This window comes from Orcinus orca, chromosome 7 (assembly GCF_937001465.1).
Source record: "Orcinus orca chromosome 7, mOrcOrc1.1, whole genome shotgun sequence".
NCBI lineage: Eukaryota > Metazoa > Chordata > Mammalia > Artiodactyla > Delphinidae > Orcinus > Orcinus orca.
Window position 1 is genome coordinate 9,179,055 of NC_064565.1, and position 144,179 is coordinate 9,323,233.

The following is a 144,179-nucleotide window of genomic DNA, read 5'->3' on the forward strand; positions in this document are numbered from 1 at the left end:
GCTGAGTAATATTCCATTGTATATATGTGCCACATCTTCTTTATCCATTCATCCGATGATGGGCATTTAGGTTGTTTCCATCTCTGGGCTGTTGTAAATAGAGCTGCAATGAACATTTTGGTACATGACTCCCAACCACTGTGCCACCAGGGAAGCCCTGGTTGGAAGATTTTTAATCACAGTTTCAATTTCATTACTTGTGATTGGTCTGTTCATATTTTCTATTATTTTGGGTTCAGTCTTGGAAGGTTGTACTTTTCTAAGAGTTTGTCCATTTCATCTAGGTTGTCCATTTTATTGGCATATAGTTGCTTGTAGTACTCTCTTATGATCCTTTGTATTTCTATGGTGTCAGTTGTAACTTCTTTTTCATTTCTAATTTTATTGATTTGAGTCCTCTCCCTTTTTTTCTTGATGAATCTGGCTAAAGGTTTATCAGTTTTGTTTATCTTTTCAAAGAACCAGCTTTTAGTTTTATTGATCTTTGCTACTGTTTTCTTCATTTCTACTTTATTTCTGCTCTAATTTTTTTGATATCTTTCCTTCTGCTAACTTTGGGCTTTGTTTGCTCTTCTTTCTCTAGTTCCTTTAAGTGTAAGGTTAGATTGTTTATTTGAGATTTTTCTTGTTTCTTGAGGTAGGATTGTATTGCTATAAACTTCCCTCTTGGAACTGCTTTTGCTGCATCCCATAGGTTTGGGGTCATTGTGTTTTCATTGTCACTTGTTTCTAAGTATTTTTTGATTTCCTTTTTAATTTCTTCAGTGATCTCTTGGTTGTTTAGTAGCACATTGTTTAGCCTCCATGTGTTTGTAATTTTTATATTTTTTTTCCTGTAATTAATTTCTAATTTCATAGTGTTGTTGTTGGAAAAGATGCTTGATACAATTTCAATTTTCTTACATTTATGAAAGCTTGATTTGTGACCCAAGATGTGATCTATCCTGGAGAATGTTCCATGAGCACTTGAGAAGAAAGTGTATTCTGCCACTTTCAGGTGGAATGTCCTATAAATATCAATTAAGTCTATTTGGCCTATTGTGTCACTTAAAGCTTGTGTTTCCTTATTTATTTTCTGTTTGGATTATCTGTCCATTGGTTTAAGTGGGGTGTTAAAATCCGCCACTATTATTTTGTTACTATTGATTTCTTCTTTTATGGCTATTAGCAATTTGCCTTATTTGTTAAGGTGCTCCTGTGTTGGGTGCATAGGTATTTATAATTGTTATATCTTCTTCTTGGATTGATCCTTTGATCATTATGTAGTGTCCTTCCTTGTCTCTTGTAATAGCCTTTATTTTAAAATCTATCTTGTCTGATATGAGTATTGCTACTCCCGCTTTCTTTTGATTCCCATTTGCATGGAATATCTTTTTCCATCCCTTCACTTTCAGTTTGTATGTGTCTCTAGGTCTGAAGTGGGTTTCTTGTAGCCAGCATATATATGAGTCTTATTTTTGTATCCATTTAGCCTGTGTCTTCTGGTTGGAGCATTTAATCCATTTACATTTAAGGTAATTATCAATACGTATATTCCTATTACCATTTTCTTAATTGTTTTGGGTTGATTCTTGTAGGTCTTTTTCTTTTCTTGTGTTGCCCACCTAGAGAAATTCCTTTAGCATTTGTTGTAATGCTGGTTTAGTGGTGCTGCATTCTCTTAGCTTTTGCTTGTCTGTAAATGTTTTGATTTCTCTGTCAATTCTGAATGAGATCCTTGCTGGGTAGAGTAATCTTAGTTGTAGGTTTTCCCCTTTCATCAGTTTAAATATGTCCTGCCATCCATTTCTGGCCTGCAAAGTTTCTGCTGAAAAATCAGCTGATAACCTTATGGGGATTCCCTTGTAGGTTATTTTTTGCTTTTCCCTTGCTGCTTTTAATATCTTTTTCTTTGAATTTAATTTTTGTTAGTTTGATTAATATGTGTCTTGGCATGTTTCTCCTTGGGTTTATCCTGTATGGGACTCTCTGCTCTTCCTGGACTTGATTGACTATTTATTTTCCCATGTTGGGGAAGTTTTCAACTATAATCTCTTCAAATATTTTCTCAGGCCTTTTCCCTTTCTCTTCTTCTCCTCAGATCCCTATAATTTGAATGTTGGTGCATTTGATGTTGTCCCAGAGGTCTCTGAGACTGTCCTCAATTTTTTTCATTCTTTTTTCTTTATTCTATTCCTCGGCAAGTATTTCCATCATTTTATCTTCCAGCTCACTTATTTGTTTTCCTGTCACCTTTATTCTGCTGTTGATTCCTTCTTGTGTATGTTTTATTTCAGTTATTGTGTTGTTCATCACTGATTGTTTGTTCTTTGATTCTTCTAGGTCCTTGTTAAACATTACTTGTATTTTTTCCATTCTATTTCCTAGATCTTGGATCATCTTTATTATCATTATTCTGAATTCTTTTTCAGGTAGCTTGCCTATTTTCTCTTCATTTATTTGGTCTTGTGGGATTTTACTTTGTTCCTTTGTCTGAGGTGTATTTATCTGTCATTTCATTTTGTTGTGTTGGTGTACCAACTGTGTTTATGGTCTTCTTTCCACAGGCTGCAGAGTCGTAGTTCCTCTTGTTTCTGTTGACTGCCTCCTGGTGGGTGATGTTGGCCCAGGTGCTTGTGCAGGCTTCCTGGTGGGAGGGCCTGGAGCCCATGCTCTGTTGGGTGGAGTTGAGTCTTTTCCCTCTGATGGGCAGGGTTGCATCAGGTGGTATGTTTTGGGGTGCCTGTGAGCTTAGTATGACTTTAGGCAGCCTATCTATTGATGGGTGGGGCTGTGTTCCTGTCTTGCTGGTTGTTTGGTGTGAGGTGTTTAGCACTGGACCCTCCAGGCAGTTGTGTGGGACTGGTTCTTGGTGTTGATATGGATACCTTCAAAAGGGTTTGTTTTATTTATTGTTTATTCTTTGTCTCCCCTCACTCAACATAAGCTCCGTGTGGGAAGAATGTTTGTCTGTTGATTGAATAGTCCCAGGTATACAGCAAGTGCTCAATAATTATCAGTTGAGTAGGTTAAATCCACAGACAAATGACATGAAGGAAGCTCTCTGTCTCAGGTCATCTCCCCAGACTGGGCGTGAAGTCTGGGTGGCACATCTGGTATCTCCCTGCGCTGGTGCCGTGTTGGCAACCTGGATGGTTTCAGTAATCGATGAGCTGAATCTAATCCAAAAGACTGAAAGATAGGATGCTGACTGAGGATCCTGCTCTGCGAGGAGGTTGAGACCTGATTTCTGAGCTTTGGTTCCTTTTGATGTAGCTGACAGGTCTGCCCTGGGGCAGGTTAATAATTGCCCTGTTTTCTTTTTTTTCAAGAGTGTGTGTGACCCATTGCATTTCTTTGCTTCTTTTCCCAGCCAGTTTCAAGTGGATTCACCTCCACTTCACTCTCTGTTGAGGACCTGGCGTTGCTGTGCCTTGTGGGTAAGTTGGTTCTGTCTCATGGCCCTTGGTGAGTTCCCAGGCCCTGCTGACACCATCTGCCTTCCTCCCATGGAGAGTTTTCATCACAGAAGCAACAGAGGCTGAAGTCACTCCATGGAAGCTGACAGCAGACTTCAGAGGCCAGAGAAAATGTACCTCACCACGAGGTGGCAAGTGTCCTCTACAAGCATGCCTCCTGGTGGCCCGGAAGACTTCCAATAAATAATTCATGAAACCAGGCCAGAAAATGGAGAAAATGTATTCTTAGTGGAAATCTCCAAAGCACAAAGCAAGGCAGAAGAAAACAGTGACTGGAGTTGGATTTTAGGGTGAGGGCCCTGTCTTTCTCTGTGTCTGGTAGCATGAAACTTCCTCCAGCACAAGGCAGCCACGTTGTCCTACTGTGGACTTCTAGATCAGAAATCCAGAGTGTCTCTGTCCCCCACAAAGTAGTCTGTTCTTGGCTGACATGCTGAATGTGATTCCAAAGAGCCTGAGCGTACACAGCATCCTCACGCTTCACTCCACTTGGGCTGAACCATCTCAGGGTCATAGTCGGTGTCAGCTGCATTGGCTGACCCAGAATACAGGCTCCTGAACTGTTGTCTGTTAGAGGCTGAGGAACTAGAAAGGGAAGCTGTAGAGCCTCCTCTCTACTCTGACCTCTTCTCCACTCTTCGCATCTTTCCCATTTCAGCACCACGACTGCTGGCCAGCACCTGGCTGACCCTCCTCTCCAGGCAGGGCTTTTTGAGAGAGCTGAGGTCCCCATTTGGTGCAGTGTCAGTGTCAAGGGGTTGATGGCCAGAGATGGAACAGAAATGAGCATGGAGACCCTTTCCTGGCTAGCACTGTCCCTGGGCCTCAGTTTCCTCCTCTGTAACGTGAGAGTGAAAACGTGTAGATGGCTTGAGGCTTAATGGGAAATGTGTAAATTTTTTCAGAGAAGTGCTTAGCAATGCTCTCAGGTGGAATGTAACCGCTTGAGCTCTGACTCTCCAGGGACCCAGTGAGTACAACCTGGCCCCAGTTCCATCTTGAAATGTGAGCAAGGAGCAGAGAAACCAGCCAGGAGCAAGAGTGAGACCCTGTAAACATATACACAGAAACACAGGCACATGTACACACAGACACTCTCACACATACATTCACAGAGACTCACAGACATGCACACACTGACATAGTGAAAGACACACACACTCTCACATATTCACACTCACACACACAGCATGCCCTTCTGCATGGGTCTCACCTGGCCTGCTTCCCCAGGCTCACTGTGTCCTCCAACCACCATTATCTGGGAAGTTTCTGAACAATTGCTCTCAGTATTCTGTGGCTTTGCACAAGGTGCTCCTCCTACCAGAAAGCTCTTCCTGCTCTTCTTTACCAGAATCTCTCTTCCTTTTGTCTTTTTTCCAGGTTTTTTGAGGTATAATTGCCACATACCTTCTGTCTCCCCATGGTGGCCTCTCTGTGAAGAATTGTTTACTTTGGAATTCTGTATTAAATTTGGGAGGCTCTCTGTTGATGCAGAGTCATCCTTTCACTGAAACTCCTAACGAGCACCTGATTAATATTTTTAAAATATCCTAAGCTGAATTCATAGCTTATTCTTCTGATAATCAGGTAGCAGGGAGGAAGATCTGTGACATGCTTTTCCTTCTGTGCCTGTTCTCACTCTGGGCACTCAAGGAAACAATCCTATCTGTCACAGTACAATGATCTGGGGCTCTGGGAGCCGTAATGTATGATTTCATAGCTGTGATGGATAAATAGCTATAATTTTCGTTAGTCCTCCTTGAGTAAGCTTCCCGCTGATACAGAAGAGACAAGGCCTTGAGCAAGATGCTCGTCCCTGGGGGAAGGATTATAATTGCCAGCCGGAAAGCAGGATAGATAAGAAGGCAAGAGCAAAGCAGGCCTGGAGAGCCAGGCGAGACTGAGCTCTGTGGGCTCAGGTGGCCTTCCATGCAGCAATGGGTGAGATTTGGGGTGTTTTTCTAATAGAGCAACTCCATTCCTAAGTACTTACCGAAAAGAAATGAAAATATATGATCACACAAAAAAGTTATATAAAAAAAAAGTTATATAAGTTATATAAGACCACTCATAGCAGCTTCATATATAGCAGTTCAAAATGGGAAACAACCCAAATGTCCATCAACAGATGATGGGGTGAACAAAATTGCACTATCTTTGTACATTGGAATATTGCTCAGCAATAAGAAAGAATGGATTATTGACACATACAGCCAAAAGGATGACTCTCTAAGCATTATACTGAGTGAAAGACACCAGACTCAGATGGCAATATACTTTATCATTCCATGTATCTGAGGCTCAAGAACAGGCAAATATGGTCTCTGCTGATAGAAATCAGAGCAGTGACTGTCTTGTGGACCCAGAGGGAGACTGGGCAGGTCATGAAGGGGCTTTCAGGGTACAAGCCATGCTCTATATCTTGATTCAGATCACAGCTACATGAGTGTGTACATCTATCAAAGTAAAATGTACACTTAAGATCTATGCATTTGCTGTATGTAAAATGAAAAATTATGCCACAAAATGCACGTTTAAATGAACTCAGAAAGCTGGCTGTCAGAAGGAGATTTATAAAGCTAACACCATCCCTGGGTCCTCAGACACATAAGGCTGGAGCATGCATACTTATTAAAGTTGGGCTCACCTGTGGAGCATGGGGCATTTGCATCATCTCCTCCAGATCTCTCCTTCCTTGGTGAATTTTCAAAAGGGCACATGTTGTCAGAGTGAGCTATAGCCCCTGGGATGGAGGAAACTTAATCTTCATTTCTACTTAGTGTAGAAAGAGGTGAGGGTCTGGCTCCCAGATTCTTAGGCCAACCCTCCCTGGTGCTGAGATTGCCCGAGGTTTGGCCTACTTGGGCCTCTGGGACCAATTCCAGCTGAGAACCCGGGGCAGCCAGTCCCACTCAGCATCCAGCTCTTCCTGTGACTTGCTGGGCCCCACAGCTGATAATGGGAGCCTCATCTCATTCCCTGTGTGTGTCCTTGGAATAATAATAGTAATAGTAATAATAATAGGAATAGTGGTAACAATAGTAACAATAACAACATTAGTTTTAGTCAAAGTTCACCTGATTGTGAGTGATACAATTTCATCGCAGCTTCATCTTTAGCCATAAAGAGATACTTATTGTTAAGCACCCAGGGCAGGGCCCCAGGACTTCCTGGACTGAAACCCTCTCTGAGCTGGGCCCCCTCTTTTTCTTTCATTTCTTTTCCTTTCTTTCCTCTTTCTTTTTCTCTTTCCTTCCTTCCATCCTTCTTCCTTCCTTCCTTCCCTCCCTCCCTCCTTTCTTTTCTTTCTTTCTTTTCTTTCTTTCTTTCTTTCTTTCTTTCTTTCTTTCTTTCTTTCTTTCTTTCTTTCTTTCTCTCTTTCTCTCTTTCTCTCTTTCTCTTTCTTTCTCTCTTTCTCTCTCTCTCCCTCCCTCCCTCCCTCCCTCCTTTCCTTCCTTCCTTCCTTCCTTCTTTTCTCTCTCTCTTCCTTCCTTCCTTTCTTCTCTTTTGCCTCAGTATTTGTTCTTTCATTTCTCTGCATTTAATCTCTTTAAAAAAACAATTTCTTTTACTTCTTCAGGCATGTGGCTGAAGGCGGCTACCCCACAGAAGTAGCCTCGGCTGCAACGTGACATATATTTAGTTCACATAATGAACAAAGGCAGACGAAACTTTGAATCCCTATTCTAAATTCCAGAGAGAGAAAGAGAGAGAGAGAATTTTATTGGCCCTGGTGTCTCCACCTTTGGTCTAGTCAATTATAGGCAAGGGCAAGGTGACCCTATGGGCAGATATTCCAAGAGTCATCCATAATATTATCAATATTTATGATAGTAATAGATGCCATTTGTTGGATTCTGCAATACATTAAATGTCTGCATGTATTATTTCATTTAATTTTCATAACAAATTAGCAAGGTAAATATATCCTCATTTTGCAGGTGTGGAAGCTGGAGATTTAAGAGTGAAGTAACTTCTGTCCCATCACATGGGTAGAAAGGCTGCAATTTGAGCCCACATTTGCCTGGCCACAAAGCCCTTGCTTGCTCCAGGGAGATACCTTATTTTTTCACATTTAGCCTGCTAAGGTATAATTTTCCTAAGGTTAAAAATTATGACTCTGATGCGAATATAAAACAAACATACATCAAAGAGCTTATTCAGCTCATCATTTAATGAGGGAACAAGTAAAACATTAAAACCAGTCTGAAAAACACTTGAGGAGGTAGGTATTTATAGGTAGTTTAATAAAGAAACTAGTTTCTGGGTTAGATACAAAACTTGTTAAAGTCCTACAGGGAAATAAACTGTAACCTTTGGGTAATTGACTGTCTTTAGTCAGATAATCTCATTTTGTTGAGGGAAACATCTACATCTGTAGGGTGGCATTTTGTTTCTCTGTGTTAGTCTATACTGTACATTATACAATTGATCTCTAGGAGGGGTCCTTGATCCCCTGGTGTCAGGGTTTGGGGGAACCATAGCATTCTGGTCCCTCCATGTTGTTAACTAGAACAGTCTTCCAGGAATGTTGAGGGCATGGTGGTGAGAAACAAGATGTGTAAAAACTCCAGCACATGGTGGGTACTCACCCCCGATATCCTTCCTGGAAAAAAAACATGTAAATAAATGAGTGAATGGAAGATCACACACACTCCTTCAGTAAATAGTGCTTGCTCTTATCAGGATGATGCCTGACTCACTAGCCTGGAAGGTCAGCTGCTCTGTGTCCAGAGTGGGAAATCTATTTCACTTTTCCTCAAAAATAAATCTATAAATGCATTAAATTATACAATGAAAACCACTGTTGACCTGTTCTCCATACACAGGGACACTTGCTTTGGGAAGTCAAAGTAAGATGGTTAGGAAATAAAATGAAAATGCATACATTTTGTTACCACAGCACAATAAAATAACCCTACCTATTCCTGCCCAAATGCTGCCTGTTTTCACAGGTGCTGCCCCCCCCCCGCTGCCTCCCTTCCCTCTGACCCTCTAGGCCACTGACCACCCCCCCTCTTAGAAACTCTCCTGCTTTTATGATCTGACAGACACACCTGTAACTGAATACAATGACTCTTCTTGAGTGTCTCACATATGGAGGGTTGCACTCTCTAAGAACAAAGACTTAATTTTGTTTTCATTTGCACAATGTTTAGGGTGCTGGGCACATGGGAAGTGGGGTCAGTGGGATAGAAAGAGCATGTACTTTGGACACAGGTTATCCTGGGGTTAGACCCAGCTCTGACACCTACTGGCTTGTGACCTTAGGAAGATTGCTTATTCATTCTGAATCTAGGGATCTTCACTGGCAAAATGGGGATAATGAAAGAGATGGTGCCAGGCAAAATAGACACTCCATAGAGTCTGGCAGTTATTATTTCTAGCGGTAGAAGATAGGGGCTCAAATTTCTGTTTACAGAAAGATGTGAAGTCAGCTTAGAGGAAAATGGCTCTGGTGTTACCTGGACTAATGGCATCCACCTCCCAATCCAGGTGTGAGGAAATGTCTGTTGAGAACATTTGCTTCAAACTGGATGAAACGTGTCTGGGCAGAGCTGTTGAGCTAGCAGAGTTTACTTTTTATTCTATCTTTGGAGCTGTGAGGGGGTTCCATCTAGATTTAATCAGAATGGAACTAGTCAAGTCTAGGGGTAAAGTATTTCTTTACTTGGAACAGACATCATAAACTCATAGGTCAACTTCCCTGCTCAACCATGATAATGTGCTAATGCCTCAATCAAGTCGCTGGAGAAGTTGTCATCTCAGTGATCAGAACTAACCGATCTGGAAAATTTCTTCAGAAATCATGTTTGTCCTCTGATGTCTCAGTGATTAAAACTCAAAGCTCTGTATTTAAATAACATAAGACAAGAGCCTCGCTCTAAGAAGGGAAGGGCAGCATGAGAACTGCACTGAGCTTTGTGGCTGAGGACATCATACGGACTCATACTCCAGCTTACCTGTTGGCAGGGGGTCAAATATTTATTCAAAGGGTGGGTTACGACCCATTTATTCAGGTGGGTCATGACCACACGTGGGGTTCCACTTGCTAAAAAGTGACGGACTTCCCCCAGACTACCAGATCCCACCATGCCCAGGCCACAGTTTTCTATTATCTCGTTACAAGAACCTGCAAAGATTTAGTGATGAATCTACAATTAACCTAGAAATTCAATTGCTTGAGTCTTTAGGAAATAGTTTCTTTTCTTTGTGAGCTGTCCCTGAAAGAGTTGTCACTTAAAAAGAACCTTTTACTTTGAAATAATTGTGGATTCAAAGGAAGTTACAAAAAAGTTTACAGAGAGGTCCCATGCATCTTCACCCAGACTCCCACAGTGTTAACATCTTAGAGAACTAGAGTAATGTCAAACCAGGAAATTGGCTGGTACAATCCACAGAGCTTGTTTATATTTCTCCAGTTTTACAAGCATTTGTGTGTGTGTGTGTGTGTGTATGTATGTGTAGTTCTATGTAGTTTTATCAGTGTGTTACTTCATGTAACAGTGACCACATAACAAGGATTTTTCATGCTATCTCTTTAGAGTCACACCCACCTCTTCTCCATCAATCCCCAACTCCTGGCAACCATTAATCTGTTCTGCATTTCTATAATTTTGTTATTTCAAGAAATTTATATAAACAGAATCATACAGTATGGAAACTTCTGAGATTATCCTTTTCACTCAGCATATTTTCCTAATATTAATCCAAGTTACTGCAGGTATCATTAGTTTGTTCCATTTTATTGGTGAGTCCTATTCTGCACTGTGGATGGACCATTCTTGCCATTCACTCATTGAAGGAAATATGCATTTTGCTTGCCTGAGGAGATATCCAATAAAATATTGCTAAGAATGTCAAAGAGCATACTGCCTACGTTTTCTTCTAGAAAACGTTCTTCTAGAAGTTTTAAGGTTTCAGGTCTTACATTAAAGTCTTTAATCCATCTCGAGATCATTTTTGTATATGGTGTGAGAAAATAGTCCAGTTTGATTCTTTTGCATGTAGCTGTCCAGTTTCCCCAACACCATTTATTGAAGAGGCTGTCTTTTCCCCTTTGTATATTCTTACCTCTTTTGTGATACATTAACTGACCATATATATGTGGGTTTATTTATGGGTTCTCTATTCTGTTTAATTTGTCTATTTTTGTGCCAGAGCATAGTATGTGTGTGTGTGTGTATATATATATATAGTTTATATATATATATATATATATATATATAGTTCATATATATATAGTTCATATATATAGTTCATATATATATATATATAGTTCATATATATATATATATATATATATATATAGTTTAGGGGAATTTTCAGCTATCATTTTCTTCAAAAAATTTCTCTGCCCCTTTCCCTCTCTATCCTTCTTGGACTCTTATAATGGAAATGTTAGTATACTTGATGTTTTCTCAGAGTTCTCAAACTATTCTCCTTAGAAAAATTTTTTTTTTCTGTTCAGCTTGGGTGATTTCCACTCTTTTGTCTTCTAGTCTGCTGATCCATTCCTCTGTGTCATCTAATCTATTGTTGATTCTTTCTAATGTGTATTTTATTTTAGTTATTGCAATCTTCAGCTCTGTTTGGTTCTTCTTTCTATTTTCTAACTCTTTGTTAAACTTCTCACTCTTCTGAGTTCATTGAGCATCTTTTTAAAAAAATTTATTTATTTTTGGCTGGGTTGGGTCTTCGTTGTTGTGCGTGGGCTTCCTCTCGTTGCAGTGAGCGGGGGCTACTCTTCATTTGGGGTGCACAGGCTTCTCACTGCAGTGGCTTCTCTTGTTGTGGGACACAGGCTCTAGGCACACGGGCTTCAGTAGTTGCAGCACGCGGGCTCGGTAGTTGCAGCATGTGGGCACTGGGGTGCATGGACTTCAGTAGTTGTGGTGCATGAGCTCAGTGGTTGTGGCTTGTGGGCTCTAAACGCAGGCTCAGTAGTTGTGGCACACGGGCTTAGTTGCTCCTCAGCATGTGGGATCTTCCTGGACCAGGACTCAAACCCGTGTCCCCTGCATTGGCAGGCGGATTCTTAACCACTGTGCCACCAGGGAAGTCCCAAATGAGCATCTTTATGATTATTACCTTGAACTCTTTATTGGGAAGATTGTTTATCTCCACTTTGCTTAGTTCCTTTTCTAGGTTTTTATCTTATACCTTTGTTTGGAACATATTCCTTTGTCTCCTCATTTTGCCTAATTCTCTTTTTATTTCTATGTATTAGGTAGATCCGTTACATTTTCCAGTCTTGGAGAAATGCCTTGTGTAGGAGACCTCCTATGCATCCCAGCAGCACACTTGCCTCTGATCAGCAGAGCTATATGCTCTAGGGGTGCCCCCTGTGTGGGCTGCATGGGTCCTTCTGATATGGTAGGGACAATCACTGTGGGTGTGCTGGTAGACAGAGCTGGCTTCCAGCCCAACTGGCTGTCAGGTCTTTCCTCATGTGAAGGCTGCTAGTTACTGGTGGGAAAGGTCAGGTCCCAGGGGAACTGGCTGGGAGCCTGGGCAGTCCTGGGGCTGGTGTCAGCCCACTTGTGGTTGGGGCTGGTTCCCCTCACAGCTGGCTGCTTGACCCGGAGCGTCTCAGGACTGGTTCTGACTGGCTGGTGGGCAGATGAGCCCCTGGTAAGAACAGGCTAGAGGGAGGACTCCAATCTGATGTTTGTCAGCACCAGTGTTTTTGTGGTAGAATGAGATCACCAAAACAGCTCCACCGGAGTCTATGTCCCCAGGGCGAGCTCCAGTTTCCTCCGGGATACCCTCTAAGATCAGCAGGTGGGTCTGACCCAGGTTCCTTCCAAATTACTGCCTCTGCACTGGGTCTCAAAGTGTGTGAGATGTTGCCCTTTAAGAGTGGAGTCTCTGTTTCCCACAGCCCTCTGACTTTCCCAAAGTAAGCTCCTGGCCTTCAAAGTCAGAACTTCTGGGGGCTTTTCTTCTCAGTGCAGGGTCTTTGGGCTAGGGAGCTTCGACCCCTCACTCCTTGGGGTGAACCTCTGCAATTGTGACTATCCTCCCTTATGTGAGTCTCCCACCTGGGAGTTTGGGTCTTGACTGTACCTCGAACCCACCCCTCCTACCTGCCTCGCTGTGGTTTCTTCTTTATGTCTCTAGTTGCAGGAGATTTTTTCTGCTAGTCTTCAGGTTGTTCTCATAAGTAGTTGCTCTCTAAATGTTGTAATTTTCTTGTGCCCATAGGAAGAGGTGAGCTCAGGGTCTTCCTACTCTGCCATCTTGGCCACTCCCCACCCAGAATCTTCCAATATTTTATTTTTAAAGTAAGAGAAAACTGTGTGAGTAGGCTAATTTTAATTTCATAACACCTTTGATTTACTGTGAAAAGTTCTCTAGGTGAACTGAGTGTTTTCTACCTGATTTTTCACCTGAACTTTGAGTGTGAATGTGTGTGTGTGTGTGTGTGGTCTGAAAATAATGCAGTTGCGACCCTCTGGTTTGGTTTTCCTTTTAGTGACAAAGTATAATGAACTCCAGTATATTAAGACCTGTGTTTTTTCTGTTCATTGATGGAGGAAAGTAGCTTTTCTATTTTGTCTGTGTGACGTAAGTTGAGCCCAGTGCTCCAAGTGAGGCCCTCCTTGTTATAAACACCTTTCTCATTCATGAGTCATGGGGTGAGCTCCTCCAGGAGGATGCGCACGCACCCAACCCCTGCATCCAGGTTTAGGAAGGATGAAATATCTGGACTCTGCAGTGGTGACCAGGCTGTGGCTGGTGATCCACAGGTCCTCTCGTGAAGGGAGAGGGAGGAGGCTCCTCCCTTCACAAAGGGGCTAAGAGCCCTCTCAGCACCTGGCTGCAGCAGAAGGCTGAGGGGAGAGATCCCAGGGTGACATCAATGAGGCCAGAAGGAGGAGAGTGAGGGTGCAGTGCCACCAGGGCCCCGGTCGAGTGCTAAGAGCTTAGCCCCTTTCATTTCATTGGTCTTAGGAGGTAGTCCTTCTTATAACCCCTGTTTTGCAGGTGAGAAAATGGAAATGTAGTGGGTGGTTTACCTTGCCCCACATCTTGCAAGCAGAAAGTGGGGAACCACTTTGTGTGGGTAACCACAGAGAGGAACTCTGCAGACCTTCATTACAGGTGAGGCTGGGGGCTGGGGCACAGCCCTCTTCTAGCCACTTTTCTGTCAGCTTCCTTAAGGCCCTCATGGAGCAGGACTCAGGGACTTGTCTCCAGATGGAATCAGGCCAGGTGGAAACCACCCTCCACCCTACTACAGCTGTGGTCTGCCCGTGGTTCCCAGGGTGTGCAGAGGTTGAAAACAGGATAGCCCTGTTCCAGGATGGAGGTTTGTATGTTATCCACCCAGTCTCTCTCCAGGCAGGTGGTATGAGTACGTGAATGAGATCGCTAAGAACAGAGAGCCTATAAAGTGCACAAGATGGTACATGGGGCCAACCTCAGTCTCCTGAAAAAATGAGCCGGAACAAAGAGTACCGAGTTATACATGGCTGGGGCTCGGGCAGGCCAGGAAGGGAACTGAACTGGGCTGGCGGATGGATGTCTGCGGAGAGCTCTGGCAGGACTTAGCAGTCAGGACATAAGCCCTTCATGAAAGAGGATGGGCAGAGCTGAGTGTCCTGGTGCCTAGAAAGTACCTGGAGCTTAGCAGTGCTTTCAAAGATGGCAAGTGGATCAATGAACGAGCAAAAGAAAAAATGGCTCATATGATCGAGGCCAAGAGGGCCTTCCTACAGATTTCGTTTTTGAGTTTGGATGACTGGGAGCTTTAAAAATCAAGAAGTGATGATGTCCTTGGGGTCAGATATTCTTTGCATAACCTTGGTAAGTGCAAACTGATAGCGTGTATCAGTGTCCCAGGATGTTGAGATGAGAACAATGCAGGAAGCAGTGACTGCCGGACAGCGTGCAGGGTGGGAGGACGCTCATGCCATTGGTTGAAGGTGCATTTCCCCAGCTGGGTGGCAGGGCAAGTCTTAGGTGAACAGGCAGAGCATTTGGGTATTTTGTTGTTGTTGTTGTTTTTAACATTTGGTATTTGAAGTTGCTGTGAAGGGCCACTCCTCTAAATTACTCCCCAGACTCCTGTCCTGGCACCTGAATCACTCTGCCGTTCTGGTGAGCCTGCTGGGAGTGCTTTCCCTCAAGTGCTGAGAGCAGTATGGGGGGCCTCTGAAAGATGGGGGTTGGCGACAGGTGGGAGAAGCAGTTCCCTGTCTCAGAGGTCAGAGGGGAACTGACCTGGGCAACCTGGTGTAGTGGAAAGACCAGAGAATTTGGAGTTAGAAGTGGGCCATATCCTAGCCTCATTGCTAATTAGGTGTCTAATCATGTGATGATTATGGGTCAATCACTTCCTCTTACTGAGCCTCAGTTTCCAGGTCTGTGAGGTGGGTTGGTACTAATACAGCTGCTGGTTCCTGATTCCCCAGCAGCCCTGCAGGTATGTGTTTCTATTTCCATGCTAAAGACTCCCTAAGGGCTTGAGTTGAGGCTAAGGGGACCTCAGGGGCTCTTCCAATTGGGCATGGCTGGGTGTGCTGAGGGTTTCCTGCTCACAGGTTCAGGGTTAAGCCCACAACCAGGGAGTCATTCGTTTGGGTCACAAAATCTTCAATCCTCACACTAGAATCAGATTTCCTGAGAGGAGGGCACCCTGGGGTGAGACGGGGGACAGGTGGGGTGGAGGGCAGCAGTGAGGTGGGCAGGAGAGCTGGAGGGTGAGGTAGTGTCTCCTCATTGCCCAGCGTGCTCCAAAGCAGCCTGGATGAACCTGCAGGCTCCTCCACAAACCCCACTGGCGGGCCTCGCAGACCTGGGGAGCGTGACTGGGAAAGAGGACGATTCCAGAGGCACCTCATCTGAACAGGAAGGTCCTAGAGTGGTGGCGGCAGAACTGAACCTTTGTCCAAACACAACCCAAGGTCAACTCCCACCTGGGAACCAGACAGGAGGGCGGCAGCGCGTGGGAGGTGGCGAAGCGGGGCGGGGGTGCTGAGCCTCGCTGGCCTCAGCGTTTCTGTGAGGCCCCAGGGCTCCGTGAACATGGCGTGGAGAGCGCTCATTCCGGCCAGGCTCCGTTTCAGACATGGAGACGCCCCAGGACACGGAGGGAGCTGGATGCAGACGGGCAGAGCCAGGGCCCAGTCCCTCTGCATTCTGCCCCCGCCACCTCAAGGCTGAGTCCCCATCCATCTGTTGTGTGCCAGGCAGTGACACGGACCTGACTTTGAGTTTTGGTGCACAACTTGCTAACTTGTGTCTCTGCCGAGCTCAGGGTTTTCACACTGTGACGGGGACAGATACCACCGCCCCGCTGCAGCCGTCTGGTAAGCATAATGCTGCTCTGTGCTCTACTGGGGCAGCTGCTCTCTCCCTGCCCTTCAGCTCAGGGGCCCCTCCTCTGGAGGCTGCCTGGCTGAGCTTGTGCCCCTTCTACAGCCGCAAGGCTCTGGCTCTCCACAGCCTTTGATCCTGTTTCCTTCTGTGTGTCTCTGCTTCTGCAGGCGACAGTGCCAGGGCTGGCTGCTAGCCCAGGCTCTGGAGTCAGACAGGATGCACCCACCCCACCACCCCACCACCTGATGCTGGAAACCCACCAGCTTTGTGACCCAAGGTTCAATTTCCTGCTCTCTCAATGTGGGCACTGACTCGGGCACACTGGTGTAGTGGGAAGACCAGAGGATTTGGAGTTAGATGTGGGCCGTATCCTAGCCTCATTGCTAGTTATGTGCCTAATCATGTGATGATTATGGGTCAATCACTTCATCTCACTGAGCCTCAGTTTCCAGGTCTGTAAGGTGGGTTGGTGCTAATACAGCTGTGGAGAGATTACTAAGGTAAGGTTACTAGGGTTGGTGCTGGCTGGGTCTTCTCTCTGCCTCCCAAACCTGATGGAAAGTGATCTGTCCCTTCCCTCCAACCCTCTTCTGAGCCTGAATTTCCTCATCCATAAAATGCTGATGATGTCAATCATAGGTATCCATTTATTTATTCCCTCCCACCTTCCCTGCTGTCACCTGGCTGACGTCTGTTGGGTGCTCCATCTAGGCACTGTGCCTCACCCATGGGATTGCTATGAGACCACAGGAAGAAGCTCACATCGCCCAGCTGGCACACACAATTGCACAGTCTCCCTGAGTGTGATGGAAGAAGACAAACACAAGACCCTGCTCCCCAGCCCTGCATGAACAGACATTAAAAACAAGGACACTAGGCAGCCACAGAATGACCCTGCTAACTCCACTGGCTGCTGATCCTCCTCCCATGACAACTCCAGCCTTGATCTGTTCTCCTTGCCTCCTAGATAAAAGTTACTAAGACACCTGCTCCTTGAATTATCTCCATGTCCTGACAGCACCCAACCTACAATACACTCTTGCTGCCTTGAACGTTCTCCAAAGTCACCCGACATAAGCTCCAATCCTATAATCAGCCCCTCTGGATTCCCTTGCATGAAGCTGCCCCATGCTCCCTCTGCGTGCAGCCTCCCTTGCTCCAGCAAGTAAAACACCTAATTCTGTTCCAGTGTGTTCCTGGTGGTCTTTGGCTGGTGGGCATCAACAGTGAAGATTGGGACCAAATAAAATATTGGAAATCAAAGTGCTTTGCAATTTTCAAAGCCCTCCACAAGTCGGCAGGGGTGGGCTTATTTCTCTTCCAACGTAAAGGACAGAGTCCCGCAGAGGAATGCTCCAGCTGCGCACTGTGGGTGCTGGGACGTTCTTCCTGTGTATCAGGCTAACCTGATGAAGCCCAGTGTGTTCCAAGTTAGTGGAGTTCTAAATCAAAGCGACTGTGGTTTGATGCTTTCTTGGACTAGTTTAGCAAACTTGTAATGACCTCCACCTGGTACAGAAGGTGATTGGCAAACAAGTAAATCCAAAGTAGCAAGTTTAATCGTGTTTTATCAATAATTCAGTTCCCACTTAGCAGCAGTAAAAAGTTCAAACTGGGAGCTCACCATACCTTGTGGACACATTCCCACCAGCCAGCATCTGGTCTTTAATCACCCTTTAGTGTTTATTTCATCCAGAAGACATTTTGACTCCTTGGCCAGACCATCCCAGAGCAGGAGGCAATATTTAGCAAATAAACAGAGAAGTACACACATTTGTCAAAAGATGAATTACAAGGAACACTGTTCTAGGCAAAATGCTTTTGCTTTTAAAAAGCATCAATACAGGATGAATCTAGAGACTGTCATACAGAGTGAAGTAAGTCAGAAAGAGAAAAACAAATATTATATATTAACGCATATATATGGAACCTAGTAAAATGCTACAGATGAACCGGTTTGCAGGGCAGAAATTGAGACACAGATGCAGAGAACAGACGTATGGACACCAAGGGGGGAAAGCAGCCGGGGGATGGGGGTGGTGGTGTGATGAATTGGGAGATTGGGATTGACATGTATACACTGATGTGTATAAAATGGATAACTAATAAGAACCTGCTGTATAAAAAAGTAAATAAATAAAATTCAAAAAAAAGCATCAATACATAAATTAGCCTGTCAAAAAATGTATGCAGCTAGTTGCACAGAAAAAATTTGGTCCTATAGTAACATCCTCTACATATAGTCACTTCTTGCAAAGCAACAGTGATTGGGCATATTAATAATGGAATGCAAGTCAAACTGTATTCAGTAAATTGCTTTTTTGAGCAACGAAGCTTGTTAGAATTCATTTTATAACATATTTATTCCTTTTTACAACTTAATGAGTATTTAACGCTTGTCTGCAGACCAACCAAAGAAGTGATTTTGCCACTTTTGAAGTAATATTAAAAACAAACAGTAAATTGTAATAAGCGTAGATTTTCAGACCGGGCAGAGGGGAGACATCCTGGGACTCAATGTTTCTGTGTCTGGCTGGGGGCGCTGAGCTGGCAGGGGCAGCTGCCCAGTGGCCACAGGGAATTACAGGCTGCCAGGCCCCCATGTGACCATGGAGAAGGGAAATGACTCAATTAGAATGATCAGGTTTGATGTGTGCAGATCAGTGAGCCAAGCAGCTCACCTGAACTGTGAGTGAGCACCTGAACCGTGTGTGGATAAGCACCGCCAGTTCCACCGCGTCATCATCGCTTGTTGCATATCTGACTGGTCTTTACGATGAGGACTCCTTGACACCTGGGCTGAATCTTCTCATTTCTGGACCTGGCACGTAGCAGGACTATTTAATGTGTGTGCAATGCATGTTTGCTGACAGAAGCAGTCCTCTGCAGTGCCTTTCGGGTTGCATCTATAGGGGGCAGTGTGATGCAGTGGTTAGGCACTCATACACTGGAGCTCCATCCTCACTCTGCACTTCTCAGTTGCATGACCTTCCCCGGCAGATCATTTTAACTCTCTGCATGTCAGTTTCTTTCCTGTAAACTGGGGAAACTATAGCCCTCTTTTGTAGGATTGTTGTGAGAATTAAAAGAGCCCATAAGAGCTTTCATGCAGGGTTTGGTGTGAGGTGCTGGGTGTGTGCTTTGTGTGAGCCTGTGGTCTGGGGCTGCCAGACATCTGTTAGGGGCATGGGCACCTGGGATGGTTTTGTGAAAAGCAAAGCTGTGGCCAATAAGGAATACACTTGTTTAGTGCTTATATTTTCTAAGAACTTTACATCTTTGCACTTTGACGTTCTGGGAACAAAAGTAACTATTTTCCTGAGGACATTTCCCCCAAAAAGAGTCTGGCATTCAGTTGCTCACAAGCCCTCCCCACCCTTGGGAGTGATGGAGGAAACTCTGGTCTGCTGGCCTGGGTGCTGCTCGGTGGTGGTGGGAGGGCACCTTCCGTTCATCTCTGTATCCCCAGGGCCCAAGTCGGGACAACTGAGGGTAGAGACAGCACTCCAGGGAGAAAGTGTCACCTGAACACTGGTGGGAACAGCAGAGTCAGAAACAAGCCGGCCCAGGGTCTGGAGTATAGGTTTTGGGGGCTGAGGATGGGAAGACTGGCAAGAAAGAAGCTTAGAGGGGTCCCAACCTGGAGCAGTTTAAGGATCAGTGAGCTGAACATGCTGGACTGTCCAGGCAGACAGACCACGGAGGGCCCATGACAGTGCACAACGCATGCAGAGGCTGCAGGATCTGGCTGGCCGCACGGGAGGCCGAGCCCCCGAGTCTGAGAGCGGTTTGAGGGGTCCATCTAGGCAGAGGCAAGCCTGCTGGGCCAGGCCTGGGCTAGGTCCTGTGTCTGCAGGGGCCAGCAACTTATTCACCAAGGCTTTGCCCTGGGCACGTCCTTCCTTTGTGAACTGGGAACTGTGTTGACAAATTCTGGCTCAGCAGTGGCGGAACGTTTATAAAAATTAGTTTATAAAATGAATCAAATGACTTGTCAGGTTTTAGGCCAGGGTGTTACTGTTCGCCAAGAATGTCAACCGCCCTTTGTATTTTTATTACATCTTAGCAGTAAAGCACACCCTGGAAAGTCTTCGAGGAGACTTGCTGAGCTGGCAGAGCAGCCTCTCCTTGGATCACCTATTATTAAAATGAACCTATTAACCAAGATATTTTATAAACTCCAGATGATCTCTTTTCTATTATCCTCTAAGAAGATTAACATTTCTAGTGTTTCTTTTATGAAGTTTTGGGGAAAGACAAATAACCCAAGGTTAAATGAAGCATTATTTCCTGTCTTGCCAATTTCTTTTTCTTAAGAGCCTGGAGTCAGAAATATGGGTCATATTTTCCTGTGTCTTTACCTGTCTGGTAATTTTTCATTGGATGTCAGAAATCATATATTTACCTTGTTGGGTACTGGACAGTTTGAACTCCCACCAGTGTTCTTGAACTTTGTTGTGTGGTTCAGTTTAATTATTTAGGAAGAGTTTGATCCTTTGGGGTTTTAAGATTTTGTAGTCAGGACTGGATTTTGTACTCAGTCTAAGTTTAATTATTCCACATTCTTGAGGCAAGACCCTTCTGTATACTCCACCCAACAACCTTGAACCATGAGATTTTCCAGTCTGGCTGGTGGGGACAGGCAATATTTCCGGCTCTGTGTGAGTTCTGGGAATTGCTACCTTCTATTCTTTTAGGTAGTTCTTTCCTGGCTGAGCACAGTTTCCTTGCACAGTAAGTCCCCTACACACAAATCTTCAAGTTGCAAACTTTCAAAGATGTGGACATGCATTTGCATGTCCAATCACATAAGGCCTGAGTGAAATTGCAGCTTGTCCTCCGTCTCCTATTGTTGATGATCCTTCAGCTCTACCATCTCCCACCTCTCTCCCTCCTCCAGTCAGTAACTCTTCTTGCCTGTTTGCTCGATGCCAGCCCCTGGATGCCAGTGGTTGTACTGTACTGCTGTACTTTTCAAGGTACTGTACTGTAAGATTAAAAATGTTCTCCTTATTTCTTTGTTTTTCATGTATTATTTGTGTGAAAAATATTATAAACCTATTACAGTACAGTACTATAGAGCCAATTGTGTTAGTTGGGTACCTAAGCTAACTTTGTTGGACTTATAAACAAATTAGACTTATGAATGTGCTCTCAGAACAGAGCTCTTTCCTATGTAGGGGACTAACTGTACGCACATGCTGATCAGGACTCTGAATACTCAAGAAGGGCTCTCTGCAAGTCTGCAGTATTCTCTCTCTCCCCTGATGCTCTGTTCTGCAAACTAGCCAGTCTCCCTAGACCCTCAACTCAAGAAGACTTTGAGCTCTAGGGAACCCTCTCCTTTGGCTGTGGCCTGAAACCTCTTTCTGGGCAGTAAGCTGGGACCAACATAAGGCTCTTCTCACCTGTTGACCACCTCTCAGGGCTCCTGTCCTTTGTTGCTTGATGTACAGTGTCTCAAAAAACTGTTGTTTCATATATTTTGCCTGTTTTTTCAACTGTTTCAGACAGGAGGGTACTTGTCAATTCATCTTGGCTGGAGGCAGGAATCTCTTATCTCATTTTACAGGTTGGGGAGTTGAGACTCAAAGATTTTAAGTAGTTTGCCCAAGCTGGTAGATGTTGGAACCAAGATTCAAGCCTAATGCTTTTTCCAGTACACCATGCCATGCAGTCTTGGATGAACTAGGTAAATTCTTTAAACATCAGGGGTTTTTTTCCCTTGGAAAAATGGGGCAATGATGAGATTTACATGTACAGCACCCAGCTTGACTCATAAGCACTGCTCACTTTATATTAGTTCCTTCCTGCCTTTTAGCTAAATGCTCAATTCACAAGTGAGGTTCTCATAGCCAGGATGGTGCACAACTCTGTGTGGCACCTGGGTGAACAGTGCTTGAGGGAACTCTGCTTTCTCTCTAACTGGGCACCCAGAACCTTGGGAGTTAGTTGTCTGAAAGTGTCACTTTTTACAGCTTCTCTGGGTCCTACTCTCAACACATGCTCATCACTAGTGAAAATCAATCTTGACACTAAACTAAGGTGAGTACTGACCTGTTGGTCTTCATAAGACCAAGTAGAGAAGTGATTCCTGAATCTGTGGTGTCCTGAAAACTTTGTTCAAAGGATACACCTCCTTCCCCCCGTTAATGCTTTTATGGACTAGTCATACTTATTAGGATGAAGGGAATCCTCAGTGCTCAGTAGAAGGAGGGCCTGGAAACATTCCCAGATGTTGGCCCCAGGAGGCTCCATGATTTAGGGTTAGAGACCCATGGTGAACTCAGTTCCAGCAGTGATCCTGGGCTGGTCATCTCCCTTCTCTGAGTGTCATTTTCTTCATCTGTAAAATGGGGATATTAATACCTAATTTTGTAAAGTTGTTATGAGGTTTGGAGATAAGGCATGTAAAGTGAGTATCACATAGTAGATGCTCAATAAATGATAATTAAACTAGAAAACTTAAATTGCACCTAACCAAACATGTTTCCAAAGGAGGTTTTGGGGTCAGGAATAAGGATGGATTCCAGAGCAATTACAACATCATATGAAGTCATTAGGCCCCAGGATCTCACATAAAATCAGTCTTAATTAGGTAGGACTTGCTATCAATTTGTACTATCAGGGCTCCATTTTCCTTTATGGTGGCCGGAGTAGACTAGGATGTTTAGAATACCTGTGCAGTGAGGAAGCCTGCAAAGACAAGCACAGAAGGGTTGAGTTTATTTCAGGAAGGACAGAAAACCCGCCCACTAAGTCTGGCTTTAGACTCAACACCGTAGAAGGAAGACATGAGCTCTCCCACAGCAAAGCGTGTTTTTCTACCATCTCCCACCTGTCTTCTTTGGGACACTTACTGTGTGTCAGCCACTCACCTGGCCTGGTACTCTCAGCATTATATTGTACTTAATCCTCACATCAGCCCTGAAATGTCAGGGTTGTGTGTGCGGACACGGAAGCTCAGGGGGGGACAAGGCTTAAGCAGGCTGTGTCGCTGATGGCTGACCCTGGGACAAGAACTTGGGTTGGCCTAACTACAGGCTGCCTGTTTCAGAGGAAGGTGGGCATGCCCAGTGGGGTGGGGAAGGTGTCTGCAGTCAGGAGAGCATCCTCAGAGCATGACAGGGAAGCAGATGATGTGAGGAGCCAATGCAGAATTGCACAGGACACTGCGGTGAAGATGATGCCAGGCAGGTCTGCTAACTGGAGGTGACACTTGAGGACGCATAAACTGGCCTTGACTGGGGACACAAGTGGTTCCAAAGCCTCTGATCAGGCTGAGGCTCTGCGGGGAGGCAGGTGGAGCTCCCAGGCTTGGAGCCGGCAGCCCTGGTGGGCCTTTGCTCAGCTCAGGGCCAGGAATGACCGGGATGGGGCAGGGTGGCAGACTGGGAGCTTGATTGGATGGCTCTGAGCTTGTCGATTAATCTGGGGAGAACTGACATGTGTACACCATAGGGACTTCCAGTCTGTGAGCTTATGTCTCTAATTTTTCCCTCTATAATGTTTCGTGTTCCTGTGTAGAGGACTTGGCCCCCCCTTTGTTAGATTTAATCTTAGCTATTTCATGTTTATTGGCTGTTATTATAAGTGGGTAGCTTTCTCAAATTTCATTTTCTATTTTTTTTATTGCTGGAATATAGAAATATAAATTATAGTTTTATTTCTTCCTTACCAAATCTTAAATCTTTTATTACTTTCTGCCTGCCTAAGGCATTGGCCAGTATCTCCAATAAAATGTTAAGTGAAAGTGATAATCAGTGGGCATCCCTTCTTGGTCCTGAATCCAGAAGGTAGGATTTCAGTATTTTACTGTTTAGGAGAGATACTTGCTGCAGGGATTGTTTTTAGTAGATACTATTTATTAGATTAAGGAAGTTACCTTCTGTTCCTTGTTTGCTAAAATCTTTTTTTCCTGAATGGATGTTGAATTTTATCAAATGTTTTTTCTGTATCTATTAAGATGCTCAAAAGATTTTACTCCCTTATTCTGATACTGTGTTGAATTACATTGGTTGAATTTTAGTTGTAAACCAATTTTGCTTTCCTAAAATAAATTTAACTTGTTTCTTTGTTGTATATCACTGGATTCATTTGCTAGTATTTTGTTTATGACTTTTGTAACTACGTTCATGACCGATATTGTTGTGTGATTTTCCTTTCTTGTAATGCCCTTAATTTTTGGTAGCAATATTAAAATGAGTTGGGAAATGTTCCTTTCTTTTCCACTATCTGGAAGAGTTTGTGTAAGATTTGTGTCATTTCTTTTTAATACTCAATAGAATTTATTGGTAAAGCCAGTTAGACCTGGAGATGTCTTTATTGGAAGAATTTTAGTTAATGATTCAATTTTTAAAAAGATATCTACCTATTTAGATTTTCTTTTTACATCAGTTTTGGTAAGTTGTGTTTTTCAAGGAATTTATCCATTTTATTTAAATTTTCATATGTATTACCATAAAGTTTTTATAAAATTCTTTTTCTATCTTTTTAATCTCTGTATAATCTATACCAATGATCCCCTTTTTGTTTCTGATATTAGTTGATTGTGCCTTTTCTCCTTATTTCTTGACTAGATAGCTTAGAATTTAAAAATTGGTGATGTTGATTTTTTGTATTATATGTTTTCCATTTCTTTAATTTCTGTTCTTCTTATTGTTCCTATGACTGTTTTTACTTTCTTTACTTTTTTCTTATTTTTAAGAAGGTACTTTATTTTTTAGCCTCTCTTCTTCTATTATTTACATTTATGGCTATATAATTCTCACTAATTTTGAATCTAGCTGTATCCCACAAACTTTGATATGTCATATTTTCATTATCATTTAAAAGTATTTTAAAATTTCAACTGTGACTTTTTTCTTTGACTCATGGATTTATCATTTTGCTTAATTTCTAAACATGTAGGGATTTTATATTTAACTTTTGTTATTGACTTCTGATTTAGAATGCTCAAGGAACATACTCTGAGTGATTCTAAGACTTGAAGTTTGCTTAAGGCCCAATATATGGCCAATTAGATAAATATTTCATGTGCTCTTGGAAGGAGCAAACATTCTGTGGTGGGGCACAGTCTTCTGTACCTGTTGGTTAGGAGGATTTGTTGGTGGTGCTATTCAGATCATATGTATTCTCAATATTTTTTTGTCTACTTGTCTTATCAATTGCTCAGGTCTGTCACTGTGATTGTGGATTTGTCTATTTCTCCTTTTAGTTTCATCTGGTTTTGCTTTATGTAATTTAAAATTATTCTATGAGGTACATTCGTGTTTAGAAATGTTATATCTTCCTGATGGGTTGATCCTTTCATCATATGAAGATGTTCCTGTTTCTGTTGAGTAATGTGTTTTCAAAGTTTTTGACTTAAAAAATCTGCTTTGTCTGTAGATTTTTCATGTATATCTTTTCCATTCTCTCACTCTCAGTCTTTTTGTCCTTTTATTTAAGGTGTATCTCTTATAAGCAACATGTAGTTTTACTTTTTATGAAGTCTCAATTTTTGGAGTATTCAGCCCGTTTACATTTAATTCAATTGCTGCTATATTTTGTGTTAAAATTGATCATGTTCTTTTTTCAATTTCCTTTTCCACCTATGCTATGGGCCTTTTTCTTTACTTTCTTACCTTCTTTTGCCGTCATCAGGTATATTTTTATTATTTAATTTTTTACCTCTTTATTAACATGGTTGGTATACATTTAATTAATTTCTGAGGGTTTACACTTAGGGTTAAAGCATCTATCTTTGACTAATTAGGGTCTATTTTAAATTAGTACTTTTACTATTTTCCAGGAATGCTTGGACCTTAGAACACCTTAACATTATTTACTCCTTACCAACTTTTGTGATATTTTTGCCATTACACAAATTTTACATATATTATTAAACCACACAAAGCATTAATATTATTTTTGTTTGTACAGTTTGTATTCATTTAGATTTTTCCATATTTTTATCCTTGCGTTCCGCTTCATTTCTTCCTGCATTTCCATGCTTTTGCTCAAAGAACTTACTGTAGTATTTTTTTAGAGTGAGTTTCCTGATGATGAATTCTGTCCTTTTGTTTGTTTGAAATGTTTTGTTTTGCCTTTGTTTTCAAGGATACATTTTTCTGGGTATACAATAGTAGACTGGCAATTGTTTTATTTCCTCTGCACTTTAAAGATGCTGTTCCATTTTCTTCTGACTTCCATTGCTTCTGAGAGGGATTTTCTGTCAGTCTTATTGTTGTTGCTCTGTTGGAGGTGATCTTTTTCTTCTGGCTGCATAAACAATCTCTCTCTTTCTCTCTCTTTTAGCACTTTTACTCTGATGTACTTAGGGGTTGTTCTCATACAGGTTGTAATTCCTTAGAATATGTGGTTTGATATCTGTCATCATTTTGGGGAAAATTTTCTACATTATCTTTTTTTTTTTTAACATCTTTATTGGGGTATAATTGCTTTACAATCGTGTGTTAGTTTCTCCTTTATAACAAAGTGAATCAGTTATACATATACATATGTTCCCATATCTCTTCCCTCTTGCATCTCCCTCCCTCCCACACTCCCTATCCCACCCCTCCAGGCAGTCACAAAGCACCGAGCCGATATCCCTGTGCCATGCGGCTGCTTCCCACTAGCTATCTACCTTACGTTTATTAGTGTGTATATGTCCATGACTCTCTCTCGCCCTGTCACAGCTCACCCGTCCCCCTCCCCATATCCTCAAGTCCATTCTCCAGTAGGTCTGTGTCTTTATTCCTGTCTTACCCCTAGGTTCTTCATGACTTTTTTTTTCTTAAATTCCATATATATGTGTTAGCATACGGTATTTGTCTTTCTCTTTCTGACTTGCTTCACTCTGTATGACAGACTCTAGGTCTATCCACCTCATTACAAATAGCTCAATTTCGTTTCTTTTTATGCCTGAGTAATATTCCATTGTATATATGTGCCAATTCTTCTTTATCCATTCATCTGATGATGGGCACTTAGGTTGTTTCCATCGCTGGACTATTGTAAATAGAGCTGCAATGAACATTGTGGTACATGACTCTTTTAGAATTTTGGTTTTCTCAGGGTATATGCCCAGTAGTGGGATTGCTGGGTCATATGGGAGTTCTATATGTAGTTTTTTAAGGAACCTCCATACTGTTCTCCATAGTGGCTGTACCAATTCACATTCCCACCAGCAGTGCAAGAGTGTTCCCTTTTCTCCACACCCTCTCCAGCATTTATTGTTTCTAGATTTTTTGATGATGGCCATTCTGACTGGTTTGAGATGATATCTCATTGTAGTTTTGATTTGCATTTCTCTAATGATTAATGATGTTGAGCATTCCTTCATGTGTTTGTTGGCAGTCTGTATATCTTCTTTGGAGAAATGTCTATTTAGGTCTTCTGCCCATTTTTGGATTGGATTGTTTGTTTTTTTGTTATTGAGCTGCATGAGTTGCTTGTAAATTGTGGAGATTAATCCTTTGTCAGTTGCTTCATTTGCATATATTTTCTCCCATTCTGAGGGTTGTCTTTTGGTCTTGTTTATGGTTTCCTTTGCTGTGCAAAAGCTTTGAAGTTTCATTAGGTCCCATTTGTTTATTTTTGTTTTTATTTCCATTACTCTAAGAGGTGGGTCAGAAAGGATCTCGCTGTGATTTATGTCATAGAGTGTTCTGCCTATGTTTTCCTCTAAGAGTTTGATAGTTTCTGGCCTTACATTTAGGTCTTTAATCCATTTTGAGCTTATTTTTGTGTATGGTGTTAGGGAGTGATCTAATCTCATACTTTTACCTGTATCTGTCCAGTTTTCCCAGCACCACTTATTGAAGAGGCTGTCCTTTCTCCACTGTACATTCCTGCCACCTTTATCAAAGATAAGGTGTCCATATGTGCGTGGGTTTATCTCTGGGCTTTCTATCCTATTCCATTGATCTATCTTTCTGTTTTTGTGCCAGTACCATACTGTCTTGATTACTGTAGCTTTGTAGTATAGTCTGAAGTCAGGGAGCCTCATTTCTCCAGCTCCTTTTTCGTTCTCAAGATTGCTTTGCCTATTCGGGGTCTTTTGTTTTTCCATACAAATTGTGACATTTTTTGTTCTAGTTCTGTGAAAAATGCCAGTGGTGGTTTGATAGGGATTGCATTGAATCTGTAGATTGCTTTGGGTAGTAGAGTCATTTTCACAATGTTGATTCTTCCAATCCAAGAACATGGTAAATCTCTCCATCTATTTGTATCATATTTAATTTCTTTCATCAGTGTCTTATAATTTTCTGCATATAGGTCTTTTGTCGCCTTAGGTAGGTTTATTCCTAAATATTTTAGTTGCAACAGTAAATGGCAGTGTTTTCTTGATTTCCCTTTTAGATTTTTCATCATTAGTGTATAGGAATGCCAGAGATTTCCGTGTATTAATTTTGTATCCTGCTACTTTACCAAATTCATTGATTAGCTCTAGTAGTTTTCTGGTAGCATCTTTAGGATTCTCTATTTATAGTATCATGTCATCTGCAAACAGTGACAACTTTAATTCTTCTTTTCTGATTTGGATTCCTTTTATTTCCTTTTCTTGTCTGATTGTTGTGGCTAAAACTTCCAAAACTATGTTGAATAAGAGTGGTGAGAGTGGGCAACCTTGTCTTGTTCCTGATCTTAGTGGAAATGCTTTCAGTTTTTCACCATTGAGGATGATGTTGGCTGTGGGCTTGTCATATATGGCCTTTATTATGTTGAGGAAAGTTCCCTCTATGCCTACTTTCTGCAGGGTTTTTATCATAAATGGGTGTTGAATTTTGTCAAAAGCTTTCTCTGCATCTATTGAGATGATCATATGGTTTTTCTCCTTCAATTTGTTAATATGGTTTATCACATTGATAGATTTGAGTATATTGAAGAATCCTTGCATTCCTGGAATAAACCCCACTTGATCATGGTGTATGATCCTTTTAATGTGCTGTTGGATTCTGTTGGCTAGTATTTTGTGGAGGATTTTTGCATCTATGTTCATCAGTGATATTGGCCTGTAGTTTTCTTTCATTGTGACATCCTTGTCTGGTTTTGGTATCAAGGTGATGGCAGCCTCGTAGAAGGAATTTGGGAGTGTTCCTCCCTCTGTTATATTTTGGAAGAGTTTGAGAAGGATAGGTGTTAGCTCTTCTCTAAATGTTTGATAGACTTCGCCTGTGAAGCCATCTGGTCCTGGACTTTTGTTTTTTGGAAGATTTTAAATCACAGTTTCAATTTCAGTGCTTCTGATTGGTCTGTTCATATTTTCTATTTCTTCCTGATTCAGTTTTGGCAGGTTGTGCTTTTCTAAGAATTTGTCCATTTCTTCCAGATTGTCCATTTTATTGGCATATAGTTGCTTGTAGTAATCTCTCATGATCTTTTGTATTTCTGCAGTGTCAGTTGTTACTTCTCCTTTTTCATTTCTAATTCTATTGATTTGAGTCTTCTCCCTTTTTTTCTTGATGAGTCTGGCTAGTGGTTTATCTATTTTGTTTTTCTTTCAAAGAACCAGCTTTTAGTTTTATTGATCTTTGCTGTTGTTTCCTTCATTTCTTTTTCATTTATTTCTGATCCGATTTTTATTATTCCTTTCCTTCTGCTAACTTTGGGGTTTTTTTGTTCTTCTTTCTCTAATTGCTTGAGGTGCAAGGTTAGGTTGTTTATTTGAGTTGTTTCCTGCTTCTTAAGGTGGGCTTGTATTGTTATAAACTTCCCCCTTAGAACTGTTTTTGCTGCATCCCATAGGTTTTGGGTCGTTGTGTCTCTATTGTCATTTGTTTCTAGGTATTTTTTTATTTCCTCTTTGATTTCTTCAGTGATCACTTCATTATTAAGTAGTGTATTGTTTAGCCTCCATGTGTCTGTATTTTTTACAGATCTTTTCCTGTAATTGATATCTAGTCTCATGGTGCTGTGGTTGGAAAAGATACTTGATATAATTTCAATTTTCTTAAATTTACCAAGGCTTGATTTGTGACCCAAGATATGATCTATCCTGGAGAATGTTCCATGAGCACTTGAGAAGAATGTGTATTCTCTTGTTTTTGGATGGAGTGTCCTATAAATATCAATTAAGTCCATCTTGTTTAATGTATCATTTAAAGCTTGTGTTTCCTTATTGATTTTCATTTTGGATGATCTGTCCATGGGTGAAAGTGGGGGGTTAAAGTTCCCTACTATGAATGTGTTACTGTCGATTTCCCCTTTTATGGCTGTTAGTATTTGCCTTATGTATTGAGGTGCTCCTATGTTGGGTGAATAAATATTTACAATTGTTATATCTTCTTCTTGGATCGATCCCTTGATCATTATGTAGTGTCCTTCTTTGTCTCTTCTAATAGTCCTTATTTTAAAGTCTATTTTGTCTGATATGAGAATTGCTACTCCAGCTTTCTTTTGGTTTCCATTTGCATGGAATATCTTTTTCCATCCCCTTACTTTCAGTCTGTATGTGTCTCTATGTCTGAAGTGGGTCTCTTGTAGACAGCATATATAAGGGTCTTGTTTTTGTATCCATTTAGCCAATCTGTGTCTTTTGGTGCGAGCATTTAGTCCATTTACATTTAAGGTAATTACCGATATGTATGTTCCTATTCCCATTTTCTAAATTGTTTTGGGTTCTTTATTATAGGTCTTTTTCTTCTCTTGTATTTCTTGTCTAGAGAAGTTCCTTTAGAATTTGTTGTAAAGCTGGTTTGGTGGTGGTGAATCTCTCACCTTTTGCTTGTCTGTAAAGGTTTTAATTTCTCCATCAAATCTGAATGAGATCCTTGCTGGGTAGAATAGTCTTGGTTGCAGGTTTTTCTCCTTCATTACTTTCAGTATGTCCTGCCACTCCCTTCTGGCTGTAGGGTTTCTGCTGAGAGATCTGCTGTTAACCTTACGGGGATTCCCTTGTGTGTTATTTGTTGTTTTTCCCTTGCTGCTTTTAATATGCTTTCTTTGTATTTAATTTTTGACAGTTTGATTAATATGTGTCTTGGTGTGTTTCTCCTTGGATTTGTCCTGTATGGGACTCTCTGTGCTTCCTGGACTTGATCGACTATTTCCTTTCCCATATTAGGGAAGTTTTCAACTATAATCTCTTCAAATATTTTCTCAGTCCCTTGCTTTTTCTGGAACCTCTATAATTCGAATGTTGGTGTGTTTAATGTTGTCCCAGAGGTCTCTGAGACTGTCCTCAGTTTTTTTCATTACTTTTTCTTTATTCTGCTCTGCAGTAGTTATTTCCACTATTTTATCTTCCAGGTCACTTATCCGTTCTTCTGCCTCAGTTATTCTTCTATTGATCCCATCTAGAGTACTTTTAATTTCATTTATTGTGTTGTTCATTGTTGCTTGTTTCATCTTTATTTCTTCTAGGTCCTTGTTAACTGTTTCTTGCATTTTGTCCATTCTATTTCCAAGATTTTGGATCATCCTTACTATCATTATTCTGAATTCTTTTTCAGGTAGACTGCCTATTTCCTCTTCATTTGTTAGGTCTGGTGCATTTTTATCTTGCTCCTTTATCTGCTGTGTGTTTTTCTGTCTTCTCATTTTGCTTATCTTACTGTGTTTGGGGTCTCCTTTTTGCAGGCTGTAAGTTCGTAGTTCCCACTGTTTTTGATGTCTGTCTCCAGTGGCTACGGTTGGTTCAGTGGGTTGTGTAGGCTTCCTGGTGGAGGGGACTAGGGCCTGTGTTGTGGTGGATGAGGCTGGATCTTGTCTCTCTAGTGGGCAGGTTCACGTCTGGTGGTGTGTTTTGGGGTGTCTGTGGCCTTATTATGTTTTTAGGCAGCCTCTCTGCTAATGGGTGGGGTTTTGTTCCTGTTTTGCTAGTTGTTTGGTATAGGTTGTCCAGCACTGTAGCTTGCTGGTCGTTGAGTGAAGCTGGGTGCTGGTGTTAAGATGGAGGTCTCTGGGAGATTTTTGCCATTTGATATTATGTGGAGCTGGGAGGTCTCTTGTGGACCAGTGTCCTGAAGTTGGCTCTCCCACCTCAGAGGCAGAGCCCTGACTCCTGGCTGGAGCACCAAGAGCCTTTCATCCACACGGCTCAGAATAAAAGGGAGAAAAAGTAGAGAGAATTAGTAGAAGTATGAAGAAAGAAAGAAAGAAAGAAAGGAGGGAAGGAAGGAAGGAAAGAAGGAAGGAAGGAAGGAAGAAAGAAAGAAAGAAGCAACGAAGGAAAGAAAGGAGGGAGGGAGGGAGGAAGGAAGGAAGGAGGGAAGGAAGGAAAAAAGACAGAAAGGAAGAAGATACAGTGAAATAAAATAAAGTATAATAAAGTTATTGAATTAAAAAATAATTATTTAGAAAAAAAAAAAGGGACGGATAGAACCTTAGGACAAATGTTGGAAGCAAAGCTATACAGACAAAATCTTACAGAGAAACATACACATACACCTTCACAAAAAGAGGTAAAGGGGAAAAAATCATAAATCTTGCTCTCAGAGACCACCTCCTCAATTTGGGATGATTCGTTGTCTAAAGGAGGGAAGGAAGGAAGGAAAGAAAGAAAGAAAGAAAGAAAGTAAAGTATAATAAAGTTATTAAAGTTAAAATTAATTATTAAGAAGAAAAATTTTAAAAAGAAACCATGGACGGATAGAACCCTAGGACAAATGGTGGAAGCAAAACTATACAGACAAGGTCTCACACAGAAGCATACACATACACACTCACAAGAAGAGGAAAAGGGGAAAAAATCATAGATCTTGCTCTCGAAGCCCACCTCCTCAATTTGGGATGACTCGTTGTCTATTCATGTATTCCACAGATGCAGGACACATCAAGTTGATTGTGGAGTTTTAATCCGCTGTTTCTGAGGCTGCTGGGAGAGATTTCCCTTTCTCTTCTTTGTTCTCACAGCTCACAGGGGCTCAGCTTTGGATTTGGCCCTGCCTCTGCGTGTAGGTCGCTGGAGGGCGTCTGTTTTTTGCTCAGACAGGACGGGGTTAAAGGAGCCGCTGATTCGGGGGCTCTGGCGCACTCAGGCCGGGGGGCGGGGGGGGGGCGGGAGGGGCACTGCGTGCGGGGCGGGCCTGCGGCGGCAGAGGCCGCCGTGACGTTGCACCAGCCTGAGGCCCGCCATGCGGTCTCCTGGGGAAGTTGTCCCTGGATCCCGGGAACCTGGCAGTGGCGGGCTGCACAGGCTCCGCGGAAGAGGGGTGTGGATAGTGACCTGTGCTTGCACACAGGCCCCTTGGTGGCGGCAGCAGCAGCCTTAGCGTTTCCCGCCCGTCCCTGGGGTCCGTGCTTTTAGCTGCGGCTCGCGCCCGTCTCTGGGGTCCGCGCTTTTAGCCATGGCTCGCGCCCGTCTCCGGAGTTCCCTCAAGCAGCGTTCTCAAACCCCTCTCCTCACGCACCAGGAAACAAAGAGGGAAGAAAAAGTCTTGCCTCTTCGGCAGGTGCAGACTTTTCCCCGGACTCCCTCCCGGCTAGCCGTGGTGCACTAACCCCTTCAGGCTATGTTCAAGCCGCCAACCCCAGTCCTCTCCCTGCGCTCCAACCAAAGCCCGAGCCTCAGCTCCCAGCCCCGCCCGCCCCGGCGGGTAAGCAGACAAGCCTCTCAGGCTGGTGAGTGCCGGTCGGCACCTATCCTCTGTGCGGGAATCTCCCCGCTTTGCCCTCCGCACCCCTGTTGCTGTGCACTCCTCCGCGGCTTCGAAGCTTCCCCCTCCGCCTCCCGCAGCCTCTGCCCGCGATGGGGCTTCCTAGTGTGTGGAAACTTTTCCTCCTCCACAGCTCCCTCCCACTGGTGCAGGTGCCGTCCCTATTCTTTTGTCTCTGTTTTTTCTTTTTTTCTTTTGCCCTACCCAGGTACGTGGGGAGTTTCTTGCCTTTTGGGAGGTCTTCTGCCAGCCTTCAGTAGGTGTTCTGTAGGAGTTGTTCCACGTGTAGATGTATTTCTGGTGTATCTGTGGGGAGGAAGGTCTGCATTATCTTTTGGTTGTTGCTCCATCCCCCTTCTTCTCCTTTGGGACCACAGTTACCATAAGCAAGGCCTTTCCACCATGTCCCTGTGTCTCTTGCTTCTTTCTATATTTCTCGTCTTCTGTGCCTCAGTCTAGACGTGTTCTTCTGAATCATCTTTTATTTCATGAATTATCTCTTCATTATCTTTAAACTGCTGTTTATTGAGTTCTTATTTCTATTGTTCTATTTTTAATTTAGAAGTTTCTTTTTTTTTTTTTGCTAAAACCCCCATCATTTAATTTATGGAACATATTAATCACAGCTATTTAATACCCATTTCTGATAACTCAGATCTCCAGCATCTGTTTCTCATGTCTCTTTTTCCTTTTCATTTTAGTCAGTTCTTGACTTTTTGCATAGCTTGCTTTTTTTCATATTGAAGGCCAGAATTGTTTGTAATAAAATCATAGATACAATTCGAGGCTCTAGATGAGGTTATGCTCCTCCAGAGAGGATTTGTGTGTTTCTGGCAGGCTTTTAGCATGGAGAAATCTCCTTAACCTGCACTAAGTTGAAGCTGGGTCTTAGTGTTTGTGAGGCGAGCCTTTTCTGGCCCAGTCTGTCCCTATGGGAGGCATGACTGTGTGCTCACCAGATCACCTCCTCCTCAGTGCACAAGACTCCACTCCCCCTGCACAGTCCTGAGAGACTGCCCGAAGCTTTGCTTATCTCTCAGCTTTCAGCAGCTGCCTGGCTGCTTGACTTGGGAGTGAGAAGGTGCCCTCAGTCCTTGAAGACAGAGGGAGATGGAGAAAGTGTGCCCAGTCCATTGCGAGGACAGACAGGGGCTGCAGGAATCCAGGCACTGATCAGTATGGTGGTGGTTCTGCATCTGCCCTGTAGCTTCTCTCAGGCTGTGCCTTCCCGGTAGAAAAGTGGACCAGAGCCATAAGGCACTGCTTCTCATTGTTCTTTTAACAAGCTGCTGCCATGCAGATTAATCCTGTTTGCAGCGTTCTGTGGTTGTCAGAGGCAGGAGTGATGGCCCAGTATGGGGAGGGTGATGGACGGATGGGCACAGAGAGGGCTCTGGCAAGTTCTCTGGAATGTCCCACAGGGGACCTGGCTTTGCACTGAGAAGGGCTGCAGCCCTCACCTCACCCATATCCCTGAGTAAAGGAGACTTTCTTTAGTAGTGCTTTTTGTTGTTTTTACTTATTTTTTCCCTCGGTTGAAACTAAGTTGAGATTTAAATCTGTAAAGAGCATAAATTATTCTGTTTTCAGAGTGAAGTCTAATATTTTACTCCAGAAGCTAATTCTACGGCTCCAGAAAAACAGTTTCAGGAGCACAGGCTGCTTGGTCAGATCTCCTGGCATGTACTGAGCCTCCAACACTGTGCACAGGCAGAAAGGTGGCAAGGAGGGGACCCTGTGCAGGCAGGCAGGCTGTGTGCTCCCTCACCCTCCCTCTGAAGACGTCATTTAGGGCTACTGCGTTCACAGTGTGGACCACCTGTGCACAAGGAGATAAAGGCAGAATAGGTTCACATGGCTAGAAAATGCTGTACCAATTCTTCTGAGTAATTTTATGTCTGTTAGATCTAACCACAAGGATGTGAGGCTTCGTATTCTTTGTGTCATTGTTTTTTCATTTCATTTCTTTAGTATTTTATTTTTATTGTATTTTGCAAAATAATCAGTCTGCCACATATTGGAGTTTAATGAAATGGGTCCTTCCCCACAGAGAGTTCGATAAGCCGTGATCTAGACTTGCTGTGGGAAGTGAGTGAGGCCGGGCTCACTCGGCTGTTGAGTGTGTGTTATTGAGCCTCAGGCTGGGGTGGGCTGGGCTCCAGGGAGACCAGTGACACATGAGCCCCTCCTGAGGAGGAGATAATTTGGGTTGTGTGTGAGGCAGCCATGCCCATAGGAAACTTGCCCCAGGACGGGGAGCAGAGTGATGGTGAGGTCTGAGGGTATGGACAATGTGTCACTGTGGATACTGGGCTGGAGCTAATACTGCCACAGACACATGAGGCCTGGAGAAACTGGGGGGGATTTATCTGTTGGCTAAGTTTTGGGGGTTTGAGGGAGCCCAGTGTATCTCCCTTTTCCTCATCTCAAGCTCTGAGTCAGTTAAGGGAAAGGCAAGCAGTGAGCTATTTTCCTGATAGAAACTGAGTTTTCTAATACCAGACTCCAGCTTTAGGCCCACTCATAGTGCACGTGAGGCTCCTTGGTGGGTCAGACCCTTCCCACCCACTGTGGGTGAGCCCAGCAAGAGCAGAGCCCCAGGAGGGAGTGAGTGAGAGGTGGCCAGGAGCCCCCCACTCCTAACCACTTGGTAGGATAAGCCTCTCTCTGCCTTGGGACAAGTGCCTGGTGGGGCTCCCTCCACAGGGAGAGGGGAGTAGGCTTTCCCTGTAACACAAACTAACTGAGGTGTTCCAGCCTCATAAAAATAATATTTTCCCACAAGCATTTTTCTCAGCATCCCATTTTGTGCATGTCCCTGCTGCCATTTTAGCTGCCTCTTTTCTGAGATGTCCATTCACAATGCAGGTGCCCTGAGATGTGCGGTTAATTAAATGTAAAACCTAGCAGAAGCTAAAGAAGCATTTAAGTTTCTTCCCCCTCCCAACAGCAAAGACATTAACTAAAGGAAATCAGCTGTGCAGAAGTGATTGTGAAGCAAGAAATTCCAGAGCTCAAGATTTCATTGCATTGTTAAATTTCCAATTACATCCTGCAGGCTGCTAAATAAACCTTTCCTACAGCACTGCTGTCCGCATACTGGTGGCTGCGGCCACAGGACATCATTAGACCATCAGATTCACAGGTCAGGAGCACCACTGTGTTCCCAGCCCAGGGCCGGTCCTCGCAACGAGAGCTTGATGAATGGGTGAGTGAATGAATGGATGTGTAGGGCTGGCCTCTTGGCCAGTGGACCTTTTTCCTGAGGTCCACCCTTTGGCTCAGTCCAACCCTGTGCAGGCAGGCCCTCCTGGCCCCGGCTGTAGGTGACCAGCACTCACAACAGCCTCTTTACTAATGCCAGTCCACTTGTCTACTTTCCTTAGGTTTCTGAGTGTGGAGCCCTGGGAGGACAGCTAGTCTTTCTGGGGGACGGGATGGCTGTGATGTAGAGCTTTGGAGGTGGCCTGGCTTGTTTCCCTTTGCAAGGAGAAAACTGGGCCGTGTTAAGAGAGCACCCCTGGCCCAGCATCACCTGTCTTCTCTCTTTCTGCTACATCAGGCCTTCAATTTTTCTTATGTTTTCTTATATTTATCTTGACTTCTTAGAGATTTCCTTAACTTTATTTTCTAATTTTTAAACAAAATTTCACCTATCGTTTTTTGCCTTTTTTAAAAAATTGAAGTATAGTTGACTTACAGTATTGTGTTAGTTTCAGGTGTACAGCATAATGATTCAGTATTTTTGCAGATTATACTCCATTATAGGTTATTACAAGCTAACAGTTATAATTCCCCATGTTATATGGTAAATCTTTGTTGCTTATCTATTTTATGTATAATAGTTTGTGTCTGTTAATTCCATACTCCTAATTTATCCCTCCCCCTTCCCTTTCCCTTTTTTTAAAAAAAATTTTTTATACATCTTTATTAGAGTATAACTGCTTTACAATGTTGTGCCAGTTTCTGCTGTACAACAAAGTGAATCAGCTATATGCATACCTATATCCCCATATCTCCTCCTTCTTCAGACTCCCTCCCACCCTCCCTATCCCACCCCTGTAGGTCATCACAAAGCACCAAGCTGATCTCCCTGTGCTATGTGACTGCTTCCCACTAGCTAACTATTTTACATTTGGTAGTGTATATATGTTGATGCTACTCTCTCACTGCATCCCAGCCTCCCCTTTACCCTCTGTGTCCTCAAATCCCTTTCCCTTTTGTTAACTACAAGTTTGTTTTCTATGTTTGTGGGTCTATTTATTTTTTGTATATAGATTCATTTGTATTTTTTTTTAGATTCCACATACAAGTGATATCATATAGCATTTGTCTTTCTCTGTCTGAGTTAATTCACTAAGCATAATATTCTCTAGATCCATCCATGTTGCAGCAAATGGCAGTATTTCATTCATTTCATGGCTGAGTAATATTCCATTTACACATGTTCCACATCTTCTTAATCCAATTGTTTTTTGATGGGCACTTGGGTTGCTTCCATGTCTTGACTATTGTAAATAATGCTGTTATGAAGATTGGGGATGCATGTAGCTTTACAATTAGTGTTTTCATTTTTTTCAGATATACACCCAGGAGTGGAATTGCTGGATCAGATGGTATTTCTATTTTTAGTTTTTTAAGGAACCACCATAATCTTTTCCACAGTGACTATACCAATTTATATTCAGTGTAGGAGTGTTCCTTTTTCTCCACACCCTCTCCAGCATTTATGTTTGTAGACTTTTTAATGATGGCCATTTGACTGGTGTGAGGTGCTGCTTCATCATATTTTTGATTTGCACTTCTCTAATAATTAGTGGTGTTGAGCATCTTTTCGTGTGCCTTTGGCCATCTGGATGTCTTCTTTGGAAAAGTATCTATTAAAGTCTTCTGCCCATTTTATGATTGGATTGTTTGTTTTTTTGTATTGAGTTGTATGTGCTGTTTGTATATTTTGAATATTAACCCTTGTTGGTAGCATCATTTGCAAATATTTTCTCCCAGAGGACCTTCAAGATGGCAGAGGAATAAGACATGCAATCACCTTCCTCCCAACAAATACATCAAAAATACATCTACGTGTGGAACAACACCTACAGAACACCTACTGAACGCTGGCAGAAGACCTCAGACTTCCCAAAAGGCAAGAAACTCCTCACGTACCTGGGTAGGGCAAAAGGAAAAAGAAAAAACAGAGACAAAAGAATAGGGTTGGGACCTGTAACTCTGGGAGGGAGCTGTGAAGGAGGAAAAGTTTCCATACACTAGGAAGCCCCTTCACTGGTGGAGACAGGGGGTGGGGGGAGGGAAGCTTCGGAGCCACAGAGGAGAGTGCAGCAACAGGGGTGCAGATGGCAAAGCAGAGAGGTTCCCACACAGAGGATCGGTGCCAACCAGCACTCAACAGCCTGAAAGGCTTGTCTGCTCACCCGCTGGGGTGGGTGGGGGCTGGGAGTTGAGGCTTGGGTTTCGGAGGTCAGACCCCAGGGAGAGGACTGGGGTTGGCTGCATGAACACAGCCTGAAGGGGGCTAGTGCGCCACAGCTAGCCGGGAGGGAGTCCAGGAAAAACTCTGGACCTGCTTAAGAGGCAAGAGACTATTGTTTTGGGGTGCGCGAGGAGAGGAGATTCAGAGAACAGTGGAAACGAGCTTCAGAGATGGGTGCGAGCCACGGTTATCAGTGCAGATACCAGAGATGGGCATGAAATGCTAAGGCTGCTGCAGCCACCAGGAATCTTGTGTGCAAACAGAGGTCACTATCCACACCTCCACTTCTGGGAGCCTGTGCAGCCCGTCACTGCCAGGATCCTGTGATCCAGGAACAACTTCCCCGGGAGAACACACGGCATGCCTCAGGCTGTTGCAACAGCATTTTGGCTTCTGCTGCCGCAGGCTTGCCCCCCATTCAGTACCCCTCCCTCCCCTGGGCCTGAGTGAGCCAGAGCCCCCTAATCAGCCGCTCCTTTAACCCCTTATCTCTGGGCGAAGAACAGATGCCAGAGGGTGACCTACATTCAGAGGCAGGGCCAAATCCAAAGCTGAACCCCAGGTTCCCCAGGTGCTGTGTGAAAAAAGAAAAGGGAAATTTCTCTGTGCAACCTCAGGAGCAGTAGATTAAATCTCCACAATCAACTTGATGTACCCTGTACCTGTGCAATACCTGAAGAGACAAGGAATCATCCCAAAATTGAGGCTGTGGACTTAGGGAGCAACTAAAAACACTTTCACAGAAACATCTAGAATAGTGTTTGACCAAATAGCTAGGTACTGTGACCCAGCCAAGTTGACACATTGAAATTAACAGTCACACAGGGTAACACTCATGGTTCCAGGGATCAGGACATGGGTATTTTGGGGGGTCATTGTCCAGCTGCTCCTGTCCTGAGTTGGGTGTCCCTGTTTGGGTCTGGTGCTTGGCATGTTCCACCCACATCCCCTCACTTAGATGATCAGGGCCCTGCAAGGACAGAGCACAGTGGGACAGCATGGACTCTGAGCCAGATGGCTGGTACATTCCCAGCTCTGCCACATCCTAGCACTGTAGCCTTGGACAAGTTGCTTGGTCTCCCTGAGCTCATCTGGAAAGCAGGGTTAATCATCATTGTAGTCATATGAGGAATAAATGGGGTAAGGCGGGGACCCCTTGTCCCTCTCCTCTGCCCCTCCCAACAAGTACAGCAGTGCCTTCAGCGGAACCTGACAGATACCTGCTAACTGATTGTCTCCCCCCGGCCTGCCTGCTATTTCATTCTGGTGCAGCTAAGCTGACCCGAGGGTTTTTATTATTTCCATTTTACTTAAGCCCGAGAAGCAGTAAGTTCATTTTAAAGCTATGATCTTTTTCGTTTCCTCTTGTTCCCATAAATTATGACCCAACAGGTTGTGCACAAATAGTCTGGTTTGATATCTCACATTAATCTTTGCAATATTTTATAAGCGAACTTCAGTGCAGTGAACTGTGTTTTAATTAAATCTTGAAATTTCCCGTATTTCACAACTTGCTCTTGCACTGGGCTATAAAAGGAGGAGTCCATATAATTTCATGGGGAGCAATTACCTTTACTACACATATGCAAAGTAGAACTTTCTTCCTTTGAATTCTTGTTCTAGAGTGTTTTATTTTCCTTGCAGTGCCTGCTGGAACTTTCCCGTGCTTTCTGAAATGAGCAGAGCACATCTCTAGGACTCTGTGAATAGGAGACAAATCCCAACCCTTCGCCACGGAGGAGGCAGGTGTGTGCACGGGGCTCCCCTCCCCACGCCGTGGGCTGACCACACTTTGTGCCCCTGCAGAGGCTCAAGCATGGGGGAAGCCTGAGATTGCCGTGTACGCATCACCACCTGCCCACCCACCCATCTCTCCTTCGTCCCTCCACCCAGATGGTGCCTAGCGCCAGGCCTTGCGGTGCCAGGCCTTGCGGTACACACTGAAGGCACTGAGGTCAAACCCATAGTGTCATTGTCAGTGCCCCGAGGGGCACACTGGGGAGTCATAGGGAGAAACCCCTGACCTCCTGAGTTCCCTGGGTAACATTTGGCATCAGGAAGGTAGCTCTGTCAGTCAGAGCGAAGGGCCATCAGCCCATGGCACGGCATGTGAATGGCTCATACAAGTCACGAGTCTACTGTTGGGTGGCAGTGCTGATGTCATAGACTGTCTGCCTCCTGGGAGGCCCTATCCGCTGAGCCATGTGGCTCTGGTGAGCACAGCCCATCCTGCCATGGCTGCTGCTGCGCTGGCGGAGCTGTACCTCATGGCCTCTGAGTTGTGAGGGGCTCAGGGAGCCTCCAGGAGGAGCCCCTGGGGACGCTCAGCCACCCGCAAAGTGCACGTTCTGGGGTGTGGTGCCTCTCCTCTCCTGGATGTGTCCCTCTTCCTCAACCTCCGCCAGCCACCCCAGCCCCGGGCCTGGCCTGACCATGCGCTAGCCCCGAGCTCCCACTGCCGGCCCTGCCCGGTCCCTAGTAAATGTCTCCTCCTCTGTCCTCATCCCTCTTCTCCCTATGGGAGGCCCTTGGGTGGCGTCAGGAAAGTAGCAACTTAGGGCCAAAATCATTCTCATCAATGTGTGGGCAGTGAAAGAGGAAGCGTAGTGTACTGGTTACAAGCAGGGACTTCGGGGCCTGACGGCCTGATTCTGACAATTACTCTCTGTGTGCTCTCGGACCCGGCACTTGACTTCTTTGGCCTCCTGTCTTTTCTCTGTGGCACATGGCAGAGGCGCCGCTGCTCCCCTGCACTTCCCAGACCCCTTTTGCAGTCAGGCTGGGACAGGTGGCTGCCTGACGGCGGCTGACGGGCAGTGGAAATGAGTGCTACGTGTCACTTCCGAGCAAAAGCATCAGAATCAGTGCACACGCTCAGGCTGAGACAATCAAGGACGGACTGTGTGCTCCAGATGGTTCAGCTACTTAAAGGTGCAGCCTCCCTCACCCTAGGTCCCTGAGGGAGTGCCTGGAGCAGAGCCCCTGCTGCACCAAACAGCTCCTGACAGACATGCACTGTGGATGGAAAGTGAACTTGGTGGTGTTAGCCTTGCCTGTCCTGACCATGTTGTCATGCTGTAGAACTCGTAATAAGTGCTCTTTGAGGGTTTGTTAAATGAATACATGAACCCTTACCCTATACAGCTATTGCCAAACCACGAGGATCTCAAGGTGCCCCTTATCTTCCCTCCAATATATTCTAGAACATTCTACATGTTACAAGTCATAGATCCAGGGGACTTAACTTTCCCAGGGTCACACAACTGGGAGAAGTGCTTTGTGTGTTGCAATGTCATTTCTCTCTCATCATTTAGCTATTTAACAAAACATACGAAGAACCTGCTATGTACCACAAGTGGTGCTGGGACATGGCTCCTGTCCTGGGGAGCTGGCGGGAGACCTGGAAGCGGGCATGGATTTGCACTAAGTGCTGGGTGATGTGTACCCAGTGCCTGCGGCCAAGTCTGGGCCCTGATGCCCAGCTCCAAGCTGCCTGAGACGGTTTTCCTGATGCACAGGTGTTTTCCACCATGTATTTATTGAGCACCTACTGTGTGGTAGCACTGCATTAAGTACCAGGGACCCAAAGACATATGAACTTAGTCCTGCCTCTAAGTCAGGAAATAGGAGTGGGTAAAGCTGAGAGTTTCTGATTGCTGGCTGGGCAGCTTCAGCAGGCCCCTGAGACCTCCCTTTCCCGAGCTGCACTCAGCCCTATTCCTGCCTCTACCATCCCTGTGCCTGGGTCCTCACACAGTGATGGAAGCCAGAGCTGTCACCTCCAACCACCCTTCTGTTGCATGCGTCAGTTGTGGGCATGAAGTCAACCACTGACCCCTTCAAGGAAGGAGTGTGGGCAGTGGGCAGTGTCTAGCTGTCAGCTCCTTTGGGTTCTCATCTGTAGCCTGGGCGAGGTGGGCATGCAAAGACCCTGCCACCTCAGCCTGGTGAAGGACCATCTGGACAGGCAACACGTGCCCCAGAGGGGCCTACTGCCTGGCCAAGCCCTCCCTGGCCTGCAGTACGCTGTCCGGTCCCACCTCCTCCCCATCTGTTCACAGGTTCTTGGTGCCTGTCTTATATCCAGAGCAAACATCTTACCCCCAGACGTCATGGCATCTTCTTCCCCTTAATCCAGCCTGCGGCAGCCTCCTACTGACAATCAAGGCCCTGGTCCTGGTCTCTAAGCTCTCTCTCCCTCACACCCCTCCTCTCCCTTGCCACCTTCTGTCCTCCTGGACCCAGGCTTCTGCTGTGGCCTCCCCGCTAAGGGGTCTCCCTGCCCACTGGGTCTCCTGCATCCAGCATCTATACTGGAGCAAGATTCAAGCAGACCAGTCACTCCCCAGATTAAAGCTGCCCTGATGAAGATTAGGCTTCTCACCCCAGGGTGCGGGGCCCACTCAGTCTTGGTTCCTGCCCATCTCACCAGCCCTGTCTTTCTCTAAGCCACGTGGGCACTGGGCTCTGGCTTCGGGAGTACAGGGGCTTGTGTCACCACGGGCTGGCTGGTGCTGGGATGTTCTCTTGCCTGTTGACTGCCCTGCTCCTGAATGGACTGTGAGGCTCTCGGTCTTCCTCACCTTGTAGCCCAGTGGAAGCTCCAGAATTTCTGTAGTGGAGGGACTCAGGGTGGGTTAAGGGCTTAGATGACTCTTCGAAAGCTGCATTTGGAAAGCAACTGCTTTTGCTTAGATTGAACGGTAATTTAGGGTGGCTTAGGGGCTAGTGGAAATCTGGGGTTCTAAACGTCTTCAAGGGCCCACTTGGGACCACTGCTGTTTCCTGCTGGGGCCTGACAGCAAGAAGTACACAGGAACCCACAGTGCCTGTCAGTGGCTGGACGCACAGCGTGGTTCATGGGTGAGAAAACGAAATAATGGATACGATGGAGGAGACACTCGTTCTCACACTGGAGTGTGAGGGCAGAACTTCACTCAGGGACATTTTAAAGGACAAACACGGGTCCTGGGAGCAGCAGTTGTAGGTGTGCATGGAGTGCTGAAGGCATGTTGGTGCCCTGGGCTCACAGGCACGCAGCCAGGTCCATCCTGGAGCTCTGAGGTGTAGCCCACGCCCCGAGGAATTGCCCACTGCCACCACGGAGCCTCAGTGGACATCCTGGGCTTGTAGCACCCAGGGTGCCTTTCCTGTGTTCGAAGGGTATAGAGCTGTGTGTTCTAAGTAGATAGCAGTGTTTTCAAGAGCGGAAACCCACACTCTGCTATTTCACGTTTCCCGGGATGTTTGGAGGAAGGGAGCAGGGGAACCGGCCCTTGCACACTGACTTGATGCTGGGTGTGTTTTCCCACCTCTCCAGGAAGGTGAGATGCTCCCTATCTTGCCGACGGGAACGCTGGGCCATGTTCTCAGAGCCACATGGCCACGATTAAGAAGGCCAGAACCTGGTCCTCACTGTGATGCTGCAGGATCTGTGTGGCCACCCCAGTGGGTGGCTGGGGAGCCGGGGAAGGTTCTGTGAGGGCCTGGGCACCTGGGCACCGGCCTGGGCCATCACACTGACCTTCACAGCATCCCACCTGGAAGGTGTTCTCAGCCCGCTGAGCGAGCAGGTTCAGATACGTTACGTGATGCCTGACTGTCACTCAGCTTGTTAGGGAAGCGTAGGGATTCGAACCCAGGCTGTCAGCTTCGAAGGCAGACATGGAAATCACATTGCCTTTAGGTAGCTGAATGACCACATTTCCGCCAGGACTGTTTTAGAGGAATATAATACACAGGGATGAGGGATGTTAGCTTTTCCACTATCTTACGAACAGCAGAAACTTTATCAGCAGCATGGTTTATTATTCAGAGCAGGTTTCTCTTTTCATTTTTGGCCAGAATCCCATGTTTTCATTTCTGCTTGATTATCTTCAGTGTCTCCAAGACCCCTGTCAACAGCGCCGGGAGCTCCACTTTTAACAAAATGACACTTAATCATGCTATCTGTGGCCTTGAAGGAGAACCTGAGAGGCATGTGGATGCTGTCTCTGAGTTGCAGGTAATTAGAAATCCAATATTCTCCAAGACGGAGAAAAGACCCAGAATCATGATGGTCTAAAAGTAAACATGATTAAAAATTCTGTCATAAAGAATGATTCTGTCATAAAGAATTAATATTTAGTCCTCAGTCTCCTAACGCTGCTTAGGTGTGGAAACTACTTCTTTTCTAGTCTTGGGCTGAATGTCAAGATTTACATTTAAATGGGCCTGTTTTGCGCAGAGCCTGTAGCTCCAGGGCCCTAATGAGAGTGTTAATTTATATAGTTTTAGATGTGCAGGTTTCATTAGAATTCAGCCTTGAAGTAAGTTGTGGAGGCCAGACTTCAAAGCTCTCTGTTGGGGATACTCTTCCTAAGAGATCAGCCTCACATTTTGAATGCCACTTCCTTTGGAATTTAGCCATTACTGGCATCTTTCTTCCTTTGGTTGTCTGCAAGCAGGATGGTGCCCCTTTCTTTCCTCCAGCAAACCCAGAGACAACGACAGTGGGGAGGGAGAAGGGGCCCCTGCATCACCTGTATAAACATCGGCAGGTGCCTCAGGAAGGGGCTGCTTTGTCCACACTGGGCATCACTGGGCACCTGGGCAGGACAGATGCATTTAAGCCTCTTTAGGGAAGACCAGCTTAGCTGACTCCAGAGCCTTAGAAAATCCAGAGATTTCTTTTTAAAGGGAATGTCTAGGGCTTCCCTGGTGGCGCAGTGGTTAAGAATCTGCCTGCCAATGCAGGGGACATGGGTTCGAGCCTTGGTCCAGGAAGATCCCACATGCTGTGGAGCAACTAAGCCCGTGCACCACAACTACTGAGTCTGCTCTCTAGAGCCCACGAGCCACAACTACTGAAGCCAGCGCGCCTAGAGCCCAGGCTCTGCAACAAGAAAAGCACTTCCCACCGCAATGAGAAGCCCGTGCACCACAACGAGGGGTAGCCCCCGCTCGCCGCAACTAAAGAAAGCCGTGCGCAGCAACAAAGACCCAACGCAGCCAAAAATAAATAAATAAGTAAACAAACAAACAAAGTTCCCTTTAAAAAATATAACTAAATGGAATGGCCACTTAAGGCCCAGGGTGACAAGCATTGTTGCTATTCACAGTTAAGGTACTTTGGATTAGGGTAAGAAAAAGTGATTAAGCTGAGGTCCTCTCCTAGTGTGTGGTTCTCTGAACACATCTCTGTGGGGTTGTGTGATTGTTTGGGGGTCTGACTTGGGGAGCCCATGAGACAGCTTTATCTCTTGCCACCACTGACTGTACCACAGTTGTGGACCAGAGAGGCACTGTGTGCTGGGCACACCGGGGACAATTCCAGTGGCCTCAGTGTAAACCATGTGATTATCCCTCTTCTGTAAGGAAGAAGATGAGGCTTTGTGAGGCCACCTAGGCTGCTCCAGAGGTCACCACTAAATCCTGGTCGGAGCCAAGGTTCGAACCAAGGCTGTCTGATGCCTGGACCCACTCAGGGCAGAGCCATTTTTGTAAAAGTTTTGCCCACCTTCCAATCTTTCCCCACAGCTTGGAGACCCGTGTCTATTCTGGTTCTGCCAGGCAGAGGAATCAGAGGGCTGGCTGTCACGGAGGATGTGCACCTGTGTTGCCCGACCTCTGCAGCCCTCCCTGTGCCCAGCAGTGTCGGTAGATCTGCCCGGCTAGCTTGAGCATCCAGTACCTGCAACAACATTCAGGACATCTGGACTGTCCTCTCACATCAAGCTCCTCCCTCTCCTTTAGCAGGGCGTCCCTACCTACTTGCAGGGACGACGGAAGCCATCCAGGGATGTCCCCAGCTTCCGTCGCTGAGCCCGTCGGTCATCTTTCATCTGTAGCCATTCCTTCTCTCCCTCTCTTTATAGCAGAGGAGCTATGAACTTCTCTTTCTGAGGCCAACAGCCCTCCCGTGCTCTGGATTCCACCCCTTCTTTCTGCTTAGGGACCTTGTCCCATCCATGAGCCCCATGTCCTACATCTGCAACCCCACCCCTCCTATTCTTACATCTCTCCCACTGTATGGAGACAAAACCAACAGAGCACACAGGACAACCAGCTGAGAAGTCATGTCCTCTGAGATGAACATATTTATTGTGGTCAGAAGGATTTATTTATTTTTAATTTTTTTTTATTGGATTATAGTTGATTTAAAATGTTGCGTTAGTTTCTGCCGTACAGCAAAGTGATTCAGTTATACATATGTGTATATATATATATATATATATATATATATATATATATATAGATATCTCCATTCTTTTTCAGGTTCTTTACCCAAATAGGTTATTACGGAATATCGAGCAGAGTTCCCTGTGCTCTACAGTAGGTCCTTGTTGGTTACCTATTTTATATACAGTAGTGTGTGTATGTTAATCCCAATCTCCTAAGTGGCGACGGACTTCTCACCTTTGCCAGTACCATCCTCTCCCTCACCCCTCCACCCCTACCCAGTGGGTGGGTTGCCTGCATTCCCTTCTCAGGTAGTCTCAGGAGCCACAGATCCCAAGGATGAAGACTGTCATTTGCTCATCTGTGGCCTGGCTCTCACTAGAGAGCCATATATCCACCTGCTATCTCAACATCTCCACTTAGACCTCCAAGATGCTTGAGACCAAGAGGACCCCGGCTATGCCGAGTTGCAGCCTGCACATTCGGATGCCCCTCCCTCCCTTCCACTCCCGCCCATCCTCCCTGGTCAGCACTGCTCTCATTCCCACAGCTGGCTGTTTGGACCCTGCAGACTCGTCACCTCCACCTACCGTGTCACCACCCACTCTGCCCTGGGTGCCTCCATAGCACTTAGCCCAGCCTTTGTCTGTGAGTCTTTCTCTGGAAGCCTGTCTCTCTTTTCAGCTGCAGTATCAGCAAGGCTGGACGTGTGGTGACACGTTCACCATTGTGTCCTGGGGCAGCTGCCCGGCACTTCCAGGCCATGAGGGTGCTTGCTGACTGCATCGGCAGATTTTAGTCCCCTCTTTTGCATTTCCGTCTCCTCTCACTAGACTGTGAGCTCTTGAATATGGGGTTGTAACCTGTGTTCCTATCCCAGTGCCGTGCACACAGCCAGCAATCGGTAAGTGTTTGACAAATTAATGAGAGAATAAAAGAATACACGGATGAGGCACCTTGTACCAATCATATGCATCTGGCTTTGAGTTTCTTCACCTTCAGTAAAGAATTGCTGTCTCAATCCTAACTTCTTCCTGGGGTCTCCAGAACGGTGGCTTTCAAACTTTACTGAGCATTAGAGTCACCTAGAAGGCTCATAAAACACAAATTGGTGGGGACCCAACCCACAGGTGTCAGAGTCAGAAGATCTGGACTGAATCTTGTAAATGTGGAGTTCTAACAGATTCCCAGGTAATGCCGATGGTCCTGGCTGGGTACCACACTTTGAGAACCACTGCTGCAGAGATGCGGATCAAAGACTTGTAGAAAGAACTTCTCAGCTTAGTCCCAAGCCTCCTGCAGGCCCTAAGGAGTTCTGGTCACAGAGTGCCCACCCTCAGCAAGCCTGGGCCTACAAGTAGGCATCTGTCAGGCTAACAGGAGGGGTGAGAAAATGCTGGAATAGATCATCAAATGATCAATTTACAACTGCCTGGGAGAGCAGAAGCTAGCATGTAGCAGCCAATAGGCTGCCACGGACAGTGAATGGGGGCAAATGACTGACTTTCTGTCCCAAGAGGGGGCCCAGATCCCCAGCAGCACAGAGTTCAACCACAAGCCCTGCCTCCCATCTTGCACCTGCTGGCTGAGGCCCTCCGTGAGCCAGGCTGTGCTGGGTGCCGGGATGCAACGTGGAGCAGCCTGGTCCATCAACGGCGCCTGCGGAGAGACCAGTAAACACAACCCATGTGGTGGGTGCTGGAAGGATTGAGGCTTCTAGTGAGTGCCTGTTGTGTGCAAGGTAAGGAACTGAGTCCCAGCAGTTGGGGGGCTTCCCACCTTGTGGTTTTCAAAATAGCTGTCTCTCCACGAGACCCTGTGCTGGCTCTGCCCACCTGAGCCCTCATTTCACAAATGGCTTCACTCAGGCACGAGCACATTTCTTCCTCCCCAGAGCACCCCCGCTTCTTGTCGGCACAGGGATGAAAGAAGGAACCACTGCCTACAAAGAACTTGGGGTTTATTTAATTTATTTTTTAAATTGAAGTATAGTTGATTTACAATGTCACATTAGTTTCAGATGTATAGCACAGTGATTCGGTTTCATCTATATATCTATATCTATCTATCTAAATTGTGGCTTATTGAAAGGTACAAGACCATGACACAAGAGTCAAATAATTGTTACCCTTAAATTCAGCTGGACTGGACAGGCCGGCCTCTGCGTTCTCGCCGACCTGCATGGGTGAGGAGGGTTGTAATGAGGTGAGAAGTCGGGGCAGACGCCAGTACGTCACATCTGGAAGGTAAGTTCTCACTCAAAGCTGCTGGATCAATTGATGCACCTGTGAAGAGACGTGTACAGCTGGCATCTAAATTGAAATGTCCGCTAGGATATAGGCAGAAACAGCTGTACCAGATCCACTTCTCATGAGAAAATGAACAGTGTTCCCACCAGAGACCGTGAATGCATCAGACCCCCAATCCTGGGCACTGGCAAGTCACTGGGGGATGGTCACGAGCTCAGATCCAGGCACGGCACCGGTGTCAGGCACTGTCCCCCACCTTCACACCTGTTAGCTCACTCATTCTTACAACAACCCCGTGAACTGGGAGTTTTCCATCTTACGGATAAGGAAACAAGGCACGGCACGGCTCCAGAACTCCTCTGAGGTCATATGGCTACTGAGTGCGCCTGGAGGCTTGGGAGGAACTTTTGGAGGGCGGGTTTCAGAGTACGGTTTCTGCACCTGCATCACCGTCATTGCCACCTGAGGGTCTCAGCACCCTGTGCTTTCATGACCCTCCCAGTGTTTCTGATGCTGGCTGAAGTGTGAGAGCTGCTGTCTTGGAGTGTGCAGGGGCTGGTAAAGAAGATTTGAGGGACAATAGACTGCAGGAGAGGGTGCTTTATCATCTTCAACACATGCTGATGGACTGCTCCGTGTTTGGTTTGAAAAATGACCTTTTCCTTCAACTCTGGCAGCAGAGGGGCTGAAGCTAGTCCCACAGTAGGCTCGCACGTTGATGGAGCAGCTCACTAATCATCTCCAGGGGCAGGGAGTGACCTCCTTCATTGTTTGGTCTCAGGAGGGCAGTGGCCGAGGTGTTGAGGGAACGGGTGTGAAGGGGAAAGGGAGACCTGCAGAGAAACAGCATATGTTCCCCTCACACAGGTGCCTCCTACCTCTGCCATTCTCCTGAGCTCTCTGATCCCCGCTTTTGCCGCTCAGGTCCTGCAAACCCGAGCCTTGCTCCCTGACTGGCTTGCCTTGGTGTCCCACTTGCCTTCCTTTGTGGCTATGGTTTGCATGACCTCTTGGTGACAGCTTTCCTTGAGAATTGTTGAATTACACCACTTCCACTTGACTCCCTCTGGTTCCTCCTCTCCTCTATACTCTCCTTAGGACAGTGCCTGCCTGGACTGTCCCAGTCTTCTGAGACTGACCAAACTGGTCATGATGGATGCAAGGGCACTCCTGAGACAACCAGATCATCCTCATGTCAAGCTGTTTTTCTGCTAACATACATCTAAAAGGAGATCAGATGCTGCAAAGAGATTGACATCTTAATCTGCCCTAAACATAATTGTGCCATGTGTCCTTGAGGTATATGCATGTAAGGGTTCGTGTGTGTGATTATCAGATAGTCATGGGGAAATGAAAGATTTGGACTGATAGCTTTCAGACCAATTAAGTTATAAAGTGCATTTCAAAATGGAAAATACTGTGTAAAAGTTGTTCCTGTTATCTCAGGAGTGTTTCAGTTAATTAGATCGTAATCTGGGGTCATAATCCTTCATGAATTGCTCCATGGATTTTCTGCAATGAAGGTGTGATTCCTGCTCCATGGTCATGGTTATGTCTTCCCAGGCAAGGCTAGTATGGAATGTGTGCATTATCTGAAACACCTCACGCACGGACAATTTTGCTTCATCAGGTGAAAGAAAATTTACATTCCATACATTTCACCAATTAAAAGTGTACAATTCAATGTTTTGGGGTTTATTTTGGTATAATCACAGAGTTATGCAATCACCATAATCTAATTTTAGAATATTTCATCACGCCCAAAAGACACTCCATACTCACTAGCAGTCCTTCTCCAGTACCCTTTCCCCCAACCTCTGGCAACCACTAATCTATTTTCTGTCTCTATAGATTTGCCTATTCTGGACATTTTATATGAATGGACTCATATAATATGTGGCCTTTTGCATCTGGCTTCTTTCACTTTGTATAATGTTTTTGAGGTTCATTCACATAGCATTTATCAGTATTTCATTCTTTTATCACTGGATAATATTCCATTTTATTTATATACCACATTAAAAAAATCTACTGATCCACTGATGGACATTTGGGCTGTTTCCAACTTTTGAAAATTGTGAATAGTGCTGCTATGAGCATGGATGTATGTGTACTTCTATGAGCACCTGTTTTCACTTCTCTTGGGTATATATCTAGGAGTGGAATTGCTGGGTCATATGGTAAACCTATGTTTAACTTTTTGAAGAACCACCAAATTGTTTTCCACAGTGGTTGAACCATTTTACATGCCCACCACTAATGTATGAGGGGTCTAGTTTCTCTACATTCTCAGCAATTCTTGTTATTTTACCTCACTGATTATAGCCATCCTAAGGGTGTGAAATGGAGTCTTACTGTGGTTTTGATTTGCATTTCCCTAATGATGTTGAGCATCTTTTAATGTGATTATTGGCCATTTGTGTATCTTCTTTGGAGAAATGTCCATTTTGATCCTTTGTCCATTTGTTAATTAGGTCATTTAAATTTTTCTTATTGATTTTTATGAATTCTTTGTATATCTGGATACAAATCCCTTATGGAATACATGATTTGCAAATAGTCTCTACATTCTATTTTTTAAGGTTATATTCCATTTATAGTTATTATAAAATACTGTCTATATTCCCTGTGTCATATAATATACCCTTGTAACTTGTTTTATACATAATATTTTGTACTTCTTAATTCCTCACCCCTATATTGCCCCTCCCCTTTCCCTCTAGGCATTGGTAACCACTAGTTTGTTCTCTATATTTGTGAGTCTGCTTCTTTTTTGTTATATATACTAGCTTGTTGTATTTCTTAGATTCCAAATATATACTTGTCTTCCTCTGTCTGACTTATTTTACTTAGCATAATACCCTCCAATTCCATTCGTGTTGTTGCAAATGGCAAAATTCCATGCTTTCTTATGGCTGAGTTGTATTCCATTATAATATATGTACCACATCTTTATCCATTCATCTGTTGATGGACACTTAGGTTGCTTCCATGTCTTGGCTATTGCAAATAGTGCTACTATGAACATTGGGGTGCATGTACCTTTTTGTATTAGAGTTTTCATCTTTTCCGGATATATATCCAGGAGTGGGATTGCTGGGTCATATGGCAGTTCTATTTTTAGTTCTTTTGAGAAACCTCCACATTGTTTTCCACAGTGACTGCACCAATTTATATTCCTACCAAGTGCAATAGAGTTCCCCTTTCTCCACATTCCATTCTATTTTTGAGAATAGAAATAAAAGGTTAAAAATGTTGTCTTTTTACTTTCTGGATGGTAGCATCTGTTTTTTATATTTTGTCACCTGTGATTTTGATGTGGTATCTAAGAGCTTATTTGTGCCTTCCTTTTGCTGGTGCATGTGCTGTGGTAGCTTCCTGAGAAGCAGGTAGGGAGGAAACAAGAAGCTAGCTGAGATTAATCCTTTGTCTGTTGCTTTATTTGCAAATATTTTCTCCCATTCTGTGGGTTGTCATCTTGTTTATGGTTTCCTTTGCTGTGCCAAAGCTTTTACGTTCAATTAGGTCCCATTTTCTTATTTTTGTTTTTATTTTCATTACTCTACGAGGTGGGTCATAAAAGACCTTGCTGTGATTTATTTCAAAGAGTGTTTTTCATATGTTTTCCTCTAAGAGTTTTATAGTGTCTGGCCTTACATTTAGTCTTTAATCCATTTTGAGTTTATTTTTGTGTATGGTGTTAGGGAGTGTTCTAATTTCATTCTTTTACATGTAGTTGTCCAGTTTACCCAGCACCACTTATTGAAGAGGTTGTCTATTCTCCACTGTATATTCTTGCCTCCTTTGTCATAGATTAGGTGACCATAGGTGCATGGGTACATCTCTGAGCTTTCTATCCTGGACCATTGATTTATATTTCTGTTTTCGTGCCAGTACCATACTGTCTTGATTACTGTAGCTTTGTAGTATAGTCTGAAGTCAGAGAGCCTGATTTCTCCAGCCTCATTTTTCTTTCTCAAGATTGCTTTGGCTATTTGGGGTCTTTGGTGTTTCCATATAAATTGTAAAATTTTTTGTTCTAATTCTGTGAAAAATGCCATTGGTAATTCGATAGGGATTACATTGAACCTGTAGATTGCTTTGTTTAGTATAGTTATTTTTTCAGGGCAGGAATAGAAACACAGATGTAGAGAATGGACCTGTGGACATGGGGATGAAGGGCAGGGTGGGATGAATTGGGAGATTTGACATAAATACACTACCGTGTGTAAAATAGATAGCCAGTGGGAACGTGCTGTGTAGCACAGGGAACTCAGCTAGGTGCTCTGTGATGACCTAGATGGGTGGGATGTGGGTGTGGGAGAGAGGTCCAAGAGGGAGGGCATATATTTATACATATAGCCAATTCACTTCACTGTACAGCAGAAACTAACACAACATGGTAAAGCAATTATACTCCAATAAAAAAAAAAAAGGAGCTAGCTGATTTGTGCTTCAGACTGTTGCTGAATGCCCCCTACTCCCTATGTTCCAGACAACCCTTCCCTCAGTGGTCTGCTCTCCAGGCCCTCTCTGGCTCACTCTTTCAATAGTGATCTGCTTTGTTCAGCAACCATGGGGAGGAGCAGCTTCTGCTGTGTGGCTGGAGGAAGGGATCTGTTTTTCTTTGTACATAGATCTTAGGTTTTTACACCTCTTTGCTCTTTTTAACCTTACCCTGTGAGCTCACCACAGAGTGTCTGTAGTCCCTGTTTCTCTGCTCTTCTAGAGTTCTGCAATTGAAGCTGCCTTGCTTCCTGATGCCTCCAAGCAACTGCAGGTACCGAGGTTTCTGCTTTCTCTGGTCCACCAAGTCAGTTACTGCCTTCTCAGCTGCTCTTCCTTCTGCAAAATGTGGTTGATATCTGTCATCTGTGGTTATCTTTTCATGTGTTTTCTTTGTGCTTGAAGGTTTAGACCTTTTGATTTTTCTTTTTACTGTTATTTTGTGAAGAAATAGACATAGACTTGTGTTTTCAATCTACCTGTATCAGATGAAGTACAGTGAGGATGAAAGAAACCATCCTAGGCATTTCAATTAGAGGAGATTTAACACAAGGTATTGGTTACACAAAGCTGAAAGATCAGAGTGAAAGGAACTCTGCAGTAACTCAGGTATGAGGAACTGCAGGAAGCAGCTATTATACTTAAGTTGTAGAAAAAAATGGAAATGATGTTCCCAGATCTTAGGAACTCAGAGACAGGGCCGCTGAGGTCTTCAAAGGGGCACAGTTGTCTGGTGGCTGGACCTCCGAGGGCACAGCATCTATGTTGAGCTGCTGAGGCATACAACAAGGGCAGCTGTCATAATCCTAGGGGTGTGCTTTAGAGCCGGGGCTGGAGTTCCAAAAGACGTTGGAGCTAATGTGTTTTACTCCTCTACTGGGAGGCAAAATTGGGTGCTGACAGGAGCCCATTCTCCCTTTCTCTTGCCATTGTCTTCCACTGGTGTATCTTAACCAGAGCCAGCTGGATCCTAAGTCTGGGAATGGCTGTCTGCAGATTTCCATCCTTGAATCACAGAATAGAGTAGGGAAAGATGGGCTTGGGGATGAAAGACATGATTTTAAGCAGCAAGGTAACATGGCCACGTTGGTGGTCCAAGTGGAGGATGGAATGAAAAGGATGGAGTCAGGAGGAGCTTTTAAAAGGATGTTGCAATAGTTTTGGAGATAAGCTATGAGAGCTGGCCTGCAGAGATGAGGTGAGTTGGACAGTTATTTGAGAGGTAAAGTCCATGATATCTGGGGAGTAGTTAGGGTAGTGGATGAAGAGGGAGAAGAAGTCAAGGATGATTTTCCAGCATTTGATTTGGGAAACTGATTGACTATTAGTCGATTCATTGGATCTGGGCACACAGAACAATGCTGAGCTCAGTTCTGTGTGCAAGTACCTGCGGGATATCCATGTGACAGGCTGTGGGATGTTAGGTGGAGACTCAGGTGAGAAGTCTGTGCTGCAGTCCCAGGTTTGGGAGCCGTTGGCATATGAGTGGTGATCTTAGCTCTGGAAATGGATGTAGAGGGTCCTGGAGCAAGCTTCAGGGGACATTAACCTTTACCTACAGACAAGTTGTCCTTCTAAGCTGTGACTTCCTCAGGGACAAGCACCAGGTCATCCTGTGCAGTTCGTGGTTGGCTGCTCTGTAGAGAGAACCTTGTTCCCAGCCGGCCTGGGAGACCCCGAGCACTGGGACCTTCACAGGTTATCTATCATCCAATCAACGCTGACAGCTGAGTCCCATGTAGCAGCGTTGGAACCCTCGAGGTTCTGTTCTCCTTTCAGGAAAGCTGCCCCTGCGGGGGTGGGGGGCAGGGTGTTTTGGCCCTCTCCCCCTGCAGAGAGCTACCTTCCAGCCCAGGAGCACATCCAGCTGCTATTCTGGGAGAGTCCTCCTCGTCTCTCCACTGAGCTGTGCTGGCTACATGGGAGAGTTTATCTACTCACTGGAGCACAACAAAACATGCTGCTTAGAACAGAAAGGCTGCCATCAGCCTTGCTGGGCTTATCACGGGCTCACTCACTCCGCTGGTTCAGGCTGTGCCTTAGCCCCAGTCTGGAGAGAGAGCATGGCAGACGGAGCCCTGGGCCTGGCCAGGACTGGCTTCTGACACTGGTCGCACTCAGCCCCTCTTCTGCTGTCATTGTGTTCACAGGCCTCCTCATCACAGCCCAGGCAAGATCTGGTCAGAGACATGGGCCGGCTCTGTCAAGTGCTCCCCCACTCACTCAATTATTCATCTATTCCATGGAATATTTCTGAGTGCCTCCTGCAAGTCAGACACAGCTGATGAGATGCTTTGGAGTCTTGGAACGTGGGTTCCAGGAAGTGCACCTGAGCTGGTCCCAGCAAGTCAAGAAGTGGGCAGGGGAGTGGGCAGAGCCTGGAGCACAGAGTCAGCTGGAGCCAGCATGGGGGCTCCAGAGGCAGGAGAGGGCTGATGGGGTCACTAGGCTCAGGTTGTGCAAACCTCATGAGCCACAGCAAGGAGTTTGGATTGCAACTTGGGGCCATCAAGGCAAGGGGAGGTTTGAAGCTGCCCTTCAGGAAGGGCTGCATGGTGAAGAATGAATTGAAGATGGGAAGATGGTGCCAGGAAAGGCCTTTGGGATCGTCCTCTGTACACATAAACAATGATCTTATCTACTTCTGTTCCTCCTGTAAAGATGGTTCTTGGAAAAAAAATCCTTTCCCACTTGTTTGTTTGAAGGAAGGCTGCCTTATCTTTGTGCTGAAGACTGCTGCCCCAGTCTGCTGTGATAATTAGCTTCTTTTATATCTCTTGCTAATACTCTTTGGCTGTCCAGGTTATTAATTAAGAAAAAGATGCTGTGTCTATATTTCATAGGACCCATAATTGCATATGCCTAGTGTTTGTCTCAAATCCCTTTAAAATGTACCAGGCAATGGGCAGTGTATTATCTGTAGAGGACATATTGATACTTTCCTAAATTAACATTTTGCATTTCTTCAGCAGATCTGAGCTATGAAAAATATTCCGATAAATTCTTATTGTTCTGTTAATTAAAGTGTTTCTCTCCTGAATATAGAATTAATGGTTAGTGGGCCCATGGATAATCTTTTGAGACATAATGAAGACCCACATAATAGGCATTGGCAAGAAAGTTCTAGAGGAGAATTTTGGCCATCTCAATACTGGGAAAGGGAGTGGGGAGCAGGGGTAACTGCTGTATCATGCTGGGTGTCTTTTCAGTAGAATAGTTGCATCTTGACCCCATAATCAGAACCAATGCATCTTCCTGAGCAACTTCTCTGGTTTAGTTGCTTATAGGATACACTGTACATACAGACTATGCTGGCTGATCTGCCGAACACTGCTCGGTTGAATCTCTTTCTTCTTTTTGTTAAACTCAGATTTTTTGGTGGGTCCTAAGTCATTCATTTTCCATAATTAATTTCATTGACCAAGAATCTGCTAATTACTTTTGATAATTGATTCCATTTACTCACCAGGTAGGTTCATGCTTTTCATGGTCTAATTTGAACCTCATGACACTTGTGTACAGTTTGAACAACAGGAGTGAAAGCTCCCACTTGATTGACAGGTAAACTGGGGCTCAGGGGTTGCATGTTTTCTCAGGTTCACCCAGACAGTAATGTGAGCTGGGCAGTGAATGAGCCTGGGTTCCTTTGTTCAGTACCGGGTTTGCACCATCATATCCAGGGACAAATGTGCTTCGAGTGAAGCTCAATGACGCGTTTTATCACAAGGTTCCTGGACTTGCCCCTCTGTGAGAATTTTGACATGAGGCCCACCTTCTGGAAGACGGAAGTACCATCAGGGGTTCACCTGCACTCCTTACGGTTGGATCTATCTCCCTCACACAGTACAACTGCAGAGGAGATGGCAGGGCTAACAGGCTGGAAACGCTCTCCTGGGGCAGGCCCCTGCAGGAGCCCTTAGCGCGCATGTCCGTGTGTTAACACTGACAGGTATAACTGCGTCATTGTCATGACTGTGTCCCGAAGTAACTCCCCTGATTTTTTCACAGAGGTGGAACTAGTACAGCTCCTCATTCACAGACAGAAACCTAAGGAGCACAAACGTCTGTGACGGCTGAGGATGCTGCGGAGAGCCAGGTCCCGTGGCTCGCGCCTGGGGGTCTCCTTGACTCCTGTTGACTAATCCGTGGGGTGGGTATGTGCCCATCTTCCCCACCTAACGGCAGCTCTGAGTCAGGCTGATGGAGTGATTCCCTGGAGAGCATGGGGCAGACTCTGAGCTGGACCCCGGGGGGCCCGGCCTCCCTGCCTGTCACCGTGCTGGTGCCCTTCACCTGGCCTTGCCTAGCAGACGCGCCCCCGACTGCTGCAGCCCGCAGCTCTCCTTTCCAGGCACGTGTGCCCATCATCTTGTCTGTGCCCACAGCTCCTCTTAATGATTGTCACACCAGTGTCACCAAGCCTGTCGCTCCAGCTCACTGCCCCTGTGGCTCTGGACTGCACATCCAGCTGCCCCTTTGATGTCCCAAAGGCATGTCCAGCAGACCTGCTGGGGACAAGGTTCCGATCTTCCCCACCCAGCGGGTCCTTTCCTGTGACCACCCATCTCAGCAGTGGCCCCCTTGCGACCTGGTGGGCAGAGAACTCGGGGTCCTCATGGTCACCTTCTCTTTTGCTCCCTTGGCCTCTCTTCCTAAGCCCACTTTCAAATTATGTTTTGAATGCAGACAGCTCTCCAGGGCCACTGCCAAGCGCCCTTCATCTCTCCTGTTTGGATGAATGCAGCTTGATTTCTGCCTGATTTCTAAGTGAGATGTCTTTACAAACTAAAAAAGTCACTGCCTGGCTTAAAATTCTCCTTCAGTTAAAACAAAAATCATAGCTGTGGTTCACTAGAGCTTGCGCCCTGGTCACCTCCCTCTTCCTCAGACACACTGGGCGCCACTCCTCCCTCCCCCTCCCCGTGCACAGCCACACAGGCCTTCCTGGCTTCTGGCTGAGTGTGTCCCCTGCACCCAGGGCCCTTGCAGGCGGCTCCCCTGTCTGAAGCACCCCAGGTAAGGCTGTGTGCCCCTGGCCTGGAGCCCATGGCTGTGTAGGATCGGGTTGCTCCCCTTGGCATCTGCCAGAGGCCGCTCAGGTCCCCACCTGTTCTCCCCACTCCTCCCCCAGCCCCTCTGCACCCCTCTGTCTCGGCCTCTCCTGGACTGTGCCGGCTCTGAGGTTCTGAGCGAACATGATCCGAGACCTGCTGGTGCCAGGTGGGGCTTGGATCTTCTTAAAGGGCAGGAACTGGACTGTGACCCATGGCAAGGCGTTTCCTCCTCTGAGTCTCAGCTGCTCCTTGACGTAACAAGGACCACTTCTAGCCCTTTCTCTTCCCTCCCTACAAGCAACTCACCTGTCTGTGTTTCCTCTCGCTGGACCACGTGCTGTTTCAGGAGAACACTGCTCTCCCCCCACCATGCTGGCCAGGCAAGCTCAGCGCTGCGGCTGCATGAAGATGAGAAGGGGTGGCTGAGGGGGGATGGACAGATGATGGATGTGCAGCAGAGGGGAAACACGCTTTGTTCACCGGATCCCTCACTGGGCAGAGCGCTGGTTTCTGAGGGAAGACCTTATGGGACTCAAAGAACACGTGTACCTCGGCTGCCTTCTAAGGAGCCCTTTGTCCTGGTGGCCACTGGGGGCTGTTATACAGATTTGGGAACAGACACTGGGAAAGCCCCAAGTCCCCTGCAACATGGAGGAAAGAGGGCCCCCAGAGTTTAGGGGACAGTGGTGATGTGTTATGGGTGGGGTTGGTTTTAGGAAGACTAAAAGTCTAACAAGAATTTAAAAGTTTCTGGCTAAGATGTGCGTGATTTAATTCCCCCCCTGTCTGTCCATTCTGTGTCTAGTCTAGATGCCTGCTGACTTTTCTGTGAGAGTTGATTCTTTCTGGGACCTTGAAGAGGTGCTGTGTTTTAAAGGAAAACAGGGACTGTGTGTGGAATGTAGGGGTCAGAGAACTGGGCACACAGATGAATTGCAAATAAGCCAAACCATTTTATGTCCCCAGAACTTATACCCTTAAGGACAGAGATTCAGAATCATCATCCTATCCCACATGAGGTCACACCACACTCCCTCTTCTTTTCTGAGGTTGTTCAGGGGCAGAAGCACCCTTTCAGAGGTGGGTCTCCGGGCATGCTCAGTCCCACTGCCCTGGCAAGGAGCAGAGCCCTCAAGGCCAGTTTTGGAGACCCGTACTCATCTGCATTGCCCGACTTCCTCCAGCCTCCTGGAGACAGGGAAATTTAATGAGGTCAAAGTAGACAGACGTGAGCCTTGCTCTCCAGGTCCCAGGCAGGCTGGCACGTGTCTTGGGCCAGGACTGGGGATCAGAGGAAGTGCCTGGAGCTACAGGCCTCCTTCACATGGCACAGATCCTAAAGTTCTGCGGGCTTCCGAGTTGACCAGCAGAGGCTGAGGTGGGCAGAGCCCACAGGCAGGGCTTTTAAGGAGCCTCTCTGCACTGATGCCTGCTCCTCGAATTTTAAAGGGCCAGAGCAAGTTCTAGGAAGAGAGAAGAAAGCAAGAGGTAGAAAAAGAAATCACGACTTTTAAAAGCATCTATTGTTACCATTATGCCTCCCATAACATTTGTGTTAGTCGGGATTACTGATGCTAGCTAAGGTAACAAACCACCCAACACCCGACATAATGGAGGTTTATTTTTGCTGACATTAACTCCTGAGGAGGCATTCAGCAGGCAGCCTTCCACTTGGTGATTTGTGAATCCAGGCTCCTCTGTCTTTTGGTATTGCTATCTGCTAGGGCTTCCTCCGCGTCCTCCACTGGGTGCTCTGGATCCAGTGGCCAACGGTCAGGGCAGAAAGAGGAGAGCTGCTCAGCATGGGTGGGCCTAGCCTGCAGGTGCTGTGTGCTACCTGCCACTGGTCCCGCCAAACTCCAGAGAGGCCGGGGGATGTGGCCTTCCTTGTGCCAGGAAGGGGAGAGGGGACTGGGGGGCACTGGCTCCACTTCCTCCAGTCCTCGTGACAACTGTGAGGGCAGGTGTTGGCCACAGGGGAGGAAGGAAGGCCCCGGGAGGTCAGGGAGGCTAAGGCTCCCCACTGGTGAGATGCAGAGCCACGCCTTGACCTAATGGCATGTCTCTGATCTAAAGTCCCAGCTCTTTCCTAGAATCCGTGTGCGTGAAGTTTCACTGGCTGAGGCCAGGCACCCAGGCTCCATGCCAGGGTGTCCCACACTCACAGCGGGATCCACGTCCTTGGGGTGAGGTGAGGACTAGATCGCGGGTATAGGTCATTTTCCAAGCCTTGTTCTCTCTCTTAGTTGAGATGCTCCATGAATCTGAGTTCTGTTCCCTCTTGGGCACCAGGGAATCCCCCAGGATCTCCCAGTCTGAGACCAGACACTTAGAGGGTCACCTCTTTAACCTAGAACTTTGGTCCTAAGCCAGACTCAAAAGCACAAGCAAACTGCACCCTAGGGTGTTAAACTGCTAAGAGTCTACACCCATGTACAAGTGGAGGGCCTTGAGCAGGTCTGCACTTTCACTTGGCAGTGTACTTGGCCTGCCAGGGGAGCTGGAGCCTCAGAAAGCAATCTTCTGGTGTGTCAGCTGAGGCTGGATGGCTCTGGGTTTAGTGAATCCAGTCTTTCAACAATGGATCATGTCCCTGTCCACATTCCCACTCTGTCATTCTCAGCCTGCCAGTGACAGCATCTTCACGGTCCTAATGTGGCTGCCACAGTGCCAGGTGTCACGTGCTGATTCACCACCCTCCAGTGGAAGAAGAGGGAGTGTTTCTTTTCCTAAGTCCCTTTTATCAATGTGGAAAACTTTCCCAAAAAGCTCCCTAGAAGATTCTTTGTGTCTCAGTGGCCAAAATTATGTCACGGGTCCATGCCTAAACAAATTGCTGGCATGAGAAATGTTTGGTGGGCCCCCACCCACTCCCAGTTCTGAGGATGGGCCCTTTCCTCTGGAGCACACAGATACGTGGAGGAGGGTGGCAAGCTGAACAGATTGGAGTCTGTCGGCAAGAATGAAGGGGAAGCATGGTTGAGTGGATGCCCAATGGTGGCTGCAATGTCCACTGTGGTTTTGAAACCCCTTCTAAGTCTAACAACAGTTGAATATTGCATTTGATGTAACTTCACATGTGTTTAAGTGGTTTCCTCCTTCAGGAGGAAAATTCATAAGAAATAAGTCACTTGGAGGAATTTCAGGAGAAACCCAAACTTCTTCACCCATACCCCCTCATGGCTTTCTGCCTGGAGGTTCTTCATGACTCTGGGTTTTTACACAGACTGTTCTGTGTCTTTCTTTCCCCGCCTTCCTCTGCCCAGCACACTCCACCTGAAGGAGCACCTCTAGGAAGTGCCCCCTGCTACCCCAGGCAATGTCCGGTGGTCCACTCGATGTGCACTTGCTGTGCCTTGTTCTTGTGTCCAGTCCTGCACTGCCCCATGACACGGTGCTGCTCATGTCCTTCTCCCCCAGACTGGGGGCTCCTGAGGGCCTGGGGTAGTCTGGCTTCCTGGCCCAGGTGCTATTGGGTGAATGGGTAGATGGATGAGTGAGGGGTGTTGAGGCTGGTAGAGGTGGGGGGATCTTTGAAGTTGGAATGTGAGAAAGAGTTGAGGAGAATCCCCATGGTCCTTAGACGAAACATGCCACCATCTCTGGCCAACCAGAAGGCAAGCATCTTGGGGAGACCCCCTCTCTGACCTTAGCCAAACATGGCGGTGCTTGCAATGGAGCCTCCAACTGAGATGTACCTGTGTAGAGGTCGTCCTCCCAGAGCATGGCACCAGGGCGTCCCTGAGGAGGCCCCCAGATGGAGCAGAGATGAGCCAGTGCTGCTTCAGGGCCTCCCCGAAAGGCCAGCCTTTTCTTGGATACCTGGAAACCCTCCAGGGGCTTCTCGTTGCACTTAAGAGAGATCACGACCTCGTCACTGTGTCCTACCCACACTCTGGCCTCGTTCCCGTCCAGATAGCCTCCTTATTCTCTCTCAGACATGCCAGGCTCAATCCTGTTCAGCCCAGGGCCTTTGCATCTGCTGCTCCTCCCTCTTGGGATGACTTTTCCTCAAAGCCACATATAATTGCCTAGTTTTCATTCCTCAGGTCTCATCTCAAATATTACCATCTCGGCGAGGAGGTCCTGGCCCGGCGTAACTAAAGCAGCTCTTCACTTTTTATTTTTTCCATAGCACTTCTCCATAACTGAAGTTATCCTGTTTATCTCTTTACCAGTAGACTGTAAGCTCTTTTTTTTTTTTTTTTTTTTTTTTTTGCGGTATACGGACCTCTCACTGTTGTGGCCTCTCCCGTTGCGGAGCACAGGCTCTGGACGTGCAGGCTCAGCGGCCATGGCTCACGGGCCCAGCTGCTCCGCAGCATGTGGGATCCTCCCGGACCGGGGCACGAACCCGCGTCCCCTGCATCGGCAGGCGGACTCTCAACCACTGCACCACTAGGGAAGCCCCCGACTGTAAGCTCTTTGAAGGCAACTACTCTGCAGTTTTTACGCTATTTCCAGTGCCCAGGACAAGGCGAGACTTGATGCTCATACATACATAAACTCGCCTGCCTTCTAGACTGTGGAGTGCTCTGGAACGAAGAAACACTGTCCCTTGTATTTCCACTTACTGTTTAAAAAAATAGCATGCCATGTATGAGGGTGTCCATAAAAGCAGCTCTATTTTCTAATGTGTCGTCTTGTTTTCCCCCTTGGGGAAAGATTTTGCACACTCTTGTTACTTCCTTCCCAATGTGGTATTCACAATACAACCAGAGTGGGTGTTTGGGGAGGGGAAGGATTCCCCAGAGGCCTGGTGCTCCCAGATGCAGCATCAGACCTCTCAGAATGCATGCCTTCTCCTGAAGGCTCCATCCACCCCAGGCAGGCCAATTAAGTGGAGAGGCTCCTGCCCTGAGAAAAAATAAGCAAACTGTGTCGAAAACAAATCGGCAACTTGGTCATAGGATCTATAAAACAAAGCAAGGTCTTAATAAAGCAGAGGGGAAATAGATCAAATCCTAAGACAAATGGTGTGTTCTTTGCAGCGACCTCATTCTTTCTTCCTTTACATTCCCTTAGTTCTGGAAAGCTCTGTAATTAAAAAAAGGCAACATATGTGGGACTTTAAATAATTGATCGATGTTTAAAGCCCTGTCAGAAAGCTCTGTGGGAAGGTGTCAAGTAATATTTAGTTTCCCCAACAAAGGCATCACACAAATAGTCCTGCCAACCATTGCTACACCCTCAGTCCCTTGATTAACAGTTATGGTTCTTTTTAATTAGTAAATAATTAGAGAGGCTGTGAAACAGCGAGCTGTACCTACTTTCACAATTCATTTAACCTCCTCCATTCCACAGGGGCTGGCATGGCTTATGCCTGTGTAGGGAAGAAGTTGCCCAGCAAAGCGGCCAAGTGACCACAGCTGTTTCTTGGGGAGGTCAGAGTCCTGGGGACAGCAGGATTCTTCCCCAACAAAGGGAGGGAACCCATGGGCTTCTGGTGGCAAATCTTGTCTGCCTGTGCAGAGTTCTTTCACAATCTGGAGCAAATTGAGTTTGAAGTAGGAACATTGGGAGGAATGCCCAGCCAAAGCTGGGAGGAGGTGGGGTCTGCAGACCTTGGAGCCATGCACGGGGGGTGTTGAGTACCCGGCCCACTTCTGTGGACCACGGGGAGCATGCGGCTGGAGGAAAGGGCTGGTCTCAGCCTCATTTTAATGCAATTGCTCACTTGAGGATTTTTCTTTAGTGGCATGATTCTCAATAGGGTGACACCATCCCCAAAGGAGTAAAAAATTGGTGTTGGGGGCGGAGGGACAAAATACTTAACTATTACGATGGTTTATTTTTCTCCAAAACTCAAGTTTACATCACAAACTCCTACTCCTTAGTCTCTAATTTCCCTCTTACTAAATTAATGTACATTTGACATGGGATAATCAGACATTATTTCTCTTCCCTGTGAACTGCTCCCCCCCCCTTTTCCTATTAGTTCTCATTTATTTCTCTCATAAAGTTAAACTTAATTTTTCTCCTTGGGGGGTGATCTGATGATGATGATATAAAAGGCTGAGAAGCTCTGCTCTAAGGAGTGACTGAATCAGGTCTCCTGCCTACAGTGCAATCCCAGAACACACCCTGGCTTGCAGCCCGTGGGGGAAATGAGTGAGTGTCTTGAAGGACATTCAGTGGCAAGACACAAGCATCTCAGCCAGAGGGTCTGCTCTTAAGACAGGGTGTCAGTGGAGGGTTTGGACAAGTGGAGTGGCTCTGATGGGACTTTGAGCTGAGGATCTGGGGTGTGGCTTTCTGGGGAGGTAGCATTAAGCTGGCCCTCCAGGCCTGTGGGAGAGGGAGCCTGTCTTATAGAGCCTGCGCCAGACTGTGACGCAGAGAGCCTGGAGCTTCCTGAGGTGCCCAGGAAGGGTCTAGGCTGGAAGGATGGAGCCTGGGTGGTGAATGAGATGGGGGATGGGGGCACAGATGTGCTCACAGGCAGAGACTGCACCTTGGGCTCTCGGCACAGGGGTGTGGCTCTCCTCCAGAGCTCTGACGTGCTGAGGCCCTGCTACCAGCTTGAAGTCCTGTGTTCTGGGGCTGAAGCACGTGGGGGCACCTGCTTCACACCCTCCTCTAAGTGAGCACTGTCTCCCAGGAGGTGAGAGGGGTGACTCCCGGGACTAGGGAGTCAGTGGTTTTCAACGGGTTGCCTAGGCAGGGCTGATGAGAGGAAGAGAATCACGGGCTGTCTACTCCAAGCTAAGCCAGGTCGAGTCATTGTTAGAACAGCAAATCTGCCCAGGGAAGTTATCTCCCCAGGGCTGCTCAGGCTTGTGGATGCTCGTCACAGCTGCATCCCTGGTTAATCCCTGGTTGGTCAGCCCCCAGTACCGCACACAGATACCACATCCCTGCCTCCAGGCCGCGGATAGCACAGACCTCTCTCTCCCCACCAGGCTGGCCTTGGGTGGCGGGGTGCCTACCCTGCAACTGCGTGTGGCAGCAAGGGGCACCTGGCCTGTTCTTCTTGGCTTCTGAATTCTGAACTCCTTGAGACATTGCTGTAACTTCAGTGCTTAGTATGGGTTGCTCCATAAATCTTGTTCAATTGAACTGAATTGAGTATTTAACTTTGTAGATTATTTTGTCTAATCCTCCCTCTTAAAGACTGGAGAAAAAGAGACATTTCTGCCGGCTAATTCAAGCTGTTTGGGTGCGATCACATCTCTGACGCTTTGCGGTAACGTTGATGGTATCACTGGTTACCTCCAGAGTTTGGGCAAGCAACTCTGGGTGGAGTGGGTGAAAGCCCACCAGCCCTTGGTGTTAAGGAGAACTCGTTCTGGGATCAGATCTGTCACTCTCCGCTCTTATAAAATGGTAATAATATTAATAATAATCCCAATAGTCCCTGACCTGTGTACCCTAAGGACTTTTTGTGAGTCCCAAGTAAGCCAACGTAAGTAAAAACAGATGAGATTCTCACCTTGGGTTCAGGAGTGTCTGGGCTACTGGCCTCTTCCACCAGGACCAACCGCTTAGGAACTTCCACCAATGGCAGAAGAGGTGGTTCCTTGGAAAGCACAAAACCATCAAGTGAAAGCTCGAGAACTGATGAGGACGGTTCCTGGGGCTTCATGGGGTCAGGAGCTGTGCTTCTGACTTGGCTGCTACTCTCTGGGGCTCATTCCAGGGCCGTGCAGTTTATAGAAGTGATTCCTGAAGACAGGTTGCCCTTGTCTTTAAGCAAACCCATTAGGGGAAACTTAGAACTTTTCTAAAAAAATAGGCTTATTCATAAACATCCAGCTCCTTTAATGAATTTAAAATAGAAATTTAATTTTCAAAAATTGATTTGATTTTTAAGACTATATCATATTCATTTACATATTGTGTAATTTGAGGTACATTGTTAATCATCTTGGTCACACAGGACACTTGAAGAGAATATATAAATATTTAAGGGTTCTTCTTCTCCCTTCACTGTAGAGTAAGGATTTAAGGGGTGGGAGACCAAGGGTAATTGTTAATCATCTTATAGAACTTTCAGAATAGTCCCATCATTTCCCGTTAAGTCTCTGAAGGTTTTACATATAAACCCATTTACAGAGGAGGTATGGAGGTAAAGATTTTATTCCCCCAGCAAAATGAAGGCACCACTTGCTGTGAGAATGTACTTTCAACAGCATCAACAATATGCAACGCAATCTTAACCACAGCCATGACCATCACCACCTCCACCACCACCACCACCACCACTCATAGAGAAGTCTGTGTAACAGGATCTCATTTACCCTTCAGAATAGCTATATAGAGAATAAATCATTATTTTTATTTAGTAAATGGAATGGAATCCAGAGGACTGAAGATAATTTGAAGGATACTTTAGACATTCCCACTCAGTCATTCATTCAACAACAAATAATTATTGATGGCCTCTATGTTCTAGATACTCTGTTAAATACAGGCTATATTAGTTGAAAAAAGAATCCCCTGACTTAAAAAATTAAAAACATTAAGCACGACGTCAAACACTTAACATACCTTTATAAAGTGCCAATTATGTTTTCTTCACGAAACAATTTTACTGAGGTATGATCTAGGTAGTGAAATGCACATAAGTGTAGAGTTAGACAAACGTACACGCTCATGTAACCTACAACTACATCATGATATAGAGCATTTATATCACCCCAGAAAGTGTGCTGAAGCTCATTTACAGTCAGTCCCTCCACCCCAAGATAGCTACTGTTTTGATTTCTATCAACATGGAGTAGATTTACCTTCTCTAAGCGTTTTATGTGAATAGAATCCCACGTATATATTCCTATGTATTTGGCTCTTTTTGCTCTAAAAGGTGTTTTTGAGATTCATCCATGTTCTTGTATGTGTCAGTATGTCATTTGTTTTTATTTTTCTTTCCTAATTTCTTTTGCTAGTACTTCCAGCACAATGTTGAATAGCAGTGATGAAAGTGGGCATTCTTGCCTTGTTCCTGATTTTAGGGAGAAAGTTTTCAGTCTTTTACCATTGAATATGGTGTTAGCTGTGGGTTTTTATAGATGCCCTTTATTACTTTGACAAAGGTTTCTTCTAGTCCTCGTTTTCTGGCTGTTTTTATCATGGGAGCATGAATTTTGTCAAAAGAATTTTTTTTCATTGAAATGATCATGTATACTTCCCCTCATTTTATTAATGTAGTATATTACATTGATTAATTTTCTTATTTTGAACCAAATAAAATATTAATATTTAACCAGCTTATTGGAAACATGAAATGAGATAGTGTCCATAAAACACCTAATGTAAGCTTGGCAATGTTTTGTGCTACAATCCTCCCATTCATCCCCTTCCCATTTCAAAAGTCTTTGAATCTTGGAATAGTTAACTCTTAGTTCCAGTAAAAGTTCTACCTTACATAAGGATTTTGGTAACATATTTAATAACTTAAAAATTCGTTTCTGTGTTGAGAAATGTCATTATCTGAGGTAGAACTTGCATTGAAAGCTTCACAGTACACTTCTGCATTGGTGGAGGAAAATTAACAAAGCCAAATTTTCATCTTTACCATTAACTAACATTAAGCATGTATGAAAACACGATATACATATTTTAATAGGAATTTCAGTCTTTGTTATTACTTAAAAGTGAGCATTCCTACATTTACTTTAGTTCTTCCACATCTATAAAAATCACAGAGGTGGGCTGGACTTTCTCACCAACCTCCTCTTGTCTCACCTCTATGCCCTAAAATGCTCAAGAATAAAAAACACCCACGTGCACCCCTCCCCCCCATTGATTGCCTAAAACTATCTGCTAACAAATACAAAAGTCTCCAGCATTTTAAAAAAGCCACCTGTTATAAGGGGACATCCATCAGCATGCTGGTGTCTGTCTCTGTAGAACCCTGTGAGTGGCTGCCAAAGGTTCTTCACAAAAAGCAATTTTTTAAAACAGAGATTTGTTCATATATGGGTTTTAGAATGGAGGTGCTGTAGCCTTCATGTCTGTCATTGGTAACTGGGACAGCACTGAGAAGCATTCCTCTGGGGAGGGGTACCAGGGCAGGCCCGAGCAACACGGGCCCTTATGAGAACATGGAGCAGTGTGGGCAGAGGGGTGAGAGGGTGCAGAGGTTAATGTCCCCCGTTTCTCTTGTGCAGTCATGCACAACCTCCCCACCTTCCACCCTGGCTCAGATGATCTCTGAGCTGTGCAGTGACTTCTCACCCCTTGCCCGCCTCCTCCCCCCTACCTCCCCATGGCTCTTAGGAATATCTTCAGGCTAGGTCCTTAGTGATTAGGTTGTGTTGTTTGCATGTCCATTGTTGAATGATTTCAGCTTAACTCAGCGGCTCTTGACCTCAGCTTTTTTGTTATCCAAACAAAGTATCCTATTTTTATTATCATTATATCTGCCCAGTTATCAAAGTCAATTTGACCTTGACTCTTGGCCAAACAGGAGCCGGTTGCTCTGTCATTGCCAGCCTCTGAGTTGACCTAGACAGAGGAGGTTGGCTCTGTGCTCACCTGGTCCACTGTTGGGAATGACCTTTCAGCCACTCTGTCCATCACCTTTCCTGACAGGCCTCTCCCTCCCCCTCTCTCAGCCCTCTCCGGGCTGGTTAACCTCAGCATCTGTGCTCTGACTGCTGTTGGTGGTACCCTTCTCCTTTGAATTCTCTCCACCTCTGGTGGGGTAATAATGACTTGACCCAAGAAATTACTTCAGCAGTTATTTGTCATCTGGGCCTCCTTCTCTCACAGCTGCAGTTTCTGATGTTAAGAAAGCAAAATGTAGGATAATAATCCTGTAATAGCTGACAAAAATGCAGTGTCTACTCAGGGTTCCCTCAGAGCTGTTAGAATCTCTGTCCCATTTCCAGTGCCCCATCCGAAGGCGCGAATCTCCCCCCACTCACTGTCCTCTTCCCACTCCGCCCCCAGGCCTCCAGAAGAGTCTCCGGTTCCCCTTTCTATCATTTCCACCCGCTTCCTCTTTGGCTATTTAACAGGCTCGCCCCCACCCCCAGTGCATATGTGCTCCTGTCTTGACCTGAGAACATTATCACTTTATGTCTCAAACTACTGCCCCAATCCCTCCTTAGCAGTCACATTTCCTGAAAATTTTGCCTATTCTCCTATGTTCACTTCTTCACCTCTTTCTTTTGTTCAATCCACTGAATCTGGATTCTCCCACATTCCCAGGACACCGGAACTTCATGTTCTCCAGTCACCAATTAGTTGCCAAATGCAGCGGATACTTGCAGACTCCTCTGCTGTGTTGTGAGACAGGATGGGACCTGGGACCTGGGACCCCAGCCTTTGCTGCAGTGCTCACACCTGGATAAATGTCTCCTCAAGCAACAAAATACAAAGAAACTATAAGGGACTAAAAATAACTGCATACATGAACAGTTGGGGCAAATTGTGGACAAGAAACAAAACGACCAAAAAGCCCAACTGCCACTTCTGGAGCCAGGAGCAAAAGCAGAGTGTTGAGAGCAAAAGCAGGGTACTGTGCATGTCCCCCTGCACACAAATACCATCAAAGGGGTGGGCAAAGCACCTAAGCCACCCCTCTGGCCCAACCCCTGGACCCACCCTTACCTTCACCCCATACAGTGCAAGGAACCAGCTTGAGCGAGCAAGGGAACCTGTTACTTGTTCTTGCTTCCCCCGGCTGCAGCAGGGACCACAATAAAGCCTTGCCTGAACTTCTTGTCTGGCCTCTGATCAATTTTTATTAATTAAGGAGGCCAAAAACCCGGGTCGGTAACACTGTCATTAAGCTCACACCCCAGCACAGCTCCTGGAAGCTAAGCTTGTGTCCTAGAAGGAAAATGCTGTGTGAATTTGGGCATCTCACTACAGTTTCTGAGAGCAGAAGGAAGCCAGCCAGCTTCAATACCTCTGGGTCCAGCAGGCTGAGAGATGGTGGGGCTTTCAGGGAGGCAATCCTCCCTGACAGGGCACATAGCTCTAAGCACCACCAGCAACAGCGGTTTTGGTGGGAACAATGGCAAAATCATCAGGACCCTCAGTATTGCCAAGGGCAGGAGACATTGCCACCCAAGTCATAGGAGCGGGAGGGAAATGGTAGCCCCAGAATGGCCTAGAGGCCCAGTTCATGACAACTGTGAATGTCCCAGAACTATCTGGGGCTGAATTCTCATAGTTTGGACTGGACCTGAGCCAGGAAAATATGGAGTCCTGACTGTTGATAGATATTGTACTTTATAATATGTTATCTAGGTTTTTTCTTTCTTTTTTTTTTTTTTTTTTTGCGGTACACGGGCCTCTCACTGCTGTGGCCTCTCCCGTTGCGGAGCACAGGCTCCGGACGTGCAGGCCCAGCGGCCATGGCTCACGGGCCCAGCCGCTCCGCGGCATGTGGGATCTTCCCAGACCGGGGCATGAACCCGTGTCCCCTGCATCGGCAGGCGGACTCCCAACCACTGCGCCACCACGGAAGCCCTAGGTTTTTTTCTTAACAGTTAGTTCCAGAAGCTCCAGAGCCCTGCATCTTCACAGCGGGAGCTCAGCCAAATCTTGAGCAATGGATGAATATTTAACACTGAGAGACCTGGTAATTGAGATTGTAATACTTCGTATTTGTAGCATTCTTCATCCGATAAAGAGCCTGCATGCTTTCTCAATGGATGCTAGTAAGGATTGTGAACATTTTCTGAATCAGCACATTGAGGCTTAAAGCAATCCAGGGCTTACGTAGAGCTACTCAGCTACGGAGTGTGGAGGCAACACAAACCCAAGTCTCCTGGCCAGTCTGGCCCTCGGCTCTCCTCTCTGTGTTTCCCGTGGAGCAAAGGTACGCTGAGCTAGTCCTCCCCTTGAGAACGCCGCTTTGCAGTGAACATGTTTAGGAGGCTGTTTGGGAGAGTCACACTACACAGTAACATGTCAAAGGCTTGGAGGAGTTCTGCAAATGTTAGGAAATGTAACATTTCCTAACATTTTTAGAACACCAACTAATTTTCTTTTTTCTACAATTCCCACTGACATCGAGGAAAAACAATGTGGAAATTTGTTCTTTACTAAAAGTGAAACTAGCTTATACGGAGGTATTCATTGTTAATAGCTTAATTTATTTTCCAAGGCTGCAGATTCAACATTTTAGCCACCCAATAAAATCAGAAATTCTGTATGGTAGAAAGAAGAACCAACCAACTGGCAGGATAAATTCTCCCTGTCTTTTGGATAAATGCTCCCTGAAACATCTGCCCACAGGAAAGTCTTGACAGCTAGTCCTGGGCATTGAGAGGAGAACTGGTGTGATATGGACCCCAAGGGCCAAGAGCAGCAGAGGCCTGGGCAGAGAGTCAGGGCAGATTTAGGGACACTCAAGTCATCCCTCATGTCTGAACTTGGCCAAATTTTAACATGTCCAGGCCTCAGACTCCCCATCTGTAAAGTGAGGAATCTTCCCATCCTGTGGGTGCCCACAAGTGTGTATCGAGCAGGGATTTATTAAGCTTCCATCTATAGAAGAAACAGTCTCCATTGTCAAAGAGCTTCCGTCTAGGAGAGAAGAGTCAGATGCAGAGCAGCTTATAGAACAATGCAAGACAGATGCTGTGGGAACCAGGCGGAACACCAGGTGTGGCCAGAGGCTGTGCTTTGGCACAGGTAGTGCTGCGGCCCACCTAGGTGCAGGTCTTGGTTGGGAGCTGATCAAAAGGTCAGAGAGACTGAGGTCAGGAGCAGAGCTCGGGGGGGTGAGGTCCCCAAGCCCAGAGTCCTTCTGGCCAAGAGTGCAGCCTCCTGTCAGGAAGAGCTGGTATTAGATGTGAATCATGTTACTCGTGAACATAATGAAGGCACTCCTCCCATATATGAAAAAGTAAAAGCCAACAGGGATAAAGAAAGGAAAGTCATCCTGGCTGTGGGGATTCATGCTGTACATTACCTTTGTTTTCTAGAGGATTCCTCCTTTACCATGCAGTCAGCCACTTCACTAAGCTATGCACCTCACTGTATAGAGGATATATTTCTATTCCTTATTCCTCATCTTCTCTGGGCTAATAACTCCTTGATATGAAATAGTGTTACCTGTTAGCACATTCGTCCTTGCTTCTCAACCATTCATCTCTAAAGAAATAGAGCCAGTGCAGGAGGGAGCTGGAAAATTTAGTTCAGTTCCCAAAATACTAAAAGATGTATCCATCACCAATCCCTTTTTCATAACAACAGGTCAAATGTTGAATAGTGGTAGAAAATGGGCATGTAAGATGAAAAGTACTCTGCACTTGAATGAGTCCCAACTTCTCCATGCCTCAGCTTCCTTCTCTACATAGTTGGATTCATATCACCTGCCCTTCCTACCCACAGAGTTCCCATAAGGAAATAAGAGGATTATGTCATAGTGTATAAGCCATCAAATAAGGGTAGATGACTTTTATTATTATCTAAACAGATAATGGTAGTGTCTATGTTGATGGTACATTGTGTTATTTTCATCAAGTAGCATGGAATTAATCAGCCACTAACAGTTAAATACCTGCTACTGTGGAAGCCCTGGGAAAAAGAGCAGTGTGAGGAAAGAGATTATGAGTTGGTTTTGGTGCAGGACCCCAAGAAGGCATGGCACGTGCAGGTCTGGAGCATGGGAGATACAGATTAGGGAGCGGGTGAGACCACAGAGTGTCCCCCACCGGCAGCCCAGCCTCCTACCCTTGGTCTCAACTGCGGAAGTTCCTCTTCCTCCTCCCAGTAAGCGGCCATGGTCCCCAACATGGCCGCAGACCCCAGTCTCTCTCCTTTCCCGGGAGGCTCGCCCTTTAACGGTCCCCCACTCTGATCCCCCAGTCTCTCCCTCTCCACCGATCATTCCTATCAGCAAACAAGCATGCTCTGGAATCTCTGTGAGAAAACAAACCATTCCTTCCAGAAACTTCTGCATTTATCTTATTTTCTCCTCAGAAGAAACCCTTTCAAAAGAATTGCTCACACTCGCCGCCTCTCCTTCCCCCTCCCGCTTACTCGTGGGTCCATGGATTCCAACCCAGCTGCCCCTTTTGTCTGTACTGACCTCTCACAACATCGATGTGGGAACAGTCCCTCTTGGCTCCTATGACACTCTCCAGTCTACTTTCTCTCTAGTATCTCTGACCCTCCTCTCTCAGCCTCGTCCCCCTTCTCCCTGCCTTGTCCTCTCAGCTTTCCAAACACCCTGAGGCATTGCCCTTGGAGTTCCCTCCACCTGCAGTACAGCTGTCACATCCTCAAGATGCTGCACACTGAGACGTCTCTGGACCCCTTATCCTGGAGTAGGTCCCCCTCATTTTCACGCTCCATCACATGACATGTATCTCCATCATAACACAGTATGTAATTGTCCTGTTTATTATTCAGTTGCTTAGAGCCTGTCCTTTTACTAGGATGTGAACACCATGAGGGCAAGAACTTTATTTGTCTTGCTGTCAGTTACACTTTGATCCAGCATAGGAACCTAATACAACTTGCTGAATAAATGCATACACATTTATTTATGAATGCACAAGGAAGAGCCACTCATTGATCCCCATAGGTTGGGTTGTGCTATAGTAATAACAACCCGCAAATCTCTGGGCTCAAGAAAATGAAGGCTATTTTGTTGTTAAAATTCTAATGCAGTTGTGGGTAGGCAGAGGAATCCTGCTCATTGCAGTCATGGGGAGCTAGGTGGACAGGACAGCTGTCAGCTCAGAGGGAAGAAGAAACCCTGGGGGGTTGTATGGCAGCAGTTAAATGTCCCTGCCCCAAAGTGATGCATGTCACTCAGGACTTGCTGTCCAGATCTGACCACAGGGCCATGGCAGGCACGAGAGGATGAGGAAGCCCAGCCTCCTGTGAGCCTGTAGGGAAAGGCAGGTGGACATCAGCATAGCACAGGACTGCCATGGCCACTGAGGGACACTGGTGGAAGTCAGCCTAAGAGGTGAGAGTCCTACCATAATTAGTCCTCTAAATAGTTTTAGATTTCAGTTTTGATTTCCTTTTAGTCTGAGTTATTGAAAAATATTTTCTTTTTATTTTTAGAGTTAATCAATTTTGAGGGGGCTATCCTTTTGTGGTCCATATTAACTTTTACTGCACTGTGGATAATGATTGTGGTTCCTATAATTTCTGCTTTAGGGAATTACTTGACATTTTCATTTGGCCTTATACATGACCAAATTTTGTGGTTACAAGTTTTCTCGAAAATGATGTGTGTTCACTACATATATGGAACAAAATTATTATATATATAGGTTTAGAAGCCAATATCTAGTGATTTGATGATGGACTGGCTGTGGGATGAGGAAGGAGAGGGACGATTTAATACTGGACCTCAGGTTCTGGCTCACGTGATCCAGCTGATGGAGGTTCCACTGAGATGAGGGCATGGAGAAGGACCTAGCTGGTGTGGGTTAAAAGGTGAACTCAGCTGGACATACTGAGTTTGCTATAGTTTTGCAATACCCAAGAGGAGGGGTTGAGGTAGGGCAGGATAGCAGGTGAGCTGGTCTGGAGGCCACAGATGAGATCAGGTCCGGACATATAAAAGGATGAGTTGCTGGCATGCCGGTGGCACCTGTGGCTAGGGTTGTCCAGGGCAAGCCATCCAGGAGGTGAAATGGGGGGCTGAGTGGCACATCGATCAGCTCAGACATTTGTAATCAGGGCCTAGGGAGTGAGTACAAAGGAGGCTGAGAAGCATCTTGGGAGATAGGAGATGTGGGAAGACAGCTTGTGGGAAATGTTGACACAGAAGCCAAGGAAGAGGATGTTTCAAGAAAAGTCAAACACTGCTGAGAGTCAACTGTGTTTTTTCGCACCTTTTTTGGGATGTCATTTTTATTAAATTCCTAAGAACTAATATTGTTGAATTGCTGCTTCCTTTCTGTAGCTTAGATTTTTCTTGCTATAACTCAAACCATCTTTTCCATAAAATAGGCGTCCAATAAAAAGGGTTTTTGAGAGAACTCCCTGGGGACACTTTTCATTGCATTTATTAGCAGCTGAAGTGGGTACTAGAAATTTAAAGGTATGCTAACGCAAATTTGTGTGTTTCTGGGGGTAAGGGGTGGAAAAGGGGGAGGCAACATCTACGCAAGACTCAGAACGATCCTACCACTCAGCTATTTCAGTGCTCATCGTGTACTTTGGAGCATGATTTGTCCCCATGCCTTTGATCACGGTGGTGATGATGTGTGTCTGAGATGGGGCAGGGAGCTCTGTGGTGAGGACTGACAGTCACTCACTAGTGTTGACCAAGATAAAATGGTGGCAGACACTCCATTTAATGTGTCCTTTAGCATTTTTTTTAAGGGCTTCAAATGCTTGGCTTTTTATTTATTTATTTACTTATTTATTTATTGCTGTGTTAGGTCTTCATTTCTGTGCGAGGGCTTTCTCTAGTTGTGGCAAGCGGGGGCCACTCTTCATCGCGGTGCGCGGGCCTCTCACTATCGCGGCCTCTCTTGTTGCGGAGCACAGGCTCCAGACGCGCAGGCTCAGTAGTTGTGGCTCATGGGCCTAGTTGCTCCGCGGCATGTGGGATCTTCCCAGACCAGGGCTCGAACCCGTGTCCCCTGCATTAGCAGGCAGATTCTCAACCACTGCGCCACCAGGGAAGCTCTAATGTGTCCTTTAACATTTTTAATTAGCTTCATCTTGGGTGGCAAATGCAGTTTGCATAATTCACAAGATGGGCTTGTGGTGGAAAGGAGGACAGTAGATGGAAAAACGCATAAGCACATTGATTTTCTTTTAGAAAAAGCAAAAACAGCTGTTGGGAGGAACTGCAAAACATAAAATCATCATGTTTATGCCAGAGCTTAAAAGGCCCTCAGAGAGTCATCATTTGGCTCACTCCCCTCATTACATGACAGGGAAACCAAAAGACCCAGGGACATTGTGATGGGTCAAGATCATGCGGTGTCCTTGAGGAACGCCTGCCCTGGGACTCAGGCCTGTCTGGCTTTGCCGGAAGGGGGTGAAGAGCTGGCACACCCCCAAGGCACCTTCCTGTTGGGCTAGTCCAGGGTGGCCTGTCTTACCCTGAGCTGTAGAGATCAGCGTGTTCCAGTGGGGTACCTGAGGGCAGTGGCTTCCAGCTCTGGTGACCCCGCCAGGACCCTCCAAGGAGACTCTGGCCCTGTGGAGGGCTGGGTGACATTCTGATAACTCACAGTTTTCAAGGCAGTGACCCAAAGGCACTAGGCTAATGGTGGAACCTCCAGCCACGTGAAAAAAATGGAAACAGACTTTCCACCGGGAGATGGGCTTTCCAGTGGTCACCCTCCTCCGTCACTGCATGAAAAGCCAGTCCTCCCCTCACTGGTCAAAGGCCCTCACTTCCAAGTGGGCTTGGGTTCTTTTCGCTTTCCTTCCTCACTTTGAAGTTGTTTGGGTGCCTTTAAGGAGAAACGGACCTGCCCCATTACCTCTGGCCTTGGGCAGCAGATGCCTGTGAAATAAACAAACAAGCACTGAATAAATAAAATGAAAATGGTTACAAAATAAGCCATCTATGTTGAGACTCCCTGTGGCTAGTGTCCACCCAACTCTGCTGTCCTCTGCTACGAAAGGTGTGATGCTGGTCTCAGCTGGTGAGGCCTGCAATGAATGAATGCTTCTTGCATTGGATTCATTACCCTGATTTAGTTTAATAATAATAATGATAATAAAACACAACCTTCCTTGGTGTGAAAAATGCTCTAAGATATCCACCCCCACAGGCCAAGAGCAAATAATAAATGGTAACTGTCTGTGCCGGTGGAAGTAAGACCTTGTTAGCATGGGGGCAAGTGATTTAAAAAGAAGAATTTCTCCAAGAAATGCAGGGTCTGTTCTGGCTTTCCCAGTGGGCTTTACTCCCCTTGAACATACACTTTCCTCAAACCATTGTTTTTCCTCTGAGAAGACTTATTTCCTCTGTCTTTTATTTTATTGTTCTAAAATAACTGGCTTACTGAAATTTTGAAAACTGAGTACATGGGCATCTATTGTGTGGCAGCGTGAATTATTTTTGTAAGTGGAGTAAACCTCCTGGGCTCATCCATTAGTTCATTCACTCACTCACTCATTCATTAATCTACTCCTTCCTTTATTTCCACTCATAATTACCGAGCACCTCTGTGGCCTCCCTGCACCCGTCAATCGTGCCTCCCTGCCCCAGCCTCCCTTGCTGAGCTTGTGGTCTTCTAAGGATCCTGTGTGAGGATTCATGAGAACTGCTCGAGAGAGTTGAAGGTTTATGCCGTGGCCACGAGGGGCGGGTCTGCTGCATCCATGAGCAAAGTACGGTGGCCCTGCGCCCTTGGAAAGGGAAGAGGATGGTGAGACATGGAGGTGGCATGGGCATGAGGCCCTCGCGGTGTCTTCTGCTCTCACCCATGACTTATGCTTCTCTCCACAACTCTAGTTCTCATGAGGCCAAGGGTAGGAGTTGGGCCCCGAGCAGAGGCTGTAGCCAGCTGAGGATGCATTGGTTTCAATTTAGCTCTCAACCAGCAAGGAACTCCCCAGGGCCTCTCACGGACCTGGCTGCAGAAGGGCTGCAGGGGTGTCCAAAGGAAGGGCAGCGAATTTGGTTGGGCTCCTTCCACAGACCAGCAGTGGAATTCATTAAGGCAAAAATGAAGGCATGGCTCAAAGTCTTGCAAAGAGCACATGGCAGGGCCGGGAGTCAGACTGGGGGTTATCTTAGTCCATGTATTGCGAGTCCAATCTCATACTGCTTGCCCTATGACAGGCCAATAAATCGAGAGACAAGTTGTTGGGGCAAAGGACTAACAACTTTTTTTGGAAAGCCAGCAGACCGATGAAGATGGTGGACAAGTGCCCCAAAGAACCATCTTACCCGAGTTAGAATTCAGGCTTCTTGGTGCCAAAATCCTGTTAGGGTTAGGGTCCACGTAGGTCAGGTCATGATGCTCCTGTAAACCTCCAAAAGACAAATGCTGTTCTGTGTTCTGAAACTTTTTGTCTCTATATGAATGGAAAAGTGTTATACCTTTAAAGGTCAGAGCCTTGAGAATGAGCTATCCTGTATACTTCAGGCTCTAGGCAATATTCTTAACTTTTAGCAAAAACAATAGAATACAAAAGTTAGAGTAAAAGAAACAGGTGTAATATGGAGTGAGATTTGTTCTTCCCTATTACACATAGACCATGCTCACTGTAGGTGACCATGCTATAAGAAATGTACAAGGCACGTGCCCTATCCTTCAGTGCCCTCTGGCAGAAGTAGGAGTGTCAGTCTGCAGCCAGATCTCTCACTCCCAAGCCACGTAGCTGTGACCATTACATGGCTCAGAGGAGAGTAACTGCTGAAGGTTTGTACGTGGCAGGGGCCTGTGGGTGTGGAAGAGGCACAATTGGGGCTCCTATTGCACAATAGCCCCCTTCTATGGAAATTGCCTCTGTGCTGTTGTACTCAAAGAAGGGGTGAGCCCAGGCACCCGCACGTGTCCCAGATGCAAGAGGTACTTCAACCCAGAGCTTCAGGCAGAGGCAAAGAAGTTACATGAGAACAACTGAAGCCAGCCCACAAAGGAGAACTCTATACAGTTTACCACAGAATCAATTTTATATACACACACACTCACATGTAAATACTTACACATGTACATGTATGTATATGTAAGCTGATTCTGTAGTAAACTGTATACAGTATATCTATCTATAGATATAGATATATGCAAGTTGATACATATGTAAATCATATACAACACAATGTATACACATATGTGTATATTTACATACACACATAGAATATAGAACACATGCATGAATGTGTATCTACATACACACATATCATAGATAACATGCATACACACACATCACATACAATATACACATCCTCAGTATTGTTCTGATGTAACTCCCACCCCTTCCGTTGTAGAAGTGCTGCACCAGTCATGTTCTTGCTTGTCCCCTGTGCCTCTCCATAGACGTCTGTGACAGCAGGGTCACCTCCCCAGCATGCTCTACTCTTACGGTGCCCCCTCTCTATTTACAGTTGCTTCTGGCTCATGCAATGAGTACTGAGTCACCACCAGCTGTAATTCCAAGTCTAGAGTGGTAGCTTATTCTCATGTGAAGATTAGTGAAAATGCTGAAACATACAGGGGGTTATGTCCTTTCAAAGCTTGCTCTGTAAAACTTCTACTACAGCCTCCTTTTACCTGTTTTTCTTTATGTCCATGTCTTCTATATTGAAGTAGTATAAGAAATATTTAGTGACTTGCTTTTGGCAGGAGGGAAGCAAGCTCCATATGAGTTGTCCATTAAAAACCTCTCCACTGTGTGGGGCATCTTCCAGCCGTAATCACTCTGTGCCCCTCTCCTCTAGCCTGTATAATAGTCTAGGGCCTCATTGGTTCACCTCCTTATTCCTGGATTACCCCCAAGAGTGATGTTCCAAACATCTAGCAGCCAGGGTGGCTGTCCTAGAGGACCTAGCTCCACATCACCTCCTCCTTGAGGTTGTCCCTGCCTGAGATTGTGCTCTCAGGTGGTTCCAAGGGGCTGTATGCTCATCTCCATTAAGTGCAAATGTATATTTTTGTAGTAAAAGGACTCCTGCAGAAACCATGTGCCAGAGCCAACTTTGTCACTCAAACCCATTTCCCCACGAGCACCTCTTAGGATCTTAAAGATGCTTGTTTTGATTTCAAATAGGCCTTCAAGACAGATTTTAGCACTGTGTACAGTGTTAAAATCCTCAGTGAGAACCTGTGGTTTGACAGGTCAGTCAGCCCTCCATTTCTCAGGACAGGATCCCAAGAGCGAACCAGACTCTGGGATAATTGAACTGCTCTTTTTAGTAGCTTGGCAATCAATACCTTATGATTGGCTTTACAATACTAATTAATTGAAAGATTATATCTTAAAATTTTTTTTAATCCTGTTGAATATTGTTTGTTTACCTTTTTTGAGGACAGCAGATTTAGCCATTTTCACATAGGTTGAATTTATTCTTTAACATTCTGACAGATGGGTTTTCCATCTTTAGTTTCTGCCCTTCTATCTCTCCTGCATGCTGCTATTATATTCACTTTACTGGTCTTTTTTAATTAAAAAATTTTTGTTTGTTTGTTTGCGGTATGCAGGCCTCTCACTGTTGTGGCCTCTCCCGTTGCGGAGCAAAGGCTCCGGACGCGCAGGCTCAGCGGCCATGGCGCACGGGCCCAGCCGCTCCGCGGCATGTGGGATCTTCCCAGACCGGGGCACGAACGCGTGTCCCCTGCATCGGCAGGCGGACTCTCAACCACTGCGTCACCAGGGAAGCCCTGTTTTTTTTTTTTTTTTATAAAGGCGATATACATTTATTATATAAACCACCCAAATATAGAAAATAAGGAGAAACAGATTTTAAAAAATCACCCTTAATCTTCATATCCAGAGACAATATCTGTTAAAGCCACTGGTGAATTTCCACAGGAAATAGTCATATGTTTATTTCGTTGGTTTCTTTTGCATAAATGTCACCAAAGCGTCATATTTTTCTCTCATGTCACTGCTTGACCTAAATCGGTGTATCAAGACCTTATTTCTTTGTCTGACAGTGCTGGCCATTGGAAATCTGGTCCAACCCATCACCTCTCTGACCTTGTCCTTAGCATATGTATCTGCTCTTGATCTCGGAGAGACAGCAGCGAGTGGTCCTGAAGAGAGATCTTAGTTCCCTGCCCAGGAATTGAACCTGAGTAGCCTGGATGAAAACCAGGAATCATAGCTGCTAGACCACCAGAGGCTAGAAGCTAGAAGCAAGAAGCAAGAAGCAAAGTTTCCCTGGCTCTAACCTCTATTGAAAGCAAGAATGTTTCAAGGAGGCAAAAACTGTAAAAAACAGGTACAAACTTTATTATTAGAGACACAGCACAACTGATAAGAGAGCACACAGAGACACAATTTATTAAGTCAGAAGCAGGGCAGAAGTACACACCTGGAGAGGAGTGCGGTGGGGGGGGGGGTGGTCCTGAATGAGGAGCAGGTGATTTAAATCACTTATACAGGACAGTTCTTCTGTGTCTTTGTTTACCTTTGGCCAATCATCTGGTTTGTTTTTCCACACCTGCCCTGTTCCAGGACCCTCCCCAACATGCATGTGCAAGTTTTGCTAAGCTGGATCCCACCCCAGAGGCCTGTGGGTGCATGTCCACACTTATTATGGGGTGGCGGCCCCTCCCTTTTTGACCCCCAAGGAGCCTTCCTGCGCATGTACAGACAGGGAAGTTTTTCTTGACCTGAGATGTGGTCATCTCTTTACTTCAGCAGAGCTCAGCTTCTGCCACTAGCTTTGTCCTTGGAGTGTCTGGGTGAGAACAAAGCTTCAATTTTACTCCACTTGAGAAACCCCAGCTGTCTGGTCCAGGGGCCCAGCTATCTCCTACCACACTCTGGCTCTGGGACCTTATATTTTCATTCATTCATTTATGCACTCATTCATTTGTTCATTCAACAGACATTTACTGAGCACCTACCATGTTCCAGAATCTGTTCAAGAAGCTGGGCATTTAGCAGTGAACAAGGCAGACAAAAATACTGCTCTAATGGAGTTCACATTCTACCATGGGACAATAAACAGGCAAACAGATACATAGATAAATACAGAGAAAGATTTCAGATGGTGGTTCATGCTATAAAACTAGATGGGGTTGGAGAGCAATGGGGTGGAGACTGGCTTTTCTATAAGGTCATCCATAAAGGCTGTCTGATATGTGGCAGGAGGGCAGAGTCCTGAAGGGGGTAAGGGAGTGGCCCCCAGCAGTGTTTGTGGAGGGTGCTCTCCACCATCTGCCGGTCTAAGGTGTGTTCATCCTTAAAGTTCAGCTCAGGGCTCTTCTCTTCCAGGATGGATGGCATCTTTCTCACCTGAGCCTGCGTCAATTTCCCTTCAGAACAACTGCCACGTTTACTCTCTTTATTTTGTATTTTTATAAAGTGTTATAAATTTTCTCTGTTGTTTTATTTCTCTAACAAAGATAACTTTCTTCAAGGCCAAGACTATGCCCTTGTACTTCTGTGAATCACCTCACATGGAGTTGCATAGTGCCAGGGCCATGGAGGGTACTATATCAATATTCATTGAGTGGAGTATTGAGGTCACTCTTAAATCGACTTTGTGGGCTGCAGTTAAAAGATCTATGTGAATAGAATGAAACTGTCTCAACATAATAAAGGTTGTATATTAAAAGCCCACAGCTAACATTACATTCAGTGGTGAAAAACTGAAAGCTTTTCCTCTAAGATGAGGAACAAGACGAGGATACCCAGTCTTATCACTACTATTCAATATAGTACTGGAAGTCTTAGCTAGAGTGATTAGACAAGAAAAAGAAATAAAAGGCAACCAAAGTGGAAAGGAACAGTAAAATTATCTCTATTTGCACGATCTTATATGAAGAAAACCCAGAAGATTCAACCAAAAAAAAATGTTAGAACTAATAAACAAGTTCAGCAAAGTTGTAGGATGTAAAATCAACATATACAAATCAGTTGCATTTCTTCTTGCTAACAATGAACAATCCTAAATGGATATTAAAATACAACCCCGTTTTCAATAGCATCCAAGGAGCAAAATATTCATGAATAAACTTAACACATGAGGTGAAAGACTATTATACTGAAAAATATAAAATGTTGCTGAAAGAAATTAAAGACACAAATATATGGAAAGACATCTTGTGCTCATGGATTGGAAGAATTAATATTGTTAAGATGTCAATATTATGCAAAGTGACCTATAGACTCAATGCATTTCCTATCAAAATCATAATGATGTTTTTTGCAGAAGTAGAAAAATTTGTATAGTAAAATTAATATGGAATCTCAAGGAATCCTGAATATCCAAAATAATCTTGAAAGAGAAAAACCAAGTTGGACTCATTCTTCCTGATTTCAAAACTTACTACAAAACTACAGTAATCAAAATGTGTGGTACCTGTCTAAAGAAAGACACGTAAACTGATGGAATAGAATACAGAGCCCAGAAATGCACTTCTACATATATGGTTAAATGATTTTTGATAAGGGTTCTAAAACTATTCAATGGGTATATGATAGTCTTTTCAACAAATAGTGCTGGAAAAAATGGATATCCACATGAAAAAGAGTGAAGCTGGACTCTTATTTCACACAGTATGCAAAAATTAACTCAAGTGGATCAAAGACTTAAGAATAAGGCCTAAAACTATAAAACTCTGAGAAAAAAACATTGGATAAAATCTTCATGATATTGGATTTGGCATTGATTTCTTGGATAGGACACCAAAGCATAGATAACAAAAGTAAAAATGGATAAATTGGACTCTACCAAAATTAAAAACTTCTGTGCATTAAAGGATATAAGTAACATAGTGAAAAAGCAACCTACAGAATGAGAGAAAATATTTGCATATCATGATAAAGGGTTAATATTCAGAATATAAAAAATCTCCTAAAACTCAATAACAGTACAATAGAACAACCCAAATAAAAATGGGCAAAAGACTCCTCCCCCTAGTTTTACTGAGTTATGATTGACAAATAAAAATTGTATATATTTGAGATGTATAATGTGGTGTGTTGATATATGTATACATTGTGAAATGATTACCACAATAAAGCTGATTAATACATTCATCATCTCACATAGTTACCATTTATGTGTGTGTGTGCACACATGTGTGGTAAGAACACTTGAGATCTACTTTCTTGGAAAATTTCAAGTATACAATACACTATTATTAACTATAATCACCAGGCTATATGTTAGGTCTCCAGAATTTACACATCTTATCACTGAAAGTTTGTATCCTTTGATCTCCCTATTTCCCCACCCCCAGCCTTTGGCAACTTCCATCCTACTCTCTGTTATTATGAGTTTGGCTTGGCTTTTTTTTTTAAGATTCCACATAAAATTGAGATCATGGGATATTTGTTGTTCTGTGCCTGGCTTATTTCACTTAACATAATGTCCTCTAGGTTTATATGCTGTAGCAAATGGCAGGGTTTCCTTTTTTTTTTTTTTTTGCTAAATAATATTCCATTATTTACATATACCACATCTTCTTTATCCATACATCCATCAACTGACACTTAGGTGTTTCCATATCTTGGCTATTGTGAATAATGCTGCAATAAACATGGAGTGCAAATATTTCTTTGAGATCTTGATTTCATTTCCTTTGGATATATACCCAGAAATGGAATTGCTGGATCATGTAAGAGTTTTTTTTTTTATTTTTTTGCGGTATGCGGACCTCTCACTGTTGTGGCCTCTCCCGTTGTGGAGCACAGGCTCCGGATGCACAGGCTCAGCAGCCATGGCTCACGGGCCCAGCTGCTCCACGGCATGTGGGATCTTCCTGGACCAGGATATGAACCCACATTCCTTGCATTGGCAGGAGGACTCTCAACCACTGCGCCACCAGGGAAGCCCACGTAAGAGTTTTATTTAAAACATTTTGAGAAACCTCATACTGTTTTCCATAATGGCTGTACCAATTTACATTCCCATTAACAGGATTCCCTTGTCTCCACACCCTCACCAATACTTATCTTTTGGCGTTTTGATAACAGCCATTCTAAGAGGTGTGAGGTGATATCTCATTATGGTTTTGATTTGCATATCCCTGATCATTAAACATAAGGCCTTAAAACTCTGAGATGTTGAGCATCTTTTCATGTGCCTGTTGGCCATCTGTATGGCCAAAGAAGACATTTGTATGTCTTCTTTGCAAAAATATTTATTCAGGTCCTTCACCCATTTTTAAATTGGGTTATTATTATTTGCTATTGAGTTGTATGAGTTCCTTATATAACTTGGATATTAATCCCTTATCACATATTTGGTTTGCAAATATTTTCTGCCATTGCATAGGTTGCCTTTTCATTTTTCTGAATTTTTCTTCTGCTATGCAAAAACTTTTTAGTTTGATGTAGTCTCACTTACTTATTTTTGCTTCTGTTGCCTGTACATTTTGTCTCAAATTAAAAAAAAAAATCATTGCCAAGACCAATGTCCATAAGTTTTCCCCCTATGTTTTCTTCTAGGAGTTTTATGGTTTCAAGTCTTAAAACCGTTTTGAGCTGACTTTTGTATGTGGTGGTAGAGGACTTGAATAGACATTTCTCTAAAGAGGATGTGCAAATGGCCAACAAGCACATGAAAAGATGCTCAATATCATTAAACATACAAATCAAAACCAAAATAAAATGTCATCTCACTCCCATTGGGATAGCTGCTATCAAAAAACCAGAAAATAACAAGTGTTGGCAAGGATGTATAGAAACTGGATCGTTTGAGCACTGTTGAAGGGAGCATAAAATGGTACAGCCACTATGCTGTTCCCTCAAAAAAAATTAACATAAAATCCAGCAATTCCATTCTGGGTAAAAGGATTGAAAAGGATTGAAAGCAGAGTCTCAAAGAGGCATTTTACCCCAATATTCATAGCAGCATTATTCACATAGCCAAAATGTGGAAGCAACCCAAGAGTCCATTGATGGCTGAATGGATAAATAAAATGCAGCATGTACATACAATGGAATGTTATTCAGTCTTAAAAAAGAAGGAAATTCTGACACATGCTACAATGGGGATGAACCTTGCATACATTATGCTAAGAGAATAAGCCAGTCACAAAAAGACAAATACTGTATTATTCCACTTATGTGAGGTACCTAGAATAGTCAGAATCATAGAAACAGAAAGTATTGGGTGACCTTGCCAAAGTTATTTAATAACCTCTCTCAGCCTGAGTTTCCATACTTATAAGAAGAGGAAAATAATACATAACCAATGTGTAAAACGCTGAGCTTAGTACCTGCTCAGGGGCACAGTGCTAATTAAAGAGTAGAGAGAATGATGATGTAGCCTGGGAGATCACACGTGGGGGCATGCATGAGTTTCCTCTTGCCCTCCACTTCGTTTAACCTTTTGCAAATATAGTTTGTGTGATCTCTGGGAAATCAAAATTCATAAAACATTACTTACCTAGTTTATGTATTTCTAAGGAACGTAATAATACCTCCTCATAAATGTTCATATTTGATATCTATCAATTACTTTTCTTAATTAAAGTTACCTGCAATTAGAATTCCCACAGAGGGTAAGAATTACAGATTAAAATGGCAGACTGTAACACATGTCTTAATTAAAGGAATCACGTTGGTCAAGTTAGGTTATTTTGCTCTTCATTCCTTACTCTTTGCTGGTGGAACCATGAATGCTTAAAGAATCCCAGAATCTTTCTAGTGGTTCCAGGTGTCAACTGGAGATTCTCAGTTGCCAGAATGCAAGTTTCCAGCCTCTGAGGGAGGCTGACCACATGGGCAGATAACAAGCTCCGTTCATCAATGAAGACTTGAGAAATTAAGTTTATGGTTGTTTCTCTCCTCCTTTCTATCCCTTGATCATCATCACCAATACTCTGTGTTGGTGGTGGTCAGTGCAACAAAATTTCACTTAGCAATGTGTTGGCCAACGTTTATAATGTACAGTGGGCTCTGATCTCTCTTGTTCACAAATGTACTGAAGAAGGTATAACCCCCACTCTCAAGGAGGACTATGTATGTATGATCAGAAAAGCAAAAATATTTTCCATTTTGGGAAAAATAATCTACGACTAAGGAGTTAAGATTAAAAAACATGAAAAAGAAATAAGAGAATGGTAAGAGACACTGTAAATTTAAGTGGGCTTTAAAGGGTTTATGTTGTCTGTCATTTTTGGGGACAGTACAATATCATGGGGACCTCATAGGTCTTGATAGATGGAGCCCATCTCCTGCTCATGCAGTCCTGGCATAGGAATTTAAGCCTTCTGAGTCTCATTTCCCTTGTTTCTAAATTGGGGACGATGATAACTGGGATCTAGCATTCGTCAGAACTGGGATCTAGCATTTGTCAGGTTATTTATGTGGTTCCTGGCACACAGTACATGCTCAGTAGGTAGCAAGCAAATAAGAAGTAGTGTGGTGCTGTTCCTTCTAGGCACTGAGTCACCAACTAAGCCATTATGATTGGGGGAGCATTGCGGCCATTTAGAGATGCACAATAGGTTTACAGGGGTGTGGAAAATGGATGCCTCAGATCACCTAACAGTAAGTACAATTAAGCTTATCCTACAAACAATGTCATAAACTAACAGTATGGAGTAGTTGTTGCACTTCATAATAGCTGTGTAGACATGGACATCTCATCTAAACATAATTTCAAAATAAAGTAGCAAAATACATTCTTTAAAAATACTTTTTTGATGAAACATCAGTTGCCATTAATTATTGCTTGACTTTATCCTAAATTTGACAAATCAAATTTGACCATTGTTTGTCTGGTTTTTAGCCATTTTTTTTTTCTAATACAAAGTTCCTGGTATTTTTCTGAAGAATATACTTTTTTCAGTGTGGTCATATTTTTTTTCCACAAAATTGCATGCAATTTTTTTTCAAAATTGTATTTTATGGAAAAATATGTCAGCCCAAATATCTCAATAGAAATTATCTTATGGCTTCCCCACAGAGCACTTTCTTTGGAAAACATTTTACATTACAAAACATTAATATGCTATCTCTATGATTCCTTTGAAGGCTTTGCTAAATTTAAATGCTGCAAAATCATGCAGTTTCTTAATTTTATTTTATTACAATTTAGAATATAAATTTTTCCATTAAAAAATATAGCTCTATCAAAACATTCTCCCAATCAGTTGAAATTTTACGAAGCACAATTATAATATTTTAGATAAACCTCATACATAGCTTGAGCTTTAATTGCTTATTTTGTTCAGCTCATTTGAGGGGAAAAAATTTCAGTGGTTTCCTGTTTGTTTTCAATAATTACATTTTGATAAAACCCTTAAAGCAGTTTTTTTTGGTGTATTTCTTTGAACACTTTTGATCTAAATGCAACTAGAATTTCATGGACTCATTTGCAAAAGGTTTAGTATCACTGTCAGCCATTTAGGTTGGTTCACAAAGTAGTTCTTTGAGGTCCCAACTATTTCTAATACCAGCTTGATAACAGACTGCAAAGAGAGAAAGCACGGTGAAGTTTTGTTTTCCACGTCGATTTTGTTATAAACATTTTGAAGTCTGTTTCCCTTTGTATATATAGAAGTATTTTAAATGTGAAAACTGTGCTTTCTATTCAACTAAAATAGTGCAGCTTGCTGGAATGCAATTATCAATTATATGCACACTACAATTTATTCCAAATACATTCTGCTACAGATGTTTTTTAAATTTAGTTAAGAATATATTTTTACCACATGTTGTGTGCTACTAAAATTTTTATTCACATAGTCATTGCAAAACAATAATTTTATCTTCAGCTTTGAACCTTTAAACTGATTTATAATAGCAGTCATAATGTCAAATGTTTCACCTTTAATGGAATGAACTTACAAAAGTTTGATGTTGAGTCCATTGATTGATGAGAAAATCAAACCGTTAATGGAATGAACTAATTTCTACTTGAAGCATCTGAGGACAGTGGTGTAAACTTGGCATGATTTCACTGTGTGTGATGTTCTTCTGCTGATGAAGTCAACTATCATTTTACATTTTGTAACTACACGACAAACATGAATCAAAACGAAGGAAATACATCCTAGAACACAACCTGTGGATGTAAATAAAAAGTCATGCTAATTAGGAGTTTGGGATTAACATGTACACACTACTATATATAAAATAGATAACCAACAAGGACCCACTGTAGAGCACAGGGAACTATACTCAATACCTTGTAATAACCTATAAAGGAAGAGAATCTGAAGAAGAATATACATGTTCTGAATTGCTGTGCCGTACACCTGAAACTAATACGATGTTGTAAATCAACTCTACTTCAATAAAAAATTAAATTAAATTAAAAAAAAAAGTAAACCAGCTCTACAAAAATACAGTGATAACTATGTTTAAAAAAAAGTCATGCTTCACAGACAGAGGGGTACATTCTGCAGTTATGGGGATTTAATAATCATCACAGGGCACAGTCTTAAAACACGCACACACAAACCTTTGAAATTTTGGATTAAAAGCTGATCTCTTTCTTTAAGTTTGGGGGTTTGGGTTTCCAGGGTTCTCATGGTAAATGTTGATATTTTGTGCATATCCATGAATGACTTCCTTGAGAAGTAGAAATTCAGTACTTAATTTTTTTTAACATCTTTATTGCAGTATAATTGCTTTACTATGGTGTGTTAGTTTCTGCTTTGTAACAAAGTGAATCAATTATACATAAACATATGTCCCCATATCTTTTCCCTCTTGCATCTCCCTCCCTCCCACCCTCCCTATCTCACCCCTCTAGGTGGTCACAAAGCACCAAGCTGATCTCCCTGTGCTATGCAGCTTCTTCCCACTAGCTATGTATTTTACATTTGGTAGTGTATATATGTCCATGCCACTCTCTCACTTTGTCCTAGCTTACCTTTCCCCCTCCCCGTACCCTCAAGTCCATTCTCTAGTAGCTCTGCATCTTTATTCCCGTCTTACACCTAGGTTCTTCATGACCATTTTAATTTTTTTTTAAATTCCATATATATATATATGTGTTAGCCTACAGTATTTGTTTTTCTCTTTCTGACTTACTTCACACTGTATGACAGACTCTAGGTCCATTCACCTCACTACAAATAACTCAATTTCATTTCCTTTTATGGCTGAGTAATATCCCATTGTATATATGTGCCACATCTTCTTTATCCATTCATCTGTTGATGGACACTTAGGTTGCTTCCATGTCTATATTTTAAATAGAGCTGCAATGAACATTTTTGTACAAGACTCTTTTGAAATTATGGTTTTCCCAGGGTATATGCCCAGTAGTGGGATTGCTGGGTCGTATGGTAGTTCTATTTTTAGTTTTTTAAGGAACCTCCATACTGTTCTCCATAGTGGCTGTATCAATTTACATTCCCACCAACAGTGTAAGAGGGTTCCCTTTTCTCCATACCCTCTCCAGCATTTATTGTTTGTTGATTTTTTGATGATGGCCATTCTGACCAGTGTGAGATGATATCTCATTGTAGTTCTAATTTGCATTTCTCTAATGATTAATGATGTTGAGCTCCTTTCATGTGTTTGTTGCCAATCTGTATATCTTCTTTGGAGAAATGTCTATTTAGGTCTGCTGCCCATTTTTGGATTGGGTTGTTTGTTTGTTTGATATTGAGCTGCATGAGCTGCTTATACATTTTGGAGATTAATCTTTGTCAGTTGCTTCATTTGCAAATATTTTCTCCCGTTCTGAGGGTTGTCTTTTCATCTTGTTTATGGTTTCATTTGCTGTGCAAAAGCTTTGAAGTTTCATTAGGTCCCATTTGTTTATTTTTGTTATTATTTCCATTTCTTTAGCAGGTGGGTCAAAAAGGATCTTGCTGTGATTTATGTCATAGAGTGTTCTGACTATGTTTTCCTCTAAGAGTTTGATAGTGTCTGGCCTTACATTTAGGTCTTTAATCCATTTTGAGTTTATTTTTGTGCATGGTATTAGGGAGTGTTCTAATTTCATTCTTTTACCTGTAGCTGTCCAGTTTTCCCAGCCCCACTTATTGGAGAGGCTGTCTTTTCTCCATTGCCTATTCTTGCCTCCTTTATCAAAGATAAGGTGACCATATATGTGTGGGTTTATCTCTGGGCTTTCTATCCTGCTCCCTTTACCTATATTTCTGTTTTTGTGCCAGTACCATACTGTCTTGATTACTGTAGCTTTGTAGTATAGTCTGAAGTCAGGGAGCCTGATTCTTCCAGCTCCTTTTTCTTTTTCAAGATTGCTTTGGCTATTCGGGGTCTTTGATGTTTCTATACAAATTGTGAAGTTTTTTGTTTCAGTTCTGTGAAAAATGACAGTGGTAGTTTGATAGGGATTGCACTGTATCTGTAGATTGCTTTGGGTAGTATAGTATAGTCATTTTCACAATGTTAATTCTTCCAATCCAAGAACATGGTATATCTCTCCATCAGTTGGTATCATCTTTAATTTCTTTCATCAGTGTCTTTTTTTTTTTTTTGTGGTATGCAGGGCTCTCACTGTTGTGGTCTCTCCCATTGAAGAGCACAGGCTCTGAATGTGCAGGCTTAGTGGCCATGGCTCACAGTCCCAGCCGCTCCACGGCATGTGGGATCTTCCCGGACCGGGGCACAGACCCGTGTCCCCTGCATCGGTAGGCGGACTCTCAACCACTGCGCCACCAGGGAAGCCCTTTTCATCCGTGTCTTATAATTTTCTGCACACAGGTCTTTTGTCTCCTTAGGTAGGTTTATTCCTAGATATTTTATTCTTTTTGTTTCAATGGTAAATGGGAGTGTTTTCTTAATTTCACTTTCAGATTTTTCATCATTAGTGTATAAGAATGCAAGAGATTTCTGTGCATTAATTTTGTATTCTGCAACTTTACCAAATTCATTGATTAGCTGTAGTAGTTTTCTGGTAGCATATTTACTATTCTCTATGTATAGTATCATGTCATCTGCAAACACTGACAGCTTTCCTTCTTCTTTTTTGATTTGGATTCCTTTTATTTCTTTTTCTTCTCTGATTGCTGTGGCCAAAACTTCCAAAACTATGTTGAATAATAGTGGTGAAAGTGGGCAGCCTTGTTTTGTTCCTGATCTTAGTGGAAATGCTTTCAGTTTTTCACCACTGAGGACAATGTTGGCTGTGGGTTTGTCTTCTATGGCCTTTATTATGTTGAAGTAAGTTCCCTCTATGCCTATTTTCTGGAGGGTTTTTATGATAAATGGGTGTTGAATTTTGTTGAAAGCTTTCTCTGCATCTTTTGAGATGATCATATTGTTTTTCTCCTTCAATTTGTTAATATGGTGTATCACATTGATTGATTTGCATATACTGAAGAATCCTTGCATTCCTGGGGTAAACTCCACTTGATCATGGAGTATTATCCTTTTAATGTTCTGTTGGATTCTGTTTGCTAGTGTTTTGTTGAGTATTTTTGCAACAAAACCCCAAAGTTAGCAGAAGGAAAGAAATCATAAAGATCAGATCAGAAATAAATGAAAAAGAAATGAAGGAAACAATAGCAAAGATCAATAAAAGTAAAAGCTGGTTCTTTGAGAAGATAAACAAAATTGATAAACCATTAGCCAAACTCATTAAGAAAAAATGGGAGAAGACTCAAATCAATAGTTAGAAATGAAAAAGGAGAAGTAACAGCTGACATGGCAGAAATAGAAAGGATCATGAGAGATTACTACAATCAACTATATGCCAATAAAAGAGATAACCTGGAAGAAATGGACAAATGCTTAGAAATGCACAACCTCTGAGAGTGAATCAGGAAGAAATAGAAAATATTAACAGACCAATCACAAGCACTGAAATTGAAAGTGTGATTAAAAATCTTCAAACAAACAAAAGCCCAGGACCAGATGGCTTCACAGGTGAACTCTATCAAACATTTAGAGAAGAGCTAACACCTATCCTTCTCAAACTCTTCCATAATATGACAGAGGGAGGAACACTCCCTAACTCATTCTCCGAGGCCACCATCTCCCTGGACCAAAACCAGACAAAGATGTCACAAAGAAAGAAAACTACAGGCCAATATCACTGATGAACATGGATGTAAAAATCCGCAACAAAATACTAGCAAACAGTACTTAACTTTCATTAAATATGGATGTGGGTTTCTTTGAGTTCATTGCTACTGAAAGAGCTTATTGAAAGAAAATTCCCTTAAGTGTTATGGAATAAGAAAATAAGTAAACGGCCTCATGACAAATAGTATAGCAGATCCTTCGACCTCCTCTCCTCATGTGCCACAGCGGGAGTCCTCAGCTTCAGTCTCCCACGTGTGTTCATGGCGCCACAGGGCTGCAGCCTAGTCATGGCTGATTTGCAAGCCTGCCAAGCAGGAGCAGTAGCCTTGAATATTCCTACCACCACAGAGGCCAGGAGCAGTTAGCTGTCCCTAACAGCTTGTTTTTGAGTGAGCTTTCTCATGACAGCAATGACCTGGCATTCTATCCTGGAAAGAAAGATGTTTACAGATGACTTATGACTGTCACCTTTCAGATACCAATGGAAGAGCTCTGGACCCGTTCATCATAAGTGATACTTAACAGATCTCAGAAGAAGCTGGAAGTGTAAATTGGAAGTCTGCAAATTCATCCTGGGTTATTTCAATACAACTACTAGCAATGATTCTTCATTAATACACCCAGGACAAATGCTAAATTGGACATGACTCCAGGACAGTGTTGGGCCGAGGCTGGTCACCCTGTTAGTAGAGAGCCAGACTTTCTTCTTATTGCTCACTTTAATCAGATCATAAAATGTAGGAACAACTCAGCTGTGTCTCCTCACCCTTGCCTCTGCTCAGGTGCTCTTTCTATCCCTTGGTGTGGTTTTGAGTTTTGGCCTGATGGCAGGGACTTCAGAAGTCTTGGTGTCATGGACTTGATGTCACCTCTGGGGTCTAAGAGTATTGGTGGGTTATTTCTTTGTCTGGGGTCTAGGTCTCCTCACTTACGAATTTACAGGATCAGTGTGGGTAGTTTCCAGGGTGCTCTGAACTCTCTAGCCACCATGGTGGCAGGAATGAACCCCTTGAAACTCTTTTTCATTGGAATGCGGTTACCTGGGTGACCACCAGCAGGTACCAGGCTTCTTGGCCTTGGAAGTTCAACATGATTGTGGCATCTACTAAAGAGTCACACTTAATTAAACTCTTTTTTTAAAAATTAAACTCTTAAACTTCTGGAATAAAATAGTGCAGCATGCACCATTCTGATTTTTCTACTCTCTGAATATACCTGTGAAAAGCATCTTGGTGAATGTGGTTTTTCTGTATTCATAATACTGCTATCTATGCATAGAGTGGCCATTGTGTTTCAGCACAGTCCGCTGGGCTTGTGACTATGAGTCACAGGCTAGAGAGCAGGAGGTGATGGGGCAGGTAACTTTCCCACACCACCCAGTGGGTGAATGTAGAGTCAGGATGGGAATCCTGATCCGTGTGAAGTTCAAGGCTGTCCTCTTTCCACTCTGCCATAGTTGCATTCCCAGAAGTGTAATGACTGGGTCTAATGACGTGAATATTTTAAAAGCTCTTGGAACATATTTTTACCGCCTTGTGAGCTCTCACAGACCCTCAGAGTTCAGGACATACTAGTATGTGTGCCTCTTATACCAGGAGGGGAGTGGTGACCATGCACAGAGCAGTGAGGCAGGCCCCCTGGGAGCGAGGCCGCAGCTCTCCATCTTGAACAGCAGCCAACCAAAGCCGGGAGCGCCCAAGCACTGGGGGTCAGTTCCCCTCTTCCTGCTCTTCTTAGTGTCTGGACCATAGGCTCTGCCACCTGTCATGTGGGCACCAGAGAGGCCCGGCCTATTGAGGCCACTCCCTCCGTGTGGCCTCGGGTCAGCCTCTGAAGTCCACCTCCAGCTCCTGCCCTGTCAGAGGCGGGGGATCACAGCACTGGTCTTGCAAAGCGACCTGGCGAGGGCCAAACAAAAGAGCAGATGTTATCAGGCTTTGAAATATCCCAAAGCATTGTACTGTCAGAAAGTGTCACTGTAATTGATAATAGTAATATTTCAGCCCAGGACTTCCCCACTGGGCCCCTTTCCATCTCATTTTAGAAGGCAGATGAGGGTATTCTTAGATCTTGCCACCTGTCATACTCCCCAGGCACACTCTAGACAAAAAGAAATGTGTCGTGGGAGGTCTTTCACACCAGGCACAGGGGAGATGCGTGTATGATGAGAAGTGCATGTGACAGGTGCTGCAAACTCTCCCAGGGGCCAATCACCAGGCTCTTCTTTGGGCTTTATCATTATTCATGTTCCTCCAAGGACTGCTCCAGGGGCACCTGCTGTCTGCTTGCTGGCAGACCACAGCCTGTCCTGCCTGCAGTGCCCTCACCTCCCCCGGCGCGTGTCCACTGCCTGGGAAGCTGGAGTTGAAGGTGGGTCCTCACGTGGTCTGGGTCTGATGGTCCCCCAGACTAGGCTTTGCATAGATAAAGGCTCAGGATTAACTCTTGAGGAAGGCGTGAATTATCATCTCCCCTTCCTTTGCGGCTGGGCTGCACAATTGGCAGAACAAGAAACACCCGAGTCATGAATATGGACATCTGTGGGACATACTCGTTCCTGCATTCAAAGCACCAGGCTTACAAACGCCCACAACCCGACCACTGTTTCGTCTAGTTCAGGGCATATTTACAGTGACCAGAACTGCAGTAGTGATGAGGACAGTAACAGTGGCAGTGGGCGTGGGGTCTGACACTGGGGCCGGAGTGTGGGCCTTTGGGTTGGATCCTGTCTTTTCCGCTGCGGGGTGAGTTGCGTGGTGCTGGGTGTGCCGAGGAAAGAAGCAAGGACCCTGCCTCAGCGGAGCTCACAGCTGTGGGAGAGCTCATTACCTGAATAATTTAAAAATGTGACACAAATCTTATTTTCTTGTCAAAATACACCCCAGTGAGAGTGACCGCATTGATTTCGGAAACCGCTTTTCTCTCGCTTGCGGAGCAAATCCGGCAACCAAGGAAATTCTGGGGGCATGTGGTCTCCCTCTCCACCCAAACCCTTTCCAAGTCCCCACCGTACAGCCTCAAGGACAGAGCGGTTTGGAGTAGGGCGGGATGCCCCCTGTGCAGGCTGTGCGGGCGCGCATGCGCGCTCATGCCCCAGAGCGCTGCTCTGGCTCCTTTTCGCGGGGTGAAGAGCGGAGGCTGCAGGGGCCAGCAAGCACTGGGATGGCGGAGGGCAGTGTAGGACAAAGAAGAGGCAAGATGCGAAGGCTGGGAGGGGGAGGAACTTGTGGCAAAGAGTAGAAGTAAAGAAAGGGGGTTTATTCTGCTTCTGTCGTGTAGTGTGTGGTATGGCCTGGATGTTCGTTCAGTGTCCAGTCAAACCATCATTTCTCAGTGCGAAATCAGTGGTGCATTTGGATTTATGTGTGCTACGTTTGGAAGTTTTGAGTGTGGCCTGACACACTGGGATCCGCCTGTAACGTGGCAAGAACAGAGTGCTATGGACACAGAAGAGTGGAAGTCAGAGGGAGGAGCCAGAGAATGTCTGGGGCTCCTGGCACCTGAGCTGCGCCCTGGAGAAAGGGCACGTGTGGGTTGGATGAGGAAGCCGGGATCGGCATGGGAAGAGCTCGGGGTCCCAGGATTTCCTACAGCCCAGGATGAGGAGGGTGGAAATGTGGGGGAGGGGTGTGTGTGTGTGTGTGTGTGTGTGTGTGTGTGTGTGTGTGCGTGCATGTGTGTGCGTGTGTGTGAGAGAGAGAGGGATTTAACAAAGAGGCCTGTGCTGTTGTTTAGAGGGGAAGGAGCCGCTGGGTAGACCACTGGCTTCTTCAGGGAGGTATTTGGGCAGGTCAAGGTTCAGAAGGGTGGGACTAAGATAGTGGGACTGCAGACCACCAGGGGGCAGTGTGAGGGTCTTGGAAACCTTGGGGAAGGTGGTGAGACAGAAGACAGTGAGCAAGGAACCCCAAGAAAACAAAAACAAAACCAGGAAACAAACCTCTCCTTTCCAAGGTCTGGGCAGCTTGGAGAGCTGGCTTCTCCTCCCCCATGGCCCGCTGAGACAGCATCCTTCCTCATGCCTCCTGGGGTGCAGCTGATGAAGTGAGGAGAGGGGGCCCTCTGTGAGGACTAGAAGAAGACACCCCTCCCCAGGTGAGTTTTTCATTCCCTTCTTGCCCGGTGGCTTTGGGGCTTCATCTCTGATCAAACCTCAAGGTCAGGTTCTGGCCTAGGGGAGGCAGGCAGCTGGCCCAGAATGACAAACCCCCTCTGCAAATTGCTGGGAGTCTCCGCTGTTCCCCACCTCCCTTCTCTGCCTCGTGGAAATATTCTCACTGCCAGCCCTAGGCGGCAGCTGCTTTGCCGCTGTGTGTCCTCTTTTCAGAAGGGAGGACATCAAGAACCGACCTTCCCCCACCCGCCCCCTGCTGGCCACGTGTTTGTAGTTTGAAAGAATACAGAAAAAAGGGGTGGTATTTGTCCACCTCAGACTAGCCAGTGGGGGAGAGATTTTGGTCCCTACTGTTGGGGTAGATCTCTCTCAGATGCAAGTCTGACCCCTCCATGGAACAACCCCCTCTGTTCTTTCCCTTCCCCAACACTGTCACCATCTGCCATTATGGTCACATGTCCTGTCTATTTCACAGTCAGACTTGCTGCTCCTTGGGATTAAGGCCCTGGTGGTACTTACTTCCCAGAATCAGCTGTGTGCCTGGCCCCTAGTGGTAGTGGCAGCTAGGATGATGACGACGATGCTGGTGATGATGATGATAATGACATTAACTAGTACATGCAAGTTACTGTACCCCAGGCAACTTTACAGCAATCCTATGAGCTAGCAGTGATAATTATTCTTATTTTACAGGTAAGGAAATTGAACACAGAAAAGTAAATTACTCATCTGCAGTCACACAGCAGTGAGTGGTGGAGGGGGCTCAGGAGCTTGTGGATCCCAGGGGACCAACGAGTGTTTGGTGAGTGAGCGAATGAATAAAGAAATGAGCCAGTGAAGGAAGATTTTTAGTTGAAAGCACCAGAGACCAACTCTGGCTGATTGAAGCAGAAAAGCATTCCATTCAATGGTTCCTGGGCCTCCCAACTTACTAGAGGGCTGGGGAGGAGTGAGGACGGCAGGCTGCATCCCGGGCCCCGGTCTACCTGCACCCCGCCTGGGCCCAGCACAGCACTGCCCCTGCCTAGCCCAGCACCAGGCCGCCAGGGCAGAGCGTGGGATGGGGCGTCTGCAAGCCTTCCAGCTCTGAGCCTTCACTCCGACTGCCCAGGAGTCTGGGGAAGTCAGATCATGGCTATGAGCTTCTGAGGAGGGGCTGGGGTCTTCCTCCGGGGCTCACACGGTGGACATTTCCTCACATAGGGGGAAGGGCTCTGGGGTTTGGCAGTAGAAGTGAGTAATGAGCTGGGCGGGTGGCGGCTCCAGAGGCTCTGGAAGGCTGAGAGCTGCTGCAGAGCTCGGCCCAGGTCACTGCAGGGTGGGGAGCTTCTGTCCTCAGCTCCCTGCCTGGTCCGTGGTGGATACTGTTTGACCCTTGGGACTGGGGCAGGGGGCACAGCTGGGAGGGTACCTGGGAGTGGCGGGATCCAGCTCCTGCTGGAGCCTTTGTCTTCTTGAAGAAAGAGTCTGGTCCAGTGGGCCTGTGTGGCCCACCTGGGTCCCCACGGGCTCCCACACAGGTTTTCTTTTTTTTTTGGCTGTGCCGCTGGGCTTGTGTGATCTTAGTTCCCCGACCAGGGATTGAACCCAGGCCCGGCAGTGAAAGCGCCGCATCCTAACCTCTGGACCACCAAGGAAGTCCACCACACGGGTTTTCTTAGGGGTGAGGGCCGACCTGGCTCCTGGCTGTGGGTTTTTCATGGACCTTCTTGAGGATCACTTCCATCATCTGTGATTCGCGAATAGTAGGCGAAGCTATGCTAACACTTGGGCGGCACGGGGCACTGGGACATGAAGGGTCTTTGGAGCTGTGCAGCCTGAGTTCAAGCCTTGCTTGCAGTCCGTGTGACCTTGGACATGTCACCTGCCTGCTGAGCCTAGGTGTCTTTGTGTGTAAAATGGAATGGGCAGTACCTGCTAGGGCTTCAGTGAGCATCAAGTGTGAAATGTCTTTAATGTGCCCCCTTTGTCTGGCATTCTGTAACGGTAGCTATTACTAATTATTAGAATTATTAGCACTTATCACCCATACATGTTCTAGCTAAAGAGCCCTACCTGAGAGGAAGGCAAGGTTGTGCTGCATAAAAGAATCTATTTGTTCACGCAAGCAGCTGACAGTGGCCTCTCTCTCTGATTCCTTCCAGGGTGAGGCCCACCCCGGGGGTCTTTGCCTCTTCCTCAGCCCCACTGAGTGCAGGGAACATGATCTTTGCATGAGCCCTAACCTTGATGCCTTACTAGCTGCATGCATGACCTTGATTAATTACTTAACCTCGTCGAACCACTACTTTCTCATCTGTGTAATGGGTCCAAAATACCCAGTCTGGCCCTGGGGGTAGATCAAAGTCTCCTTCACTTCCTTTATCTGCTGCCAGGGCCTCAGCCCTCCCATCTTTGCCTGTGGGAGCTCCCTCCCATTCTCTTGGGCCCCAAGGGAGCTTCTGCAAGAGGGGCTCTTGGCTGGTGGAGGAGGCCCATGGTCAGGTCCCCAGGTGCAACTCTAGTACTTTTGGAGACACACATTCAGGCCTGACGCTGTAGGTTCCATTGAGAGTTCAATGTCCTTGACCTCACCTTCTCTGGGTGACCTCAGTGGTCACGTGATGACTCCCTTTGTGGACTGGAGACTCAATCCTGGGGGTCTGGACACCCCATGTGTACTTAGTTATCTTTACTGTCCTTCAAGGGGCTCAGGGAGACTTCTCTCTCTCCATCTCTCTCTCTCTCTCTCTCTCTCTCTCTCCCCTTCACTCCCGCATCCATTCTCTCTCTCTCAATCCCTCACTCACACCCTCTCCCTCTCTCACTCAATCTTCTCTGCAGCCTCTGGTGCTGGCTCTGGGGCAGCAGAAAGGGGGGCAGCGCTCTTATGTCATCCTCAGAAGCTCACAATCTGCAGAAGAGGCAGACATGCAAACATCCTATATGAGTCCATCATTAATACCATCCCGAAGCCAGATGCCTGGTCTGGTCAGGGGATGGAGTTGGGGTGACAGGAGGAGCACCCAAGTTGACTGAGGGAGTCAGAGGGGTAGGAAACATTATCTTCCAGAGGTGGCAACATTTGAGCTTGTACTGCAGGCCAATATTTTACATGTATTATTTCCACCATGTACAAGAAATCTGCAAGGTCAGCTTATCCCTCCTGTCCCACAGAGAGGAAAACCTAAGTTTCAGTGGACTGGAGGGGCTTGACTTGGACTTGTTTGAGGACTGCTTTTTCAACTACTGAAGCAGGGTTTTGACACAGATTCAAGTACAGCTGCTACCCTCTCTTCACCACACCAGGTTTATTACCAACACAAGAGATTTGCAGTTGTGGAAGTCTGGGGATGAGTGAAAGGCCATGGGAGGAAGTCTGGGGACACATTGCCCTTAAGGGCATTCCGGGGAGGCTGCAACTCCATCCAGGATGGTGTGGCCATGGGAGAACCCAGTCTCCTGGGCCCAGGACTCATGTACCTCCCTAGAGATAGAGGCTTAGAGAGACAGGGTGGTGGGGGCATGACTGCCAGCCCTGGGGCACATCTGCACATTCCCAACCTTGTCTGATTCTCTATTCTCCCCAGAAAATAAATTTCAGCTTGCAGAGAAATCTTCAGTGAAGGAAAATCTACTCTTTGAGTGGATTGTGGCTATCCCTGCTTCTGAGAGAAAATCATTTTGCTTCTAAACAAGCTCAGCTACTGAAGAAAAGGAGAATGAAACTTGCATCCTATATAGTGGTCTTACAAGAAGAGCGAGGTGTGAAAGAATCCCCTCCCCCCCAACATAAGTACTTCTCATCCCTTGTCCTTCGTGGGGTCCTCCCATCTTTGTGTGTAAGATGGAACGGGCAGTACCTGCTAGGGCTTCTGTGAAACTGGGGTCCAGTTTCTTGGTTGAGATGATGAGATGAAGCTGGCTGGCTTCCTGTGGGCTCTGACACTAGATCTGGAGAGAACAGCTGATTTTCCCCATCAGAAACTAGGTATGGACAATTAAATTCCCAGACCCACTGATTGTTATTTACTTATTTTACTATCAAAAGGTTTTATTATGAAATATTTCACACATGCAGGCAAGTATAGGGAATTATATAAAAGAATATACATGTGTACACCACATAGCTTCGTTCAGTCTCAAGGTTTCATCATATTTGCTTCGTATCTTATTTTCTCAAAAGAAAGAAAATCCTACGGGTAGTGTTAAAGCCCTCCATGAACCCTCTCCTGTCCCATTCTACTATTTCTCTCTCCAGAAATATGGTTATCATGGTGCTTGCATTTCTCATCCTCATGCACCTTTCTCTAGTGTTTATGTATTCAATGTATTCAATGAGTAGCAACTCTTCATAAGCTGCACCTAATCAATGAGTAGCATTGCTTTGCATGTTTTTAACTCTATATAGGCTGTACCATACTTTATATGTCTTTCTGCCACTTGCTTTTTCCTCTCACTACTGTGCTTAAGGTTTGCCTATGTTGATGTTTTAGGACCAGATCATTTATTTTGAGTATTGTATAATATTATTTTGCCAAAACATGGCTTAATTTATTTGCCCATTTAGATGATTTCCAAATTTTCTCATCCTGTCCCTATCTCTCTGTGGACATAAATAAAAGTTTCAAGAAGTCAAGTTGCTGGTCTAAGAGTATCTGCTTTAACCAGATAATACAAAGTCGCTCTGCAAGGAGGTAAGTCCTTTCACATTCATATCTTCAGACCGTGAGCAACCTTGTTTTTCTATATCCGTCCAACACTTGGCATTTTCAGACTTTAAATTTTGCCAATATAATGCGTGTGGTTTTTATTTGTATTTTCCTGTTCACTAGTGAAGTTGAACATCTTTTCATGAGTTTATGGCCATTAGGGTTTTTTCTTCTTCTGTGAATTGCTTAACCATAGTCTTTGCTCATTTTTTTGTTTTGTTTTCCTTATTTTCTTGTTGTCTTTTTAATATTTTAGAATTTTTATTTATTTGCAAGGGTTCTGTGATTACTGTTTGATACTAATCCTTTTTGTTTATATGTAGAGTGATCATATCATATGTCATGCCAGCTAGATAGTTTTGAGAGTGAGAATAGGGTATAAATAACAGTTACACTGAGGCCATAGATGTGTACCAGGACTGTCCCAGGCAGACCAGGACAGATGGTTATGCTGGTCAAATGCATTGCCTCTAACTGTATACTTCACTATCCAATTCTAGCATGTGGCTCATACTTTCACCTTTTAGAAGGTAATTTTTGTTCTTTTGTTTAGATTCTTTCCTTTTAATGAAGCCAGATTTCTTATTTTGATTTTCTTTACGGTTAATTTTGTGTCTTAATATAAGAAGTTCTTTTCTATCAGTAGGTCATAAGTGTATCTCCTGTCTTTTCTTCAAAAATTTAAAATTGTTGCTCTTCACCTTTCAATTTTTAATCTACTTGGAATTAATTTTGTTAATAGTGAAAGTGAAAAAAAATTGTGTTGCTGTTGTTGTTATTATTATTGCTATAATTTTGCCATTTGGAGAGCCCCAGCATCCTTTACTGAATAGTTCATCTTTCCCCCTCTGATCTCTAAATTGTGTAATTTTTCAAGTTCTGTTTCTGGGTTCTTTTTTTTTGTTCATTGGTTAATTTGTCTATTCTTGAGCTAATATCCCATTCTATCTTAATTACCCTAGCTTTATAATAGCTTTGGTAATTGTTAGGACGTGTATCTACATTTATTCTCCAAAATTATCCTGTCTCTTTATCATCCTATGCATTTTAAGATGAGCTTGTCATGGAACATATTGACACTTACCCCATACCCACACATACACAAACAGACACACCCACACACAGACACCCACACACAAACATGATTTTTGCAATTTTATTGTATTTATAGATTGAAGTTTATAATATTTCATCTTCTAGCCATGAAAATGATCAATCTTTCCGCTTAATCAGATCTTTATTTATATAAAGGCATTAAGGGGAGAATTTCTTTATGGGAAAAGGGACACATCTAAGAGGAAATACTGACAGGTACCAAATGCTAAAAGCCCAGTGGAATGGCCAGGTCCCTGCCCGACCATTCTGCAGAGAGAACTGTCAGCCCGAGTGGAAGAACTTGTTTAAGGAATAATAAAAGAAAAACATCCAGAACTGAAGGATCAAGTTGCTAGATTTAAAGAACTAGCTATTTATTAGGTAAAGTATTAGGTAAGATAGCATTGCTAATAGCATCATTGAAGGTTAGAAGACCGTGGAACAGTGCCTTCACATTTTTGTAAGAAATGGATTTCTCATCTGGAATTCTGTGCTTGGCCAAAGTGTGTGAGTGTGTGAAACATTTCTCCAAGGGGAAATATTTACATGTCTCACATAGATTGTAATCTTAAATCCTAAAACAACTTATTCTACTTTCTTTATTTAAAAAGAGAAAACAAGGTTCAGAAGTACTAAGTGACTTGCCCAAGGCCTCCCCACCGGCAGGTGCCAGAGTCAGGATTCAAACCCATTCAGCGGGAGCTGAGCTGCTTGCACTGCACCGCACTCTCCCCTTCCATCTCCACCCTTTGTTCATGAGCGCTCTAACAAGAAGGCATCATTTTATTTGATTTCATCTGAGAAGATGTGTGAGAGCTACTCAGATTTTTCTCCCATCTGCATATTGTCTGCAAGTGACTGCAAAAACTGCAAGTATTGATTTTGATGGTTACCAGTAAATTTTAGCCAGCAGGCAAATTCACAAATACAAAATAATGAAATGACTATATATATATATGTTTTATATACATATATATATATACATATTGCAGTGATGTTATATATTTATAGATCGTTATTGCACTATGTAGTCTTTTGCAGTTTGCTTTTTTTCTTTCAATATGATCATTGTGAGGTACATCCATGTTCATACGTGTAAATCTCATCTATGTAAATGCTATATAGTACTCCATTATGTAAGTATATCACAGTTTGTTTATCCATTTGCCTCTTGGGTGGAGATTTAGATGCGTCTAAAATAAAGATAATTTAGGTCATTTACAGTCTTAGAAAACTTACCTCCTTGTCTTCCTTTTTCAAGAGCCTATCCAGAAGATGTGCCCCAAGAAGATAAGGCAGATAGTTTGAGAAAATGGAACACAGAGAATCGAGGAAATGAGGGATCCCATGCATGTGGAGAAGTGAAGGGAGTTCCCAGAAATGGTGAGGGGAACTGTGCAGGAGCACAGAGGACTCCATGGAGATCACTCCAAGAGAAACAAACGAACTAATACATTTTTGGGTTCATTTGATATTGAAGAGCTTAAACTAGGGAACGGCACATAGAAAACTAAAGAAACAGGGACTTATTAACTCCCATAAAAACAAAAAGTCATACAAGAAATAAAATGTAATCATTGTATACTCTTGAATCTGACATGAAAAACGTTTATGTCCATTGTTATGATAATTCAAACCTCAGGTAATTATTTAAACAGAAAGTATGATGCAATCATAATGGCAGGCTGAGAGGGAGATGAGTCTGTGTAGGTGGGCAGGGAGAAGGTACAAAAGGCAGGAATTCAATCGGTAAAGCCTGAACGTGAAGGAACAGCAGCGTGGACCCACCGTGGGACGTGGGTGGGTACGTCCCACGTGGGAGCAGGTGCAGAGGCTGAAGCAGTGCCTTTGAGCAGCGGGCTCTTTGAGGTGAGAAGGAGTAAGGCAGGGCCCTGCTTACACATCTTTTTCATCCTGTGGTGCTAGTTAACTTTCAACCTCTGTACGTGCACTGTCTTGTTAAAACACAAAAACAAAAACACCCCTACAATGTAATCTTAACAAATTCCTCTTAAAAATCCATCTTCTTTAGGAAGTAGCCATTTACTCCTATTGAGCTTGTTCTGGCTTCTCACTGCTTTAATATCCAGGTGTCCAAGGTCTAGTAGGAGGTGTGGAGATATCCCTTAGTGGGTGTGGACTCCCCAGAATCTTCTGCTGTCCTGGGTGCCAAGCAGAGGTTCCTGCCACCTTTTTAGATTAGAACCATCTTTGCCATGGCAACCACTGTTAGATGATGTGGCTGAAGACTGAGGTACAGGCACGCCTGAAGGCGATGTGATTTGTGTTCCGTTACGGTGAAATAGCTCTTGTCCAAATTAAAAGCCTTAGGTAATCTAATGTCTCTGCTCGTGATTCTTTGATTTTTTGAAGCTCTAACATGTTTTAAGTTCATGTTGTTCATTGTTAGCATATGGAAATACAATTAATTTTTATACTTTGACCCTGGATTATCCAGCCTTTCTGAACTCATTTACTAGTTCTGATAGTTTTTTAGTGGATTCTTTAAGATTTTCTGTATATAAGATTATGTCATTTGTGAATAAAGATAGTTTTACTTTTTCCTTTCCAGTATGGATGTCTTTTATCTTTTTTTCTTGCTTAACTGCCCTGACTTGAATCTCCATACACTATGGAATAGAAGTGATGAGAGCAGACATCTTTATCTTGGCGTTGATTTTAAGGGGGAAAGAATTCAGTTTTAAACCAATAAGTATGATGTTACCTGTAGGTTTTTGGAGATATCCATTCTAAGGTTAAAGAAGTTTCCTTCTAGTACCAGTTTGCTGAATGTTTTTATCATGAAAAGGTGTAGGATTTTGTCATATGCCTTTTTTGGCTAGTCTGGAGATGATTGTGAGGTTTTTGTCCTATAATTTATATATAAGGTATACTATAATACATTGATGTTTGGATGTTAAACCAACCTTGTATTCCTGGAAAAATCCCACTTGGTCACCATGGATTGCTTTTCATATGTAGTTGCATTTGATTTGCCAATTGAAGAATTTCTTGAGGATATTTGGGTCTATATTCATAAGGATTTTGATCTGTAGTTTTATCTTATTGTGATATCTTTGTCTGATTTTTGGTATCAGCCTAACACTAGCCTCACAGCATTAGTTTGTATGTATTACCTTCTCTAATATTTTGTAGAAGAGTGTCTGAAGGCTTGGTTTTAATGATACTTTTGTTAGGATTCTTCAGTGAGGCCATATAGGCCTGTGACTTTCTTTCTGGGACATTTTAAAATATATGAATTCAATTTCTTTACTTATTATAGGCTTACTTAGATTTTTAAACTTGTTCTTGAGTGAGATTTGATAGTTTATTGTCTTCCTAGGAATTTGTAAATTTGATCTAAGTTTTCTATGTTGATGTATAATTGCTCATAGTCCTTTTTACTTAAAAAATTTTTTTAATTTATTAATTTTTTATATCAATCACAACCTTGATTTAACATTTTGATCATTTTAGTATTACCACAAATGCTTTTTCTCAGATTATGAACATTTCTTCTTTTAATAAATGCATTAAGATGAATCTCTAAACTATTGTTTTTTTCTGTGGGTAAGATTTATTTTTCAGATTTTTTTGTTCATATAAATAACCAAAAAACACAGCAAAGTGATTTAGTTATATTATAACCAGGTCAGAATTTATTTTATTATTTATTTATTTATTTATTTTAACATCTTTATTGGAGTATAATTGCTTTACAATGGTGTGTTAGTTTCTGCTTTATAACAAAGTGTATCAGTTATACATATACATATGTTCCCATATCTCTTCCCTCTTGTGTCTCACTCCCTCCCACCCTCCCTATCCCACCCCTCTAGGTGGTCACAAAGCGCTGAGCTGATCTCCCTGTGCTATGCGGCGGCTTCCCACTAGCTATCTATTCTACGTTTGGTAGTGTATATATGTCCATGCCACTCTCTCACTTTGTCACAGCTTACCCTTCCCCCTCCCCATATCCTCAAGTCCATTCTCTAGTAGGTCTGTGTCTTTATTCCAGTCTTACCCCTAGGTTCTTCATGACCTTTTTTTTTTTCTTAGATTCCATATATATGTGTTAGCATATGCTATTTGTTTTTCTCTTTCTGACTTACTTCACTCTGTATGACAGACTCTAGGTCCATCCACCTTACTACAAATAACTCAGTTTCGTTTCTTTTTATGGCCCAGTAATATTCCACTGTATATATGTGCCACATCTTCTTTATCCATTCATCTGTTGATGGACACTTAGGTTGCTTCCATGTTGTCTGTATGCATGTGTCTCAGTACTTGCATTGACTGGTTGAGACGAATAACAGGGCTCACCTATGACAACACCAAGGTACCCTATCACATCGGGCTTTGCCTGTGGCAGAATGTTGGTTGGGATTTTCCCTTTTAGACTACCCTTGTTGAACCTGTGCACCTCAGATTGGGACTTGAAACCACACGACCGAGACTCAAACCCGGCCAAAACTTAGGTTGGGACTTGATCAGAAGCTCAGGTTCTTGATGTTCCATCGCAGAAAGAATTCAGTGAGAGACAAAATGTTAGGTAAGAAGTGGATTTATTTAGAGAGAAACACACTCCACAGACAGAGTGTGGGCCATCTCAGAAGGTGAGAAAGGCCCAGAATTTAGATATTTATATTACATACAAATAAAAATTATAAAGTTAAAATTTACTGTCATAAATTCTATTTCTTTAAGATGTATGTCTGTAGATGTTTTTATTTGTTTTCATGCTTTTCCTACTACAGGAGATGATCTTCTAGCAAAAACTTAGCCATGAACATGAACACAAACAAAACAAAACAAAATTGTGTGTGCTTGCATTGTTTTCACCTATTATAAAGAATTAAGAGACAACCGGAGGGGGAAAATCAGGTACAGTAGGTCCCCTACATACGAACCTTCAAGTTGCAAACTTTCAAAGATGCAAACGTGCTTTCCATCAGTGTCAGGCATGAGTGAAATTGCAGCTTGACCTCTGTCTCCTATGGCTGACGACGCTTCGGCTCTACCATTGCCCATCTCCTCTCCCTCTTCCAGTCAGTAAAACTTGATGCCAGGCCCCGTATGCCAGCTGTTGTACTGTACTACCTTATTTTTCAAGGTACCGTACTGTAAGATTTAAAATGTTTTCTTTACTTTTTGTGTTTGTTTGTTTTTTATGTATTACTTATGTGAAAAGTATTATAAACCTATGACAGTACAGTACTATATAGCCAATTGTGTTAGTTGGGTACCTAGGCTAACTCTGTTGGGCTTATGAACAAACTGGACTTAACGAATGCACTCTCAGGAATGGAACTCGTTCATATCTAGGGGACTTACTGTAATTGTCTCTATTCTGAAAGTAGATAATACAGTCTGACTGAAAAGTTGATGTAATTTAATGGTAAATTTGAATTTTCATTGTGTATCTGATATTCAAGGAGTTCTAGTCATAGTTTATATAATGTTTTTAGTGTATTAGGTTATTTAAACCATTGCTGTATTGCTGAAAAAATACATATTGACATTTGGAAATCAAAACCATATTTTACATTCATTTAGGTGGTTTATTGTTTTACAGAACTCTGTTGAATTCCGTCATAAATCACATCAATATTTTGAAATCCAAATTATTTCTCCCTAATTTATCTTAAATTTAGAAACTTGAGCTCTTATAAAATTCTTATAAGGTGAGTGCTAACTCTAGAACTTCCTTCCTCCATGTTGTCCAATAAGCTATGATTTGTATTACTGTCGTATGCAACACTGTAATTTGTTTATATTAATCAAGTAATAAATAGTATCCATTAGCTGCTGTATACATTTTTTGTTGCTCTTCTAAAATTGGATTTGTATCTTGTATTTCAGGAAGGAAGAGCAAGAGTAGTATAATTAGCATAGGTTTAGGGGGAAATTATATTTATTTAAGCCATATTTAATTTTATTGATATGTTTCAAAATATGCAGAAAAGATCTTTTGAAAATTTAATCAGATTGGATCCTCAACTTCTAAATGTAGCTCATAATTTAAGAATTAGTATTAGAAGTCAGAATGAGGACTCCATAAATTTCACTGAATTCCCTTTCATATACCCAGTTACCCAACGGAAAGCAGAAAGAGGTAATTTATAGGGCAGTTTGGGAATATGGGAAAGATTTACAATTAAGAAATCCAAATGTCAAGAGATGGTTTAGACTAGGTTAATACATCAACTTAAAGGCATTTGCTGACCCAGGTGAGGAACAGAAATATGTGAAAAGAGCAATTAACACTTGCATCTTATTATTTTTTTAACATCTTTATTATATAATTGCTTTACAATGTTGTGTTAGTTTCTGCTGTATAACAAAGTGAATCAGCTATACTAATACATATATCGCCATATCTCCTCCCTTTTGCGTCTCCCTCCCACCCTCCTTATCCCACTCCTCTTGGTGGTCACAAAGCACTGAGCTGATCTCCCTGTGCTATGCGGCTGCTTCCCACTAGCTATCTATTTTACATTTGGTAGTGTATATATGTCCATGCAACTCTCTCACTTCGTCTGAGCTTGCACTTTCCCCTCCCTGCGTCCTCAAATCCATCCTCTACATAAGTCTGCATCCTTATTCCTGTCCTGTGCATAGGTTCTTCAGAGCCATTTTTTTTTCAATTCCATATATATGTGTTAGCATACGGTATTTATTTTTCTATTTCTCACTTCACTTTGTATGACAGTCTCTAGGCCCATCCAACTTACTAAAAATAACTCAATATCATTTCTTTTTATGGCTGATAATATTCATTGTATATATGTGCCACATCTTCTTTATCCATTCATCTGTCAATGGTCGCATAGATTGCTTCCATGTCCTGGCTATTGTAAATAGAGCTGCAATGAACATTGTGGTACATGACTCTTTTTGAATTATGGTTTTCTCAGGGTATATGCCCAGCAGTGGGATTGCTGGCTCATGTGGTAGTTCTATTTTTAGGTTTTAAAGGAGTTCTATGTTGTTCTCCATAGTGGCTGTATCAATTTACATTCCCACCAACAGTACAAGAGAGTTCCCTTTTCTCTACATCCTTTCCAGCATTTAATGTTTATAGATATTTTAATGATGGCCATTCTGATTGGTGTGAGGTGATACCTCATTGTAGTTTTGATTTGCATTTCTCTAATGAGTAGTGATGTTGAGCATCCTTTCATGTGTTTGTTGGCAATCTTATATCTTCTTTGGAGAAATGGCTATTTAGGTCTGCCTCCCATTTTTGGAATGGGTTGTTTGTTTTTTTGATATTGAGCTGCATGAGCTGCTTGTATATTTTGGAGATTAATCCTTGGTCAGTTGCTTCGTTTGCAAATATTTTCTCCCATTCTGAGGGTTGTCGTTTCATCTTGTTTATGGTTTCCTTTGCTGTGCAAAAGCTTTTAAGTATCATAAGCTCCCATTTGTTTATTTTTGTTTTCCTTTCCATTTCTCTAGGAGGTGGGTCAAGAAGGATCTTGCTGTGATTTATGTCATAGAGTGTTCTGCCTATGTTTTCCTCTAAGAGTTTTACAGTATCTGGCCTTACATTTAGGTCTTTAATCCATTTTGAGTTTATTTTTGTGTATGGTGTTAGGGAGTATTCTAATTTCATTCTTTTACATGTAGCTGTCCAGTTTTCTCAGCACCACTTATTAAAGAGGCTGTCTTTTCTCCATTGTCTATTCTTGCCTCCTTTATCAAAGATAAGGTGACCATATGTTCGTGGGTTTATCTCCGGGCTTTCTATCTTGTTCTATTGATCTATATTTCTGCTTTTGTACCAGTATCATACTGTCTTGATTACTGTAGCTTTGTAGTATATTCTGAAGTCAGGGAGCCTGATTCCTCCATCACTGTTTTTCTTTCTCAAGATTGCTTTGGCTATTCGGGGTCTTTTGTATTTCCATACAAATTGTGAAATTTTTTGTTCTAGTTCTGTGTAGTTTGATAGGGATTGCATTGACTCTGTAGATTGCTTTGGGTAGTATAGTCATTTTCACAATGTTGATTCTTCCAATCCAAGAACATGGTATGTCTCTCAATCTATTTGTATTGTCTTTAATTTCTTTCATCGGTGTCTTATAATTTTCTGCATACAGGTCTTTTGTATCCTTACTTAGGTTTATTCCTAGGTATTTTATTCTTTTTCTTGCAATGGTAAATGGGAGTGCTTCCTTAATTTCTCTTTCATATTTTTCATCATTAGTGTATAGGAATGCCAGAGATTTCTGTGCAGTAATTTTGTATCCTGCTACTTTACCAAATTCATTGATTAACTCTAGTAGTTTTCTGGTAGCATCTTATGATTCTCTATGTATAATATCATGCCATCTGCAAACGGTGGCAGTTTTAATTCTTCTTTTCCAATTTGGATTCCTTTTATTTCTTTGTCTTCTGTGATTGCTGTGGCTAAAATTTTCACAACTGTGTTGGATAATAGTGGTGAGAGTGGGCAATCTTGTCTTGTTCCTGATCTTAGATATGGTTTCAGTGTTTCACCATTTAGAACAATGTTGGCTGTGGGTTTGTCATGTATGGCCTTTATTATGTTGAGGTAAGTTCCCTCTATGCTTACTTTCTGGAGGGTTTTTATCATAAATGGGTGTTGAATTTTGTCAAAAGCTTTCTCTGCATCTATTGAGATGATCATATGGTTTTTCTCCTTCAATTTGTTAATATGGTGTATCACATTGATGGATTTGCATATATTGAAGAATCCTTGCATTCCTGGGATAAAACCCACTTGATCATGGTGCTTGATCCTTTTAATGTGCTGTTGCATTCTGTTTGCTGGTATTTTTTTTGTGGATTTTTGCATCTGTGTTCAGCAGTGATATTGGTCTCTAGTTTTCCTTTTTTGTGACATCGTTGTCTGGCTTTGGTATCAGGGTGATGTTGGCCTTGTAGAATGAGTTTTGGAGTGTTCCTCCCTCTGTTATATTATGGAAGATTTTGAGAAGGATAGGTGCTAGCACCTTCTCTAAATGTTTGATAGAATTTGCCTGTGAAGCTGTGTGGTCTTGGGCTTTCGTTTGTTGGAAGAGTTTTAATCACAATTGCAATTTCAGTGCTGGTGATTAGTCTGAAGCTTGTCCATTTTATTGGCATATAGTTGCTTGTAGTAATCTCTCATGATTCTTTGTATTTCTGCAGTGTCAGTTGTTACTTCTCCTTTTTCATTTCTAATTCTATTGATTTAAGTCTTCTCCCTTTTTTTCTTGATGAGTCTGGCTAATGGTTTATCAATCTTATCTTCTCAAAGAACCAGCTTTCATTTTTATTGATCTTTGCTATTGCTTCCTTCATTTCTTTTTCTTTATATCTGATCTGACCTTTATGATTTCTTTCCTTATGATAACTTTGGGCTTTTCTTTGTTATTCTTTCTCTAATTGTTTTAGGTGTAAGTTTAGGTTGTTTATTTGATATTTTTCTTGTTTCTTGTGGTAGGATTGTATTGCTCTAAACTACCCTTTTAGAACTGCTTTTGCTGCATCCCATAGGTTTTGGGTCATCGTGTCTTCGTTGTGATTTGTTTCTAGGTATTATTTGATGTCTTTTTTGATTTCTTCAATGATCTCTTGGGTTTTTACTAGTGTATTGTGTAGCCCCATGTGTTTGTATTTTTTACAGAGTTTTTCTCTAATTGATATCTAGTCTTATAGTATTGTGGTTGGAAAAGATACTTCATATGATTGCAATTTTCTTAAATTTACCAAGGCTTGATTGTGACCCAAGATTTGATCTATCCTGGAGAATGTTTCGCGAGCACTTGAGAAGAAAGGGTATTCTGTTGTTTTTGGATGGAATGTCTTATAAATATCAGTTAAGTCCATCTTGTTTAATGTGTCATTTAAAGTTGTGTTTCCTTATTTATTTTCATTTCTGGATTATCTGTGCATTGGTGAAAGTGGGGTGTTAATGTCCCCTACTATGATTTTGTTGCTGTTGATTTCCCCTTTTATGGCTGTTAGCATTTGCCTTATGTATTGAGGTGCTCCTATATTGGGTGCATAAATATTTACAGTTGTTATATCTTCTTGGATTGATCCCTTGATCATTATGTAGTGTCCTTCTTTGTCTCTTATAATAGTCTTTATTTTAAAGTCTATTTTGTCTGATATGAGAATTGCTACTCCGGCTTTCTTTTGATTTCCATTTGCATGGAATATCTTTTTCCATCCCCTCACTTTCAGTCTGTATGTGTCCGTAAGTCTGAAGTCGGTGTCTTGTAGACAGCATACATACGGGTCTGGTTTTTGTATCCATTCAGCCAGTCTATGTCTTTTGGTTAGAGCATTTAATCCATTTACATTTAAGGTAATTATCGATATATATGTTCCTATTACCATTTTCTTAATTGTTTTGGTTTGTTATTGTAGGTATTTTCCTTCTCTTGTGTTTCCTGCCTAGAGAAGTTCCTTTAGCATTTGTTGTAAAGCTGGTTTGGTGGTGCTGAATTCTCTTAGCTTTTGCTTGTATGTAAAGATTTTAATTTCTGCATCGAATCTGAATGGGATCCTTTGTGGGTAGAGTAATCTTTGTTGTGGGCTTTTCCCTTTCATCATTTAAATATGTCCTGCCACTCCCTTTTGGCTAACAGAGTTTCTGCTGAAAGTTAAGCTGTTAACATTACAGGTATTCCTTTGTATGTTATTTGTTGCTTTTCTCTTGCTGCTCTTTTCTTTGTATTTAATTTTTTATAGTTTGATTAATATGTTCCTTGGCGTGTTTCTACTTGGATTTATCCTGTATTGGACTCTCTGTTCTTCCTGGACTTGATTGACTCTTTCCTTTCCCATATAAGGGAAGGTTTCAACTATAATCTCTTCAAATATTTCCTCAGTCCCTTTCTTTTGCTCTTCTTCTTCTGGGACCTCTATAATTCTAATGTTGGTGCATTTAATGTTGTCCCAGAGGTCTCTGAGACTGTCCTCAGTTCTTTTCATTCTTCTTTCTTTATTCTGCTCTGCAGTAGTTATTTCCACTATTTTATCTTCCAGGTCACTTACCTGTTTTTCTGCTTCAGTTGTTCTCCTATTGATTCCTTTTAGAGAATTTTTAATTTCATTTATTGTATGGTTCATCATTCTTTGTTTGCTCTTTATTTCTTCTAGGTCCTTGTTAAACATTTCTTGTATTTTCTCCATTCTTTTCCCAAGATTTTGGATCATTTTTACTATCATTACTCTGAATTCTTTTTCAGGTAGACTGCCTATTTCCTCTTCATTTGTTTGGTCTGGTAGGTTTTTACTTTGCTCTTTCATGTGCTGCATATTTCTGTCTTCTCATTTTGCTTAACCTACTGTGTTTGGGGTCTCCTTTTTGCACGCTGCACGTTTGTAGTTTCATTGTTTTTGTTGTCTGCTCCCAGTGGGTGAGGTTGGTTCAGTGGGTTTTGTAGGCTTCCTTATGGAGGGGACTGGTGTCTCTGTTCTGATTGGTGAGGCTGAATCTTGTCTTTCTGGTGGGGAGGATTGCCTCCAGTGGTGTGTTTTGGGGTGTCTGTGAACTTATCATGATTTTAGGCAGCTTCTCTGCTAATGGGTGGCTTTGTGTTTCTGCCTTGCTAGTTGTTTGGCATGGGGTGTCCAGCACTGGAGCTTGCTGGTTGTTGAGTGGAGCTGGGTCTTAGTGTTGAGACAGAGCTCTCTTGGAGAGCTCTCACTGATCGATATTATGTGGGGCCTGGAGGTCTCTGGTGGTCCAATGTCCTGAACTCAGCTCTCCCACCTCAGAGGCTCAGGGCTGACACCTGGCCAGAGAACCAAGACCCTGTCAGCCACACGGCTCAGAAGAAAAGTGAGAAAAAAAGAAAGAAAAATATTATAAAATAAAATAAATTTATTAAGAAAAATTAAAACATTATTAAAATAAAAAACTAAAAATCAATTTTAAAAAAAGAGAGCAACCAAACCAATAAATAAATCCACCAATGATAACAAACACTAAAAACTAAAGTAAGATAGACATATAAATCAGAAAATAATCAGTCACATACAGCAAACCCCACGTCTACTGTTGCTCCCAAAGTCCACTGCCTCCATTTTGGTATGATTTATTGTCTATTCAGGTATTCCACAGATGCAGGGTACATCAAGTTGACTGTGGCGATTTAATCTGCTGCTCCTGAGGCTGCACAGGGAAATTTCCCTTTCTCTTCTTTGTTCACATAGCTCCTGGGGTTCAGCTTTGCATTTGGCCTCACCTCTGCATGTAGGTCACCCTCTGGCCTCTGTTCTTCACCCAGACAGGAGGGGGTTAAAGGAGCAGCTGATTAGGGCCCTCTGGCTCACTGAGGCTGGGGAGAGGGAGGGTACAGAATGTGGGGATAACCTGCAGTGGCAGAGGCCAACATGATGTTGCAACAGACTGAAGTGTGCCATGTGTTCTCCCGGGGAAGTTGTCCCTGGATCACATGACCCTGGCAGTGGTGGACTGCACAGGCTCTTGAGAGTGGAGGTGTGGATGCTTGAACGCAGGATTTTTGGTGGCTGCAGCAGCAGCCTTAGCATTTCATGCCCATGTCTGGTGTCTGCTCTGATAGCCGCAGCTCTTGCCCATCTCTGAAGCTTGTTTAGGTGGTGTTCTGAATCTCTTCCCCTCCCACACCCCAAACCAATGGTCTCTTGACTCTTAAGCAGTTCCAGACGTTTTCCTGGACTTCCTCCTGGTTAGCTGTGGCACACTAGCCCCCTTCAGGCTGTGTTCACACAGCCAACCCCAGTCCTCTCTCTGAGGTCTGACCTCCGAAGACTGAGCCTCAGTTTCCAGCCCCCATGCCCCCACCCCGGCAGGTGAGCAGACAAGCCTCTTGGGCTGTTGAGTGGTGGTTGGCACCAATCCTCTCTCCACTTTGCCCTCTGCAACCCTGTTGCTGTGCTCTCCTCCATGGCTCTGAAGCTTCCCCCCACCCACTCCCATCTCCAGCAGTGAATGGGGCTTCCTAGTGTGTGGAAACTTTTCCTCCTTCACAGCTCTCTCCCAGAGGTGCAGGTCCTATCCCTATTCTTTTTTCTGTTTTTTCTTTTTTCTTTTGCCCTGCCCAGGTACGTGGGGAGTTTCTTGCCTTTTGGGAAGTCTGAGGTCTTCTACCAGCATTCAGTATATGTTCTGTAGGAGTTGTTCCATATGTAGATGTATTCCTGATGTACTTGTGAGGAGGATCTCCACATCTTACTCCTCTGCCATCTTGAAGGCCCTCCCCCATAGTCCTTTATAATTATGTAAGATAGTGATGTTCCCTCTTTCATTCCAGATTTTAGTAATTTGAGACTTTTCTAACTTTTTCCCTGGAAAATAAGGTAAAGCTTAATCTGTTTTATTGACCTTTTCAAAGAATGAATTTTTATTTAGTTGAGTTTCTTTATTGTTTATTTTTCTCTGATTTATTTCTGCCTATCTATCAACTATCTATATCTATCTATCATTTATCTATCTATCATCTATCTATCTATCTATCTATCATCATCATCTTTTCTATTTCCTTCCTTATTCTTGCTTTGGATTTCCTTTGCTCCTCTTTTTTTAGATTCTTAAGTTTGAAGGTTAGGTTTGAACTTTGTTTTTTTAACATTGGAATTTAGTTTTAAGTTTTCTTATGGACTTTGGCTTAGGTACATCTTATAAGATCTTTATCTGGTGTTTTCATTTTTATTCATCTCAAAATATTTTATAATTCCCTTTCTGATTTCCTCTTTGACCCATTGGACATAGGAGTATTTTGTTTAATTTTCACCTATTTGTTAATCTCTCAAATATCCTGTTATTGATTTCTTGAATTTAAATTTATTGAATTTAATTCCATTGTGGTTGAAGAACATACTTCATATGATTTCAATCCTTTTAAATTTATTTAAGCTTTTTTTTAATGGCTTTGCAATGGTCTATCTTGAATGTTTCATCTGCACTTGAACAGAATGTGTAGTTTGGGTGGCATGTTGTAGAGATGTCTGTTAGGTCTTCTAGTTAATTTGTAGTGTTGTACAAGTCTTCTGTATCCTTGTTGATCTTCTGCCTAGTTGTTTTATCCATTAATGAAAGTGGGGTATTGAAATCTCCAATTACTATTTTTGAATTGTTTATTTCTCCTTTTAATTCTTTCAGTTTTTGATTCCTATATTTTGGGGCTCTGTTGTTAGGTGAATATATGTTTACAATTATTGTTTATACCTGATGGATTGAATCTTTTATCATTATAATATCCCTTTTATTCTCTAGTAATTTATGTCTTAGTGTCTATTTTTTTCTGGTTTAGTATAGCCACTCCAGCTATTTTTTGTTATTGTCTGCATGATATTTCTTTTTCAATCCTTCTTCTTTTAGACTATTCATGTCTTTAACTTAGAAGTTTGCCTTTGTAGATGGCACATAGTTGGATCATTTTTAAAAATTCACTATGATTGGAGTGTTTAATCTATTAGCATCTAATGTAAATACTGATAAGGCAGGAAATACATGTGTTCTTTGATTTTTATTTTCTATGTGTTTTATAACTTTGTTCTAGTCCAATACTTCCTTCTTTTGTGCTAAGTACTTCCTTCTTTTGTGCTACATAGATATTTTCTAGTATACCACTTTAATTTCTTTATTGCTCCTTTTAGTATATTTTTGTGTTATTTTCTTTATGGTTTCCCTGTGGCATTACAATTATTATCTTAACATTTTATAGTTCTGAGTGATACTAACTTGATTTCAATATTACAAAGAAAATTTAATAGAGCTTCAATCCCCCCTCACTTTGTGTTATTATTGCCATACAAATTACATCTTTAGATATTATAAACCCATCAACACGGTATTATAATTATTCCTTTATACAGCTTTAAAAACAGCTTTATTGGGTTATAATTCACATATATAAGATTCACCAATTTAAAATGTACAATTCAATGGCTTTTAGTATATTCACAGAGTTGTATATATATCACATCATTTTTAGACAAAAAATAATTAAAATGCATTTTTACTATCTTTTATATACCTATGTGGTTACCTTTACTGGTGCTCTTTTTGTTTGGATTTGAGCTATCTTCCAATGTTCTTTCATTTCATCTTGAAGGACTCCCTTTTAATCTCATAGGGAAGATTTGCTATTGATTGATTCTTTTGGTTACTGTATATCTTGGAATGTCTTAATTCCTCCTTCAGTTTTGAAGGATAGTTTTGTGGCATGTAGAATTCTTGACAGTCTTTTTCTTTAGGTACATTGAATATCTCATTTCATTGCCTTCTGGCTTCCATGGTTTCTGATGAAAGATCAGCTCTTTATCTTTTTTCAGGAGTCCTTGTACCTAAGTTATTTGTCTCTTGCTGCTTTCAAGATTCTCTCTTTGTCTTCAACTTTCCACAATTTGATAGTAATATACATAAGGTATGAATATCTTTGAATTTATTCTCTTTTGAGTTCATTAGCTTTCTTGATTTAATGTTTTTCATTATATTTGGGAAGTTTTTGATTGTTACTTCTTCAAATATATATATATATATTTTTTTCCGGTATACGGGCCTCTCACTGTTGTGGCCTCTCCCATTGCGGAGCACAGGCTCCAGACGCGCAGACTCAGCGGCCATGGCTCATGGGCCCAGCCACTCTGCGATATGTGGGATCTTCCTGGACCAGGGCACGAACCCGTGTCCCCTGCATCGGCAGGCAGACTCTCAACCACTGCGCCACCAGGGAAGCCCCAAATATTTTATTTGCCTATTTCTTTCTTTCCTTTTCTACTGTGACTCTGAATATGCATTTGCTAATATTCTTGATTATGTCCCACAAGTCCCTAAGGCTCCATTAATTTTTCTTCACTCTTTTCCTTTCAGTTCTTCAGATTGGATAATCTCAATTGACATATCTCTGAATTCCCTAATTCTTTCTTCTGCCTGTTCAACTGCTGTTTGGCCCTTCTAGCCAACTTATTATTTCAGTTATTGTACTTTTCAATTTCAGAGTTTGTATGTGTTTTTTTTTTTTATTATATTCTTTCTCTTTATCAGTATTCTCTATTTGGTGAAACATCACTTTCATACTTTTCCTTAACTTTTAAAACATGTTTTCCTATAGTTCTTTGAACATATGTAAAATAGATGATATAAATTCTTTTCTAATAAGTCCAGTGTCAAGGATTCCTCAGAGATAAGTTTCCAATGATTGCTTTTTCCCTGTGTATAGGCCATGCATTTTTAAAAGGATTACTCAAGTTTATACCATCTCTCTCTTCTTTTATATTTCCAGGAGATCTAATTCAAATTTGAGGTAAAAAACTTTGTTGCTGATGCCCAGCTCCATTCAGTAAATATAGAGTTGATTCCCTATTAGGCTGCTTAGTAAGACTTTGTAAATAACCGAGTACTACACGAACATTTGTTTTTCTCTCAAGTTTTCAAAAACACATAATTACCTTATATGCATAGTGAATGATGTTCAATAACATTTTTGGTACATCTGTTGTACAGTACTGCTTATTATGAATAAGACCCAAGACAACTAACAGTGGCATTTCTGAGTCAAATTTTAATAGAGATATTACTTAGATCATATTTTATATTAAGATATAAACACTGCATTATTAAAGAGGCCATATCATATAATATTTTCTTCTAGAATGCATTTGATAACTAGAAGAAAAATAAAAGGCATAATGTTTTTACCTTAAGCAGTTAAGTATAACTAGCTCCCTCAAATCCAGAGGAATAGATTTTTTTCTAAATGATTGCAATATTATATTGACATATAATACGTGTAAGACTAAAGTGTAAAACGTAGTGATTTTATATACACACATATAGTGAAATGATTACCACAATAAGGTTAGTTAACACCTCCATCCCCTCACATAATTACAGTTTTTTGTGGTGATGACATTTTCAACATTGCAAGTATATAATGCTGTATTGTTAATTATATACATGATGCTGTACATTCTATTACCAGAACTTATTCACCCTACAGGTGGACGTTTGTACCCTTTGACCAATATCACCATATTTTCCCCACCTCTCAGCCCCTGACAACTACGATTATACTCTCCATTTCTGTGAGATCAGATTTTTTAAAAACTCTACATATAAATGACATGTAAACATATAGTCTTTCTCTGCCTGCGTTATTTCACTTAGCATAATGCCTTCAAGATCCATACATGTTGTTACAAAAGGCAGGACTCCTATTTTTTATGTGGCTGAATAATATTCAGTTGTGTATACACACACACACACACACACACACACACACACACACCACATTTTCTTTATCCATTCATTCGTCAGTGTAAGTAGGATGTTTTTATGTCTTGGCTATTGTGAATAATGCTTCAATAAACATGAGGACGCAGAGATCTCTTTGAGAAAGGTTTTTATTTTCTTTGGATATATACCCAAAAGTGGGATTGCTGAATCATATGGTAGTTCTATTTTAATTTTTTGAGGAATCTTCATGCTGTTTCACCTAGTGGCCATAATAATTTACATTCCCATCAACAGTGCACAATAGTTACCTTTTGTCTAAAGCCTTGCCAATACTTGTCTCTCGCCTTTTTGATGACAGTCATCCTAATAGGTGTGAGGTGACTTTATACTGTGGTTTTGATTTGCATTTCCCTGATGATTAGTGGTATTGAGCATCTTTTCATATATCTGTTGACCATTTGTATGTCTTCTTTGGAAAAATGCTTATTTAAGTCTTCTGCCCATTTTAAAATCAGATTGTTTGATTTTTTTTGTCATTGAGTTGTATGACTTTTTAATATATTTTGGGTATTAACCTCTTATCAGATAGATGGCTTGCAAATACTTTCTCACATTCCATAGGTTGCCTTTTAAATTTTGCTTGTTTGCTTATGTTTGCTGTCATTACGGTTATATATTATCTGATAAAATGTTGCAGGATGGGGAGTAAATGCCAGAGAGAAGATGCCTTTGACAATTTTAAAGGAAATTTCGTAGAGATGTTTAGTCAAGCCTATGTTTACATGATGGCCAAATAAAATTATTGGTGAAAAATTGACCACGTAGGATTTTTTTTTTGTTGTTTACATGTCAAGCTTTGTTGGAAATAAAACCCACCAAAATGTATTTATTAGGATAATAGCTTACTCCCAGATATTTCTGGCACAGTGCCATTTGGGGAATTCCTTTGCAATGAAATGGTAAAAGCCTCTGTATTGGTAATACTGAGGGTGAAGATGGTGCCCTGAGAAAGGCTGAGAGGGGATCAGCCACAGATATCATGTTGGCTCTTGCCATGAGTTGCTGTGACTAGGAGTTTCTGTGCTCTGATGCTCCCCTTCCTTACCAGTGACCTTTTATTCACTCACTCACTTGTTCATTCACTCACTCATTCATCCAACCAAGAGCCTCCTCTGTGCCAGGCTAGTGCCAAGTCTGGGTACCAATTTTCTCTATCACCGAGGGTGCCGAGTGGGAAGAGGGAGGCAGGGATGACTCCCTTAAAGCGTAGAATCTGTTACCCCAGTGAATAGAGAGGGGCGTCCAGTATCCTTAGGGCAGTCTGGATTTTGGGGCAAGGAGGGGAACTGGGGAGGGCACGAGTGGCCCCTGATGGGACAGGAGTCAACAGACTGGGGCAGGCCCCTGAGCAGGGCTCAGCCATCATACTCCAGGAGGGACAAGGTGACGGCGACCCAGGAGGAACTTGTCTTGTCTGCCCCACTTCCTGGTTGTGTGTGGCTGGGCATCTCTGTGCTTTGGATTTCCCTTCTGTAAAATGGGAAAAATGATACTACCTTCTTCTGTGGTGGGGTGAGGAGGAGGCAAGATCACCTATTGTTGTCATTATCATTAAGCCAGCAATCAGGGAGGAATTTTAAGCAGGTGAGTGAAGTCATCATTTTTGTGTCATCAGAAAGATCCATCTGGAAGCAGTGAGCAGATGGGCCTGAGCTAGAGGCTGACCCCCAGAAGACTAATTAGAGGCTGTCACAGCATAGAGAGAGAAGGGATGGGCATGCATTAAGGTCATGCACAGTAAGGGGAGAAGAGAGGCTGGATGGGAAAGAACCGTTAGGAGCAGAACCAGTGGAGGACGTTGGGAGTGATACAGCAGAACAAGGAGAAACTCACATGCTTACTGACTGCATCATGTGCAGTGTGAGGGCAAGTGTGATGTGTGTGCTGTGCTCCAAGCAGCACCCAGCCTGGGGAAGGCAGCAGAGCAGCGGCTTCCACTCTTCCCCCTTCTCCGCATCCTGGCACAGCCCTGCCCACCCCCCTCAGACCCCAGGGCCTGGTCCTTGGGACTGTGCTGGGAGGGAAGGCAGACTCTGAAGGCCATGCTGTGAACTCGGTCCTGGAGGGCTTGAGGTGGCCTTATGTTCCAGGCAGGGACACAGACTCCAAACAGTCCCATCTTGGACCTCCTAAATCAGAGTCTCTAGGGATGGGGTATTTTATTTTGTAAAAGTTCCAGGGTGATCCTAATGCACAATGGACATTGTGGGAACCGTACGATAAAGCAGGACTGTCCCGGTGGAGTGCACTGTCCATCTGATAAAGCATACGTACCAGGACATATGTCATCTTCTGGACCTGGTCACTTTGTGTAACATCGCCAGCTCCTTGGGGTGTGTCCATTGAGACACCAGTGAAGAGGCTGTGTTCCTTGATTGTGGAGAGTCCCTAAGGTACTGTGTGGGAGTGCCCTATGCTTACTCACCAGCTTATTGGATCTTTACAGTCACACTGGGAGTTAGATGGTAGTATTCCTACTTTGAAGATAAGGAAACAGAGGCTCAGACGGCAGAACTCGTTTTTTAAAATGTGATACAAATCCAGGTCTGTCCAGCCCTCATCCAGTGTTCTTTCTACTAAGCATGCCGCCTGCCCCAGAATGCTGGGTGCCAGGAAAGCTAGGACAGGTGGTCCCTTCTCCTTAGAAGCTGTCACCTGAAGTACAAAGACAGGGCTGACACACATGAAACGATTAGAGGACAATTAAGAGTGAATAGATGCCGTATTGTCTTGAGTGCAATGGGACAAACACAGCATATAAACGTGTTCATACAGCTGATCTGTCAGGATGTTTTGTGCTAATCTGAGTGGCTTGGTGCATCCACCACAGGGTGAAATGAGCCGGAAAGCTTCCTTAGCTCGACAAGCCGTCTCCCTGCGTTGACATTTGCCATAATGAATGAGCCACGGAGGGCATGTTCCCCTATCCTGTCCCCAGGTGAAGACGTGCATCTGAAGGGGTCAGTCATGGATGCGTGCAGTGCTCTCCCACCTGCTCTCTGGAGATGAGAGGAGGCCAATGACAGCTGCAGAGCAGGCTGGCTGCTGGCAACATGAGTGGACCGACAGCTCCAACTCAAGCCGGAGTCCCAGTATACTGCTCGGGTTATTTTGTAGATGACATCACAATTCGATGGCATTGGAGGCAGAAGAGGAACGATCGTTTGGCTTATGTGCACTGCTGGTTTGGAAGCATTTCTCCCAAATACATATTCTATAACTTGACACAAGGGCCAGAAGAGGCATTGACAGGTATGTCAAAGAAAAAAGAGGAAGAGAGAAGACAGTTGGGTTCAAATCATACACTCGCCTCTCCAGGAAGAAATGCTTCTCCCTCTGTTGTGTGTGGAACATAAAGGCTTTTTTCCTTTCTTCAACAGCTGCAAAATACATCTGCTGGCATAGTGACCTAACTAAGGGCTGCATTTAATTAAGAAGTGTCAGGAGTTCTTTTATTTTGAACTCTTACACAGTTCCCACAGGAGGGGAATTTCTTATGAAAGTGTCTCTATGTTCTGTGATAGCATTTTAAAACTTTCCCCAATAGATCCCACATAAAGGCAACAAATACTGTCCTTGAAACACGGAAGTGAAAAAAGACCTCTTTCACATTAATTCAAAGCACACCTGTGTCTAACTCTAGCAAAATATTTGATGAAAAAGGTAAAAGTTAGGCTAATTTTCAGAGTTCCCCATGTCACTGGATGATGGAACATTCGTGACACTGGTTATTTGAGGAAGTCCCAAGGGTGGTGATTTTCTTTCACCACCTGTCTTCTCTTGGGGCCCAGACATTATGAGGGGCTCCCAGTGTCCTTCACTGATGGCAATCCCTGGGTGTAGCCCAGTACCTGGCGTCTCTCGTATCAGCCATGCCAGCCCCCAATCTTGTCATTGATGAACTGGCTCACGCACACCTCTACGTGCTATTATCCCCTCATTTATTCTTTCATTCAACTCCATTTTTGGCTCAGTGCCAGAAGCGACCATTGTTACAGTCAATTCTATGTTCTCTGGGGCACTTTTCTTCTAATTTCTTCATCTCAATTAGTCTTGTCTCCTCAGTGAACCTGTAAATTGATTCGGGACAGGATCCACTGCATCACGTGGGAGATGCTAGCAGAAGGTACTACTATGCATGGTCCTGACTATCCAGTGTGCCCATCATGGTCCTCAAAAATGGGGTGCAATAGTTGTGTGGTCTATGGGATCCAGATACCCCACTGTTATTCCTTGAGAGGTCCTTGAACATGGAGCTCATGGCACCGACATTGGAGTTCATTGAGATCAGCTGTAGCCTTCTGGACACTCAACCTCCCCGAGCAGTCCTTAGGGCTACCTCAGAGCCCTAGATGTCAGCAGGGACAGTTATTTCCTTTTCCCCCCATCAGATGGTGAACTGTACCAGGTCAGTGTCATCCCTGGCACATAGGAGGTACCCAATAAAAGCTTTTAGGCTGAATTAATAAATTACTACGTTTAATCCATACGTCACTAAAGCATTCTTATATGCAATAAACTATAGCAGGATATACAGTTGAGGGTTGTGGATAAATTCCAATTCTATTCCCTGGGTATTAGTGACCTGTTAGTGTCCTAGTTACAGGGAAATTCAGACATTTCTTCTTTCATTATCCCAATTCCAGGGTTAACTGTCTTTGTGGCCCACAACCATCTTAAAGTGGACTGTGCCATTGACAGAAAATGCAAGTCTGTCCTCTTCATCCTGCTGCTTTGTGGATGGTCCATTCCTGCCACCCTCTATCCAGTGCTGACCACCCTCCCTCTGTGCTGACCTCCCAGGCCAGCTCCTGTGTCCTGGCCTGTGCCATGCCCTGGAAAGCTGCAGGAGAGGAGCAGGGTGCTAGGGGCACCTGGGAGCTGAGGGTGAAGAGCCTGAAGCCATGACCACCAGTTGGGTCCTTCAAAGACCATCTATGTGCTGCCAACTGGTGAAGGCTATGAACTTGGGTGACAGAACTGGTGTGCTGGGAACAGTGGCAGGGCACTGTTAAGGGTTACTGGTGCCAAAAGATATGGGTCCATTTATTCTTGGGGCCATAGGGAGACACCACAGGTGCCACGGGCATCCAGGACTCTGCTTCAGATCTCGAAATGCTTCCTCAGTTTATGAAGTGGGCTTCTGTAAATATTACCGTTCATTGAAAAAATCTGTGAGCCACTGGTTTATCCAATGTCTTCCTCAATGTGGGAAATCCTTTTAGAATCTACTTGATATGCACCCCTCCCCTTTGGTTGATAGCACACAGATCTTTGTGGGGCAGAGCATTTCTGTTCCTGAGAAATAACTTCACACTAAGCTCACAGCTTTCTCCTTATATCTTTTCCATTAATCCTCATTTTTCTGAAAATAGCACAAAATATGCTCAATTCTTCTTATAAAAGTTTCAAATATGAAAAACTTTATGTCTCAAAAAGAAGCATATTTTAATAATTTTTATGGAATCAGTATAGTCATATACTAAAATTTTCAAACTGATATTAATTACAAAAAGAAAAATAAAGGTCTTCTGTCGACTCATAACAGGAAGTTCCTGTCCCCAGTGTTCACAGTTTCTTATGCAGCCTTCCAGAAAAACATCTTTCACATACAAACATGTGCTTTAAAAATTATAAAATGGTGTCATATCGTGTGCACTGTTCCATACCTTGTTATTTGTCTCTTTCCTATCAGTACATCTATGTTGGTATCAGGTAGCATGAGCTGCTGTAACATACAGACCCCTGAGCCTAGTGGCTGAACTCAATAGAAGCTCATTTGTAGCTGATACGAAGCCCCACACAGGTGCTCATGAGAAGCAGGCAGTGTCCTCCAACAGCAAAGCTCCTTCCCCACTGTTGCTCCAACAGCGTACAATTTCCAAGGCCACTGTGCTCCTTCCCGTCAAGATGAGAGCTTGGAGCATCAAGTGTGGGGGGTTCCCCAGGAGCCAGTCTTAACTCTGAGCAGATAATGCTGCTTGCATCCCACTGGTTAGAACTTAGTCACGTGACTGCTCCTCCCTGCAAGGGAAACTGGGGCACACAGTCTAGCCTAGGCCCAGGAAAAAGAGGACATGAATTCGATGAGCAGCCAGCAGTCAGCAGCAGTCTACACTCTGGCAACATTCCAACCTTGAAGATGAAGTGAATGTGGTTTACTTTTAGGAAAGAGAATTTTCTATGGGCTGTCCCATTGCTACCTCCAACTCCCAGGATGGAAGTGTGCACAGTGCCCTCCATCAGGTTGGCAGGGGTTGGGGGGCCACCTATAGATTAAAAACACAAGCTATCTGATTCCCTCTCAGTCCCTTGAAATATCCAGTGATGCAAAAGGGACATAATAAGGCCACAATAAGAGTTGTTTCAAGGCTCCAACAATGAAAAACTGCTCTTAGGCTGTGCTCGTGATCTCTTTGGCAACATGAATCTTACAACAACTTAGTGGTCTCTCATCTACGTGTCTCTAGTCAGTTCTGTGTGCCTCTAAAAATAATGAAAATTCTTTCTTGGACATATTCTCAAGTTAGATTTATTTTTTGTTTTACTTCCTCACCCCCTGTCCTGCTCTCTTAACCTTGAGTCTATCAGAAACACAGGGCATGGATATAAGCTGCAGGCATCTGATCTTTGCCTTAGAACTAAGTTGAATGAGTACATTCCTTAGCAAACCTCCCTCAATCTTATCTCTTATATTTGGTGGCATAGAACCCATTTTCTAAAAGGATGAGTCCCCAAATTTCTGAATCTTCTTTATTCCCTTTCATTTTTGTTTGCAAACGTAGAAAGTCTACCCAGAGCTCACGCTTTCCTTATAACATTTGGCTAAAAGCAGAAAGTGAAAGCAACATAGTCTATTTCCTATACCTTCACTCAGAGCTGGGGGCTCACCAGCCATGTGACCTACCTCCTAAGTTGTCAAGAGCAAGCAGTGGCATCAGATGTTTTGTGACTGCAGTATATGGGTCTTCTCTTCCAACTCTCTGCCACCAAGCCAAAGCCACATATTTTAGGTTTGTGGGGGATTATTAAGTACCCCACTTCAACATAAAAAGTTCAGTTTTTTTTTTTTTTTTTTTTTGCTGTACGCGGGCCTCTCACTGCTGTGGCCTCTCCCGCTGCAGAGCACAGGCTCCAGACGCGCAGGCCCAGCAGCCATAGCCCACGGGCCCAGCCGCTCCACGGCACGTGGGATCCTCCCAGACCGGGGCACGAACCTGCGTCCCCTGCATCGGCAGGCGGACTCCCAACCACTGTGCCACCAGGGAAGCCCAAAAGTTCAGTTTTAATTAAGCTAATCCTATTGCTGTAACAGATCTATCTTAAAAGTCTCCAAGGATCCCCAGTAGAATTTATTTCCTATACACATAACGTCTGGAACGAGTGTTCATGCTTGGCAAGTGTTTCTTCCCCTCCATACCTGGCTTCCAAGTCACCTTGATCCCCTTCATGAAGCTGGTGGTGGAAGCAGCACAGGGAGTGGCACGTGGGGGAGGGCGGCTCTGGCACACATCACTTCTGCACCTGACTGCAGGAAGGCAGGAACATATCCCAGCTGTGTGCTCACAGAAGACAGAAAAGAGGTTGGGTGATCAGCTAGGAATCTCTACCAGACCTGCCACCTCACTTACTAGTTTTTACTTTTAGAATGTTATCTATGCATACATAGAATAAGTTCAAATGGGATTAAATGGTATCTAGTGGAAAGTAAGATTTCTTCTGAGAAAACCAGCCACCTTTGCAAGACCACCACTCTTTTTTTTAATATTTTATTTATTTGTTTATTTGGTTGCACTGGGTCTTAGTTGCAGCAGGTGGGCTCCTTAGTTGTGGCATGTGGGTTCCTTAGTTGTGGCATGCAAACTGTTAGTTGCAGCATGCATGTGGGATCTAGTTCCCTGACCAGGGATTGAACCCAGGCCCCCTGCATTGGGAGCATGGAGTCTTAACCACTGCACCACCAGGGAAGTCCCTGCAAAACCACCACTCTTAACGGTTCCTTGTGTAGCCTTCTGGAATTTGTGTATGAATATAAAAATATACATATGTAAATGTGTGTGCAAATGTTTGCATATTCAAAATATTCTTTTCTATCTTCTTCAGTTTTATAGCTACATGATACTCCATGATGGACTTATGGACTTTTAATTTGTCCTTTCTTTTTCTTTTACACGTGGTAAATATTGCAATGTGCTTTCTTGAAATACTATTGTGACTACATCCATGGGGTAAATTCATAGCACTAAATTCTGCATTTTTAATTTCATTATGTCACAATATTAACAATGATCAAGTAGCTTAAATACTATTCTCTCCCTGTGAGACACATATTATTATTGGGTTAATTATGGTAGTCTTTTTTTTTTCTAGTTCGCATACCAAATTGGTTGTAGTCCTAAAGTCATTTTTGTAAAATGTCAAGAAATTATTACTGCAGGAAGTTTCTTTCCTTTTTCCCACTGCTGGTAAGGAGCTCTTAGTCCCTGATAATCCACAACCACTGTCTGACCAATTCCTTCCTTTGCCAGTTGGCCCAGGGGCTGAAAACATGAGGAAACTTGAGAGGTGCTGAGTTGGAGAAGCAGGGGTCACTGGCTTCCAGCTGAGGCATGCCCGGTCACTGGGGGAGGGCTCAGTTCCTTAGCAGAGGATCCAGGCTGTCTTCCTCTGGTGTCACACTCACCTGTCACATCCCAGTCCAAACCTTTGAATGCCCCCTGGCTGCTCAGGAAATTAACTTCAAAATCTCGTTCTGGCTTACCCCACTTTCTATAACCTGACCCCACTCGAACTTTCTAGTCCCGTAAGAACACAGGGCAAAGTAATGTCCATGGAGAGTCAAATTACCATTTCCTCCATTCAAGGTTCTGTTTGTGGAAGGTCTGCAGGGCCAGTGTGTGCTGGCCCAGGCTCACTGACATGGGGGGGACCTCTGACCGTGGCGCTTGCGGACCGTGGTCTAATATCCTTCCTGTAATGTCTCATCTCATCCCCCTCCTCCTTTTCACCTGAGCACTGTTTGTTGACGGGCTGCCATCGCACCTGCTCTGGACGCCCCTCTGCCACTCACCCTGTGTTGCATGGCAGGCCTGGCATCATCTCAGTGTTCACTGAAAAGGCTTCATGTGTCTAAAGTTTATCCCCTACACTTGCCAGCTGTGTGACCTGGGAAAGGTCACTTTTCATCTCTGTGCTTCTGACCCCTCAGGTATAAAATACTGCTAATAATTAAAGATGATTCTTTGGGCTCCAACCATGTGCCAGACCCCAGTTACATGTGGTAATGCTTTGTTTCCTGTAACACTGTCAATAACAGATGCTTTAGTCTCCCCATTGAAAGATGAAGGAACTGAGGCAGAGAGATGTCAAGTAACTTGGTTGTGGTCACACAGCTAGCAGTGGAACCAGGCTGGGAGCTTGGTGGTCTTTCACCACAGCCCCACTCGTGAGTCTGCCTCTGAGAAGGCTGTTGTGGGAATTACAGAGGGGGTGTAGGGAGCATTGACGACGAGTCAGCCGTGACTACTATTTGTGCTGTACTTGCACTCAAACATGCCAAATCCTCCATAGGGGGCAATTTTTTTTTTTTTTTTTTGTGGTACTTGGGCCTCTCACTGTTGTGGCCTCTCCTGTTGCAGAGCACAGGCTCCAGACGCGCAGGCTCAGTGGCCATGGCTCACGGGCCCAGCCACTCCGCGATATGTGGGATCTTCCCGGACCGGGGCACGAACCCGTGTCCCCTGCATTGGCAGGCGGACTCTCAACCACTGTGCCACCAGGGACAGGGAAGCCCCCACAGAGGGCAACTTTGCAACCACTTGGAATATTAGAGTAGCTGCATGGGTCCTTGCAGAAAGACTGGGGGAGAGATCACAAAGGAAAGGAGAAGGTGTGGGCCATCCCCAGGCTGTGTGGGGGACTGGAATTTCCAGTCCACTCAGGGTAGGATGTCTGGAGGGAAGGGTTGAGACACAAGCTTGGAGAAAGAGAGACAGCCCAGGGTGTCAAGGTCCTGAGTGTCAGAGGGAGGAGCTTACACTGAGTTGGGGAGGCGACAGAGTCTGTGGCCAGGGAAGCAGTGGGCCTGGCCCAGCCCTGAAGGTCATGACATCTTCAATGAGCTGACCGGGCTGGAGGGGAGAGGAAGCCAGAAACAGGCTGCAGAAGGAAGGACCAAGCTCTGCTCCTGCAGCAGCAGTAGCAGCAAAGGGAAAGGAACTGAGACCCAGAGATTCTGCAGAAGCTGAGACCATAGTGATCAGCAGCTATCCATACATGGGGCAGGGGTACAAGGGCAGTGCTCTCAAATACTAGTGTGTGCTGAGTGTGAAGCTGCTGCCATGACTGCAGATAATGCATCCCCTGGGACTCGAGGGAGGCTGTGAGTGAGTGGGAGGCTGCATCTTGCAGGGTCGCATCCATGTGCTGCTCCCGGACTCAGACAGCCTCATCTTTTCTGAACACAACTCTGGGGCACTGCCCTTGGGAAGGGCTGAGGCCAGATGCGTTATCTAGAGCAGGTGGAGTCCCAGTTTGGAGTTGATGAGCCCGAAACACAGAGCCAGGTTGCCATGTTATTTAAAATATCTTAACTAAGATATTGTATATTAGGTTATATATGAACAAGGTACCAAATTCAAGGGCAACGAAGTTGCCTGAGGCAAAAACAGGTTTCCCTCCTCCCCTGCCCACAGCTGTCTGGCCCCTCTGCTCATCAGCAATCACTGGGATGTGTCTTGGTAGCCTTTGGGGTATATTTTTGGTATAAACAAGCATATGTACCTCTACCCCCCACCCAAAACACATCTCATTCCTTAAACAAATGGTAGCACACTTTATACTTACTTTTTCTTTTCTAAAATATATCTTGGGAATTGATCCATAATGGTACATGCTGAACAGCGTCATTCTTTTTTAGCTCTTGTCTAGAATTACCTTGTTTGGATCTACCATAATTTATCTAACCAATCTTAGATGGGTATATATTAGATTATATTGTTTTGTTATTACAAACTAAGCTGTAATTATTAAGCTGTACATATATCTTTCTATACACCTACAAGATATCTGTAGAATAAACTTCTGTAATTATAATTTCTGGACCAAAGTGTAGTCTGTATTTAATTTTCATATATATTGCTAAATTGACCTCCATAGATATTGTACCAATTTACATATTTATATTCTTACAGATGATGCATAAATATCACCTTTGCTGAGGTATACTTTTATTTATATATCTACACACAATATATGATGTGTGCATATTACACACATATTTATTATATACATATTATATGTAATAAAAAGATAGGTGACCAGTACTGTAGTTGAAAAAGCTGTTTCCCACAGGGCTTCAGGTTCACAATTTCGATACCACTATACATGTATACTGGAATTGAAAAATTAAGTAAAAGGATAGTAGATGGTGGAGTCAGCTTCTCGCTGTTTGGGAGTTTACAATAAACAAGGGGGTAACACGAGAATGATTATAGAAGGATTATAGTTGAAGACATCAGTATGAGCTCAAATTTAGCTTAATATAGAGACAGTTACATATAAAATATGATAGTATGTGTATAAGTTAGTACACACACATGGAATTCATGGATTATTTTGCTCTGTCGGCTGAAAGGGCCTAGAAGCAATGATACTCCAGTAGCAATGAGCACACTTAGTCCCAGATATTTGTGTCTAATACCATCCTCCACTAAAAGGAACCAGGACTCCTTAGAGAAATGGCTGATTCTAGGACTAGGGTAAAAAATATACAAGATAAACGTGGAGCATCTTGTAGTGCCAAAAAGTAAGAATGCACAAAAAGAGAAAAAAAAATGATGACATATGTCAAAGGGAAACAGGAATCAACTAAGAGAGTTCCCAATGGTCAAAGTTGGACAATTAATGCAACAAAATAAATAATGTAGTATTGATTTATTCTCAACATATAAAACAACTTTTTGTGAATCTATACTGATATAAATAAACATTGAATAAATAAATAGGGTATCCGAGACAAATGTCTCAAGCAGAAGAATTCAAAATAATTTATGAGAAGTAGGGCATGTCTCCACTCTTAAATGTGGGCTGTACATGGTGATTTATTTCTAAAGAGTACAACATGGAAAGGGAGACAGAGGAACTTCACAGTGGAGAAGCCTGATGAACACCACCTCAGTCAGGTGATCAAGGTCATCATCAAAAGTAGTAAGTCATGTTGATATGATGTGATGAAAGTAGCACTTTACCCCTGTGGTCTTCCTCCCCAAAATCCATAACCCTAGAACCCAAATCTAATCGTAAGAAAAACATCAGACAAATCTCGGTTGAGGACATTCCTTAAAGGACCTGACCGATACTCCTCAAAACAAGGAAAGTCTGAGAAACTATCACAGTCAAGAGCAGCCTAAGGAGACATGATGACTCCATGTAATGTGAGATCCTGGATGGGATCCTGGGACAGAAAAAAAACATTAGGTACAAACTTAGGAAATCTGAATAAAGTATGGGCTTTAGTCAATAGTAATGTAGCAGCCCTGGTTCATTAGCTGTGACCAATGTACCACAGGAATGTAAGATGTTAACTATAGAGGAAACTAGCTGTGGAGAGCCCACTAGCTTTGCAATTTCCTGTAAATCTAAGATTATCCTTATAAAAAGCTCATTAAAAAATAAAGGTGAACTCCTGTCACTGAAAGTGGGGTCCGGCTGCTCGCCACTCTAAAGCCAATACTCAAGAGGTAATATTGGTGGAAAGGAAAGTTTGCTTTATTCTGCAGGCCAGCAATCGGGGCGGGGGGCACTGGGGGAGGGCAGTCTTGTGTCCAAAGGCCGACTCCCTCCACTGACAATCAGTGGGCAAGAGGTTTTATAGGCGGAGGGAAGGGGCTGCATGCAGAAACAGCACAGTCATCTCTGACAAGTCATCTTGAAATTGGTCATGCAGTGGTCTGATCAGCATTATCTTGATTGTTTTGAGAACAATTAGTCTTTAGCTCCGGGGTCTGTTTTTTTTTCCCATTTCTCTCAGGCCAGTTCTTGGAATTGCGGCAGCTTATGTCATGGCTACAGTCTGGTCATCATGTAGTTAATGTCTTCCACCTGGTGGGGGTTTCAGTATCTAAAAGACATCTCAAAGGACATGGCTCAGAATATGATCTATAGCCCTGGAGGAGGAACTAAAGGTCCTTGACTTTGTTCAATGACTAAACTATTATTATTTTGTCTTCTTTGACTGTTTTCCTTTGCTTCTGCATTTTCTCACTTCTCTGATTAAGCTTATTCTCTGACTCAAGTTTTTCTACAGAAAAAAAGGCAGGTGGAGGACATGGCAAGGGAGGGGAAGGACCAGAGTGTCCTGCTCCATTTCACTCCTACACGGATTTATAATTTTTTAAAAAATTACTTTTACATGTTCTCTCCTATACATACACATTTTTATTATATGATATCACATCATATTTGCTGTGTTTTAAAATACAGATTTTTTTTTCCTGTTTGCTTTTCTTTTCCTCCCTGGGAGGAAGGAAGTGCCCCCTCACTCCCTGAACTGGAGAGTGAAAGGGGCTCAGGGGAATCAGTTGCAGAGATTGGGGTACCTGCAAGCAGCAGGCTAGGATCTTGTTCCCCAATGGGCTGTCCTCTGAGCAGGCATCTGCCATCAGGAAAGGAGCTGGGAGGTGGGCCTTGGCATAAGTCCCCTGAATCTTGGAGGCCACAGGAACGCTGATATGGGGCTCCTGGCTCTGTTGGGTAGGGAAAGAAATGTCCGTGATGGGAAGGTCTGAAAAGAAAAGAATGGAATCACCCCTTTTGTGTCCCTAGGGCCCTAGAGAAGGGGAATGTGAGGAAGCTGGGGTGAGGGGGAGTCAGGGGCTGTGGGTTGTCCCGCCGGGGCACAGGTCGGGCCAGCATAACCCAGGGAAGGTGGAGCAACTGACCACCCTGGTCTCGGGACAATGCTGCCACCAAGTAAAAATGTGGGGCCCTTCGGTAAAATATAAGAAATCAAGAGGCTACAGCAGAGCCTTAAACCCTCTGAGCATAGGGTCTACAATTAAGATGTATTCTTTTAGCAACTTTGAAGTTTATAATACACTATTGTTTATATTGTTTATATAATACACTATTGGTATATATATGAGATAAGGATGTTAACTAAATTTATTGTGGTAATCATTTCATAATACATGTAAGTCAAATCATTATACTGTACCCCTTAAAGTTAGACAGTGATGTATGTCAATTACATCTCAATAAAACTGGAAAGGGACGAGGGGGAGATGGCGGAAGAGTAAGACGCGGAGATCACCTTCCTCCCCACAGATACACCAGAAATACATCTACACGTGGAACAACTCCTACAGAACACCTACTGAATGCTGGCAGAAGACCTCAGACCTCCCAAAAGGCAAGAAACTCCCCACATACCTGGGTAGGGCAAAAGAAAAAAAAAGAAAAAACAGAGACAAAAGAATAGGGATGGGACCTGCACCACTGGGAGGGAACTGTGAAGGAGGAAAGGTTTCCACACACTATGAAGCCCCTTCGCGGGTGGAGACTGTGGGTGGTGGAGCGGAGGAGCTTCAGAGCCGCGGAGGAGAGCACAGCCACAAGGGTGCGGAGGGCAAAGCGAAGATATTCCCGCACAGAGGATCGGTGCCGACCGGCACTCACCAGCCCGAGAGGCTTGTCTGCTTACCCGCCAGGGTGGGCGGAGCTGCAAGCTGAGGCTCGGGCTTTGGTCCGAGCGCAGGGAGAGGACTGGGGTTGGCGGCGTGAAAACAGCCTGAAGGGGTTAGCGCACCACGGCTAGCCGGGAGGGAGTCCGGGAAAAGGTCTGGAGCTGCCGAAGAGGCAAGAGACTTTTTCTTCCCTCTTTATTTCCAGGTGTGCGAGGAGAGGGGATTAAGAGCGCTGCTTAAAGGAGCTCCAACTGCGGGCTAAAAGGGCGTGACCTGCAGCTAAAAGCGCGGACCCCAGAGATGGGCAGGAGACGCTAAGGCTGCTGCTGCCGCCACTAAGAAGACTGTGTTCAAGCACAGGTCACTGTCCACATCTCCCCTCCCAGGGAGTCTGTGCAGCCAGCCACTGCCAGGTTCCCGGGATCCAGGGACAACTTCCCCGGGAGAACGCACGGCGAGCCTCAGGCTGGTGCAACGTCACACCGGCCTCTGCCTCCGCAGGCTCGCCCTGCACTCCATGTCCCTCCCTCCCCCCTGGCCTGAGTGAGCCAGAGCCCTCGAATCAGCGGCTCCTTTAACCCTGTCCTGTCTGAGCGAAGAACAGACACCCTCCGGCGACCTACACGCAGAGGCGGGGCCAAATCCAAAGCTGAACCCCTGGGAGCTGTGAGAAGAAAGAAGAGAAAGGGAAATCTCTCCCAGCAGCCTCAGAAGCAGCAGATTAAAGCTCCACAATCAACTTGATGTACCCTGTATCTGTGGAATACATGAATAGACAACGAATCATCGCAAATTGAGGAGGTGGACTTTGAGAGCAAGATTTATGATTTTTTCCCCTTTTCCTCTTTTTGTGTGTATGTGTATGCTTCTGTGTGAGATCTTGTCTGTACAGCTTTGCTTCCACCATTTGTCCTAGGATTCCATCCATCTGTTTTTTGTTTATTTAAAAATATTTTTCTTAATAATTATTTTTTAATTTAATAACTTTATTATATTTTACTTTATTATATTTTACTTTATCTTCTTTCTTTCTTTCTTCCTTCCTTCCCTCCTTCCTTCCTTCCTTCCTCCCACTGTCCCTCCCTACATCCCTCCCTCCTTTCTTTGTTTCCTTCCTTCTTTCCTTCTTTTCTTCTTTCTTTCTTCCTTCCTTCCTTTCTCCTTCATTTCTTTCTTTCTTTCTCCCTTCCTTTCTTTCTTTATCCTACTTCTACTAATTCTTTCTGTCTACTTTTTCTTCCTTTTATTCTGAGCTGTGTGGATGAAAGGCTCTTGGTGCCACTGCCAGGAGTCAATGCTGTGCCTCTGAGGTGGGAGATCCAGCTTCAGGACACTGGTCCACAAGAGACCTCCCAGCTCCACATAATATCAAACGGCAAAAATCTCCCAGAGATCTCCATCTCAACACCAGCACCCAGCTTCACTCAATGACCAGCAAACTACAGTGCTAGACACCCTATGACAGACAACTAGCAAAACAGGAACACAAGACCACCCATTAGCAGAGAGGCTGCCTAAAATCATAATAAGTCCACAGACACCCCAAAACACACTACCAGACGTGGACCTGACCACCAGAGAGACAAGATACAGCCTCATCCACCAGAACACAGGCACTAGTCCCCTCCACCAGGAAGCCTACACAACCCACTGAACCAACCTTAGCCACTGGGGACAGACACCAAAAACAATGGGAACTATGAACCTGCAGCCTGCAAAAAGGAGACCCAAAACACAGTAAGATAAGCAAAATGAGAAGACAGAAAAACACACAGAAGATGAAGGAGCAAGATAAAAACCCACCAGACCTAACAAATGAAGAGGAAATAGACAGTCTACCTGAAAAAGAATTCAGAATAATGATAGTAAAGATGATCCAAAATCTTGGAAATAGAATGGATAAATTGCAAGAAACATTTAACAAGGACCTAGAAGAACTAAAGATGAAACAAACAATGATGAACAACACAATAAATGAAATGAAAAATACTCTAGATGGGATCAATAGCAGAATAATAGAGGCAGAAGAATGGATAAGTGACCTGGAAGATAAAATAGTGGAAATAACTACTGCAGAGCAGAATAAAGAAAAAAGAATGAAAAGAACTGAGGACAGCCTCAGAGACCTCTGGGACAACATTAAATGCAACAACATTCGAATTATAGGGGTTCCAGAAGAAGAAGAGAAAAAGAAAGGGACTGAGAAAATATTTGAAGAGATTATCGATGAAAACTTCCCTAACATGGGAAAGGAAATAGTTAATCAAGTCCAGGAAGCACAGAGAGTCCCATAGAGGATAAATCCAAGGAGAAACACACCAAGACACATATTAATCAAACTGTCAAAAATTAAATACAAAGAAAGCATATTAAAAGCAGCAAGGGAAAAACAACAAATAACACACAAGGGAATCCTCATAATGTTAACAGCTGATCTCTCAGCAGAAACTCTATAAGCCAGAAGGGAGTGGCAGGACATATTGAAAGTGAAGAAGGAATAAAACCTGCAATGAAGATTACTCTACCCAGCAAGGATCTCATTCAGATTGATGGAGAAATTAAAACCTTTACAGACAAGCAAAAGCTGAGAGAGTTCCACACCACCAAACCAGCTTTACAACAAATGCTAAAGGAAGTTCTCTAGGCAAGAAACACAAGAGAAGGAAAAGACCTACAATAACGAACACAAAACAATAAAGCAAATGAGAATAGGAAAATACATATCGATAATTATCTTAAATGTAAGTGGATTAAATGCTCCCACCAAAAGACACAGACTGGCTGAATGGATACAAATACAAGACCCATATATATGCTGTCTACAACAGACCCACTTCACACCTAGGGACCCATACAGATGGAAAGTGAGGGGATGGAAAAAGATATTCCATGCAAATGGATATCAAAAGAAAACTGGAGTAGCAATTCTCATATCAGACAAAATAGACTTTAGAATAAAGACTATTAGAAGAGACAAATGAGGACACTACATAATGATCAAGGGATCAATCTAAGAAGAAGATACAACAATTGTAAATATTTATGCACCCAACATAGGAGCACCTCAATACATAAGGCAAATACTGACAGCCATAAAAGGGGAAATCGACAGTAACACATGCATAGTAGGGGACTTTAACACCCCACTTTCACCAATGGACAGATCATCCAAAATGAAAATAAATAAGGAAACACAGACTTTAAATGATACATTAAACAAGATGGACTTAATTGATATTTATAGGACATTCCATCCAAAAACAACAAAATACACATTTTTCTCAAGTGCTCATGGAACATTCTCCAGGATAGATCATATCTTGGGTCACAAGTCAAGCCTTGGTAAATATAAGAAAATTGAAATTGTATCAAGTGTCTTTTCCGACCACAATGTTATGAGACTAGATATCAATTACAGGAAAAGATCTGTAAAAAATAAAAACACATGGAGGCTAAACAATACACTACTTAATAACGAAGTGATCACTGAAGAAATCAAAGAGGAAATAAAAACATACCTAGAAACCAATGACAATGGAGGCACGACAACCCAAAACCTATGGGATGCAGCAAAAGCAGTTCTAAGAGGGAAGTTTATAGCAATACAAGCCCACCTTAAGAAACAGGAAACATCTCGAATAAACAACCTAACCTTGCACCTAAATCAATTAGAGAAAGAAGAACAAAAAAACCACCAAAGTTAGCAGAAGGAAAGGAATCATAAAAATCAGATCAGAAATAAATGAAAAAGAAATGAAGGAAACGATAGCAAAGATCAATAAAACTAAAAGCTGGTTCTTTGAGAAGATAAACAAAATAGATAAGCCATTAGCCAGACTCATCAAGAAAAAAAGGGAGAAGACTCAAATCAATAGAATTAGAAATAAAAAAGGAGAAGTAACAACTGACACTGCAGAAATACAAAAGGTCATGAGAGATTACTACAAGCAACTCTATGCCAATAAAATGGACAACCTGGAAGAAATGGACAAATTCTTAGAAATGCACAACTTGCCAAGACTGAATCAGGAAGAAATAGAAAATAAGAACAGACCAATCACAAGCAATGAAATTGAAACTGTGATTAAAAATCTTCCAATGAACAAAAGCCCAGGATCAGATGTTTTCACAGGCAAATTCTATCAAACATTTAGAGAAGAGCTAACACCTATCCTTCTCAAACTCTTCCAAAATATAGCAGAGGGAGGAACACTCCCAAGTTCCTTCTATGAGGCCACCATCACCTTGACACCAAAACCAGGCAAGGATGTCACAAAGAAAGAATACTACAGGCCAATATCACTGATGAATATAGATGCAAAAATGCTCAACAAAATAGTAGGAAACAGAATCCAACAGCACATTAAAAGGTTCATACAACATGATCAAGTGGGGTTTATTCCAGGGATGCAAGGATTCTTCAATATACACAAATCAAACAATGTGATACACCATATTAACAAATTGAAGGAGAAAAACAATATGATCATCTCAATAGATGCAGAGAAAGCTTTCGACAAAATTCAATACCCATTTATGATAAAAACCCTGCAGAAAGTAGGCATAGAGGGAACTTTCCTCAACATAATAAAGGACATATATGACAAACCCACAGCCAACATCATCCTCAATGGTGAAAAACTGAAAGCATTTCCACTAAAATCAGGAACAAGACAAGGTTGCCCACTCTCGCCACTCTTATTCAACATAGTTTTGGAAGTTTTAACCATAGCAATCAGAGAAGAAAAGGAAATAAAAGGAATCCAAATCAGAAGAGAAGAAGTAAAGCTGTCACTGTTTGCAGATGACATGATACTATACGTAGAGAATCCTAAAGATGCTACCAGAAAACTACTCGAGCTAATCAATGAATTTGGTAAAGTTGCAGGATACAAAATTAATGCCTAAAAACCTCTGGCATTCCTATACACCAATGATGAAAAATCTGAAAGTGAAATCAAGAAAAAACTCCCATTTACCATTGCAACAAAAAGAATAAAATATCTAGGAATAAACCTACCTAAGGAGACAAAAGACCTGTATGAAGAAAATTATAAGACACTGATGAAAGAAATTAAAGATGATACAAATAGATGGAGAGATATACCATGTTCTTGGATTGGAAGAATCAACATTGTGAAAATGACTCTCCTACCCAAAGCAATCTACAGATTCAATGCAATCCCTATCAAACTACCACTGGCATTTTTCACAGAACTAGAACAAAAAATTTCACAATTTGTATGGAAACACAAAAAACCCCGAATAGCCAAAGCAATCTTGAGAACGAAAAACGGAGCTGGAGGATTCAGGCTCCCTGAGTTCAGACTATACTACAAAGCTCCAGTAATCAAGACAGTATGGTACTGGCACAAAAACAGAAAGATAGATCAATGGAACAGGATAGAAAGCCCAGAGATAAACCCATGCACATATGGTCACCTTATCTTTGATAAAGGAGGCAGGAATGTACAGTGGAGAAAGGACAGCCTCTTCAATAAGTGGTGTTGGGAAAACTGGACAGGTATATGTAAAAGTATGAGATTAGATCACTCCCTAACACCGTACACAAAAATAAGCTCAAAATGGATTAAAGACCTAAATGTAAGGCCAGAAACTATCAAACTCTTAGAGGAAAACATAGGCAGAACATTCTATGACATAAATCACAGCAAGATCTTTTTTGACCCACCTCCTAGAGAAATGGAAACAAAAGCAAAGATAAAAAAATAGGACCTAATGAAACCTCTACGCTTTTGCACAGCAAAGGAAACCATAAACAAGACAAAAAGACAACCCTCAGAATGGGAGAAAATATTTGCAAATGAAGCAACTGCCAAAGGATTAATTTCCAAAATTTACAAGCAGCTCATGCAGCTCAATAACATGAAAACAAACAACCCAATCCAAAAATGGGCAGAAGACCTAAATAGACATTTCTCCAAAGAAGATATACAGATTGCCAACAAACACATGAAAGAATGCTCAACTTCATTAATCATTAGAGAAATGCAAATAAAAACTACAATGAGATATCATCTCACACCAGTCAGAATGGGCATCATCAAAAAATCTAGAAACAATAAATGCTGGAGAGGGTGTGGAGAAAAGGGAACACTCTTGCACTGCTGGTGGGAATGTGAATTGGTACAGCCACTATGGAGAACAGTATGGAGGTTCCTTAAAAAACTACAAATAGAACTACCATATGACCCAGCAATCCCACTGCTGGGCATATACCCTGAGAAAACCATAATTCAAAAAGAGTCATGTACCAAAATGTTCATTGCAGCTCTATTTACAATAGCCCAGAGATGGAAACAACCTAAGTGCCCATCATCAGAGGAATGGATATAGAAGATGTGGCACATATATACAATGGAATATTACTCAGCCATAAAAAAAACGAAATTGAGCTATTTGTAATGAGGTGGATAGACCTAGAGTCTGTCATACAGAGTGAAGTAAGTCAGAAGGAAAAAGACAAATACCGTATGCTAACACATATATATGGAATTTAAGGAAAAAAATGTCATGAAGAACCTAGAGGTAAGACAGGAATAAAGACACAGACCTACTGGAGAACGGACTTGAGGATATGGGGAGGGGGAAGGGTGAGCTGTGACAGGGCAAGAGAGAGTCATGGACATATACACACTAACAAACGTAGTAAGGTAGATAGCTAGTGGGAAGCAGCCACATGGCACAGGGCTATTTTCTCGGTGGTTTGTGACAGCCTGGAGGGGTGGGATAGGGAGGGTGGGAGGGAGGGAGACGCAAGAGGGAAGACATATGGGAACATATGTATATATATAACTGATTCACTTTGTTATAAAGCAGAAACTAACACACCATTGTAAAGCAATTATACCCCAAAAAAGATGTTAAAATAAAAATAAAATAAAATAAAAATAAAAAAATAACATAAAAACAAACAACCTAATCCAAAAATGGGAAGAAGACCTAAATAGACATTTCTCCAAAGAAGATATACAGATTGCCAGCAACACATGAAAGAATGCTCAACATCATTAATCATTAGAGAAATGCAAATGAAAACGACAATGAGATATCTCAGACCAGTCAGAATGGGCATCATCAAAAAATCTAGAAACAATAAATGCTGGAGAGGGTGTGGGAAAAGGGAACACTCTTGCACTGCTGGTGGGAATGTGAATTGGTACAGCCACTATGGAGAACAGTATGGAGGTTCCTTAAAAAACTACAAATAGAACTACCATATGACCCAGCAATCCCACTACTGGGCATATATCCTGAGAAAACCATAATTCAAAAAGAGTCATGTACCAAAATGTTCATTGCAGCTCTATTTACAATAGCCCAGAGATGGAAACAACCTAAGTGCCCATCATTGGATGAATGGATAAAGAAGATGTGGCACATATATACAATGGAATATTACTCAGCCGTAAAAGGAAACGAAATTGAGCTATTTGTAATGAGTTGGATAGACCTAGAATCTGTCATATAGAGTGAAGTAAGTTAGAAAGAGAAAGACAAATACCGTATGCTAACACATATATATGGAATTTAAGAAAAAATATGTCATGAAGAACCTAGGGGTAAGACAGGAAAAAAGACACAGACCTACTAGAGAACGGACTTGAGGATATGGGGAGGGGGAAGGGTGAGCTGTGACAAAGCGAGAGAGAGGCATGGACATATATACACTACCAAACGTAAGGTAGATAGCTAGTGGGAAGCAGCCGCATAGCACAGGGAGATCAGCTCGGTGCTTTATGGCCGTCTGGAGAGGTGGGATGGGGAGATTTGGAGGGAGGGAGACGCAAGAGGGAAGAGATATGGGAACATATTTATATGTATGGATGATTCACTTTGTTGTGGAGCAGAGGCTAGCACACATTGTGGAGTAGTTGTACCCCAATAAAGATGTTAAAAAAATAAAACTGGAAAAATCTGTAAAAAGGCAAGAAATGAGCCGCATGCCACCCAACTATGATAAAATCTCATTCCAGATAAGCTCACTGAAAAGAATTATTTAAATTACAATGTCCAAGTTTGAGACCTGGCTTTACCACTGAATTACTATGTAGTTTTGTCCATTTGTTACACTTTTGTGCAGTGAAAGTTCCACCTTAAAATATGAATAATTGCTTCTTTATCTACTATAAGGTGTATTATAAAGATAGATAAACTACTACCTTTGAGAAAACTGCCCTGCTCTTAAGTTCATAAATTACCTCATTATTAAATGAGGAGATATGGATTTTTATTCAGTTTAGTCTTAGGAGACCATAGAGAAGGTGTTATAGAGACATTTTCCATTCCAACTGGACCTCCAACCATCGATGTACTCTGTACCAGGGACTGAATAAGCTGAGGCACAGATACTCAGGTGGTGCCTGGACCATCCTGAGATCTCCAGCATGGTCTTTTCTCTCCTGGCTTAATCTCACTCTCTTCTGTCTCCACCCAAGGCCGGGGACAATGATAAACCCATTGAAAATGGTGTTAACTTTTGGTGTTACGTGCTGTTGCTCACACAGTATATCCACTCAGGTAATTTCAGGGACTAGAACCCACAAGCCATTGCTGCTCAGTGCTCACCAACAAGCCTAATACGTACCAATAGTGAAAAGAAGTAACCATATGGCCACCTGGAAGATACACAACTTACCCCTTTCTCTAGAATAGACCTCAAACTGGCATCCCTACTACAAAATCCTGCTCTCAGTCTGTTTTTGTGTGGCCTACATAATAATAAAAATTATCTTAGGTGCATTGATGGCATTTAATAATTAGGAGATTCACTGAAAAACTGGATTTGGGGTTTCAACTGAGAGACTGTAAGATCTGGCCACCTGGGCCTGCATTCTCAGGAGACTGTGGCTTTGGGTGACTCAAGAACAGAACCAGCATGGAGAGGGTATGGAGAAAAGGGAACACTCTTGCACTGTTGGTGGGAATGTAAATTGATACAGCCACTATGGAGGTTCCTTAAAAAACTAAAAATAGAACTACCATACAACCCAGCAATTCCACTACTGGGC